General features: G+C 45.4%; 4 protein-coding genes, 2 long non-coding RNA genes, 4 other non-coding genes and 1 pseudogene across 22 annotated transcripts in view; 6 read left to right on the top strand and 5 right to left on the bottom strand.

The window, feature by feature from the left end:
- The window catches only part of LOC129831048 (receptor-type tyrosine-protein phosphatase U-like), a 295,005-nt gene extending 255,615 nt beyond the window's left edge, over positions 1–39,390 (bottom strand). For all 6 annotated transcript variants that reach the window (XM_055894045.1, XM_055894046.1, XM_055894047.1 and 3 more), the window contains exon 1: positions 39,143–39,390. In XM_055894045.1, the coding sequence (XP_055750020.1) occupies positions 39,143–39,215 (73 nt within the window). In that variant the 5' untranslated portion in view covers positions 39,216–39,390. The remainder of the gene's footprint in view (positions 1–39,142) is intronic.
- LOC129831050 (uncharacterized) lies at positions 810–6,136 on the top strand. Its single transcript, XR_008755665.1, has 3 exons — positions 810–1,068; positions 1,253–1,434; positions 6,019–6,136. It is a non-coding gene; the product is annotated as an uncharacterized LOC129831050 (long non-coding RNA).
- Positions 2,215–3,677, top strand: LOC129831049 (intelectin-like; annotated as a pseudogene).
- Positions 39,391–54,952: 15,562 nt separating the features above from the next.
- Positions 54,953–63,025, bottom strand: LOC129831045 (glucocorticoid modulatory element-binding protein 1-like). Of its 7 annotated transcripts, none has more exons than XM_055894038.1 (10): positions 62,606–63,025; positions 61,370–61,526; positions 61,098–61,153; positions 60,888–61,006; positions 60,455–60,558; positions 60,029–60,177; positions 59,558–59,698; positions 58,943–59,080; positions 57,991–58,113; positions 54,953–57,642 (listed from the first exon to the last, which is right to left on the bottom strand). In XM_055894038.1, the coding sequence occupies exons 1-10, from the start codon at positions 62,646–62,648 to the stop codon at positions 56,675–56,677; spliced, it is 1,998 nt and encodes a 665-aa protein (XP_055750013.1). In that variant the 5' UTR covers positions 62,649–63,025; the 3' UTR covers positions 54,953–56,674. The 7 variants fall into 7 exon arrangements, with proteins under 7 accessions (XP_055750013.1, XP_055750012.1, XP_055750011.1 ...); XM_055894037.1 differs by having other exon boundaries at positions 57,991–58,128; positions 61,370–61,523; XM_055894036.1 differs by having other exon boundaries at positions 57,991–58,128; positions 62,606–63,024.
- Positions 62,927–63,062, bottom strand: LOC129831497 (U11 spliceosomal RNA). The gene has a single exon (XR_008755745.1). It is a non-coding gene; the product is annotated as a U11 spliceosomal RNA (small nuclear RNA).
- Positions 63,063–69,857: 6,795 nt separating this feature from the next.
- On the bottom strand, positions 69,858–75,855 carry LOC129831047 (ras-related protein Rab-39B-like). Its single transcript, XM_055894043.1, has 2 exons — positions 75,510–75,855; positions 69,858–74,439 (listed from the first exon to the last, which is right to left on the bottom strand). The coding sequence occupies exons 1-2, from the start codon at positions 75,722–75,724 to the stop codon at positions 74,004–74,006; spliced, it is 651 nt and encodes a 216-aa protein (XP_055750018.1). The 5' UTR covers positions 75,725–75,855; the 3' UTR covers positions 69,858–74,003.
- A 1,134-nt stretch (positions 75,856–76,989) lies between these two features.
- LOC129831044 (uncharacterized) lies at positions 76,990–79,702 on the top strand. The gene is made up of 8 exons (XR_008755664.1): positions 76,990–77,066; positions 78,001–78,048; positions 78,255–78,308; positions 78,505–78,562; positions 78,748–78,798; positions 78,999–79,075; positions 79,213–79,293; positions 79,497–79,702. It is a non-coding gene; the product is annotated as an uncharacterized LOC129831044 (long non-coding RNA).
- Positions 77,774–77,909, top strand: LOC129831490 (small nucleolar RNA SNORA16B/SNORA16A family). Its single transcript, XR_008755739.1, has one exon. It is a non-coding gene; the product is annotated as a small nucleolar RNA SNORA16B/SNORA16A family (small nucleolar RNA).
- On the top strand, positions 78,093–78,171 carry LOC129831489 (small nucleolar RNA SNORD103/SNORD85). The gene has a single exon (XR_008755738.1). It is a non-coding gene; the product is annotated as a small nucleolar RNA SNORD103/SNORD85 (small nucleolar RNA).
- Positions 79,354–79,426, top strand: LOC129831500 (small nucleolar RNA SNORD99). Its single transcript, XR_008755748.1, has one exon. It is a non-coding gene; the product is annotated as a small nucleolar RNA SNORD99 (small nucleolar RNA).
- Positions 79,703–81,220: 1,518 nt separating the features above from the next.
- Positions 81,221–100,356, bottom strand: LOC129831043 (CTP synthase 1). Of its 2 annotated transcripts, XM_055894034.1 has the most exons (17): positions 100,132–100,356; positions 98,005–98,193; positions 91,643–91,813; positions 91,207–91,307; positions 90,839–91,039; positions 90,619–90,699; positions 90,220–90,371; positions 86,211–86,343; positions 85,659–85,747; positions 85,263–85,357; positions 83,861–83,967; positions 83,676–83,772; positions 83,535–83,590; positions 83,341–83,437; positions 83,052–83,196; positions 82,696–82,791; positions 81,221–82,462 (listed from the first exon to the last, which is right to left on the bottom strand). In XM_055894034.1, exons 2-16 carry the CDS (start codon positions 98,168–98,170, stop codon positions 82,716–82,718), a joined length of 1,767 nt encoding a protein of 588 aa, XP_055750009.1. In that variant the 5' UTR covers positions 98,171–98,193; positions 100,132–100,356; the 3' UTR covers positions 81,221–82,462; positions 82,696–82,715. The 2 variants fall into 2 exon arrangements, with proteins under 2 accessions (XP_055750009.1, XP_055750010.1); XM_055894035.1 differs by lacking the exons at positions 91,643–91,813; positions 98,005–98,193; positions 100,132–100,356 and adding an exon at positions 91,508–91,535.
- Positions 100,357–144,179: the final 43,823 nt, after the last annotated feature.

Raw genomic sequence — 144,179 nt, 5'->3', positions numbered from 1 at the left:
TCAAAGCTACCTCAAAGCTACTCTTCCCCGCCCCTTCATTTTGCTCTTTCCTCACACCCGTGACTTTGTTTAACCATTTGACCTGGCTTATCAACCCTTCCCTCCTCAAAGTACGTAATCTAGAAATGTGAGTGAAACTAGTTCTTTAACTCTCCCCCATAGCAGTTAAGCCTAGCGGTTGAGAGCATTGGGCCAGTAACCGAAAGGTCGCTTGTTCAAATCCCCGAGCCAACAAGGTGTAAAAAACTTCTGTCCTTGAGGAGGCAGTTAAGAACAACTGCTCCACGGGCGCAGAAGATGTGGATTTAGGCCGTCCCCCACACCGTTCTGATTCATAGGGGTCGGGTTAAACGCAGAAGATGTGGATTTAGGCCGTCCCCCACACCGTTCTGATTCATAGGGGTCGGGTTAAACGCAGAAGATGTGGATTTAGGCCGTCCCCCACACCGTTCTGATTCATAGGGGTCGGGTTAAACGCAGAAGATGTGGATTTAGGCCGTCCCCCACACCGTTCTGATTCATAGGGGTCGGGTTAAACGCAGAAGATGTGGATTTAGGCCGTCCCCCACACCGTTCTGATTCATAGGGGTTGGGTTAAACGAAGAAGATGTGGATTTAGGCCGTCCCCCACACCGTTCTGATTCATAGGGGTCGGGTTAAACGCAGAAGATGTGGATTTAGGCCGTCCCCCACACCGTTCTGATTCATAGGGGTTGGGTTAAACGAAGAAGATGTGGATTTAGGCCGTCCCCCACACCGTTCTGATTCATAGGGGTCGGGTTAAACGCAGAAGATGTGGATTTAGGCCGTCCCCCACACCGTTCTGATTCATAGGGGTTGGGTTAAACGAAGAAGATGTGGATTTAGGCCGTCCCCCACACCGTTCTGATTCATAGGGGTTGGGTTAAACGCAGAAGACACATCTTGGTTGAATGCATTCAGTTGTGCAACTGACTCGGTACCCCCTTCCTCTTTTGTAGTGGAGGAGACAGACCAGGAAACACTCTTGCTTTTGGACGACTCGACTATAACCTGAAGTTAAAGAAGTACATAAAAGACTTACACGCAGTGAGTAAACGCCACACCGAGACACACACGTGAAAACATAGGACTGTGGAAACCCCAAGCGACACACCAAGTTTGAGCAGTAGCCGGGTGTTGCCAGGTACACGTTGAAGGATTTGTTGTGTATTTTGAAAACTGATTGGTATAAGGAATGTATAATTCATTGAATACTTTGTGCTCACAACAGAGTCAACTGTGAGAGGGCAGCCCAGATGACCGAGTGGCTGAAGAACAACATCTGGCCGGCAATCCATGCTGCGGAGTAGATGAAGGACACCGCAATCCAGAGGGCTCAGTGGACCAGACAGAATGGGGACAAGACAGTCGAGATAGTACGAGTATCCGCATCTGCTGGATACTCCAGGCATGGTGGGTACATTTTTTACAAAAACATTAAGACTTGAATTTGATTCTGTTTGCTGTGATTAACTAGCCTGGCTGACGGAACGCACATTACTCACACCGCAGGGAGAGAACACACTGGTTTGGAAATGAGGCTGTTTGTTAATGCAATATTCGCTCATAAATTGTGCAACGGGGTTTGATTGGTTCTCTCAAATGATTTCTTTCTCCTCGGGGTTGAGACCTCATTGTTTGGATTAGAAAATCCAACCATTGTAGTAGAAGGGGGCGGCGCTCAGGGCCTCAGTGGGGCTGTGCGTGTGGGTGTTTGAGTGTGAAAGACAGAGGAGAGCCAACTAGTAAAAGCACAGCCACCTTCATTATCAATGCACTGTGCCGACAATATTAAAGAGCCATTCCAGACTGAGGTCAGGAGGACTTCGAGAGTTACATTTTTAAGGCACTGTGTCCTTCTTAGTCCCACATTGAGACAGCTTACTAAGAGTATGTTTCTTGTGTAACTTGCTCTTTATTAAATACTAATATGTCTCTATGATGACTAATAATGAGCTTATTATTAAGGATTGGACAGTAACACATGTTTGAAAAAGAAAAATACTTAAAGCTGCAATATATAACTTTTTCGGCGGCCGGGCCAAATTCACATAGATATGTGAGTTGTAGATCTGTAATTCTCCTTGAAAGCACGTATAAGAAGCATAGATCTGTATTATGTGTGGTATTTCTATTTTTCCCCACTCTAAACTTTCGTTTTTGCAGTTTTTTTCTTTCGGTTTTGCACACCAATTTCAAACAGATGAAAATATATTTTTTGTTATGGTTTAGACGGTACAATGATTCTCTACACAATGACTGCTTGTTTTCTCACATAAACTGAAATTAGGCTAACTATTCAATAAAATAAAAGGCCTAATCTATTGCTAATAAGATATAATAAAGACCTTATTAGCTACTTGTATATACACTTATAAAATACTAATTTGTGGCTAATATATGCACCTTAAAATAAATTGTCACAAAAATATTGTTGGATGATATATCCATGTAGGAAGATTAAACAAATGGACTACTGCCTACATGTTGGTTTAATGTGGACTGTCCTAAATGATCACATCACAGTGTTTTCTTAATCCCTGCACACAAGGTATGCAGAGATCTGTTCGACTATGAGTGCAAATGACCATATTTGCCAGGCGTGTCATTGTTAAAAACACATGTGCTTCATCAAACATTGAATTTGGAGCATTGCCAAGGACTTAACATATAAGTACCTCAAGAAAGCAAAAGGTTCAACAGATTCTCACTAAAACCTCACTACAACAGACATGATGTACCAGGCTTTTCTGCTGACGATCCCTCTACTGATGCCACTTCAGACATCATGCACCAAAAAGCACTTGATTCTGTAAAGAAGGTTGGGCAGGCAAGTGCTCCAAAAGTTGTCACAGTTAATGATTTGAGAAATAGGGCTCAGTTCAATGCCAGAAGCTGCAAGGAAGTTAAGGACAAATATGGTCAAACTGAGAACAGCCTGTACCACAGCTACTGGGGTGGTCTACCAGACCTTCTGCGACATGACCACAGCGGGCGGCGGCTGGACTCTGGTGGCAAGCGTGCACGAAGACAACATCTATGGGAAGTGCACGGTGGGCGATCGTTGGACCAGCCAGCAGGGCAACAACGCCAACTGGCCACAAGGAGAAGGCAACTGGGCCAACAGGAAGACTTTTGGAACAGTGGAGGCAGCCACGGACGATGACTTCAAGAATCCTGGCAACTACGACATCGAAGCAGAAGACATGTCGATGTGGCATGTTCCCAACAACACTCCGGTCAACCACTGGAACCTGGCCGCCATCATGCGCTACCACACTGACAGGCACTTCCTCCATCTGTACGGGGGAAACCTGTACCAACTCTTCCACAGCTACCCGGTCGAGTACAACGTTGGTGCACACCTGTCCGACAATGGACCCTCCATTCCCATAATGTATGACCTTGGGGACAAAGAGTCTACCAAAAATGTATACGGCCCTTACTCTGGAGGGGAGATTGAAGGAGGCTTCATCAGTTTCAGAGCCATAAATGTTGAACATTACTGTATAGGTGGATGTGGGTTTTTCCCTGAGGCTAACCCTCTTCAATGTGGGGATTTCACTGGCTTTGCCTGGAATGGCTATGGGACCCATATAGGCTTTAGTGCATCATAACAGATGCTTGAGTCAGCTGTCTTACTCTTTTACCGCTAATGCACCATGCATTTACTTTTTTTGGTTGTTTTATTGATTGAAAGATTTTTGGGTACAGATTAAAACAATACATTTAAAAGTATATTTTTTTTCTCTATTAATTCCATTACTATAAAGAAACAGTATAAAGCATTAACCATTCCATGCGTCATAAAAAGATGAGCGTCTTATACACTCATTAAATGCTTATAGTTGATATTGTGACAAATATTATTATGTCATGTGAGGGTCATAACTGAAATACTGTAAGGTTACTGTAATCTACTTTGTGACACCTGTTGTGTTGGGGTGATGGGGGGTGGAAAGTCAGTGTATGGATTGTGTGGGCTTGTTTGAACTTTCTTTCTGTAATAAAGTAGTCTATAGATTTGAGAACATGAAATGAGCCTACTGTACTTTTTCATCAGAATCTTTCTTTCTTCTTTCTTTGGTGGGTGTGTTAAGGTGAACCTACTCCTCCATATGGGTATACCTTTGCCTACAACAACCAACAGAACCCCTGGAACCTTGGAAGAACTTTGTCTAGGAGATAGAATACCTCCTCGCCATCTCTCTAAGAAGGCGAGAGAGAGAGAAAGAGAGAGAGAGAGAGAGAGATCAGGCGAAAGAGAGAAGGCGAGAGAGAGAGGGAGACAGAGGAGAAAGGACATAGAGAGGACATGTTCTGAGTGCTGAAATGATACCCCAGTGTTTTCACACAACTAGCTATGTGATGTTTTGAAATGTAGATATACAGTACATGCTGCTGGCTGTCAGATTAAAACATGTTTGTCTCTTGAAGAAAGACACTGGACATGATCGTATCCAACTAATGGCGCTCCTCTGAGACACACACACGGCCAAGAGGCAGCAGGCGACATAATGATGAAGAGAAGAAAAGCCGCCAGCCTAGCCGAGTCTCAGAATGTTCATGGCCATACAGCATCATTATTTCTGGGTCTGTTTCCCTGGTTGAAGCTTTCCGGGAGGTTGAGAGCCAGAGATGTTCCCACCACCCTCAGAGGAAAAGACACATAACTAGGGTGTTCTGGCTAACACACTTCACCTTGTGTTAGGATCACAGTCACATACAGCTGTACACAAACACACGCATATAGGCAAATGGCTGAAAGGCTGAGCATAGACAGAAGGTCTTATGTATGGTGGTGACAGAGCTGTGTGTGTGTGTGTGTGTGTGTGTGTGCGTGCGTGCGTGCGTGCGTGCGTGTGTGTGTGGAAGCTCCGATGAGCAACACAGGGGTAACCTGCAGGCTATCACATTACTTACGGAGGGAACCCTGACACACACACACCTCAATCTCTCAAGATGAGTAACAGTGGGGTCCGAAATGATCGATATACCCTTGATAAAGATGAGCAAAACATTGGGAAGTTATATTATTTTACACTAACTGCTCATCTTTATCAAGGGTGTCGATAATGTTGGACTTCAAACCCTTTGAAAACCTGTGGTTTGAATTGAAGAGAGCAGTCAATAACCGCAGACTAAGGATATCAAGGATTTGGAAAGATTGTGTATGGAGGAATGGTATAGATAGATCCCTCCCAATGTGTTCTCCAACTCATAAAACATTTTAGAAAAAGTCTCAGTGCCGTTATCCTCACAAGGGGAGGTATTGAAAACAGTGTCAATCTGATATATATATATTGTTTTTTACTTGTTAAATAAAATCTCTTTCTCTGAGCAATTGTATTTCTCTGAGCAATTTTTTTAAGCATACAATACAGCGAAATATTTTAATGATTTATTTTATACAGTAATTTTTGCTCATCTTGGTCAAGGCTGTCAATCATTTCTGACCCCACTGTATGTCATGGTCATGGATACAAAGTCTACATGTAACAGGGTTGGTTATGTTTCCACTTGCCTCTAAAGAACGGTGTATTTAATGTTCAAGCATTCTTAGTGGTTGGTTCAATTCCGATGTCAATAAGTAAGGCGTGTTGTGATTGGCCCCGCTTGCAGATAGGGGGAGATCGCGAATGTCAGGTCTCCCCAGAATGAAAATGTGATGCAAGGGGTAGTTCACATTCTGAATACTGTTTCTTTGTTATATTTTACAATGTGTACGTACAAGTTTGCTGTACATTGCTGATTTATACATGTGTGGGTATATGGTACCTGTTAGGGATTGAGGGGCTTTCTGGGATGTGCTTTGGTATATGATTGCTGTATATAAGTGTGTTAGCTAGCATGCTGGTTACATAACTCACTCACTGCTAACAGTTGTTTTCATGCTACAGATGATGTCATCTACAGCCCAGTAACGTGCTGTTTCCTATTTAGCAACAGGTATTTACACATGTTACATTTTGTATTGTATTTTTGTATTTTGTTTAGTCCCAGGATGAAAATGTGATGCAAGGGATTTTACCATCGACAGCCATCAACATCATCAAGCCCTGCACAACTAGCGTGCTGTTTCCTATTTAACAACAGCAGATAATAAATCATGCTCAACTGGGACCACTGGCTGGGGTGATTTATTTGGACAAAACACAACGCAAGGAGAGTACGATCAACATCTGTTACATACATAGGACACTGAGTTATGAGCACCTTTGGCCAATCTGAAGCTAACTGATAGTGAGGTCTATGGAGAGGGAGGAAAAACACATGAGACAGTGAGGGAGTGTCAAAGCCTGAGGACTAATTAGATAGTGGTTAAACGCTCCATCTGGCCACTACTCTCAGGGTTCAGGAGCTGGTAGAAGAAGGGACGAGGAGGGAGGAGAAGAAGGTAGATGTATTCTACCTGGCTGGCAGGAAAAGTATTCCTATAGTCCACCTATAGGTGAACGGGTGCTATAGTGTGTGTGGGTTTCAGGGGAGAGACATTATGACCCTGGTACATCAGGTTTCCACCTGTCAGTCCTGCAAAGGAGAAAGCAAGCAGGGTCATGGTCCCCTTCTCTCTGTCTCTCCCCATCCCTTCTTCCTCTCCCTCCTCACCCTCATTCCCCATTCCCTCCTCTCTCCCTCCCACCCCCTTTCTTCCTCACCCTCCCTCCCCCCTTCTTCCCCGCCCTCCCTCCCTCCTCCGTCCTCCTCTATCCCTCCCCCTTCCCTCCTCTCTCCCTCCCTCCCTTCTTCCTCGCCCTCCCTTCTCCTTCCCTCCCTCCCCCCTCGCCCCCCCTTCTCCTTCCCTCCCTCCCTCCCCCTCCTTCCCTCCCACCCTCCCCCTTCTTCCCTCCCTCCCTCCCCCTTCTTCCCTTCTCCTTCCCTTCCTCCCCCTTCTTACCTCCCCTCCCTCGTCCCTTCTTCCTCGCCCTCCCGCCTCCTCCTCTCTCACCCTCCCTCCCCTTCCCTACTCTCTCGCCCTCCCTCCCCCTTCCCTTCTCTCTTGCCCGCCATCCCACTTTCCTCCTCTCCCGCCCACCCCCTTCCTTCCTCTCCTGTCTGCCCGCCCGCCCACTTCCCTCCTCTCCTGTCCCACCCCCTTCCCTTCTCTCCCTTCCGCCCCTTTCTTCCTCTCTCCCTCGCCCTCCCCCTTCCCCCCTCTCTTCTCCTCTCCCGCCCCCTTCGCTCCTCTCTTGCCATCCCTCCCCCTTCCCCCCTCTCTTCTCCTCTCCCGCCCGCCCACTTCCCTCCTCTCCTGTCCCACCCCCTTCCCTTCTCTCCCTTCCGCCCCTTTCTTCCTCTCTCCCTCGCCCTCCCCCTTCCCTCCTCCTTCCCTTCTGCCCTCCCTCACCCCCCCTTCTCTCTCGCCCTTCCTCCCTCCCTCACCCCCCCTTCTCTCTTGCACTCTCCCTTCCCTCCCCCCTTCTCTCTCGCCCTCCCTCCCTCTCTTCCTTTTAGCCAGAAGTAGCTCAGTGTGGTGAGAGGGATATAAACCTAGCTGAGCCCCAAGTCAGACTCACTAGCTATAAACCCCAGCTCAGCTGCAGACTCACTAGACTGGCTAAAGTGGATTTGGGAAGAGAATTAGAAACCCTGTTAATCCCCTATTGTCATCGCTCCATAGCACGCTGCACACAGAGGAAAGATAATTACTGTATTTGGAACAGAAAAAAAGAGACAATTTGCCACATTTAAATTCAATAATGACTGCTACGTGGTTTCATATCTTTTTCTCTGAATAACGATAAAAGTGGGTTATTTTTTTGCTGTTTAGGTTCAAAGTGGAACCAATACATACAGGGCTGGTCATTTATTATGTAAGGATCAATCTCATTCCACAGAGGGCTGAGTGTCCGCGGGTTTTCGCTCCTTCCTTGTACTTGACTGATGAATTAAGAACACAAATTAATAAGGAACTCCCCTCATCTGGTTGTCTAGGTCTGTTGTGGTGACCGTATTACCACCACACCTGCGGTCACATGTCATGAAGGCAGTCAAATTTAACGTGACCGTTTAGTCATGGTAATTAGGTTTCTCCAAGCTCTGATGTTGCTGATGGTCATTAGTAGCCTACCTGTCACGTTCCTGACCTTATTTCCTTTATTTTGTCTTTGTTTAGTTGGTCAGGACGTGAGCTGGGTGGGCATTCTATGTTATGTGTTTTCTACGTTGGGTTCATGTTCAATTAGCCTGATATGGTACTCAATCAGGGGCAGGTGTTTTACGTTTCCTCTGATTGAGAACCATATTAAGGTAGGCTGTTCTCACCGTTTGTTTGTGGGTGATTGTTCCTGTGTCAGTGTTAGTACCACACGGGACTGTTTCGTTTCGTTCGTTCGTGTGTTCCGTCCTGTTCGTGCGTTCATGTGTTTTGTTCTCAAGTTCAGGTCTGTTCACGTCGTTTGTTATTTTGTAGTTTGTTCAAGTGTTTTTCGTCTTCGTTTAAATAAACGTGATTATGTCTTTAAACTACGCTGCATATTGGTCCGATCCTTGCTCCTCTTCAGATGAGGAGAAAGACGAGCGTTACACTACCAAACTTGCTAACAGCATGGTACTCAGCACTTTGTTGTCCCTCTAATCACTCTGACATCAATGAAAATGAAATCAAAAATCTAATCAAACACTTCATGAGAGCCCATGAATTCATGTTGCCCAACATTTCTATAGGCTATGTAATTGCACGAGAAAACAGAGTGATGGCCTCTACTAAAACGAGGAGGATCCCATCAGCTTTCTATAGGCTAGATAATAAATCAGCAGACTGGCGACCTCGAGCACCAGAGGGGGACTATACATGACAATGGTTGTATTAAATTTGGGATCTATCACATCCACCAACTGTCCCAGAATATGTTTGGAATATTTATTTATTGCACAGAAGAGGTCAACTTTTGTACTATGGGGGATAGTAGATTGACATAAGCTAGTGCTTTTGCTGTTCGTTAGGCCTACTCATCTTGTTGGCTGACAAAAACTAAATGTGGACAGTTCTTCCAATATCTTCAATATGCACCTCAGAATTGGATAAGGACGTGTGCAGTTGTGTCCCCTGAAGTGTCTGTCTTCACTTGTAGCCTGTGAGAAAGACCAGATCACGTGATGGAGAGCCGTGTGAGTGAGAAGTGTTTCAGAACAGGCAGCACTCAGGGAGAAGGGCTGCAAAAGGAATGGATTTTATTAGGGTGCTTCATGGCCACACAAAGGGGATGCCGCCGGGAAAGTCAAAGCATTATCAAGTGCTTCTCAAATTGTGAATGAGAGACTGACGAAGTGTGAACAGCCTGCACAAAAAAAACAAAGCAGAGCTGATGCCTTTCAAGGGACTTTTTTGAAATCATCATTAGTCGCATCATGCAGCCTTACAATGTATTAAAAATCAAAACATATAGCCCAATGTTTGTAGAACAACTAAAGGTACATTATTAACTCTAAATTAAGTATATAGGAGTACCTATGTCACGCCCTGGCCTTATTATTCTTTGTTTTCTTTATTATTTTAGTTAGGTCAGGGTGTGACATGGGGAATGTTTATGTTTTGTTGTTTTGGGTGTTTATTTGGTAAAGGGGTTAATGGGTGTAGTATATGGTTTTGTGTTGAGTGTAGATGTTTAGCATTGTCTATGGTGGTTAGTTATCTAGGAGAGTCTATGGTTGCCTGAATGAGTTCCCAATTAGAGACAGCTGATTTCGGTTGTCTCTGATTGGGAGCCTTATTTAGGGTAGCCATAGGCTCTCATTGGTTGTGGGTAATTGTCTATGTAAGAACGTTTGTAGCCTGTTTGTATGTGCACAACGTTTGTAGCTTCACGGTCGTTTTGTTGTTTTGTTATTTTGTATAGAGTTTTTGTGTCGTGTTCATCTTCGTGTTGTGTTTAATAAAGAAGATGGCTTATTTTCCAAAAGCTGCATTTTGGTCCGTCAATCCGCCACACGATCGTGACAGAATTACCCACCATAGGACCAAGCGGCATGGAAGGCGGCAACAGGACCTAACCACAAAGGATTTCTGGACATGGGAGGAGATACTGGATGGTAAGGGGCCTTGGGATCAACCTGGAGAATATCGCCTCCCTCGTGAAGAGCTGGAGGCAGCGAAAGCCGAGAGGAGGCGATATGAGGAGGCAGCACGGAGACAAGGCTGGAAGCCCGTGAGTACAACCCAAAAATTTCTTGGGGGGGGCCTTAAAGGGAGTGTGGCGAAGTCAGGTAGGAAACCTGCGCCTACTCCCTGTACTTACCGTGGAGAGCGAGAGTACGGGCAGACACCGTGTTACGCAGTAGAGCGCACGGTGTCTCCTGTACGCGTGCATAGCCCGGTTCGGTACATTGCAGCTCCACGTATCGGCCGGGCTAGACTGAGCGTTGAGCCATATGTCATGAAACCGGCCCAACGCATCTGGTCACCAGTGCGTCTCCTCGGGCCGGCGTACATGGCACCAGCCTTACGCATGGTGTCCCCGGTTCGCCTACATAGGCCGGTGCGGGTTATTCCACCTCCCCGCACTGGTCAGGCGACGGGGAGCATAGAACCAGGTAAGGTTGGGCAGGCTCGGCGTTCAAGGGAGCCAGTACGCCTGCACGGTCCGGTATTTCCGGCGCCACCTCCCCGCCCCAATCCAGTACCACCAGTGCCTCCTCCGCGCACTAGCTATATGGTGCGTGTCTCCAGCCCTTTACCACCAGTGTCTAAACCACGCACCAAGCCTCCTGTGTGTCCCCAGAGTCCTGTGCGTCCTGTTGCTGCTCCCCGCACTAGCCCTGAGATGCGTGTCCCCAGCCCGGTGCCACCAGTACCGGCACCACGCACCAGGCCTACAGTGCGCCTCAGCCGGCAGGAGTCTGCCGTCTGCACTGCAATGACTGAACTGCCCGTCTGCCAAGCGCCATCTGAGCCATCCGTCTCCCCAGCGCCATCTGAGCCATCCGTCTCCCCAGCGCCATCTGAGTCATCCGTCTGCAATGAGCCTGCAAAGCCGCCCGTCTGCCATGAGCCTGCAAAGCCGCCCGTCTGCCATGAGCCCACTGAGCCGTCCGCCAGACAGGAGCCGCTAGAGCCGCCAGCCAGACAGGAGCCGCTAGAGCCGTCCGTCAGACAGGATCTGCCAGAGCCGCCAACCAGACAGGATCTGCCAGAGCCGCCAACCAGACAGGATCTGCCAGAGCCACCAACCAGACAGGAGCAGCCAGATCAGTCAGCCAGCCATGAGCAGCCAGATCCGTCAGCCAGCCATGAGCAGCCAGATCCGTCAGCTAGCCATGAGCAGCCAGATCCGTCAGCTAGCCATGAGCAGCCAGATCCGTCAGCTAGCCATGAGCAGCCAGATCCGTCAGCTAGCCATGAGCAGCCAGATCCGTCAGCTAGCCATGAGCAGCCAGATCCGTCAGCTAGCCATGAGCAGCCAGATCCGTCAGCTAGCCATGAGCAGCCAGATCCGTCAGCTAGCCATGAGCAGCCAGATCCGTCAGCCAGCCATGAGCAGCCAGATCCGTCAGCCAGCCATGAGCAGCCAGATCAGTCAGCCAGCCATGAGCAGCCAGATCAGTTAGCCAGCCATGAGCAGCCAGATCCGTTAGCCAGCCATGAGCAGCCAGATCTGTCAGCCAGCCATGGGCCGTCCCTCAGTCCGGAGCTGCAGTCCCTCAGTCCGGAGCTGCAGTCCCTCAGTCCGGAGCTGCCATTCCTCAGTCCGGAGCTGCCATTCCTCAGTCCGGAGCTGCCCCTTACCCTGGAGCTGCCCCTTACCCTGGTGCTGCCCCTTACCCTGGTGCTGCCCCTTACCCTGGTGCTGCCCCTTACCCTGGTGCTGCCCCTTACCCTGGTGCTGCCCCTTACCCTGGTGCTGCCCCTTACCCTGGTGCTGCCCCTTACCCTGGTGCTGCCCCTTATCCTGGTACTGTCCTTTAGTCCGGAACTGCCCCTTAATGCAATGGGGTTAATGTGGAGGGGGGTCGTTTGGAGAAAGCCTAGGAGGTGGTTAGGTACTGTGGTGACGAGGGGACTACGACCAGAGCCGGAGCCGCCACCGTGGAGGGGAGCCCACCCAGACCCTCCCCTAGACTGTGTATGGTGCGCCCGGAGTTCGCGCCTCAAGGGGGGGGTTATGTCACGCCCTGGCCTTATTATTCTTTGTTTTCTTTATTATTTTAGTTAGGTCAGGGTGTGACATGGGGAATGTTTATGTTTTGTTGTTTTGGGTGTTTATTTGGTAAAGGGGTTAATGGGTGTAGTATATGGTTTTGTGTTGAGTGTAGATGTTTAGCATTGTCTATGGTGGTTAGTTATCTAGGAGAGTCTATGGTTGCCTGAATGAGTTCCCAATTAGAGACAGCTGATTTCGGTTGTCTCTGATTGGGAGCCTTATTTAGGGTAGCCATAGGCTCTCATTGGTTGTGGGTAATTGTCTATGTAAGAACGTTTGTAGCCTGTTTGTATGTGCACAACGTTTGTAGCTTCACGGTCGTTTTGTTGTTTTGTTATTTTGTATAGAGTTTTTGTGTCGTGTTCATCTTCGTGTTGTGTTTAATAAAGAAGATGGCTTATTTTCCAAAAGCTGCATTTTGGTCCGTCAATCCGCCACACGATCGTGACAACCTATTTCGCACAGAATAGCCGCATGTGCACACTCCCTCAAATCATTTGGAGAAAATATCCTTTCTATTTTATTCAGTTTTGTTCAATTGTATTCTTCATACTATACAATAATACCATGGAATTCTAAGCAAATCTTGTCTGCTAAATGAACTAGTGTAGCCCACAGCCGTTTGGCATAGCCAGATCAGTACCTAACATAAGGACAACTCGGTAAGCTATTCTGTTCTAATGAAATAGACTACTTTTTCTTCATATCATGTTTCTTTAGACCTGTCTAAAATAAGTAAAGTATTTATTGTGAAGGTTTAGGCTATAATACAATGGTTTATTAGACTTTTGAAAAGGTAGACGTTCCAAAGGTCTGCAGCAGTGGCTTGTAGACTGTGTGGAAGCCAGGAGATGCTAAATGTGTTTATGTTAATTAACGGGCCAGGAGATGCTAAATGTATTTATGTTAATTAACGGTCAATTACCGTGCGACCGACAGCTATTTGCTTGACAATCACCGACTGACGAAATTTCGTGACCGCCACAACCCTACGCAGACAGCCACAACCCTACGCAGGAGAAACATCAGTCAACTTTTATACATTTCTAGCCATTCATTCTTCAACACCAGACTTATATAATTGTATTACAACACTCAGCTGGTACCAAAGCGCTGCAGATAATGTCAAATATATTTGCTGTACATACAGAACCTAGATCTGTTTTAGTGTGGTCATGTGTCCCATCTTCTCTAGGATCTCCAGGCTTTACATTCTCCCTGTTGTTGTTTTTCTGTTTGTTTCACTCACTCACTCTCTCACTCTCTCTCACCTATGGTTGGTCCTACCTACAGCTGTGTCTCTTAGCATTGTGTCTTTCTGTCTTTCAGACAAAGATACCAGCCACCGTTAGAGGATGAAAGGAGGCTGCACCAGTAATCCTAGATTATCCAGCGCTGATTGAGAATGGAGGGAACGTGACGCGCGCACACACACACACACACACAAACACCCAGCGTGCCTCCCTGCATCTCCCCTGCTGTTTAGCTGCCAAGCACATGAATGCCACTCATGCGTGGGGTACGATCAGGGCCTGTGGACATGCTCGTAATCCCCTTCGCCCCAAACCATGTAAATAAAGACAGGGTAACTCTGCTGCCAAGCCTGTGAGGTGTGTGTGTGTGTGTGTGTGTGTGTGTGTGTGTAAGTTGGGGGCAGCATTAGGGAGAGTGGTCATGCACAGGATGCTACAACAAGATCGTTTGGCTTTAATGTCTCCTCCCTCAGGTCTGAATGATAACAGGAACATTAAAACGAAAGGCTGAATTTCTGTACTGAGGACTGTTACTGTTCACACTCACGAACGCACACATGCTCTTCAGGGAGGGGACTTTACATTGATACTAGTATGACTCAGAGAAAGAGTTGTTATTTGTTGTTGAGGGGCTGTTTTTCCCTCTCAGTCAGCACTGACTGTAATAGCAGGAGAGGGACAAACAGAGAGACAGAAAGGGAGGGAGAGGATAGCTGTTAGGGGACAGACAGACAGACAGACAGACAGACAGACAGACAGACAGGAGAGCTGTTAGAGACAGGGACAGACAGACAGACAGACAGACAGACAGACAGACAGACAGGAGAGCTGTTATAGACAGGGACAGACAGGCAGGCAGACAGACAGGCAGGAGAGCTGTTACAGACAGACAGGCAGGCGAGCTGTTGACAGACAGACAGACAGACAGGAGAGCTGTTGACAGACAGACAGACCGACAGGAGAGCTGTTAGAGACAGGGACAGACAGGGACAGGGGGTATTAGTGAGTGTTTGTTTGACATGTTTTCCCCTGTCAGTGTGGCTGAGCATCAGAGGAGAGAGTCGGACATAAGAGCCTGGCTGACAGCTCCTCTGATGGCTGCTCTGTCACGTCAGCTCTTCTGTTCTGTTCTCCCCACCAGCAGCAGCAGTGGTGGCATCAGGTCAGCCAGGCTAAGAGGGGTGCAGTGGGGTTTTTGGAGGAGGGTCTGTCTGTCTCTGTCTGCCTGCTTGGCCCTAGTCTTGAGACAAAGTTTGCTTCAGTTCTCTCAGGCAAGCTGAACTCCTCTGAACGTAGCCCAAGAATCCTTTCATCCGTCCCTCATCCCCTCATCCCCTCCTTCACTCCATCCCTTCTTCCCCCTGGCCTGTGTGGTTGAGAGGAGACTAGAGATAAGTAGTAGTCTGGAGGGACTCGGAGGGCAGTAGCAGTTAGAAGTGGTCAGCAGTAGTAGTCTGGAGGGACTCGGAGAGCAGTAGCAGTTAGCAGTGTTCAGCAGTAGTAGTCTGGAGGGACTCGGAGGGCAGTAGCAGTTAGCAGTGGTCAGCAGTAGTAGTCTGGAGGGACTCGGAGAGCAGTAGCAGTTAGCAGTGTTCAGCAGTAGTAGTCTGGAGGGACTCGGAGGGCAGTAGCAGTTAGCAGTGGTCAGCAGTAGTAGTCTGGAGGGACTCGGAGAGCAGTAGCAGTTAGCAGTGGTCAGCAGTAGTAGTCTGGAGGGACTCGGAGGGCAGTAGCAGTTAGCAGTGGTCAGCAGTAGTAGTCTGGAGGGACTCGGAGGGCAGTAGCAGTTAGCAGTGGTCAGCAGTAGTAGTCTGGAGGGACTCGGAGAGCAGTAGCAGTTAGCAGTGGTCAGCAGTAGTAGTCTGGAGGGACTCGGAGGGCAGTAGCAGTGTGGCTCTAGCAGCGATCTGGATCAATGAGGACCAACACAACACTAATGAGCTACTGATCCTAAAGAATCTGGTGTCACACACACAAGAGAGCCTTGTGTGGGAAAGACACCATGCTACTGATCCTCTATCAACTTGTGTTATTCAACTGGACACACACACACCACGTGAAACAGAAGGTAGGACTAGTTTGGTGCTCCAGTATCTTTGGGACTGAACGGTCACCACACAGCTAAAGCAGCCTACTGAAGACATTTTTTTTATTTTTTTTATTTAACTAGGCAAGTCAGTTAAGAACAAATTCTTATTTTCAATCACAGCCTAGGAACAGTGGGTTAACTGCCTTGTTCAGGGGCAGAACAACAGATTTTTACCTTGACAGCTCGGGGATTCGATTTTGCAACCTTTCGGTTACTAGTCCAACGCTCTAACCACTAGGCTACCCTGCCACCCACAGCAGCAAAGAGATAGAGTATAGAGTCCCAAATGGCACCCTATTCCTTATGTAGTGCACTACTTTTGACCAGGACCCATAGGGATTAGGTGCCATTTGGGACACATCCAGAGAGTAGTATCAGAGAGGCTGAGAGCTCTGGATCCCACAGGAGCCTTCTAATTACCTACTGAGCCCTTAGAGGCACAGTAATCTAGTAAGGGTGAGACTGACACAAGGCCTGACTCAAGGGTGGAACTTGGTCAAGTAGAAAAATCACTCAGAGAGATCGTTTGTTAACTAAAAGCTTGATGCATTCTTAATAACAACATTCTGAAGGTCACAGCACAGGTCAAATACTTTCATACTTGAACTATGCTTGATTTAGTTGGACCGGAAACATTTCAACAGTGGAATAGTCTCGAGAGGACAAATTCCAAGATAAATAGAGAGTAACTTAAAACTTCTGACTATTATTAAAGTATTTGACAGACGCATTTGCCCATTAGCCCCAGGTCTGGGTCTGTTACATGGACCACTGCTTCACTTCAACTCTGCTACAGCCTGCATCCCAAATGACACCCTATTCCCTACACGGGCCCTGGACAAAAGTAGTGCACTACATAGGGAATAGGGTGCCATTTGGGACGTGGCTACAGAGGTGAGAGAGCAAGCAGAGAGAACATCAATTACAGAGGTGAAAAGCGTATCTATCTATCTGCTGGTTCTCTTCAAGGTCACGCTCCAGGCAGACTAAAGAAACACTACAGAGTCTGAAGACCATCCATGATCTCCTCTCATTCATCATCACTAACCCTGAAACAGAGATAAGACAGGCTTTTGGACCAGCCAAACTACACACACACACACACATACACGGACACTAAAACGACACACACACGGGGACACACATGGACACACACACGGACACACACACGGACACACACACGGACACACACACATTCACACTAAAGATGGTTTGATGCAGAGTTTCTGCAGCTGCTCTTTGTCTTGACACCTGGTCTGTGAGAATGAAGTGGAGCTCAACTCTTTCCCGTGGGTAACACACAGACACTCCCATTGGTGTTTCTTATAGCGAGACAGCAGACAGAGGCAGGCAAGTGGCCAGGAGAGAATTACACACACAGACTCACGAACACACACACGCACAATCACGCACACCGAGGAAGGAAGGGCCAGGAACGAGAACAGGCTGCAGGTCCTCACTGTGTTTCAAAACTACACACACAGACACAAAAATAGTCACTATCTCACCGGAAATAAAAAACTGGCACCTTATTAAAAAGTCTACCGGTCGCCTCAACTGCAAAACTACTGAACGAAGGACCCAACCAAGTGACGAATCAAAACGAGTGCCTCCTGCAAAATCATATTCTGACAAATTACTTCTGTTTCTAAAACTGTCCACTGCCTTGAGACATATCACAGTTCCCTACACTAATGAGTGAAGGAGAGTGAGACAAGTAGAATATTCTGGCTTAAACAAGAGCTGCTTCATTGAGGTTTAGCTAGGTTCCAGTCTAACCCCTTTGGGGGGGGCGGCTCTGCGACAGACAAGGGACTGGAGCTTAGAAGTCTGCAGCTGGAGACAGAGGCTCTTCTGTGTTCATAGAAAACAACAGCCTCCCTGTCCTAACACTGTCACTGACCCTCATCTCTCCATCTCACTTTCTCTCAGTCCCTCTTTCCTTCTATATCTCCTTCTTTTCCCTAATCTACTGCTCTTTGTCTTCCTCGTACCCCTCCCTCTCTCCATCTCTGTCTCCATCTCTCTTCCTCCATCCTGTAGACTCTGATAATGAGAGAGTGTACAGTCCCGCTTCCCTGCACTCGTCTCTCAGTTGGAGCGAGGTGCTCCCTCGTTCAGATATAGCTTGAATCCTCCAGCGAAGCTCCAGCCCCAGCCCCAGCCCCAGCCCCAGCCCTAGCCCTAGCCCCAGCCCCAGCACTAGCCCCAGCCCCAGCCCTAGCCCCAGCCCCAGCCCCAGCCCCAGCCCCAGCCCCAGCCCCGGCCGTAGCCCCTCACACAGGCAAACACAGCTCCGCTCGCTGCTAACTCTAGCTCACTGGCCGGAAATAAATCCCGGAGCCGGCGGTCTCGCTTCTGAATGGACCCACACCCTGAAACCAAGTCCAGAACAAAAGCCTGCTACACCAGTCCAACAGCAATGAACCCACAAGTCTACCTTAGTGGATGTGCAGCTATGTCCCCCATATACACACACACGCACACCCTCACTATCCCGGATAACTTCAGCTGCCTAACCGGCCTGATAGAGCTGGGGTCCCTCTTCCCATATCAGCTACCCCCTCCCCACTACAGGAATTTCACATGCCAATGATTTTGTTTTTCATAGGGTTGAAGGCGATTGCTCAGAATAGCATTTTCCTCACAAGCATATTTGACATGTCAACATGAGTGTGAGGGTGTCAAGGGTGCCTTCGGACCTATTCATTAAAACCCTTCAGCGTTATCTTGCAAAGTCTGAGAAGAGAAAAGAACTCTGGATTTTACATTTGCATCCTAGCCATGCTTAAAATCAGTCCCCAAACAAACAGACTAAAGCTCCGTCTAACACCTTCAGTAAGTCTCTCTCTAACACTATTGACCAATTACACCCTCAACTTTATTCATGCCTCCGGCTCGGTCAATCCATACACATTTTCTCTCAAAAACACACACACACACACACACACACACACACACACACACACACACACACACACACACACACACACACACACACACACACACACACACACACACACTTCAAAGTTGCTTTGGTGTCCACCTTGCCTGCATCAATCATCCTTTCAAGCCCACTCCAGCAGTTCTCCCTAAGCCCTATCGGTGTCTGATGCAGCGCCATCAGAGGGAGAGGTCCATTGCCCTCTAGCCTTCCCTTGCCAGAGCCCCATGTAGTGTCCCAGCCCCTCCCTGTACTCGAACGTCAGCTGGAGGTTACTCCTGAATCAGGGTTCCTCCACACTGGGAGAGCCCCAGCCCCACAGCTCCACAGCCCCAGTAGTCCCATCCCATTCCCCCAGGTACCCTTTCCAGAAGACCAGCCTCTATCACTATCTCAACCCCAGTGCCCTTAAGGCGTCAGCATGCTTAAGTTTGGCTGGCGGCTAGCCAAAGTTGGCTACACGAACCGAATGAATGTGCTCGCATACTCCCTTAAAAAGACCTTCGCTTGAAAAACTAGAAAAAAGCAACAGTACTGTTTGTTCATTTTGAGACACCATCGCCAGTATACACTTCAGAATTAATCTAAGATAACAAGAAATCTGTCATTAATTTTGATGTTTAGCCGAGGAGATCTTCGTCATGCAATATTACATCTCACATAGACGTTTGGTGCAGTATTTCTCAATGAAAAGATGTGCAAGAAGACTAATTGTGACAATGACAACAAAAACCTCATTGAAGAATCCCTACTGTTGACCAATCAGCGACGAAGGGGGCGTAGACTTCGGCTTGCCTCCAGAAAACAAATGGTGTGCCCAAACAGAAGAAAAACCCCTCACCGAGGTCCAAAAACTAACAAAAACTTCACAAAATGTCGTCATAATATATGCAGAAACTCTTCCAAATTGTTTCAGCTGGGAAGCATGTGGACCCCTTTAGTGTCTGCTGCCAGCCCAGCAGGAGACCACTCCAGACTCAGGGTTCTTCCACACTGTGAGCACCAGTGACGAGGACCATTGCAGTTTCACAGCTCCCACTAGGGGGATTCTCCAGTCTGCAGTGCAGGGGAGTGCAACAGCATGAACTATTAACATGTGTGTGTACTTCCTCATCATCTATTCTAGCTTAGTGAGGTGCTGTGGTAACTTTAGTTCCAGACTGTATTCTATTCTATCTTAGTGAGGTGCTGTGGTAACTTTAGTTCCAGACTGTATTCTATTCTATCTTAGTGAGGTGCTGTGGTAACTTTAGTTCCAGACTGTATTCTATTCTATCTTAGTGAGGTGCTGTGGTTTCAAGTTTCAGGCTGTAACCAGTGCTGAAGGGGAGAGGATCCAAATCTCTGGCCCAATTAAACACAAACAAATCAAGTAAATTAGGCAGCAGAGAGCTGAGGTAAGGATTTACTCTAAACCGTAAAAGGGAGGGGGAGAGGGAGAGAGTGGGAGGGGGAGTGGGAGAGGGAGGGAAGGGGAGAGAGTGGGAGGGGGAGTGGGAGGGAGGGAAGGGGAGAGGGAGAGAGTGGGAAGGGGAGAGGGAGGGAGGGAGGGAAGGGGAGAGGAAGGGAGGGAGTACCCCATACCGGGCATGGTGGTCAGTGGAGGTGAAAAAAATACCCTGCATTAATGAATTCCCCTTGCTAATTCTCCATCCCTCCCTCCCTCTCATCTTCTCATTAATTCACTCTCTCTCCTCTCGTCCCTTTCTTCACTCCTCTGCTGATCACTCTGCTTGATGTGTTTAATCCCTCTCCAGCTGATTCTTAATTAAACAACATCCAGCGACACAGGGGCTCTGCTGTGGGGTGGCATCTCATCCCGGGCTAAAGGGATATAGGGACAGGGGTGGGAAAGGGATGCACAGATTGATATGTCTGAGAGGGTTATGTCTGTTACTCAACCCCTCTTCCTGTCGCTGATGAAAGAGAGAGAAAACCTGTCACTCCTGACAGTAACCCTTATCTGCACTTCTAATTAATCGTTGTCGAACACTCCCCCTACTTCGCTTCTCATTGTCCTGTCTCAACAATAGAGATTTAGATGTCCCCATTAGGACAGGTTTAGTCCTTCACAGAGCTGTGACAGGGAAATCTCTCTTTCTCTCTGTCGCTCTCTCTCGCTTTGTGTGATTGACAGGTTTAATTAAAAGCAAGTGAGTGATGGAGCTGGCAACCGGAAGGGAGGGAGGGGTGGGGGGGTAAGAAACAATACATAAACAATGTGAATATCAAATATGAAAACAATACATAACCTAGTTTCCTCAGTCACATCATAAGATTATAAATGGCTGTTCTGTCTGGGGCTGGGAACAAACACACATGGAACAAAAGCCCAAAGGGCGTTTTTTTTTTTTAATTTTTTTTCACCTTAATTGAACAAGGTAGGCCAGCTGAGAACAAGTTCTCGTTTACAACTGCGACCTGGCCAAGATAAAGCAAAGCAGTGCGACACAAACAACAACACAGAGTTACACATGGAATAAACAAATGTACAGTCAATAACACAATAGAAAAAGTATATATACAGTGTGTGCAAATGGCGTGAGGAGGTAAGGCAATAAATAGGCCATAGTAGCGAAGTAATTACAATTTAGCAAATTAACACTGGAGTGATAGATGTGCAGACGATGATGTGCAAGTAGAAATACTGGTGTGCAAAAGAGCAAAAAAGTAAATAAAAACAATATGGGGATGAGGTAGGTAGATTGGACGGGCTATTTACAGATGGGCTGTGTACAGCTGCAGCGATCGGTAAGCTGCTCAGATAGTTGATGCTTAAAGTTAGTGAGGGAGATACAAGTCTCCAACTTCATTTTTGCAATTCGTTCCAGTCATTGGCAGCAGAGAACAGGAAGGAAAGGCGGCCAAAGTAGGTGTTGGCTTTGGGGGTGACCAGTGAAATATACCTGCTGGAGCGCGTGATACGAGTGGGTGTTGTTATGGTGACCAGTGAGATGAGATAAGGCGGAGCTTTACCTATCAAAGACTTACCAGTGGGTCTGGCAACGAATATGTAGCGAGGGCCAGCTGACGAGAGCATACAGGTCGCAGTGGTGGGTAGTATATGAGGCTTTGGTGACAAAACGGATGGCACTGTGATAGACTGCATCCAATTTGCTGAGTAGAGTGTTGGAGGCTATTTTGTAAATGTCATCGCCGAAGTCAAGGATCGGTAGGATAGTCAGTTTTACGAAGGTATGTTTGGCAGCGTGAGTGAAGGAGGCTTTGTTGCGAAATAGGAAGCCGATCTAGATTTAATTTTGGATGGCAGATGTTTAATATTAGTCTGAAAGGAGAGTTTACAGTCTAGCCAGACACCTAGGTATTTGTAGTTGTCCACATATTCTAAGTCAGAACCATCCTGAGTTGTGATGCTAGTCGGGCGGGCGGGTGCGGGCAGCAATCGGTTGAAAAGCATGCATTTAGTTTTACTAGTGTTTAAGAGCAGTTGGAAGGAGTGTTGTATGGCATTGAAGCTCGTTTTGAGGTTAGTTAACACAGTGTCCAAAGAAGGACCAGATGTATACAGAATGGTGTCGTCTGCGTAGAGGTGGATCAGGGAATCACACGCAGCAAGAGCGACATCGTTGATATATACAGAGAAAAGAGTCGGCCGGAGAATTGAACCCTGTGGTACCCCCATAGAGACTGTCAGAGGTCCGGACAACAGGCCCTACAATTTGACACACTGAACTCTGTCTGAGAAGTAGTTGGTGAACCAGGCGAGGCAGTCATTAGAGAAACTAAGGCTGTTGAGTCTGTCGATAATAATACGGTGATTGACATAGTCGAAAGCCTTGGCCATGTCAATGAAGACGGCTGTACAGTACTGTCTTTTATCGATGGAGGTTATGATATCGTTTAGTACCTTGAGCGGGGCTGAGGTGCATCGTGACCAGCTCGGAAACCGGATTGCACAGCGGACAAGGTACGGTGGGATTCGAAATGGTCAGTGATCTGTTTGTTAAGTTGGCTTTCGAAGACTTTAGAAAGGCAGGGCAGGATGGATATAGGTCTATAACAGTTTGGGTCTAGAGTGTCACCCCCTTTGAAGAGGGGGGTGACCGCAGCAGCTTTCCAATTTTTAGGGATCTCGGACGATATGAAAGAGAGGTTTAACAGACTGGTTATAGGGGTTGCAACAATGGCAGAGGATCATTTTAGAAAGAGAGGGTCCAGATTGTCTAGCCCAGGTTTTGCAGCTCTTTTAGAACATCTGCTATCTGGATTTGGGTGAAGGAGAAGCTGGGAAGGCTTGGGCAAGTGGCTGCGGGGGGTGCCGAGCTGTTGGCCGGGGCTGGGGTAGCCAGGAGGAAAGCATGGCCAGCCGTAGAGAAATGCTTATTGAAATTCGTGATTATCGGTGGTGACACGGGCGTGGCTGTGTAGAGAATGATGCTTGCTTTATTTATATATAAAGTGTCCCTGAAGAGTGACAGTGACAAACACGTCATACAGTATATTACTCTCCTACTCTAACATTGGCTCATTGGCTTTGTCTTCTCCCATGTTAACAGACAGACTGGCAGGCTTACACAAGGTTCCCAGCACTTAAGTAATAGCCTGTTGACACAGAGGCGTAATATACAGTGCCTTCAGAAAGTATTCATACCTCTTGACTTATTCCACATTTTGTTGTGTTACAGCCTGAATTCTAAATGGATTAAATATATTTTTGGTTTGACCCATCTATACACAATACCCCATAATGACAAAGTGAAAACATGTTTTTAGAAATGTTTGCTAATTTATTGAAAATTAAATAGAGAAATATCTAATTTACATAAAGTATTCACACCCATGAGTCAATGTTAAAATCACCGTTGGCAGTGACTACAGCTGTGAATCATTTTTGCTAAGTCTCTAAGAGCTTTGCACACCTGATTGTACAATATTTGCACATTATTATTTTAAACAATCCTTCAAGCTCTGTCAAGTTGGTTGTTGACCATTTTTGCCATAGATTTTCAAGACGATTTAAGTCAAAACAGTAACTAGGCCACTCAGGAATGCTAAATGTCATCTTGGTAAGCAACTCCAGTGTATATTTGACCTTGTGTTTTAGGTTATTGTCTTCCAGTGTCTGGTGGAAAGCAGACTGAATCAGGCTTTCCTCTAAGATTTCCATTTTGTTTTACACTATTACTTTGCATTGTTGAAAACGTGATGTATTCTGTACAGGTTTCCTTCTTTTCACTCTGTGAATTAGGTTAGTATTGTGGAGTAACTACAATGTTGTTAATCCATCCTCAGTTTTCTTCTATCACAGCCATTCAACTCTGTAACTGTTTTAAAGTCACCATTGGCCTCATGGTGAATTCCCTGAGCGGTTTCCTTCCTCTTGAATCGGTGTTTGCAATTCACTGCTCGACTGAAGGATCTTACAGATCATTTTATGTGTGGGGTACAGAGATGAGGTAGTCATTCAAAAATCATGTTAAACACTATTATTGCACACAGAGTGAGTCCATGCAACTTATTATGTGACTTGTTAAGCACATTTTTACTCCTGAACTTTTTTATGTTTGCCATAACAATGGGGTTGAATATTTAGTGACTCAAGACATTTAAGCTTTAAATTCATTTGTTAAAAAAAAATCTAAAAACATAATTCCACTTTGACATGATGGGATATTGTGTGTAGGCCAGTGACACAAAATCTCAATTGAATCATTTGATATCTGTTGAATCAATTTTTACTGTATATCTATTGTGTTCAAATGTACAAAATAAATAGCAATGTACAAAAGGGGAATGATACAGCTCTGCAAAGCCCTGGCAATAGACTACACCTCTTCCTCGACAACATTACCTCCTCGACACTGATTTTCAACATAGGGGCCCCACAAGGGTGCGTCCTTAGTCACCTCCTGTACTCCCTGTATAGCCACGACTGTGTGGCCTTACAGAGTTCCAATTCCATCATCAAGTGCAGTGACGACACGACAGCAGTAGGCCTGATTACCAACAATGACCAGATGGCCTACAAGGAGGAGGTAGGTACTCTGATGGTGTGGTGACAGGTAAACAACCATTCCCTCAACGTCAGAAAAACAAAGGATCCAATTGTGGACTTCAGGAGGAACCAGGCTGGGCACGCCACCATCCTCATCAACGGTCAAAAATGTCAAGATCCTCAGCGTACACATCTCTGGGGAGCTGAAATGGTCAAACCACACGGACACCGTGGTTAAGAAGGCAAGAGCAACTCTCTATCTGTATCACCCTCCTCCTCTACATCCCTCTCTTTATCTCTTATGAACCAAGCAAGTGCAGGACCCACTGTACACAGTCTCTAGAGCCTCTGGTGTGTTCAACTGTAAGAAAATGAATTTTCTCCTTCATGTAGTTAATGAAGTAACATCGGCAATGAGTATGTTCTTCTGAAATAGAAAGAAAAGAAACAAGCAACTGGTGTGGCAGTCTGCTTCTTCTGATAGAATTGTGTCTGGCAGCCGTGTGTGTGTGGACGTGCGTGGGACATTCAGATCTCCAAATAGTCTACGTCTCTCCTGGTGCCCTGATCACAACACCATCTGTCTCTTCAGACGCGGTAGGATTAGTGTTAGAGGGCATGAGGGCACGAGGGCAGACATGCATAATAACGGAGTGATCAGGGGACTCCTCTCACCCCCTGCCTCCCTGCTCCCAACCCTTAACTTAATCCCCAGGCATCAAGACCAGAAATAGAAATGAGACCACCAGCTGATTCTGTTTCAGACAGCTTGCAGTGTGGTAATCAATAGTCCCTACGCCTCAACTCCCTGTCCTCTACATGCTTTCCTCTGTCTCTCTCGCTCTTTCTTTCTCCATCACCCCATCTCTCTCTCACTCTCCCTCGCTTCCTCTCTCTCACTCTCTGCCCCTCTCCCTCTAGCTATCAACATGTCAAATGCTGACCCTCATATCTGTCTCTGAGAGCTGCTTATTCAATCACTGATTCTGGACTCCTGCATCCATTAACATATAAATCCACAGCATGATGCTTGCCCACTTCACTCCAGTAGAGATCTCATAAAAACAACATTCTGTCAACAGGTATTCATTTATTCAGTGCCAATCCCAAATGGCACCCTATTCCCTATATAGTGCGCTACTTTGAGAAGTATAGGGCAGGGGTATTCAACTCTTACGCTACGAGGTCCAGAGCCTGCTGGTTCTATTCTACCTGACAATTAATTGCACACACTTGGTGTCCCAGGTCTAAAATCAGTCCCTGATTAGAGGGGAACAATTAAAAAAATGCATTGGAACTGGCTTCTAGGTCCAGAGTTGAATTTGAGGGATATAAGGATTAGGGTGCCATTTGGTATGCACACTCAGTCATCCTGGGTTTGGATGACAAACTACCAGTCATCGTGTGCTTGGGTGACAAACTACCAGTCATCCTGGGTTTGAGTGACAAACTACCAGTCATCCTGGGTTTGGATGACAAACTACCAGTCATCCTGGGTTTGGATGACAAACTACCAGTCATCCTGGGTTTGGATGACAAACTACCAGTCATCCTGGGTTTGGATGACAAACTACCAGTCATCCTGGGTTTGGATGACAAACTACCAGTCATCCTGGGTTTGGATGACAAACTACCAGTCATCCTGGGTTTGGATGACAAACTACCAGTCATCCTCGGTTTGGATGACAAACTACCAGTCATCCTGGGTTTGGATAACAAACTACCAGTCATCCTGGGTTTGGATTCATTGACATGTAGGAGATTATATCCAGGCTCCTTGACCATGCAGTGTCCAGGGCTACATCAATCCCCTATAACTATACTTAACCACCAATATCATGTACATATGCTTTGAAATGTGCAAGACAAATTCTCTATTGAGAGCAAATTGAGTTCTATTCGATTGTGCTAGTGGTGTTCCAGAGGTGAATGTGCTTGATGCCCTGCAGTGTTGGGTAGAGAACTGCACCAGCTACTGATGATGATGCTACATTAGGACCATGTTGGGAGGAGAACAGAGGAGGGTCAGGACCAGCTGGTGTTCCAGGTGCTACCTGCCCTGCACCACCACATCTGCCAACATTACAGCCCATATATCCTCTAGCTTACTGCCAAGGTGTATCCCCTCTACCTCTGCACTGAACACCAGGCACCATGGAAGGAGGGCGGGAAATGTGTGTCAAGGTGTGGCCCAATAAAAAAAAGTGGTTTAATTGTTGAGGGAGAGATAGAGAGAGAGGGTGGGGTGGCGAGGGAGAGAGTAGCCCTCCAGCGAAACATCCTGTGGCAATAAGCAGCCACACAGCTGTTGCTGTTTCATGCTGCTGAGCACACACAGACACACCTAGCTGCAGAGGCATCCATACTGATCACAGGGAGTCTCCTTCACACAATCCACAGTGCCCTTGTGAGCTCTCTGTGTGTGTGTGTGTGTGTGTGTGTGTGTGTGTGTGTGTGTGTGTGTGTGTGTGTGTGTGTGTGTGGTGTGTGTTGTGTGGTGTGTGGTGTGTGGTGTGTGTGTGTGTGTGTGTGTGTGTGTGTGTGTGTGTGTGTGTGTGTGTGTGTGTGTGTGTGTAATATAAAGGGCCCACAGATTGGCAATGGCAGGTTCACAACATCTCAAGTTTTCCACTCCAAACTTTTAATATCCCTCTGAAGCGCTGCACAGGTACACTCCAAAGCCCAGAGGTTTGATAACTCAAAATGAGTATTTTGTCAACTTGAATATCTCCTACAGCAGCTAGGGGACCAAACCCTCCCCTAGGGCTCGTTCCTTATCATCGAGGTGGGCTTTTTAAGGTCAAGCTATAACTGAGGCTGTTATCATTAAGAGTCGAGTATAAAGTCAGTAGTACAGCTCCCAACACAAGTTAATTTGCACTAAACAGCCTACATTTATTACAACAGGGATTCTGTTTTTAATCTGGTGGGAGAGGGAAAGGAAGGGATAGAAAAATAAGGTAAATAAATGCAGATAGAGGAGGGAGGGAGAGGAGTAAGATAGGGAGACAGAGGAGCAAGAACTGGAGAGAAAAACTTTAAGAAATTGCTTCTTGTGGCCCTCTTTACCCCAAAGCTATTGGAAAGACTCAGAAAGTAGTGACTCGCGAGGGATGTTTTTGTTCGAGTTTGGTCCAATTGTCATCTCCATCTTAAAAGACATTTGCTGACGCTTTGACAGTGCTGCCAGAACGCATCATGCGTGTAAACTTTGACCTGGGGACTAGCTGCTGATCCAGTTGCCATGGTTACAACTGCACACAGCAGAAAATTGACCGACCCAACAGTTTATTTTTCTCCTCCGTTCTTTTCTGACGCTGTCAACAACAGCATCAACTTCAACCGTCATCCCTCAGACTGGTAGGCAGGTCAGGTCAGGGCAAACTTGGAGTTTAATGGCTAGAGAACAGTCGTTAGTGTTACTTGGCTAAGCTACAGAAAGTAAAAATACAGTTGAAGTCGGAAGTTTAGCCAAATACATCTAAACTCAGTTTTTCACAAATCCTTGATATTTTATCCTAGTAAAAATTCCCTGTCTTGGGTCAGCTAGGATCACCACTTTATTTTAAGAATGTGAAATGTCAGAATAGTAGTAGAGAGAATTATTTATTTCAGTTTTTATTTCTTTCATCACATTCCCAGTGGGTCAGAAGTTAACATACAATCAATTAGTATTTGGTAGCATTGCCTTTAAATTGGTTAACTTGGGTCAAACGTTTCAGGTAGCCTTCCACAAGCTTCCCACAATAAGTTGGGTGAATTTTGGCCCATTCCTCCTGACAGAGCTTGTGTAACTGAGTCAGGTTAATAGGCCTCCTCTCTCGCACACGCTTTTTCAGTTCTGCACACAAATGTTCTATTGGATTGAGGTCAGGGCTTTGTGATGGCCACTCCAATACCTTGACTTTGTTGTCCTTAAGCCATTTTTCCACAACTTTGGAAGTATGCTTGGGGTCATTGTCCATTTGGAAGACCCATTTGCAACCAAGCTTTAACTTCCTGATGTCTTGAGATGTTGCTCCAATATATCCACATCATTTTCCTCCCTCATGATGCCATCTATTTTGTGAAGTGCACCAGTCCCTCCTGCAGCAAAGCACCCCCACAACAAGAGGCTGCCACCCTCGTGTTTCACGGTTGGGATGGTGTTCTTCGGCTTGCAAGCGTCCCCCTTTTTCCTCCAAACATAACGATGGTCATTATGGCCAAACAATTCTATTTTTGTTTCATCAGACCAGAGGACATTTCTCCAAAAAGTACAATCTTTGTCCCCATGTGTAGTTGCAAACCTTAGTCTAGCTTTATTATGGCGGTTTTGGAGCAGTGGATTCTTCCTTGCTGAGCGGCCTTTCAGGTTATGTCGATATAGGACTTGTTTTAATGTTGATATAGATACTTTTGTACCCGTTTCCTCCGGCATCTTCACAAGGTCCTTTGCTGTTGTTCTGGGATTGATTTGCACTTTTCGCACCAAAGCATGTTCATCTCTAGGAGACAGAACGTCCCATGGTGTATATACTTGCGTACTATTGTTTGTACAGATGAACGTGGTACCTTCAGGCGTTTGGAAATCGCTCCCAAGGATGAACCAGACTTGTGGAGGTCTACAATTTTTTTCCCAATGTCTTGGCTGATTTCTTTTGATTTTCCCATGATGTCAAGCAAAGAGGCACTGAGTTTGAAGGTAGGCATTGCAATAGATCCACAGGTACACCTCCAAGTGCCCAATTAGCCTATCAGAAGATTCTAAAGCCAAGACATCATTTTGGGGATTTTTCCAAGCTGTTTAAAGGCACAGTCAACTTAATGTATGTAAACTTCTGACCCACTGGAATTGTGATTATTTCACTTATAATTCAATGTGTCTGTAAACTATTGTTGGAAAAATTACTTGTGTCATGCACAAAGTAGATGTCCTAAACGACTTGCCAAAACTATAGTTTGTTAACAAGAAATTTGTGGTGTGGTTGAAAAACGAGCTTTAATGACTCCAACCTAAGTGTATGTAAACTTACGACTTTAACTGTACCTTTAGGTGGAGGTGAGGCAAGGAATATTCATAAAGACCTATTCATGCATGTCTGTGGCTATAGTGAAGCGAGTGGCATCCGACAGACGTAATCAGACTAGGTGACAGTTCTGGGAGATGCTAAATGGACAGAGATCACATCACATCAGAGCTACTGACACTTAATGGACCGACATCACTGCAGAGTTGTTGTCTGTGGTGTATACACAGTGTACAAAATACTAGGAACACCTTCCTAATATTGACTTTCAACCCCTTTTGTTCTCGAAACAGCCTCAATTTATCGGGGCATGGACTCTACAAGGTGTCGAAAGTGTTCCACAGGGATGCTGGCCCATGTTGACTCCAATGCTTCCCACAGGTGGCTGAATGTCCTTCAGGTGATGGACCATTCGTGATACACACAGGAAACTGTTGACCATGAAAAACCCTGCAGCGTTGCAGTTCTTGACACACTCAAACTGGTGTGCCTGGCACCTACTACTATACCCCACTCAAAGGCACTTAAATCTTTTGTTTTACCCATTCACCCTTTGAATGGCACACATACAAAATCCATGTCTCAATTGTCTCAAGGCTTAAATCCTTCTTCAACCTGTCTCCTGCCCTTCATCTACACTGATTGAAGTGGATTTAAGTGACATCAATAAGGGATCATAGCTTTCACCTGGATTCACCTGGTCAGTCTGTCATGGAAAGAGCCGGTGTTCCTAATGTTTTGTACACTCAGTGTATCTCCTCTCAGATAGCATCCCACTGCGACTACACCACCACAGCCACTCCAAATAAACAGACAATACAACTCTCTCACCCTTCTGCAGTGTAGCTCAATAGTTCTCCTTCTAATCATATTGGCAATGATTCCAGCTCCATCAATCTCAGCAAATGATCCTTAACAAAACCCATAAAGAATATGAATGATTTGGACCGATGTGGAATTTCAATTACTTAGTTCTTATGAATTTGGTTTGTTGGATAAATGTGACACTTGGCAGGCTCGTAATTAGAGACATAACAACGTGTGTGTTCAAAATGGCCCCCTATTTCTAATATGCCCTGGTCTAAAGTAGTGTACTATATAGGGAATAGGGTGCTATTTGGGACACAGATCACCACATAGTCATATATTTACACTAATACGGTTATTCTCACTAGAACCAGGTGCTTAATTAGTTGCTTTTGAAGCATCACTCACATTAGATATGAGCTAATTGGACAGTTTGAAAAACTCAAATGAGAAAGAAAAAAGAGCGAGAAATAGAGAAAAATAGGGAGCGAGAGAGAAAAGGGAGAGAGAAAGAGCGTGAGAGAGAGAAAAAAGAGGGAGAGAGTGGCAGGGAGAGGGAGAGAGAGGCTCACAGTCACTTGCACATGTGCTTTACTGACACTAAGTGCTGTTGAAAAGCACAGAGTGACAACAGAGTCTTCTCTAGCATCGTCCTATAGTTCACAAGTCTGAACACTTTGAGGCAGCTCTCTCCGAGTTCCGAGTTCCTCTGTTGCCACGGCAGCAGCTGGAGCCCCGCCAATCCAAGTTGGGACACAGCACACAGCTCAGCGTTCTCTCTGCATATCTGTCACAGACGCCAACTTTTCAAAGAGAGGGATAACCAACCGCTTTTAGAACAGTTGATTTGTCACAGACACACTGAATTTATTATCTGCTTCAACCACAATCCTGCTGAGACCTTTTAATCTCACTGCCCTCATCCTCGTCCACAAAACATTCAAATATCAACCTAAAGAGAAACATCCACTCTAAAAACTTGGAATCTGCTCTTTCAATCAGTTCTTTGACTGATGACAGGCGTCACAGAAACTAATAACTGAAGACCATTGCAAACCGGATCACTAAGTGGCGCAGTGGTCTAAGGCACTGCATCTCAGTGCAAGAGGCATCACTACAGTCCCTGGTTCGAATCCAGGCTGTATCATATCCGGCCGTGATTGGGAGTCCCATAGGGTGGCGCACAATTGGCACAGTGTCGTCCAGGGTAGGCCGTCTTTGTAAATAAGAATTTATTTTAACTGATTTGCCTAGTTAAATGGTTAAAAAAAAGTGTATTACAGTATTTCTTGTATTAAGTAAGCGCATCTTAACCAGAATGTCTAAACGCATTAAGGAATCTGAGCATTAGTGTTGGGCCTGTTGGCACACAGCCATCTGTCTAACACAGTGGCGTTCAGGGACTCAGCAACACATTATTGGTTAGCTAGCTACCACCTGGAGAAGCAAAGTGACAGATGAGGAGAGCTGAGAGGAGAGGACCCCCCCACTTCCTGTTCCCATGGGCCCCTGCAGGTCGGGGGCGTCGAGCGATCGTGGAATGCTGTCGGCTCCATTCAGGGAGTGTGGCGGTGATGGGTGTTATGGTGATGGCAGGTGGACGCGCTGCTGCTGTGACACGGTAGCGGGGAGCGGTCGTGGGCGATCAGCGTCAGAGACAAGGCACCGTGACGCCATGACGACAGGTCTAACTGACAACCACCTCCTGGAACGAAAGGCCTCCCAGTCACTGACTAGCTGAACTGCTGCCTGCCTGTCTTCCTGTCTGCTAAAAGCTCATACTCTAAAGGATACTTCTGAAAGTGAGCACACAAAGCTGTCAGGTCTGCACCTCGCTGTGCACCACACACACACACACACACACACACTCTCTCTCTCTCTCTCTCTCTCTGAACCTCACATACACTTTGTTTCTCTTTTTCAAACACACACACACACACAGAAAGACTCACACACACACTCACAGTGAGCGTCCCCGCCAGTCAGTGTTTTATTGCTGACTTTCACATTAAAGATCTGATTCAAGTTCTCTTCTGGACAGACAGAAATAACAGAACATCATGTGAAAACACACGCACACGCACACGCACACGCACTCTCACACGCACTCAGTGAAAGTGCCATCTACTAACAGACTGAGCTGCTTCAAGGGACTATAGAGAACCATGGTATTTAACTGTGAGGCTTGGACATTAATGTCTGTCAGGAACAACACAGCATTACTCCATCTCTCTCTCCTTCTCTTCCTCTTGTCCTCCTCACACTTCATGCATCCTACCAATCAGCTCAGCTCCCTATGAGAAAATAGATTTCTCTGCCAAACATCCCCACTGCCGCGACCCAGCCCCGACTGGGAAGGATAAGAGGAAATCACTTTTAGATAAAAAGAGAAAAAAATGATATATATATATATATATATATATATATATATATATATATATATATATATATATATATATATATATATATATATATATATATATATATATATATATGAGTGACTCACAGAAGTCCTATACAAAAGGCAGTAGAGCTTTGCCAAGTCTTATTTCCAGCTGAACTGATGGACCTGCAGAGGCCACCAAAGGTCCTCAACTCTGGTGATTAAATGCAAATTCCAAACAACTTAAAATTCATGTTGAACACTCAAGCTGGCTGCAAAAAGCCACAGCTGCGGCTTTGCCAATAAATACATTGGACTGCAAGCTGAATGACGAACCTAATAACTACCTAACTAGTTGAGGTGCCAAGAATTGTGGCAATTAAACTGTGTGTGTGTGTGTGTGTGTGTGTGTGTGTGTGTGTGTGTGTGTGTGTGTGTGTGTGTGTGTGTGTGTGTGTGTGTGTGTGTGTGTGTGTGTGTGTGTGTGTGTGTGTGTGTGTGTGTGTGTGTGTGTGTGTGTGTGTGTGTGTGTGTGTGTGTGTGTGTGTGTGTGTGTGTGTGTGTGTGTGTGTGTGTGTGTAAGTAAGTAAGTAAGTAATAGGGAATGCTGATTCATTCATGGTGAGAACGTTTCTTCCAGGGTGTGTTGACCCGTCGGTTTGAGGTGAGGGTAGGGTGACCATGTCCCGGATTGTGCGGGTCAGTCCCACATTATGGCCCTTTGTCCTGAGGCCAGTTAAAAAGGCTTGTTTCTGATGAAGAGCTACAAAAGTGAATAAATAGCCGTATTAGATTGGAAATATATATAAGGTTATTAAGCTGAAAAGATACAAGGTGATTTTGTCAAACTTGTGAGGCTCTTCATGCTCATTAGTTGCTAATTCAACATATTTGCTGCTACATCACTCAACCCTGTTTTCAAAGTCTCACTTCCTAAAGTTTTCACATTCCCTGAGACCAACCAGAAATGTTTCCTTGGCCATGTATTCCCAGATGTTCCTAAAACAGACACACATTTGGGCTCTCGTTTCTGCATGACCAAATTTAGCATGAGCCAAAGGAGTAGCCTATAGGCCCGCTTCAATTAGCTTGTTCAGCGCAGCGGAAGGGTGCCCCAAAAAAAGATTCATGTAGGCTACACTGTCCCACAAAATCATGCCTTTGTCCCGCATTTGGGTATTTTAAATGTAGTCACCCTAGGTGAGGGAAGAAGGCAGTCCATGTCTACAGATGTCTGTCCATTAAAGCTGTCAAATAAAAAAGACAATAAAAAGTGACTTCTCTCTTTAGTCAAGCGAAGGGGTGTTAGAGCTAGACAGATTAAAGCCTTCATAGAGATGGAAGGAAGAGCACAGATCAGCAAAATAAAATCCTCAAACTACTTTTAGTAAGAGAGAAGTCCTATTTCACATATCAGTGGCCTAAAAACATCAAACAAACAAAGAAGGAACCAACCAGAGAAACTTCCATCACTCTTCTCTCTGTGTTTGTGATCCAATTTTCTCCTTTCCAACCTTTGTTCCCCAAAGAGAGCTTTGTGTGTGTTGAACCGTTTTCTGTATGATTAAAAATCTGACCGATCCAAACCACTGCACACAGCACGGCCAGCACTTCCATAGCCCCTCGTCCTTAGTACAACCCTCAGCCTGGCACCCACCTTCGCCAATCAGAACAAGACCCTCCTATCCCCTCTCTTGACCTTAGTATAACCCCCAGCCTGGCGACCATCTTCTCCCATGATAGCGTGTTCCCATGTGGTCTGCCATCCCAAGTTCAACCTCTACACCACCGATCATGGGGTGTTTCACACTGTGGCTGCATGTCAGTACTGCGAGAGTAAGAGACATAGGGGCCTACCAGATTAAATGACCGTCTCTACTACCCTAACTGCTCCGGGCCAAACACATACACAGAGAGAGACACACACACTAACAGGTGCTGCTATGCAGTGATCTGACAAGGAGTGCTTTTACCCCAGCAAATCTACTCAATCAGGTAACACTCAGAGGGTGCACCAAGCAACTACAGGGAAAGCAAGCCCTGCTCCTATACTCCCTGTTCACCCATGGCTGCGTGGCCATGCACGCCTCCAACTGAATCATCAAGAATGCATACGACACAACAGTAGTAGGCCTGATTACCAACAATGACCAGACAGCCTATAGGGAGAAGGTAAGGGCTCTGGGAGTGTGGTACCAGGAAAATAACCTCTCACCCAACGTCAACAAAACAAAGGAGATAATCATGGACTTCAGGAAACAGCAGAGGGAGCACCTTCCCTATCCACATCGACGGGACAGCAGTGGAGAAGGTGGAAAGCTTCAAGTTCCTCTGCGTACGCATCACTGACAAACTGAAATGGTCCACCCACACAGACATTGTGACCATGTAATAGATTATATCTCAAGTAGTTATGCACCGATATGACATTTTTGACCGATACCGATATCTGATATTTTCCTTGCCAAAGAAAACCGATACCAATAACCAAAATTACAATTTTTTGAGGCCTTTTAAGCATTCTAGTACAGTTAAATAGTTAACACACACATGGACGCAGCAGTCTAGGGCACTGCATCTCAGTGCAAGAGGCGTCACTACAGTCCCTAGTTCGAATCCAGGCTGTATCACATCCGGCCGTGATTGGGAGTCCCATAGGGCGGCGCACAATTGGCCCAGTGTCATCTGGGTTTGCCGGGGTTGTAAATAATAATTTGTTCTTAACTGCCTTGCCTAGTTAAATAAAGGTTACACACACACACACACACACACACACACACACACACTGACCAAAAAGTTATTTTGTTGGCATTTACGTACTTCCCCATTACCAGTAAAACATAATCAAAACCTATTTCTTTCACTTACTTGCTGTGCTGTTTCGTTCGTTTGGTCGGTCGTTTTATTTTTCAACCAGGATTTCTATGGAACGCCGTTTGGGTCTTTGCGTGTCAAAGAATATACTATTTAACACTATTTGACGTGTCAAATAAGCTTGTTGACCAATCAGGACCTGAATATGACTGCATGTCACATAATCATTTAACGCGTTCATACATTTTTTACGTAGTTATTACACATTGATTACACTATAACTCGTATTTCATGTCACAACGATTCATCGATACGTATGCTATGATGCTGGTAAAGTTGTCTCGCGCACCTACAGTGCTTGTCATAAAAAAAAGCTAGCTAGCTCATGGATGCAAACAATGTTCTTCTCCAAAAACATACCAAAACGACATAATCTGTTTCAGTAGCTATATAGTTAGCTAGCTAACTATATAGCTAGGTGTAATAATCTAAAATAACCCTAATTTATAAGACAGGTCTTATTTGATTAATGGTGGTCGGACAAATCTATGTGAAGCTAGACACAATAAGGATTAGCCACAATAGTGGACTTTGCGGTTAGTCTTCAAAATAAAAGTATGGCATAATTCTACTATTTGTATTAATTTGCATCACTGTCAATTACATACTTTTATTTTGAAGGCAAACCGCAAATTCCCCTATTGTGCCTAATCCTTATTGTGGCTAGCTTCACAACACATAACCCGGTCCGGTCGAGCCTCACTAGCCAGATGAAGATAGCTGGCTGCTTATAACGTTAGCTTTGGGCAACAGGGTTAAGTAGCTGGTTAGTTATTTATTTTCATGAACTGAAGTTCAACTTTAATAGGCGAACAACAAGTGGCAACCTAGGCTGGTTGTACTAGTGCTAGCTAGGTACCAAGCTAAAGCTAGCTACCCCAGAAGTTGCGGTTGAACAAATGATGCTTTATTACCAACGCGGTATTGTAAACACATCATTTGTGGCCGGTGTTTGCTTGTTTGCTGACTTTTGTACAGCTTTGACAGTGCTACTGTATCTTTTTTTGACACGCAAAGACCCAAACGGCGTTCCATAGTATGTATGTCGTGAAGCTAATAGCAGTGATGCTATTACTGTGTAACTCTGGTAGGGCAACATTGGAAAAATAGCACACTTGGTAGTGTTACCCGGTGCTCGACCAGTCAGCGAAAGCCAACATCACCCATGACAGAGAACGGTTGATTGTCAACGGCAATGAATTCCATTATCTTGGCTTTAATGGATTTCGCCTTTGAGTTGTCTCGCTGAAATTTTGTTACTCTTTCAAATGACTGTTTGACTTGTTGACTGCTCAATCCACACAGCAGACATTGTGGGCTAGTTTAGGAATGCTGTGTTGCACGTATGGCGCAAAATTTGACGTGCCGTCATTACGTCACGTACCTTCGTTATATAGGTATGCACGTCAGCTTTGACATCGGTTTTGCACATCGGGTGTTAAACTAGACATCAGCTGATACCGATGTTGGCATTGTTAGCTAATATCAAACGATTCCGATATGTTCACTGATATATCGTGCATCCCTAATCTCAAGGCCATCAAACTGTTAAATAGCCATCACTAGCACATTAGAAGCTGCTGCCCTATATACATAGACTTGAAATCACTGGCCACTTTAATAATGTTTACATATTTTCCATTACTCAATTCATATGTATATACTGTATTCTATACTATTCTACTGTATCTTAGTCTATGCCGCTCTGACACTGCTCGTCCAAATATTTTTATAGTCTTAATTCCATTCCTTTACTTTAGATTGTGTGTATTGTTAGATATTACTTGTTAGATATAATTGCACTGTTGGAGCTAGAAACACAGGCATTTCGCTACACCCACAATAACATCTGCTAAACACGTGTATGTGACCAATACAATTTGATTTGCTCAGGCTCAACCAGGTATTGGAAAAGCAAGAAGAAAAACCTGGAGCAATAGACCCGTGTGTGTTTGCGCAATCAGACACATACTGCCTCAGCAGTAAGGTATACATCTACTATAAACAGATCACTGCGGCAGGCAGCTTCGCCTACTGTACAGCTACAGCCCACAGAGAATAGTGGGGTTCAGTTTGCAATGTTGCTGGGTGAGGTTATGTGATCAAGTCTATGCTCCAACCCTTCTTCTCTGAGGCCGTTTTTATTGACAGTTTTGGTGCCAGGATGTTACTTTGGAAGCCACCTGGGAAAAATCTAGGGAAAACACTGCTATGGAGGGAGTGAGAACGTATTCACCCAGTTACATGTAGTATACTATAACAGTAACTAGTAAAGGTTCTGATTGGCTTGTCTGTAGGAGAGGATTTATAACATACAACTCCCACCGGGTCTGGGTTTCAAATACACTATTTTAGTATAAAGACACACTATTACATGGTCTTAGTACTATGTCATGTAAAGTCAATCTACACATGGCCACACCCCTGCCTTGCTAATAAACACTTTCACTGCTAATACTCAGGTTTAGCGGAGCTGGGATGGCACCAGAGGGGATTTTTCCTTTCAATACATTTTTTCCTGGGAACTAAAATGACTGTGTATTCCACAATGAAAACAATACAGATAGTTCACACACAAAAACACTGCCGTAGGCCTCCCAGAGCTGTCTCCCGCAGGATTAAAAAAACACATTGAGAATGTATTAGGTATCAGGACAGTGAAACTGATGCATAAAGCATTGTTGTACCATGGTATGTTCCCTGAATAAAAAACAAATGTGTTTACAGGAAATGAACACGCACAATATTGAGTGCAAACTTTAGAACTTGATATTAGAATGAAAACTGTGTGTATGTGTATGACAGCGCTAAATAATAGAGTTTGCTTCCATCAATCAAATCACAGCACATAAAGGAACGTGGGATTTTATTTTTAATCAGCAGGTTAGGCTGTGATGACTGTTATTCGAATTGACCATTAACAGAAACATTCTCATCTCATGATGTAGCTTAATCTCAAACAACCGATAACAGCATTTATATTCAAACAGCATTTATATTCCAATTTCATTTGATTGGTCAGAATCCCTTAATTATTATGACAAAAACATGTTCTATTTTGTACTTAATTTTTCTATCCTGCAATTCAGAATAACTTGAGACCGATGTTAGGGAAACCATTCCAACCTGAGAAATCATAAATATGAGGTTACTGCCTGGTGTGCCATCACTTTCCTACACTTCTGCACTGCCCGTGCCACCGGTAACAAAATATTGTGACACTTGACACTGCAACCTGTGAAGAACAGACAACAGCATATTCAACATTGCTAATATTCGCATAGCCTCAAAAGACACTACGTAGCATATTTCGACAAGTCACAGACTCGAAATGATTGAAAACAGCTATTCTTGGATAATCTAGTAGGCTATTTCCAAAAACGAAAACAATGCTACTTTATTGGAAGTTCTGTTCGGAAATAAGACGCGACCGTCCGACCAAATTATGAGAACAGCTATTTTCACCTTTCACAACATTTAAAATAATAAAAACTAATTCGATTAATAGCACTCGAAATTTCACGTTATTTGGCGACATGTTTATTAGCGTAGAATAATGTGCCCAGTGCCCACAAATGCCACGGACAGCCCAGCCAACTGTCCTTTCCCAGGTGCGCAGCAGCGCAATGCTTGACTCCCAAGAAACAAAAACGTTGTTTTCTTTACCTGTTGGCCCTTGGTCCATAGTATCAGCGTAGATCCCGACGACCAGCATCAGTAGAAAGACTCCGGTATACATTTTAACGTTTTAGTCCAGCTCGCGTTATCAGAAATCCTTGTAATGAGTGACTCCGGCAGGACTGTAACAAAGTTGTCTGCTCGATCCCATTGATGGCTGATTTCCTTCCTGAAGCGAGTGCCCCCACCATGCGAAACACACTGGCAATTTGAGCTGCTATAGCTGACGTAGGGGGCAAAGATTTCAAAAAGAACCTTTACTTCACTTTGCGCCACCAATCAAGTGGTCAAATACAGGTCTACAGCGCCGCCATGTGGTTGCTTTGTATTACAGCGACACCATCATACCAAACACTTTCTTTTCTCTACAAACAAATTAAACACAACTTTTGTGTGAGTGGAGAATCGTATCATAATAATTACCATTTTACATTGAAACATAACAAATCCATCCAGATGTGTCATGCCTAATTCATATGCATATATGCAAATTATAATACCTAAGGTATACCTCAACAGAAACAGCTGCAGGTACAGTAGAGCCTTCATGTGTTTTTCTGAGGAGCAGAGTGTGGGAGGGAGGCTACTCCAGATGCCTGTGGTGGGTGGAATGGAACAGCAGGAGGAATATGAGGAGGAGAGGACGGTTTGGATACTTCTCCGTGGTCACTACCCACTGGGCACACACTGGTTGAATCAACATTGCTTTCACATAACTTCAATGAAATGTAATTGAAGTCTGTGCCCAGTGGGTAATACCATCACAACACAACAGGTCAGCAGGAGTCTCACTCTGCCTCAGTTTATCGCCCCCCAATGCAATTAAGCGTCGTTCCATTAATGTTTTTTTTATTTCACAACGTCAATTTTCCAATCAGCTGCAGTTGCCTGAGAAAGTTAGTCGATAAAACAAAGGATGGAATCAGGTCATGGTGTGTTTCACACTGTGGAGAAGAAAAAACCTGCCGTGTCGTTGTGAACAGTAATCACATTAGATGAATGCCTATTACGACCGTAAAGATTGGATTTATACCGCTGCGTGTTGCCAGGAACGATGTCAGAGGCTGTGTGTGTGTGTGTGTGTGTGTGTGTGTGTGTGTGTGTGTGTGTGTGTGTGTGTGTGTGTGTGTGTGTGTGTGTGTGTGTAACAGCTCCAGATCAAGGTTGTTTGGACTAGGAAACCAATTACATTCAATGTGACACTAAAACACAGGATTCAATACAAGACCCTGTATTGAAAATGCAACATGTAGCATTCTGGCATATAATGTTTCAGGAAAGGCGCATCTGGCATCTGAAATCTAACACTGACATCTGTCGAAATGTACCAAACATGCTTCTGGCAAACCACCAACAACATTCTGCCTTGTGTCTGCTACTGCATGTTTGTGACAAGACAGCCAGGAGCAAAAAGCTGAGCCTGTCAGAGGAAAAGTACAGTCAATATAAGGATATTCAGCAACTCTTGGAGGACTATGAAAATGGACTTCAAATATGCTTTCTTTATTGTTAAAGACCAATGCATTTTGGCATCTAGCTTTCATCTGGGTTTTTGGAGGACAGTACAGTAACATACAGTCCAGGGAAGAGAGGCAGAAGATTGAGGGCGAGGAGGGGCAAGTTGAGGTGAGGTGCAGCGAGCGACAGACAGACAGAGGAGACAGAGAAGCAGTATCAGCAGTAGTGGCAGTGGAATACTGATAGGGGACATGGCAGAGAGTGACTGTGAGGCAACTGTGCCTGTACACCCACACACACTATCGTCAGCAGTTGGTAGTTGGTAGGGCGGGGTGGGCAGGGTGGGGACGGGGTGGGGACGGGGGGGGTTGAGTCGAGCAGGGGTGTCGTCATGCATCTCAATGCAAACCAGGCATAGCGTTGGCGGCCTGTCAGCCAGTCAGCCCAGAGCCCCATCTCTCTTCTCTCTGACCCATGCAGCACTGTCAGTTCAACCCTCATCAGCATTTATTTTCATAAGCACAGGAGCGGCAAGCTGTCAGTGCCCAGGCAACCAGTACCACCCAGAGTCACACTCCCTTTCCTGTGCCAGGACATGCACACACACACACACACACACACACACACACAGAGGACAACAAACACACACACAGACAGGGGACAACAAACACACACACAGAGGACAACAAACACACACAGACACATGTGCACAGACAAACACACAAATGCACACGCAAAGGACTCCTTCACTCTCTCTCACACAGACACACACACAGGAAACATGTATGACCATATTATTCCAGCCTGAGGGAATAAGGTAAATGTCTGTACATAGTACATTTTCAAACATCACGTGCATCATCCTATGACTTGAAGGATAAAGAGCTTATGGCTACTCATTGACCTTTGGCAGTATCAGACTGGACTAAGCTGGTAGGAGCACGGTATCGACCAGGGCCAGAGACCCACATCTCTCACTCCTTTAGAAAAGCAGGATAGTTCTTTATTTCGATTCAAACACACACACACACACACACACACACACACTTCACTTTTATGGGCGTAATTGCAGTACAAGATGGTACTTTAAACATTGTTGCTTCTCATCAGCACAAAGCAATTACACAGAGCCTCAGGGGGGGAGGATAAAAAAACATGTAGAGCGGAGAATGAACCCTGCACCACCAGGTGTTGGAGACTGGCTGCATCAGGATTAGATTAAACAGGAGACCAGGCCACAGCAATGTAGATCACAATACTGATCAGAGAACCTACCCTCAGCTCTTAGATCAGCTCCTCTCTTCTCCTCTCAGTTCGGCCAGACTCTGTTTCTTAGGATCTGGAGAGGGAAAGAGAGGAAGTTTGTCAGCTTGTTGAACTGTGAGAGAGGGCATGTAAGAGAGGGTATGTACTACATTGGCCTACATGAGCCAAGGGCTTCAGTCAAGTAAGTCATCTCCCCTGGGCTAATGAATTTGGGTGCCCAAGAATATTTAGTTTGTAAAGTGGGTTTTATTGGGGAATAAAGTCGCTGTGTGTAGATGAGGATACATAGATATTTTAAGCACGCAATACACAGACATGTATTCACACACTTCTGTTAATTGAGTGTTAAATCAGTGGAGCGGTGAGTAAACACAACTGTGACATTTAAAATTAATTATTATAAGTGTGAAAGTAATTCAAGTGTTTAGTTATAGTAACACAGACACACACACAATCCCAACCTGTGAAAATGAACTATACTTTCCCTTTCACTCGGTTTATTACAACCCGTCTCCCCCTTCTCTCTCGTTCACTGCCCCTCCATCTCACTCGTTCTCACTCCTTCTATCCCTATCTCCCTGCGTGTTTGCCTTATCTCTCCAACCTCCAAGAAGCACACACATTTCAATTATAATTTCCTATTCAAATAGGAAATCCCTCTTTAAAGACTGATAACGCTTTATCTCTGGCATTCTAATGAGACACAGAGAGAGAGAGAGAGAGAGAGAGAGAGAGAGAGAGAGAGAGAGAGAGAGAGAGAGAGAGAGAGAGAGAGAGAGAGAGAGAGAGAGAGAGAGAGAGAGAGAGAGAGAGAGAGAGAGAGAGAGAGAGAGAGAGAGAGAGAGAGAGAGAGAGAGAGAGAGAGAGAGAGAGCATGTCTTGTGAAATCCTCATCAATCATTATCATTACTTTTCTACGTGCCCTGCAATAGTGGTTATCAATTGGTGAAAAACTTCCAGTTGCGCCTCTCTTTCTCTCCCTCTCTCCTCACAAGCACACACACACACACACACACATTTATTGTAAGCAGCATACAACGTGTCTCCTGCTGCTTCTCACCAATAGACTCATCTGACATTTTGAGTTAATTTCAATTGATGGCCATGTTATTAAGATGGACTGTGTTTCAAATAGCTAGTTGTGCCAATTTGTCTGTTCTATCATTCTGCCAGTGATACAGTAGTGCTCATTCAATTCCTTTTCTCAAATAGAATGTTCCTGTGTTCATCTTTATGAAGTCCTCATGTAACCTTTCCTTACCATCACAACACATTGGCCATTTTAATATTTAATTTGCATGATGAATAGGCTACCATTTGTTTGCAGATATATTCAGATTTCATGGAGGCCTGTGATCCAGTAGGCGTGTCACTCCACTAGTATCTGCCACCAATTGAGAGCGCTTTGTTTCCGTTTTGAAAATGATTGATGTTGTTTTCCCATGTTAAAATCCATATTTGCTACACAATTGTAGACATTTTTGCTTCATGTTTGGTACGATATATTGTTGCATATCATGTACCATTCCCTCTCCTCTGAGTGGACGCAATGTTTATAGTGCAGATAAACGTTCGCAAGACTGATGAGGTAGAAGTTTAAATTATTTCCATCAACTGTATTTGCATTTATTCCTTGGAGCTCGTAGTTGGTCAAGTGTCCGGTAGGCTACCTTAGTAAGTTGTATGTGCGCGCTGACGCGTTCCAATAGTTATAGTGGCCTTCTGTGACTGAGTGGACTGTGAATAGTGAATTAAGTGGCGGTGGCTTTATGAACTGGTTCTGATTATGATTGTCTCTGCTTAGACTATTATTGTACAATGTCATGAAGGACTATGGAATATGTCTTTCACATTTGAATAGTTATGCGTTTAATTGTCAATTTGACATTGGTATAACCCAAGGAGTGGCCTGTTTTGGGATTTTTTTGTCAGATTAGTTTTGGTTTGTGAAAGGAAGCTGTGGTGAGCTTCTGTAACTATCGTTGTCGGAAGGATGGTCAGACCAAGATGCAGCGTGGGGCAGGTTAATCATTTTTTATTAATGATAACCGGCACAAAACAAGGAAGAGTGTAACAGTTTCTCTCCTCCTCTTCGTCTGAAGAGGAGGAGTAGGGATCAGACCAAAATGCAGCCGGTTTTGAAAACATAATGAATATTTATTTAACAGAACGACGAAACACGAAAACTCTTTAACAAACTACAAAACAAATAAACGACGTAGACTGACCTAAAACATGAGAACTTACAAATACACGAAGAACGCACGAACAGGTACAGACTACAAACAAACGCTACAGTCCCGTGTGGTACGAACATACATACAGACACGGAAGACAATCCCCCACAAACAAACAGTGAGAACAGCCTACCTTAATATGGTTCTCAATCAGAGGAAACGTCAAACACCTGCCTCTAATTGAGAACCATATCAGGCAACACATTAAACCCAACATAGAAACACAATACATAGAATGCCCACCCCAACTCACGCCCTGACCAACTAAACACATACAAAAACAAGAGAAACCGGTCAGGAACGTGACAAAGAGTAACAAACGAAATGTACAGCTTTGTAGGGCTAAAGCTACAATACAAAATCAAGATGCCACACACAACAGGTGTAAAAAGGCTGCCTAAATATGATCCCCAATCAGAGACAACGATAAAAAGCTGCCTCTGATTGGGAACCATACCAGGCCAACATAGAAAATGAAAAAACTAGACCACCCACCCTAGTCACACCCTGACCTAACCAACATAGAGAATAAAAAGGCTCTCTAAGGTCAGGGCGTGACAGCTTGGTATATATCCCAACCTGAGTTGGGGTACACCAGATTCCTACAAGACCATTCAGTCTAAGTGCGAGGTATTCCTGCTTGAGCTTCAATACGAAGGAGATGCTGTTTTAACAGTTCAGTCAACAAAGAGTTATAGAGTTATAGGGTCATGGGGTTAAACTCAAGCCAACCACAACCTGCCAAGTCTAGAAAAACAAGCTATTATCTGAGGATAGAGGAGCAGTGACAGAAAAAACTATTTAGACAAGAAAGGAGAGAAAGAAATGGGAAAGGAGGTTAGGAGAGAATGATGATTGATGGTGATGAGAGTCAGAGACATAGACAGCTCTGGTGTATCTCTCACAGTTCAGCCTAACCCTGCTGTCTCAGACAGAGATAAGGGGAAGGAGAAAGGGTCAGCATGACAGGCAGGGTGAAGGTCACACACAGACAGACTTGAGAAAGATAAGAGGGGGGAGAGATAGGGCCGGAATGACAGGCAGGGTAACAACCCAACCCTCAATCTCTCACAGATCAAAATAGACTGTGTAAACAAGAATGCTCCTGTCTCCTCGAAGGATGCTAGGAGTTCCCACCTCTGTCCATCTCACACCCTCTTTCTCCCTAGCCTTTTCCCTCCCTCCATTCATCTCTATGCTCCTCTTCACCCCCTTCTTGTTCTTCGTCCTCTTCTTTCTCTAAGAATTATGGGAGTTCACACCTCTGTCCATCTCCCTCATTCTCTCACTTCTTACCTCCCCTCCTTCACCTCCCTCCATCCATCTCCCTCCCTTGCTCTTTCACTACCCTCCCTCCCTCCTTATCCTTCTTTCTCTCCTCCCTTACCTCCCCTCCCTCCTTCTCTCCTGCCCTCCCTCCCTCTCTCCTTCCCATCCTCTCTCCATCCCTTCTTCCTTCCCTCCTTCTCTCCCTATACTTCTTTCTCTCCTCCCTTACCTGCACTCTCTCCCTATCTCCTTCCTTTCCTCTCTCTCTCCTTCCTTCCTTACTTCCCTCCCTGTCATTATTTCTCTCCTTCTCATAGTCCAACCGGGAAGTCACACCTGCTGACTGAGGTAGCTGTGTCTCCTGTGGCTGACAACATGGCTGGCACAGAGGGGTTGACAGAATGACACACACACACACACACACACACACACACACAATAAGACATGGCTGGCATGCAAGGGGAACCAGGGTGGTCCGAATTGCACTGCCAGCTGCCATGGTGGTATCTGTTGTCTTTCACACACACAACCATCACACACACAACCACCACACACACAACCACCACACACACAACCAACACACACAACCATCACACACACAACCACCACACACACAACCACCACACACACAACCACCACACACACAACCAACACACACAACCACTCACACACACAACCACTCACACACACAACCACCACACACACAAACACTCACACACACAAACACTCACACACACAACCACCACACACACAACCACTCACACACACAACCACCACACACACAACCACCACACACACAACCACCACACACACAACCACTAACACACACAACCACCACACACACAACCACCACACACACAACCACACACACACACACACACAAACACTCACACACACAAACACTCACACACACAAACACTCACACACACAAACACTCACACACACAACCACCACACACACAACCACCACACAGCCACCACACACACAAGCTCTGGCAGTCATGCCGACAAGGTCACTCTGCATGGTCTCACCCGCTTAAGTATATTTTTCTTCATAATACTGAGTCTGCTCAGAGGATGAATAGAGGATGTCTCATAAAGTACCTCTCTTTTAAATTCATTCTTGGTTGCTTCATATAAACTTGGAAAAAATATGCATACTCTGATGACAGTGACTCAGCTAAAAAGTGTGATGTGTACCATGTTTGAACTTGATCCTTGTGGAAGGTGAGAAGCACCAATTAGGAATGAAATATGAGGTACTATCATCCTTTCCTTTGGCTTAAAATCATTTAGAAACACTTTCCCACTTGCATCCTCTGAGAGGAACAGATTGCAGAGAGTGTCACCTAACTGTGAGGTGCATTTGACAGACAGCCAGGTTAAGCTTTTAAAAATGGAGATTAATTTGACTAAAATGTGCAGTAAATTGGATTTAAAAGTAAAGTAGATGATCTAAGAGCAAAAAAATGCAAATGATCCTCTGAATATGTAATTGCCTTACTCCCCACTGTCTTCTCTGTGCACGCCAACATATAACATAAACATATAATTCAGCAAACTTTAAGCCTTCCTTACTGTATATTATGTAATTTACATACATGACATTGAGATAGTTTTAAAGGTGGCTCATGAATATATTTCCTCTCAGTCACTAACACAGCATACATGACACAACACAGAGAGAGAGAGAGCGACAGTGAAAGAGAGAGATTTAGCCCAATAGTTACATCATTAAAACCACAAACTTTACTTAATTTTAACAGTTAGAACCAAGACCCGTCCTGCGTCTTTTGTACATAGAACCCCCCTGACGCCCCACACCACGACAAAGTCCCCCAGGCAGTTCAGCAGCCTCCTATATACATGTTCCAGTGTGAGCCAAGCCCACACCAGCAGCACAGAGAGAGAGAGAGAGAGACAGAGAGAGAGAGACAGAGACAGAGACAGAGACAGAGACAGAGACAGAGACAGAGACAGAGACAGAGACAGAGACAGAGAGAGAGAGAGAGAGAGAGAGAGAGAGAGAGAGAGAGAGAGAGAGAGAGAGAGAAAGAAAAAGGGATGACAAAGGGGGGTGCGAGCAGCCAGCCACTGCATACGTGAAGAGATTACATGTACCCATCTATATTACTCACAAAGTGTCAACCGTGTTGTCAGAACCCTCTGAATAGCCACAACACTAAAAGACTCACCTTCCATCCAAGCTGGAAAAGGACACTACAATTACAGGTCTTTCTTCTCTTTTTGATCTTGCGTGGAAAGGTAACACTCTCCAGACACCAATTAAACACCTCTGTAATATACCTGTCCACAGCTTATCACGTTGACACAGGTGTGTGCGTGTGCGTGTGCGTGTGCATGCGTGTATGTGTGTGTGTGTGCTTTCCAAATGATCGCATCGTCGCTAGTTTAGCGTTAGCATCATCCTCCTGCTGACACGCTAGACAATGGAGAGTTAACACACACCTCTGTAACTCACCTGACACAGGTGAGACGGACACATCACGTCCCCTCAGGTGCCGTTGTCGCCGGACATCTCATGACAGGATCCTCTGTGATTGGTCCACACCAGTCCCACCTGCTTCGCCACTTCAATGGAGTGTGGGGGGGGGGGGGGTAGCTGACTAGTGGTGGCTATTCAGCAGCCAGATGTTCTGGGATTAGAAGCTACTGGCCAGTCTCACAGTTTTGCCATGATGCTCCTATACTGCCCGCATCTGAGTGATGGATACAGGGAGAACAGGCCATGGCTCGGAATGGCTGGGGTCCCTGGTGATCTTCTTGGCCTTCCTGCGACACTTGGTGTCCTTTAGAGCAGGCAGTGTGCACCCAATGGTGCGCTCGGCTGAGTGTACCACCCTTTGTAGCACCTTGGGGTCCGTGGTGGTTGAGTTGCCATAACAGGCTGTGCTGCAACCCGACGATATGCTCTCGGTGGTGCTCCTGTAGAACACTGTTAGGGATGGCCGAATTTCTTCAGCATCCTGAGGTTGAAGAGTCACTGCCTTCTTCACCATGGTGTCTGTGTGGTTTGACCATTTCAGTTCCAGTACCCTTTATTGATGAGGATGGGGGCCTGCCCAGCCTGGTTCCTCCTGAAGTTCACAATCAGCTCCTTTGTTTTTTTTACATTGAGGGTGAGTTTGTTTACCTAGCACTATGCCGTCAGAGTGCCTATCTCCTCCCTGTAGGCTGTCTCGTCATGTCGTCAGTGATGATGGAGTTGGAACTGTGTAAGGCCACGCAGTCATGGGTATACAGGGAGTACAGGAAGGGACTGAGGACTCACACATGTGGGGCCCCTGTATTTAAAATCAGTGTGGAAGAGGTAATGTTGCCTACCCGTAAGAAAGTCCAGGACTCAGTTGCACAGGGAGAAGTTCAGTCCCAGGGCCCTGAGCTTTGAGGTGATCTTAGATGGCACTATGGTATTGAAGGCAGAGCTATAGTCGATGAACAGCATCCTCACATATGCACTACTTTTGTCCAGGTGGATCTGTCAGGGTGGTAGGAAAATTGGAGAGGGTTGAGTGTGTCGGGGAGGGAAGAGGTTGAAGTGGTCTTTGACTAGACTTTCGAAGCACTTCATGATGACGGAAGCTAGTGCTATGGGTATGTAGTTATTTAGTTCAGTTACTTTCCCTGTCTTGGGCACAAGGATGATAGTGTGGTCTCGAAAAGCTTCAACATGAGGTCTGAAACCTAGTATGAAAGTGCATCCTTGTATCTGTGTGGTCTAATATAGTCAAAATATTTGCCATGGGGTAAGTTGAGCCAATCACCATGGTGTAGGTTGAGCCAATGGTTGAGCCACTGGAAAGTTTAGCAAATTGAAGTGTTTTGTTACCAGGCGTAATGCAATGCATTATCGCTGGGATATGAGGTAACAACAGGGACTGGCCTATTGTTGTGTAAAAAAAAGTTTATTAGATGTTAAGCCTATGTCAAAAGATTATTCAAATGATTAAAAGACAAAAAAAAGTGTTGTGTTGAATTGTGTTTGGGGGAAAAGGTAGTGGTAATATTTCATTCAGTACGGAAATGTGAATTAAGTTGTGCCAAGACACCGCTTTTATTGAACAAGCTATGTTTTCAAAACAGTAATTTTTACATGAATTCTGATTATTTCCAGGGATACACAACATCCTGAAATATATGTAGATATCCTTGTTAGAAAGAATACTGTATTCCCCCTGACGGAGTGATGCTGAATGTCAAAAAACGCTCAACTTACCCCACTCTCCCCTATAACTCCTATAGCTAGAAGGCACAAACAGGTCTGACTCCTCTTTAGTGATGTGCAGGTTGACTCATAACCCGCCGTTAGTTTTCTCTGATTAATCTCTTCTCTAACATATTTCTTATTCTTCATCATCTGTAGATTTTATATGGCGATTGGAAACCAACTTTAAGGTGCATTACCGCCACCAACTGGACTGGAGTGTGGACCTCTTTCGTCTTTCAAATCACCCACGTGGGTATATGCTCATAAAAAACAATGAGTAAATGGGAGAGGCGGGACTTGCAACGCATCACGCGTCAAACATTTTTTGTGCCTGGCGATGCAGATGCCGTTGACGCGCACGAGCAGTGTGGTTGATAAGATTGAATAACATGTATGTGTCCATTTATTTTTGCAACGCTCGCGTACGCAAAACGGGAGGTTTGTCCAGCATTCTGCCAGTAATAGTATTTAAATTAAACCACATAAAATATACATCCAAGCCGAACTGAAATCTTATCAGAAACATGTTCACAGCTTTCTATTTCCTTATAACCGGTCAAACTGATGTCATTTGGAATTTTTATACAGAAAATCGTTCCCGTTTTTTAAAATGGTTATTGTTTTTTCTCCCCTGTCATTATTCTGGTGAGCAAAGTTTATTTAATAGTCTTCTAGGGCAACATATGACAGAAGAAAAGCTGCATGTATCTTATTATAGACAAGTTGACAAACAAATAGCATAAAATTATAAGCAGAAACATATCTAAATCAGGCAACAACAAAAACTCTGGACACCCTGTCAAAAAAACAGTCTCTGACTGTATCCTACAGCGCATTTTCTATATTAGTGGGTTAGAATCAGGTGCAGACTCAGATTTTCACTTCATCGCATAGACAGGTGGTTACGAATGGATTGTTAGCAATTGCAGGCAAGTGCGGGTGAACAACCAGCTGACCAGTGCACCACTACTATTCCTTGCCTACATGACACCAGATCCTCTCCCTTGCCCACCCCTCAGACACTCTGGCAGTTCAGAGCAAGGAAGACATCACATATAATAACCAGCGGGACCCAGGTGCCATGTCAGCAATGCACAGCGACAAGCCCCACACCCTTCAGGGATACATTCCATGACAGGGGGGATTAAACCACACAGAAGAGTGGGGGTGACAGAGACATGGAGATTAACGGGGTGTGTGTGTCTGTGTGCCATGGCAGAGTCCAGACACTCTGTTCGTGCTGTCTATATTAAAACCAGTTAAATGTAAATACATGTAATCTACGTAAACCTCAAAAGTAATTATTTATCATGAAAGGGCCATAAACAATAACTAGTAATGCTGCATACTCCAAGAAAGGCTAAAATCGCACATGTCTGGTTTTTAAAAAATGGTTATACATTGCTGAGGTGTAGACACTTTTGACGACACAAGCTCAAGTCCACAGTACAAATATAATAAAAACATGAAATATTTGATATTATGTATTTCCTATTCAACAAAACTGTATGAAATTGTCTTGAAATGACTAAGGCTTTCTAAATATAGTATCATCCAATTACAAAATGACTCACTTTAAGATTTCACACTCTGTAAAATACATATTTGTATATTTAGTGTTAGAGAAAATGTGCATATTTTCTAAAGGTCTCTCTTGATCAAAACGTCAGCCCCCATCACTGTGAACTTCTCACGGAGCTCTAGTTGTCTAACAGCTCTAGCATGGCTTCCTGGACTCGTTAGCAACTCAACTTTCATCTCATATTAATCTTGTCCCTCTATGACAAACAGAAAGGTTTTTTTGTTTAAAATCTATTCATAATTTTAATTATAAATCGATCTCTGATCTTGCTAGTGACAAAGCCACTCTCTCCTGCTGCACTATGATGTAAGGATTCCACGCATATGTTGTTAGTGACTGTGATGTAGGGTTATCCCAGTAGTTGATGGACAGTCGGAAGAGCGAATTAAGTGGTAGGAGGGACAGCTTCAAGTGGTGTCGGCCAGGAACCGGTACCAGAACCACGCAGGTCCCCAAAACAGGGGACTTTGCATCTAAGAGGTTTTAATGCTGGACAAGGCAGAAGCAATCCTTCTTGAATCAAGCGCTGCAACCTGAAATGAAAAAGAACTTTACTGCTCTCTGGTGGTAAAATAATGACATGATTTACTTTCTTTGTTTAGGAGCATTTTTATTCTAATATTTTTTTATTTCACCTTTATTTAACGAGGTATGCTAGTTGAGAACAAGTTTTCATTTACAGCTGTGACCTGGCCAAGATAAAGCAAAGCAGTGCGACAAAAACAACAACACAGAGTTACACATGGGATAAACAAACGTACAGTCAATAACACAATAGGAAAATCTATATACAGTGTGTGCAAATATACACTGCTCAAAAAAATAAAGGGAACACTAAAATAACACATCCTAGATCTGAATGAATTAAATATTCTTATTAAATACTTTTTCTTTACATAGTTGAATGTGCTTACAACAAAATCACACAAAAATTATCAATGGAAATCAAATTTATCAACCCATGGAGGACTGGATTTGGAGTCACACTCAAAATTAAAGTGGAAAACCACACTACAGGCTGATCCAACTTTGATGTAATGTCCTTAAAACAAGTCAAAATAAGGCTCAGTAGTGTGTGTGGCCTCCACGTGCCTGTATGACCTCCCTACAACGCCTGGACATGCTCCTGATGAGGTGGCGGATGGTCTCCTGAGGGATCTCCTCCCAGACCTGGACTAAAGCATCCGCCTACTCCTGGACAGTCTGTGGTGCAACGTGGCGTTGGTGGATGGAGCGAGACATGATGTCCCAGATGTGCTCAATTGGATTCAGGTCTGGGGAACGGACGGGCCAGTCCATAGCATTAATGCCTTCCTCTTGCAGGAACTGCTGACACACTCCAGCCACATGAGGTCTAGCATTGTCTTGCATTAGGAGGAACCCAGGGCCAATCGCACCAGCATATGGTCTCACAATGGGTCTGAGGATCTCATCTCGGTACCTAATGGCAGTCAGGCTACCTCTAGCGAGCACATGGAGTCCTGTGCGGCCCCCAAAGTAATGCCACCCCACACCTTGACTGACCCACCGCCAAATTGGTCATGCTGGAGGATGTTGCAGGCAGCAGAACGTTCTCCACGGCGTCTCCAGACTCTGTCACGTCTATCACGTGCTCAGTGTGAACCTACTTTCATCTGTGAAGAGCACAGGGCGCCAGTGGCGAATTTGCCAATCTTGGTGTTCTCTGGCAAATGCCAAACGTCCTGCACGGTGTTGGGCTGTAAGCACAACCCCCACCTGTGGACGTTGGGCCCTCATACCACCCTCATGGAGTCTGTTTCTGACCGTTTGAGCAGACACATGCACATTTGTGGCCTGCTGGAGGTCATTTTGCATGGCTCTGGCAGTGCTCCACCTGCTCCTCCTTGCACAAAGGCTGAGGTAGCGGTCCTGCTGCTGGGTTGTTGCCCTCCTACGGCCTCCTCCACGTCTCCTGATGTACTGGTGGTCTCCTGGTAGCGACTCCATGCTCTGGACACTACGCTGACAGACACAGCAAACCTTCTTGCCACAGTTCGCATTGATGTGCCATCCTGGATGAACTGCACTACCTGAGCCACTTGTGTGGGTTGTAGACTCCGTCTCATGCTACCACTAGAGTGAAAGCACCGCCAGCATTCAAAAGTGACCAAAACATCAGCCAGGAAGCATAGGAACTGAGAAGTGGTCTGTGGTCACCACCTGCAGAACCACTCCTTTATTGGGGGTGTCTTGCTAATTGCTTATAATTTCCACCTTTTGTCTATTCCATTTACACAACAGCATGTGAAATTTATTGTCACTCATGGTTGCGTACTAAGTGGACAGTTTGATTTCACAGAAGTGTGATTGACTTGGAGTTACATTGTGTTGTTGAAGTGTTCCCTTTATTTTTTTGAGCAGTGTAGTAAGATTAGGGAGGTAAGGCAATAAATAGGCCATAGTGGCAAAATAATTACAATTTAGCATTAACACTGGAGTGATAGATGCGCAGATGATGATGTGCAAATAGAGATACTGGGGTGCAAAAGAGCAAAAAAATAATATGGGGAGGAGGTAGTTGGATGGGCTATTTACAGATGGGCTGTGTACAGGTGCAGTGATCGGTAAGCTGCTCTGACAACTGAGGTTTATAGTTAGTGAGGGAGATATAAGTCTCCAGCTTCAGTGACTTTGACATAAAGTAGGCCCCTCAAATTTTTCATTGTTCCCCCTAATCAGGGACTGATTTAGACCAGGGAAACCAGGTGGGTGCAATTAATTGTCAGGCAGAGCATAAAACCAGCAGGCTCCGGACCTCATAGGCCCTGGTTTTCTGTTCTACCCGATAATTCATTGGACCCACTTCAAATCGAATCAAATTGTATTGGTCACATACACATGGTTAGCAGATGTTATTGCGAGTGTAGCGAAATGCTTGTGCTTCTAGACAGTGCAGTAATATCTAACAAGTAATCTAACAATTACACAACTACCTAATACACACAAATCTAATTAAGGGATGGAATAAGAATAAATACATATAAATATATTGATGAGTGATGACCGAGCGGCAAGATGCAATAGATGGTATGAAATACAGTATATACATATGAGATGAGTAATGCAAGATATGTAAACATTATTCAAGTGGCATTATTAAAGTGATTAGTGATCCATGCATTAAAGTGGCCAATGATTTCAAGTCTGTATGTAGGTAGCAGTCTCTGTGTTAGTGATGGTTGTTTATCAGTCTGATGGCCTCGGTCCCAGCTTTGATGCTCCTATACTGACCTCGCCTTCTGGATGATAGCGGGGTGAACAGACAGTGGCTCGGGTGGTTGTTGTCCATGATGACCTTTTTGGCCTTCCTGTGACATCGAGTGCTGTAGGTGTCCTGGAGGGCAGCTAGTTTGCCATCGGTGATGCGTTGCGCAGAACTCACCACCCTCTGGAGAACCTTGCAGTTGTGGGCAGTGCATTTGCCATACCAGGCTGGGATACAGCCCGACAGGATGCTCTCAATTGTGTATCTGTAGAAGTTTGTGAGGTGTTGTGTCCCAGGTATAAATCAGTCCCTGATTAGAGGGGAAAAATGAAAAAACGCAATGGAACTGGCTTCGAGGTCCAGAGTTGAGTTTGAGGAACCTAACGGGTTCCAGGATAGAGCTTGCCTGGTGATGTTGGAAGGGGGCTTTTAGAGGGTGTGGCCAATCCATCCGTCTCCATCCCCTCCTTTGGATCTCCTCCACAGAACATGACTAGTGCACTCCCAACCACCAAACCACACCACCAACCAACACCAATTGATTTGTCTTTTATTTTAATCATATTAAAACACATTACAAATGAAGTAAGGAAATACAGAACAGGTCATTACAGATAACTTAAAATGTACCCTGCAACTTTGTTCACATTCATTGACCAAAATAACTGAATGGATTTATTCATTTTGGTCTCAGCACTGCACTTCTGTGTCTGTTATTATGAGTAAAATAAACCGAGTAAGAACTTTTGTCATTTGTTCTAGGCTGGGCAGCGGTTTGGGTAATACTTTGCTTGAAGGGGGTGTACATGAGGCTGATGTTGAATAAATGTGTTATGAAGGTTGTTATGAATGATACTGCAACACTAATATAGGTACTATTACATTTACATTTCAGTCTTTTAGCAGACGCTCTTATCCAGAGGGACTTACAGGAGCAATTATGGTTAAGTGCCTTGTTCAAGGGCAAATCGACAGATTTTTCACCTAGTCGGCTTGGGGATTTGAACCAGCATCCTTTCTGTTACTGACCCAACGCTCTTAAGCGCTAGGCTACCTGCCGCCTCAAACGCTGATTTCTCACATAAATGCACCCATTCATTCAGGTTACAGACCATGTAACTAGGCCTAGGACCCCTAGTTAAAGCAAGTGCAACAATATCCGTAGGCTAGTGAATGGTTATGAAAGGTTTCATAAAAGGTGTTATGAATGCCATATGTATACTTCCTTCCTAAAGTGTTACAGCATTTTGTTCAGCTTGACATACGAGTCCCTGTCATTATTCTTTGACTTACATAACCATCTTGTCATACTTTAACTTTAGGTCCATTTCTAGCTATACAAAACCTTGTTGCTAAAATAACCACATGCTAAAAATCATACAGAGGGGAAAAAATGCAAATGTGTTGTTCTCTATGGAGCTTGGATATACAATACATCTACTGCATTTGTCACCATACAGAGAATCAGGGTGAATTATAATTCAAATCTTGCAAAGAAAAAGCCCAAAAAGCTTTGATCTGACAATGGTGAGCTCTACAAGATACTATCTCTGTTTTGTTTGACAAAAACTGCTGAAAAGACTTCATCCCAAAAGCTGCAAAGAGAAAGTGGTATGCTTTCTATTTTTGAAAGAAATGTGTAACATAGAGCAGACTGTTTTAGAACGGTTGCTATCCTCCCACAGTAGACCTCCAGCTCCACACACACACACACACACACACACACCAAAAGGGTAACACACCTCGAATACAACACCAGAGTGTTATTCATACCAATCTCAAGCCAATATCCTGGGACGTCTTCTGAAAATTGTATTTGGGCGTCTTCTTCAAGTTGAAGTCATACAAATGCATTACAAAAACAAACAATATAAGATACGGTGCCTTGCTATGTTGTAATTTTGTTTTAATAAAAACTAACGAAACAACAATGAAAATAAGGGACACCTTGGCCTAGCTGCTAAGGACCACAGCTACACTAAAAAGGCTAGGTCTTTGGCAGCGTTCGGTGTACACTCCACACACTTGATCACACCACAAGTCTGCCTGCGTATTCTCTTTTATGTTCTGTCCATGAGTTCATATCCCTGGTCTCAGATCTGTTTGTGCCATTTTGCCAGCTCCTACGATAATTGTCACAGCAAGATGGCAAGACAGCACAAACAGATCTGGGACCAGGCTAGTCCATCCCTACTGTCTCACATGGCTCCAGGGGGAGGATAGGGTATTGTCTTTGTCTGCAGAGCTGAGCTGGATCATTTGTCCTTGTCCTCTTCCTGAGTCTCCTCCTCGATCACCACTATCCTTAGGCCTGAGATCTGCCCATTAGCATCCAGCTGTACACCCTCTACCTGGCTCTGCTGCCCAGCCTCAAGCACATCCCCCTGGGCATCTTCCGACTCTCCCTGCATCACCATCTCCTCCCCTCCCTCAACCCCCTCCGAGACCATGGTCACCTCCATCCCAGTATGGACCACTACGGCAGAGCCCTCCTCCCCAGCCTCGGCCTCTCCTTCTTGGGCCAGCTGTAGCTCCATCACCGCCCCCATGGTCTGGTCATGGTCGCCCGGCGTGGGGTCGATCTCAATCACGGTGGTGTGTGCCTGGCTCTTGTCCTCAACCCCCTCTACCAATCCCTCCTGTACCATCCCCATCTCCACAACCTGGCCCATGGGCTGCTCCACCATCATCTCCCCACCGTCGGTCACCCCTCCCTGGGTGAGTTGGACCAGCTCCATGGGACTCATCATGGTTCCTCCCAGCTGACTGGGGTCCTGGAGGGTGGTGCCCACTAGCGTCAGCCCCTGGGAAGGGTGCAGCGTCAGGGTCTCCGTCTTGCCGTCGGCCCCCACCATGGTGGTAATGTATCGGGTGAAGGTCTGAGCGCCGGCGGGCAGAGTGTGAAGGGTTACTGTGTTGTTCTGTTGACCCAGCGTGGCCATTGGGAGGCCTGACAGGGAGAAGGGCTGGCCCATGGAGGAGAATGAAATGGGGGAGAGGATAGTGAACTGCTGGGGCTGCAGGGTGGCTGTCTGGGGCTGGGAGAGGGAGGAGGTGAGGAGGGTGGTGGTGGAGGCTGGCCGCTGCAGACGGGGGCGTTTGGCCTTGGGCTTGGTGGGTTTGCCTCCTGGGATGTGGCTGATGTTGTTGAGGGGCTGAGGGTGGCAGAGCTGAGCTCTGACGTGCTGCTGTCGTCTCTGTTCCTCCAGCTGCAGCTCCAGGTCTGCAGAGATCAGGTCAGAGGTTAGAAATGACTCAGATGGTGCTCTACAGTAATCAACCGTATCAATTAGCAAGTGAATACTTTTTGTTTGAGGCAATATCCAATACAGGTCGATCTTTACAATTAAATGTAGACTTCAATGCGGAAGACACATTTCAGTTGAATGCATTCAGTTGTACAACTGACTAGGTATCCTTTCCATTTCAATTAAATGTTTTGTTCCCGACCATTCACATTAAATAATATGACTAAAATTGAAATTCTCCAAAACATCATAGGCTATATATCTCAGTCTCCCTTCCTCTGCCTGAAGTTACTCAATTGAAAACTGAATTGATCATTACTCACTGGTCAGTGTGCTAATGACCTGCTCCTCTCCAGGGTCAGTCTGTTCTCTCCTTACGCTCAGGATGTGTTTGACCGAGTCCAGCAGGCCGAACACCTGGGCCAGGTTACTCAACACTGCCACCTCTACCAGACAGGAATCTGAGGTCCATCAGTGGGTAATCAATCACATGGTCAGTAATAACACATCCATCAGTCAGTCAATCAATTAATTAATCAAAGACATTAAATGTGTTTCAACAAGACATATGTGTACCTTGTTTTTTGGTTGCCCCCATAATCTAGTCTTTTCTTTATATTACTCCTGAGAAGTCAACGTTACTTCTCATTTTATTTCATCCCCGGACTTGATCAACAGAAACCAACGTTGCACCTGTGTGGCACCATGCATATACCCTTAGAATTGACCTGTACCCTATCCCCTCTGTTGTAGGCCTAGGTACCAGTACCCACACCTGTGTCTTGCATGGCAGCTGCACTCTTCTCAGGATCCATGACCTGTACCCTATACCCGATCTCCTGTGTCCTAGGTACCAGTACCCACCTGCGTCCTGCATGGCAGTCTGCTCGCTGTGTAGCTGCACTCTTCTCAGGATCCATGACCTGTACCCTGTACCCGAGCTCCTGTGTCCTAGGTACCAGTACCCACCTGCATCCTGCATGGCAGCCTGCTCGCTGTGTAGCTGCACTCTTCTCAGGATCCATGACCTGTACCCGAGCTCCTGTGTCCTAGGTACCAGTACCCACCTGCATCCTGCATGGCAGCCTGCTCACTGCGTAGCTGCACTCCTCTCAGCATTTACGACCTGTACCTTATCCCCTGTGTCCTTGGCCAAGCTACCAGTACTCACCTGCGTCCTGCATGGCAGCCTGCTCGCTGTGTAGCTGCACTCCTCTCAGCATTTACGACCTGTACCTTATCCCCTGTGTCCTTGGCCTAGCTACCAGTACCCACCTGCGTCCTGCATGGCAGCCTGCTCGCTGCGTAGCTGCACTCCTCTCAGCATCTCCAGCAGCTCTGTCCTGATGTTGTCCACCACCTCCCCCATCAGGCCTACATCAGCTATGCCTCTCCAGAAGTTCAACGTCTCCTCTGGGGGAACATAAAGGACACAGCAGAGATCAAATTCAAAGTAGGGTATATGCAATTTGAGTCACAGTTATGTGAGAGAGGTGAGGAATAATTCATCCAGTCGCATACCAAGCAGACCTAAAGTCAAATATGTGTTACATACTTGAGATGTGGTTGGTTTAGCTTGACCAGCACGTAGGGTCGGTGGAGTTTGCACTTTGGGGATTATTTTATTGGTTTCCTTTTACCGGGCGAGCTAAATAAATCGCACCCAACAGCAAGTACTTGACATAGCTTCATACCTGGGTCAAATGCACTAAGATTAATACAAGACTAATGCCCAGATCACTATTTGACAGGATGCAGGTGGGTACTGGTACCTAGGACACAGGAGCTCGGGTACAGGGTACAGGTCATGGATCCTGAGAAGAGTGCAGCTGAGAGAGTTGAGAGTATAAATAAAGTCACGAGTGGGAACTGTTTAGGTGAAGAACTCACCTGATATCTCACTGGTTTCCTTCTTCTCTGTTGTCTCCCCTGCTACGGCCCCAGAACTCCAATCCACTGTTCCGGTCAGAACCTCTGACCTCTCCTCTGTTGTCATGGCAACCTGGCCACCATTACCAATCACCACCTGGGCTACAGGTCCAAAAAGGGGAGACATGGTTAGCTACACTACTTACAATATTCAATATACAACATAAAACGGATGGTTCCGGTCCTGCATGCTTATTGACTATTCCAAACGTGTGTGTGTTATATATATACCAATGAAAATGTAAAGTTAATTGACATGCCTTAGAATATGACAAATTCAAAATTAGGTAAATGGGAGAAAATTGGATTAAAAGGTTCTTTACCAAAAATAACTGCCAGACAAAATAATAACTGCCAGACAAACTTTTAAATTGTTTTGCCACAGACAATCAGATCTTAACAGCCCCCAGGGAGGGGCGTGTCTGGTCTCACCTTGTGAGGAGGTGGGTGTGGTGAGGCCGCTGCCGTCAGGGGGGAAGCGCGTGTTGTTGATCAGCAGGTCAAACTTGGTGCTTCGACACGTGTTGGTGCACAGAGTGCTGTGTTCATAGAAGTCTAGCTGCCCCGAGTCCATCATCTTCCTGAAGGAGAGAGATTATTAGATAAAGGTTAAGAGTGAGGAATGAGAGCGGGAAGGGACACACGATGTGCATCAATAACCTCGGGTTGATTTCCCCCTCAGACCTGGGATTCTAACTTGCAACCCTCCAGTTTCTGGCCCACCTCTCTAACTTCTTGACTACCTCTGAAGCCTAAGAGACAGGCATTTTGCCTATCTAATGATCCCAGATCTCTCCACAAGTGCATAGGGGGTAGGGGCTAGAGGCTAATTTGGGACCGGTCGACTCTACTCCTGACCTGAGCATGACCCCGCTCATCCGGATAGCTCTCTTCCAGTCTTTCAGTGTAGCCTTCCCAGACATGTGGACAAACTGCTTGGGACTGATCAGCTGGTCTTCATACTGTATGGTGCAGACATTATAGGTAGAGAGTTTAGAAAGGAACCATCTATTCACTGCGATTACAAAACAGATACCTATACCACCTTATCATAAAGGAGACAGCAAAGAAACAACTGGCCAATGAGAAACCTTCAACTGATGTCTAAGGCATTATTGAGGCAAACGGTATGTGACATTCTCACAATCTCATCTGTTGACAATGTACAAACAGGACTAAAACTCTTAAAAAGTATACCAAAGCTGGCAGTCTGAGCTGTTCCTTCTCTGCACACTAGCATTTGAAAAGCTTTATGATTTCTGTAGAGAATAGTGACCATGACAATACTAACCTTGACACATTTGACGTTTATTCCAGGACAGACAAACTTCTTGACCAGTAGCACAGCTTTACACTCTCCACATGTGATGGGATAGCCCAACTCTACGTCCTCCCCGTCAACTGTTGTTTCTTCTCAAGGAACACACACACACGTGCACATGTTTTATGATATGCTTTGTTTGTGTGGGACTGTGTGTGTGTCTGTGTGTGTGTTACTTACCTGGGTGTGACTCCACAGCCACAACAGCTGTGTCTGCCTCTCCCGACTCATCCATACTGCAAGGGAAAGTGAATACAAAACAAATGAAATCTTTGGCTAAAAAACAAAGCAGGGTCTGCTTGCCACAAGACTGTTAGCTCACTAACCTAAAACCTAGGCAATCAGCTTGGGGAGCCATCATGTGAGCGTGGTTCACCGAACCAACTCTGTTACACGAGTCTTGTCCTCTTTTCCCCCCCATCAGGCTCAAGTAAACATCAGTGTGTACCTACCTTGCTGTGATTGGTTGTAGCTGGAGGATGACCTGTGTCTTGCTTTCATTGTCATCACCATCATCTTCCTCAGCAGCCCTCATCACCATCAAGTCCCCCATGGAGACTGTCGTCACCTCGGTTTGTGCCATCCTGACTCCTCTCCCAGTGTAACCTACTGAAAACCCCAGATAGGGATGAAGAGCACAATGGTGACAAAAAGGCAAGATTAGAAGAATGTGTGTGTGAAAGACTACTCACATACAGGAGGACAGATAGGACAAGGTAGAATATGGATAAGATGCTCTCAGGGCAGACCATGCCTATAAACAGATTCAGTTCAGTTGCCTCTCAGTTTCAGCCAATGGCTGTATGGTTTAATTTAAACCTCCAACGTGTTATTCTGTTATTCTGTCATAGTTAGAAAGGGGGGCACTGCATGAGGCTCATTGAAACCCACGGTTACTAGCTAGCTATCTTTCCTACTTGGTCCCTACACATTTAAATGGCGAGGAGAAAAACCTGACTGAAAACTTGCTTTGCATAACTTTTAACTAGTAGCTAGCTAACGTTACACCTGGTCTCCTGGCTGTAACTAGTGCACTACATTGCCCATATCCACAGAAACGCTGCGTTAGCTAGCTAACGTACTAGTTAAAAGTAATGTACAGCAAGTTTGCACTCAGTTTTTCTCCTCGCAACGTTTCTGTGGGTATGGGCAGTGCAGTGTAACTAGTTACAATCAGGAGATCAAGTGGTACATAGCTAACTAGCTGCTAAAGCGCCATTTTCCTAAATAGCCTTTCCCACTGATCTGTATAGCTGAACGGCCTACGCCCATGCATTGTACTAGTCCGGCTATCTTGCTAGCAAGATGGCTAAGCTAACTAAAGTAATGGACTTTGGGCAGAGGTTTGGCGCTCACGCAACCTGTGGCCGGGATGTTACTAGCCACCTTGAGATTTACAGCGTGGCGGCGGTTACGTACCGCTTGTTTCAGACGATAGCGTGCGTCCGTTCGTTCTACTTTTTCTTTTCTCCGCTCCCCTTCAAAATTACGTCCCTGTGCGGCAGCACGTACACCAAACAACAACGCGGCGACGGCGTTGCCCCGCCATTCGGAGCGAGCACGGGGTGTTACCCCTTTAAAATTACCAAATCTATGTGGAGATAGACATTACCTCGCATATAACTCAGTTAACCTTTATGAACCGAATACACCTAACAGTACAAAGCCATCGTTTAGATTTTCCTTACCGTTTTTATGAACTCGAACACATCCCGACAAGCTGCTGGGCATGCGCACTTCGAGCAGTCACACTTCCTCATATAGCGCGGCTCTCCAGTCATGCAGTCCTCAAAAATAGGTCAAAAATAAAAACAAGCCTGTTGACAACAGGCGTTAAATGTTTTATGACGGCAATCATCACTTATTTCACAGCATTAGGACAGTTGGATTGTGACCTGCTTTTGCTAATGCGTGTTTTGTGGACCAGTCGCACAAGTCTGTATGTATGGGCGCCGCACTATAATGCACCAGATGTTTTGTTTAAAGGTTATTATTTTTATACAACATTTTGGAGCGCAAAGATTCACGATCATTCGCAGCTCCGGGTAGTAAAAATTATGCTTCCGAAATCTCTTGATATCGATTCCGCAAGAAGAGTGGTGAATCCCCACCCTCCCTGTGCTAAACATAGCAGAAGCCCTTTTTACCTACATATCACATTTTTTTTACGATCTGTTCTTTGGACACAGGGACTTCAGTCAGGGTAGGGAAAAACATGAAATGTATTTTGTTCTGTTAGTGATTTTCCGTTGTATGAAATACTTAAATCATATTTTAGTTGACAAAACAACGAATAATATTGATGAATCAAATAGAATTAGATGCATTTATCCGTAATTTGCCATAACGCAAAGCATCATGGGATAGATAGGTTGAGCATTTTAGATTCTGATTGGTCCCCACGAATACATAGCGCCTTGTATATGCATTCCAAATCGACCTCTTCCCCGATTGCGTCTCAGTCCTGAAGTGTGTGCACGTTCACTACTCCCTGCAAATCAAACAATATTGGATTGTGTACTGTTAAGGCTGCGAAGGTTCAACTGAGATAGAAACAATAGCACACCTGAACTTGTTTAAAATAATTGTTTAATTCAAGAGTTAATAAATAGCAAATGCAATTTCCGTATATACGGGTTCACTGTGTCATCACGCAGGATAAAACAGAGAACTGATTTGTTCCTGACAAAGATATTATAATATACTCATGACAGAGATAATTCCCGCTTCCGAGCCGGCCTGTCAGAGTAGAGACTGGGCGTGGTTTAGACTCACCCAGCCTATCGTTGGTGTTGGCGCTTAAGCTAGTCCCAGCCCCTTAGCGCTCTCTGGTGTCCCGTCGCTGTTGCTGTGTAGATTACGCTCCCTCACCCCAGAGACTGAGGTCAGACAGCTCTGCAACATTGTCTGAGCTATTTGCACCTGTATACAAAGCCCACTGTTCTCGCTCAAGGCTAACTACAGCTTCCCAGCACACACACACAGACACCCAGGCTCCCAGGCCAACAGTTGCTAATATTCAATCACATGTGTTATAGAATTGGGTTATAGTGCATAACTCAGAACCTCACAGATGTTCTTCGTGTGTATAGTTTATCTGTTATTGTCTGTTGTACACCACAGTCAGCAGTCTCCTGATTCACCCCCCTCCCTCTACACATTAACATCAAAAGCTGTTGTTTTTCGTGTATTTTAGCTAACCCTTTTCCTAAACGTAACCTAATTATCCTAACCTGCAGCGTAAATTCTGCTAACAATCGTACCTCTCTGAAATAATGAATGGCCCTCCCTTCAGTAAAAATATGTTTACCCGACCCCTAAAACCCGGAGAAAAAAAGTGTCCCTCCACTATACCAAAAACAATAATTCCAACAAAGTAGGCAGAAGGTTGTGGATTCGCATATCACCACAGACAGGGGTAGGGGTGATAAGATCCCCATTATAATAAAAGCACTGCATACATCTATCATCTTATTTGCGTCCGATAAAAAAATAGCTTTTTATATACGCAATTCATGCACTTCTACGTCATTTTTACATGACTGGAGAAAAGCAGAATATGTTTTTATACGACAACAGCCTGACAACCAACAACCAGCATGCTGTAACCCCTGAGACGTTGTGATTTCTATACAGGCTATTGTTAAAGAATAGGACAGTACTTTGTTTGGAACAGAGCTAAAGTTGTCTATACACATTGAGTGCAACAGAAGTATCAGATCATCAAAGAATTCGAGAAAAATACAGTTGTTTTTTAACACAGCAGCCGCATATCATCAGGTAGGCCTACTGTGCAAACGGAAAGTATTCAGACCCCTTGACTTTTCCCACATTTTGTTACGTTCCATCCTTATTTTAAAATGGATTAAATCGTTTTTTTCCCTCATCAATCTATACACAATACTCAATAATGACAAAGCAAAAACAGTTGCTAATTTTTGCTAATTTGTTAAAAATTAACGGAAATATCAAAATAATCATAATAATATATTTATTCAGACACTTTACTCAGTACTTTGTGTATATGCACTTATAAAAAATGTTTTGGGGAAATTATCATTTTCAAATATATTCTATTTTATTCAATGATATTGTTGTTACAGAATAGATGTGTTTACTGTGATTAGGGCATGGGAATATAAGAGCATATGCTAGGTTAAATTAACAATCTAGGCATGCATAGTTTACCGCATGATCCTCAAACCAAAGACTGGCCAAACTCGTGTTTCTGAAAGTGAATTCCAATGCACTGTAGAATGACTGTAGCTTAATAAGACATATTTTGTTGTTAAAGTGCTATTGTTGATGTGTTTTTGAAATGCTGATTGCTCCTGCCAGCCTGTAGCATGTCACAAATAAGTCACAATTTTTTTCTTAAATGGTACGCTATAGCCTTCAAATAATAATAATACAGCCCAAATAATTCATTTTTGTTTCTTCTTAGGCTACCTGGCTTGCTCCTGACTGACTTAGAATGTAGTTTAATAGCCTGCTGAAATGTTTAACCTTAAATGAAAGTGAAAGAATCACACATTACTTCCTAAGCAAAGTACATTTTATAAGGGCACAAGACGAGACCCAAATACAGACACAGGAGGCAGATGGTAGAGCTCCAATATTTATTATAACAAAGAGAGTAGGCAAAGGCAAGTCAGGGACAGGTGAGAGTACATAAACCAAGTGAGAGTCCAAACAGTACCAGATGATAGGCAGTCTCGAGATCCGAGTACAAAACAGTACAAGGGGATCGGCAGGCTGGTAGTCAGAACAGGCAGAGTGGTCAGGCAGGCGCGTTCGGAGTCAGAACAGGCAAGGGTCGAAACCAGGGGGACTAGAAACAAACAGACTGGGGAAAAATAGGCACAAGGAAAACCACTGGTTGACTTGGCAAACAAGACAAACTGGCAAAGAGAGACAAGAAACACAGGGATATATACACCGGGGATAATAAGCGACACCTGGAGGGGGTGGAGACAATCATAAGGAGAGGTGAACCAGATCAGGGTGTGACACATTTTTTGTCTCCTCGGCTATAGTAGGTTGTACTGCAGCCTATGAATGTCAAAAAGAGTAGAAATAAATCCCATATGCATCAGAGTCTTTCCCGGCATGTTACAGCTTGTTTCTAGCACAACGCATTGCAGACTAAAGCGTCATTATAGATTGCTTCATATAATCATGTCCATTTTTGAGAGCCACAATACTCTCACACCCTCACATACCCCCTTAATTTGAGCCCTGGTTTAAACTTAACACACCAAGCCCTTCACTGACACTGAGATATTTAAGGAGTGCATGGTGATGGAAGGAATTGGCTGACGAAATCTATGGATAGCAGACTATCATTTAATCTGTCAAACAGGTAGGCCTACCTCTTATTTCTTGAATAGGAAGAAATAGGCTCCAAGACAAAGAAAGCCCTCTTGCTTTAGGTAGCCTAAATTCAAATTAAAGGAAGACAGTTTATCCGAATTAGACCTTCTCCAATTAGTCTACTTTCAGCAGACATGTGCTGTCCATTTTCACGGCTGCCACTTCGAAGTATATAAATTAAGTTATATGGCTTATTGTGAGGTCAATAACTGTGATAAATAGCTTCGTTATGGGCAAATAAATATGTTTTTTTACTCAAATCAATTATAGCAGTAGCAAGCTTACCTCTGGTCCTCGTTCTCATCTTTGCGCTCTCTCTCTCAAACTGAACAGGACATCAGTAGGCCTAGTCCGCTTACACAGATATTGCATTTTTTGACATATAAAAAACATTTTTTTCTTCTTCTTCACAGAAGAAGCCTTTGACTCGCCTACTGAAGTGCCACCGTACACAGCACATCCATTGGTTAGGCAGCACAAAAGGGTTTACATCAGCAAGAGCAGAGCAGGTCAGGCCTCATGATTGGGAAAGCCTATCCATTACAGTGTGTAATGCAGTGTAGCCTAGGTTTATATACACTATTTATTGAAAAAATATATATATTTTTTTTGTCACTGGCCTACACACAATACCCCATAATGTCAAAGTAAAATTAAGTTTTTGGAATTTTTATAAATTAATTAAAAAGGACATTTGAAATGTCTTGAGTCCAGTGCTAGCTGCGCCACCAGAGTCTCTGGGTTCGACGCACAATTGGCATAGCATCGTCCGGGTTAGGGAGGGTTTGGCCGGTAGGGATATCCTTGTCTCATCGCGCTCCAGCGACTCCTGTGGCGGGCCGCGCGCAGTGCTTGCTAACCAAGGGGGCCAGGTGCACGGTGTTTCCTCCGACACATTGGTGCGGCTGGCTTTCGGGTTGGAGGCGCTCTGTGTTAAGAAGCAGTGCGGCTTGGTTTGGTTGTGCTTCGGAGGACGCATGGCTTTCGACCTTCGTTTCTCCCGAGCCCGTACAGGAGTTGTAGCGATGAGACAAGATAGTAATTACTAGCGATTGGATACCACGAAAATTGGGGAGAAAAGGGGGTAAAATTTTAAGAAAAAAAAGAGAAAATAAAAAAATGTCTTGAGTCAATAAGTATTCAACCCCTTTGTTAAGGTAAGCCTAAATAAGTTCAGGAGTAAAAATGTGCTTAACAATTCACATAATAAGTCGCATGGACTCACTCTGTGTGCAATAATTGTGTTTAACATGATTTTTGAATGACTACCTCATCTCTGTACCCCACACATACAATTATCTGTAAGATCCCTCAGTCGAGCAGTGAATTTCAAACAGATTCAACAACAAAGACCAGGGAGGTTTTCCAATGTCTCGCAAAGAAGGGCACTGATTGGTAGATGTGTAAACAAAAAAACATTTAAAAAACCCAGACAATATCCCTTTGAGCATGGTGAAGTTATTAATTCAACTTTGGATGGTGTCTCAACACGCCCAGTTACTGCAAATATACAGACCTCCTTCCTAACTCAGTTGCCAGAGAGGAAAGAGACCACTCAGGGATTTCATCATGAGGTCAATGGTGACTTTAAAACCGTTACAGAGTTTAATGGCTGTGATAGGAGAACTGAGGATGGATCAACAACATTGTAGTTACTCCACAATACTAACTTAATTGATAGAGTGAAAAGAAGGAAGCCTGTTCAGAATAAAAAATATTCCGAAACATGCATCCTGTTTGTGACAAGGCACTTAAGCAATACTGCTGTCACGCCTACTCCCACTCCCCCACTCTAGCGCTTGACGTCGCTGGTATACTGACCACTGGTCCTGGCAACCATCAATACGCACACCTGGACCTCATCATCGCCTTGATTAATCTCCCTTTATTTAGCCCTCAGTAGCCTTAGTCATCAGGAGTATTGGTTTTGGTCACATTCAGTACAGGTCTCCTGTTTTGTTTATCTGCCTTTCGTATCATTAAACTCACCTTCTGCACCTGCTTTCTATAGTTTACAACTGCAAAAAAATTGGCAAAGCAATTCACTTTTTGTCCTGAATACAAAGTGTTATGTTTGGGGCAAATCCAATACAACACATTACTGAGTACTACTCTCCATATTTTCAAGCATAGTTGTGGCTGCATCATGTTATGGGTATGCTTGTAATCGTTAAGGACTAGGGAGTTTTTCAGGATAAAAAGAAACGTAATGGAGGCAAAATTCTAGAGGAAAACTTGCTTTGTCTGCTTTCCACCAGACACTAGGAGATTATTTCACATTTCGGCAGGACAATAACCTAAAACACATAGCCAAATCTACACTGGAGTTGCTGAGTGGACAATTTACAGTTTTGACTTAAATCTACTTGAAATTCTATGGCATAACTGAATATGGTTGTCTAGCAATGATCAAAAACCAATTTGACAGAGCTTGAATAATTTTTGAAAGAATAATGGGCAGGTGTGGAAAGCTCTTAGAGACTTACCCACAAATACTCACAGCCGTAATTGCTGCCAAAGGTGCTTCTACAAAGTATTGACCCAGGGGTGTGAATACTTATTTAAATGAGATATTTTTGTATTTTCTATCCAATAAATTTGCTAAAATTTAAAAAAAAATGTTTCCAGTTTGTTATCATGGGGTATCGTGTATAGATGGGTGAGATATATTTTTGGGGGTTAGGGTTAGGGTTAGGGTTAGGGTTAGGGTTAGGGTTAGGGTAGGCTACTTTCTAAAGGCACGGTAGGCTATGAATCATTTGATTGAGACCATACTAGGCGCACTTGATATTGCACGCCCAGCAGAGAAGCAGGGATGAGGGGCAGCATCAAGCACACATCAAGATATAATAAGCAACTCATTCTCAAACAGTGAGCAATATGACATTTAATTGATTACAAAATACTAAACCCTCCCCTGACTGAAATTGTAAAAGCATGATCCTTGCACATTTTCCTCCTGGTAACAATTGTGTACACTCCCTTACAAAATGTACCTTCACTGTCACTTTCATTAAAGATCTTTAAAAAGATCTGATCATATAAATCCATCAAGTCTTTCTTTCATTTAATTTAACATTTATTTTCTTTTTCACCACACATAAAATAAGCACAATCATTTCAATGAATTTGCACATTTAGCGTGTGTGTATCTGCATTTCTTCCCTCCAGATGAGTCGTTAAGGACCACAGATGTTTCTACCATAAGTCTATATATGGTTTCTACAGGTGAGCTTGGACAGGAGCGGAGGGTACAAGTGAAAGCAATATCAGTGAACAGCTTCATTTTCACAAGTGATATTAATCTGTTATTGATCAGTTATGCCAACTAAGAGTAGTGATTTTCAACAGAGGCTTATGAAAATGAAAGCACACCAATATTATTACCATACACAGTTGTATGTTTATTAGTTGAAGTTTAGTATTTTATTTGCACTGTGATTCAGGAAGTTTAGTATTTTATTTGCACTGTGATTCAGATAAGTGGGTCAGGTATGCAGTTCTGTTGTTACCCAAAGAGGGCGCCACAACCCTAGCATGGAGATGGTCAATCAATATGGCACCATGGACATAATATTGTTTATTGATTGAATACCCTTTAACAGTAGAGTACCTTGCACAGAACATTTAGAATAGAAAATAAATAACATTTATTTTGTCAAGCTGTGATCTGTGATTGGACTCGGTCAGAGGCTAAATAGAAGTATCACCTGTGCTGCTATGTCCAGTTGTAGGACTGCCCAAAAACAGAATGTGCATGTAAAATGTATTAGTGATTTGTCATATGTTGTTGTACTATCAAGGACCTGTTGGATACTACAGATTTAATTAGATTGTTTTGTCGATTGGTATTCAGATTACACTATTATGATATAACTATAATCACAATGAAAATGGCCACTTACCATTTATAATCAACGGAACACTTTCTAAAGCATAAATTATTTTCCATTTTTCTGCTCTAAAATCTAAACTTTTCTAGTTCTACTGGCAACGTGTCAAGATCCAAGCTCAATCTCTTCTTTCATGTCAATTTAGCCTGAATAGGCTGTTGAATATAGCTGGTGCTCCTTTCTCTAGATACACCTTGTTCATAGACCATCATCGGGCATCATCAGCACCACAGCTTCCTAATTCCTGTTTTCTTCCTATCTGATGTAACAATACAGTCAATAAGAATCCTTATCAAAGTCAGTGCTCAGGAATAGGTTGCATTCAATGACAAGCAGCTATATCACAGCACATTTTATCATTATTATAAGCATAAAAAATACAGCTGTACAAAATAAACCCTGTTAGAAATGACACAGGAAGCTGAAAAAAGGAAGCAGTAAATACTGTAAGGAACATGGTTTGTCTCTAACTCCCTTTGTGGCTTAGATTGAAAATATTTGCTGCTTTTCAAAAGGAGTTGCATTGTGATGACCAAACAGACAGCGCTCTACATTATCATCCCTCTGAAACCATGTCTGAAAAAGATCATTCTCCTTTTCTATACATTCCCAGGCAAGACTGTTTTAGTTCATTTAAAGGGTATGTCTCCCATCCCTAGGCATCGGTATTGCCTTCTCTTTGTGGATGTGTCCTTTCTTACCGTAACAAGAACATGGATCAATACAGACATCTGATTGTCATACATATTGGTTAGCCAACTGATTTAACTTTGAAAGAAATGAGACATGTTGTAACGGGGCTATGACCTGTGATAACAGAGGTTTAATCAGTCTGTGAATGGTCAGTAGAGCTTAAAAATTGACCACGACATAACTATAAACAGGGTAAACATTGATGAGTGTGGGAACAACGGGAACAACTAAACTACGTTTGCATCAGACATTGTAAAGCAAGAGGCAAGACATCATTTTTGTCAAGAAATTGTATGCTGAGGCTTTGTAAGGTGTTTACCAGTATGTATGGAACAGCTCCCAAAAGATTAGTTAGCTAGACATTCCTTTCAACAAGTCAAGTCGCATGACCATGATACTGCCCGTATGCTCCTGTGCCTTGCCCAATAACCACTGGACACAAAACCAACATAGAACACAATATCACAGAAAGTCACATTTGCTGAATGCACAATGTCTCTCCTGCCATCTACAGTGTGTGCAGGGTGTGGAGGTGGACAAGGTGAGCTGAGGGGAAGGAAGGGAGGAGGGACCAGGCAAAGTGAGCTGTTATCTAGACCCTGAGCCATGGTAACACCAGTCTACAGCCAAGTCTCAGGTCAACTGTTATCTGCACTGAGGTTTGCAGTATAGAGGTAGTAGTCTAGGGAAACTAGTGAGTTATCTTCCTGTGCCTCTCTGCAGACCGAAAGGGCCTATAGGCATGGCAAGATTCTGGCTGTCTTGATATTGGAACCATTCTGATGGAGCATGGAAGCCATTAGGGTCTGAAATGTCATGTCTTCAACCAGACAATGTAATAACACAGAGTTTCCCAAACTTGGTCCTCGCGACCCCAATGGTTGCACGCTTTGGTTTTTACCCTAGAACTACACAGCTGATTCAAATAATCAACTAATCATCAAGCTTTGATCATTTTAATCAGCTGTGTATTGTTAGGGTAAAAACCAAAATATGCACCTTTTGGGGTCCGAGGACCGAGTTTGGGAAACACTGTAAGAAGCCAATAAACCCTTAAATTAGTATTATGGTCACAAAAGCTCCACATTTAATCCATTTGAGCAGTCTTAAAGTCTTAAAGAATCTGCATCAGCCAGTACCTCTTTCCAGTTAAAGTGATGTTGTTTGGGGTGGTTTTCCCCCTTGAAGACCCACCTTGGAAGGTTTGTTTTTGTTTTTTAATATGCCATATACAAATGCAAAGAGTGGCTACCATTAAAAAGGTTTGTGGCTTCAGCGATGTTCTACAAGTGATAGATATGTAAAAAATTGAAATAGAAAACATTGCTCATTTACTCTGATGTAGGAAGTCCACAACATGATCAAGATTTGGTTTGTGTGCAATTACATAGATTAGCAGTCTGCAGGACCATATTATAAGGGGAGGGGTGGTGGTGGTGACACATATAGAATACAGTTTATTCTCCCTGCCTATTATCAGTGACCTTTTAACGCCAGAGTTAACCATACCCAGTGGTGTAATGTAAAGTACTGAAGTAAAAATACTTTAAAGTACTACTTAAGTCGTTTTTTGGGGGGGGGGTCTGTACTTAACTATTTATATTTTTGACTACTTTTACTTTACTACATTCCTAAAGAAAATAATGTACTTTTTTAGTCCATACATTTTCCCTGACACCCAAAAGTACTGGTTACATTTTGAATGCTTAGCAGTACAGGAAAATTGTCCAATTCACGCACTTATTAAGAGAACATCCTTGGTCACTAAACTCACTAAACATAAATTCTTTGTTTGTAAGTTATGTCTGCGTGCTGTCGTGTGCCACCTGGTTTGCTTAATATAAGCCATTTGAAATTATGAATAGTTTTACTTTTACTTTAGATATTTAAGTATATTTTTGCAATTACATTTACTTTCGATACTTAAGTATATTTAAAACAAAATACTTTTAGACTTTTACTCAAGTAGTATTTTACTAGGTGACTTTCACTTTTACTTGAGTCATTTTCTATTAAGATATTTTTACTTTTACTCAAGTATGATGATTGGGTACTTTTTACACCACTGACCATACCGGACATGATGTACAGTCTCAGGGGACTGCAGGCAGAGCAACGGCACACACACACACACACACACACACACACACACACACACACACGCACACACATACACATACCCCTTTAGCCAGACAGGAGTCAACCCACAACAACGTAATGGGAGTGATGCCAGACCACAATAATGCCTTGTCCACCAGTCAAGACCTTGCCTGCTTAAGAATCCAATATCTCCTGCTGCAGCAGAGGGCATCCAGGAAGGAAAAGGATGCTGCCAGGAAGGAATAGAATACGTACTGGAATACCCCAAGGCCTGATCGCTGTCACACAGGTGTCTCTGGCTGCGTTTATACAAGCAGCCCAAATCTGATATGTTGCCCAATTATTGTCAAAAGGCCTCTTCTCAATGGTCAAATGAACAATAGTTGGGCAAAATATCAGGATTGGGCTGCCTCTGTAAATGCAGCCTCTGTCTGCCTTACCTAACTGGGCCCAAAGCTACCCAGGTGATGTTAAACTCTGTAGGTTTAGCATGTACATGTATGATGCTATTCCACTGCAAGGATTTACACTGGTGTTTGGCCTAAAGAATCAGACTTTTGTGTACTACAGGATGTAGGATGTACACAAGATGTGTACTACAGGATGTGAATCACGTAATCCCATCAGAAAACAGCCCCATCCTGACCTCGGGAGGAATTGATACAGAGAGGAAAGGCAGGCTAGCTACACTAGGCATATGGTGACACGTGCACACGTGATGTTACAGGACAAGGGCCTTACTTTAGACCATGGCTTAGTTTCAATGGGAAACAGACTAAACTGTGAGATGATGTGAGTTACTTGTGGAGATAAGAGAGGGGGAACAACAGTGGAGACATGAGTCGTGTTTATTAGGGAACGCATCGGAACACGTTCTAGAACGATTCGCAACGGAAAAGATACATTTGCGTTTCTTATTGGACAATTCCAGGTAGTCCCTCTCTGTTCCAATCCGTTTTCTTCCATTTGGTGCGTAATGAACATTACCATTGATGAGGTCAGAGGTCAGGGATCGAGGGTCAGTCTCTCAGCAGTTGCAACTCTTCTCCCTTGGCTCCACCTCAATGTCCTCATCACCCGGGTACAGGACCCTGGCAGTGAGGCCACTCTTCACCCCATCCCATCCGTCCCTCGTGGTGATCTGCCCCATCTTCATCAGCTCATAGATGTCCCTGCTGAGCAGCTGGAAGGCCCGGTCCACGTTGCTGTTGCATTTAGCCGATGTCTCCACATAGCGTATCCCCATCTCCGCCGCCAGCTGCTCAGCCTCGTCCCGCGTCACCTTCCGGTCCTTGTTTAGGTCGCTTTTGTGGCCAATCAGGATGTAGACCATGTTGTGCGGCAGGATGTGCTCGCTCACTTCCTTGTGCCACTCCCTCACGTGGTCGAAGGTGTTGTGATTGGTCAGGTCGAACACGAGGAGCCCGCCCACTGAGTTACGATAGTAGGAAGTGGTGATGGACCTGTGAGATGGAGAATAGGAGATGTTACAATTCAGCTCTGATCCATAGTAAAATGTGAATTTAAACAATGCTGACCCGAATCTCAGTGTAACCCTGAACCAAACTACATTCATGGCATGACAACAAACATATAGTAGTTGGCAAAACAGCATAACAAGATCCGCGACTCCTTGCAGGTCCAGGGAAAACATCCATTGTTGCTTACAAACTAAGGAATGATAACTGTACAGACCTGTAGAGACAGTTCTTTCATGCCACTGAAAATCTCTTTTATGTGTGTACTGTGAACCTCCTATGGGAAAACAGTCTTTCTTCCATAATATTCTGTCAGAGACATCCAGGTTCAGCGTCAAGAGGAAAAGGAGGTCTGAGAGCAGAGTCTACAAACACAGTTCTAATGCTCTTAGAGGAATTGTATCTGAAACTGGGGAATGAATTATGTTGTTAACATATTTGTTCAACTACAAGCTACACTGCCTCCTGGATGGATACTGTGTGTGCCTAGGCATTGCAGACTAGGCTACATAAAGGCACATTACTACATGTATGTAACAGAGAGAGCCATGCCTCGCTGATTCACAGGCCATCTCAGCAGTAACAAACCACACTTTCAGAATAACCGGATTTGACTGTCATCCATCCAAAGACAGACATCAAAACCTTCATAACATTGCATTAAAAAAAGGATATTTGCGTATTACACAAAACGGTATCAAGGCGAGGTTGTTGCCCATCATCAGTGAATGAATCCAACTGATGATGCGACACAATTTAATGACTGTTTTTACGATGGAGCCTGGAGTAACGGCCTCCGTTATTGCAGTCGTAGGGTAAAACATGACTGACGATGACTGACCTCGTTTCTCTGTGGGTAAAAAAACGATTATTTTTCTCAACTGTTATTCGCCAAAATGGTAAACCGACCACAATAAATATTGTGAATTTAGTTATTTGATCTATATAGGCTAATTTATACTGATGGAAATAATGAATCAGCTGATCTTGTCAACAGATTATTGATAACAGATATATATATAGGCCTGGTATAACATGAATTGTCTACATCTCACCTAAATCGCTCCTGTCCAGCCGTGTCCCACAGCTGAAGCTTGATTTTAATCCCTGGCTCGATGTCTAGCGAACGGGCATAAAAATCAACACCGACCGTTGGATCCGCTACATCGCTGTAAATTCCATCTGTAAACCGCTTCAGTAAAGATGATTTCCCTACTGTCGAGTCTCCTAGCAAAATTATCCTGAATTGATATTGCCACAAAATATCCATGGCATGGCTAGAGATAGACCCAGAATGGTGGTGGTTCCGAAACAAAGCAGCGCAGCACGTTGTGTTTACAAAGCTGCTGCTGCCTACTGCCTTCTGGTCAGACAGAGATGAGAGTGCCAGCGAGCAAAGGGCGATAGTGCTGCAGTCATGTGATAGGCTCGGCATTTATTATAGGGCCTATTGCTTCAGAACACCACCATAAAAAGAAAACAACTTCATTTTATGTTATGACAATTCTTTTGCTTTATTTTAATTTAGTCTAGCCTATGGGCCAATGCTACAAAGCGTCATTTCGATAAAGAAAATATGAATTGTACGTGCATGATGAGGCCTATAAAGCGTAAAAATATAGTTAGATAGCACATGATAAGGCACACTGTTATCCGACTCTCAAACAGGTGTGAAATGTCATGGAGCCTATGCCTGGTCCATCTATAAATTGCTTATTGACTCGACATGGCCATGACGGCATAGCATGAGCTGTAGGCTAAGCCATTTCATGGGCTGTGAACGAATTGTGATATGCATTACATGGTAGACTCTTGCATGTGGTGTATATGTTCGGTCAAAGGCTATTCATTCCTGGCTTTTCAATTAAACAGTGGTCGCAGCAGTCATGGGACTGTCCATGGTGCTGAAATGCTGAGACCGTTTTTTGCCGTTGGCACATCAGCTTGTTGTGTTGTTGACTTTGCTCAGTTGAAATCTAGTTCTCACTTAGGCTTTCCTTACAGCATTGATTAAAGCAACTACTTTCAACACTATTCGCCTACCAACAAAATATACACCTCGATTGCATATATGGCCCACAGGCCTACATATCTATTTGCAAATCCTTGAAAAAGAGACGTCTATCCCCCTGACCTAAAATAATACAATCAACCTCAAGTGCCCTAATCCAAAGATCACAAGTGTTGACACTGCCAGCAATCCATGTTGCTCTATGAGGCCTACATTCACTCTACAATAAACCTATCTTGTCTTGGTCAGAACTGCATTGGCCAGGCGCAATAAATTAGCAAAAGTTTCAAGTGAAAGGTTTTTGTTTGCCTCTCTTCAAACCTCACATTTCTGGTTGGCTTTTCTATTTTTTTAACCCGTCTATTTTCGTTGTATTATTTGTTCAAACTTTTTATCAGTAGCCAATACATGCATTAGCTATCTAATTTATGCCACATTAAATAGCTTAGATAGCGGTCTATCGTTGAGAGCGAACCTCTTATCCCGTCATACATCTCGTCCATGTGACACATGTGGACCAATCGCCAGATTGTCCCACACTATATAAAGCGACCGACAGCGTATTCTCAATCTCTTAAATTCAAACTAAGTGGCAGAAATGGTAAGTCACACTCGAACGAATCATCATCATCATTCGGCGTGTCTGTTTATATTTTAGTAAGGTTGTTTAATTTGCTAATATCACATGTTCTGAGAGAAGTACGTAGCTACGTGAATGTTAGAAAACAGATGGTTATTTTGCTACCAGTACCTACCGTTAGCTAGGCTAAATAGTTAACTTCCGGCGGGACCTGTACTTTCTTGTGCCCTAGTTGGTTATATAGCTAGCTGGTTAAGTTGGAAACTGTCTTTGTCAATCTTGTGGTAAAGCTAATGTTAATCGTAAAGTTGTGCTTTTTCAATTAAATGCTTACCTACTCGTGCGAGACGTTTTATTGTTAGCTGACTATTCCAGTTTCCACGTGGCACTGCTCGCGGCCCTTAACGATGCAGATTCTTCACTTTTCCGGATGAATCTTTCAACAGAGGCAAATATTTGACCGACGGCCTTTAAGTTGTACATTATCAGTAACTTTTAGTTGGGATATATACTTTATGTTAGTTATGCTGGCTGTAATGTTCAGTTTTGTACAACGTAAGCCTACACCGCTGGCTAACGGTAGGCTTAACGTTACTGAGCATACCGAACAGTTTAAAAAATGTTTTTAGGTAGACCTCAGGTCATACGATCATCCCTACCTAACCAATATGGCTAATGCAGCTCAGGTAAGCTTTATCACAGAGCTGGAATCTGAAACCATTCCATACACAGGCACCTATCGAAGCCGTTCCTGCTCATTTGTAGCACACTCGGTCAACAGGATGCCAAAAACATTACTTTCACCGACGGTCGCTGTGCAGTTCGACAATAACTGACACCGCAACATTAAGGGGAAGGACATTCCATGTACAATTGTTCCTAGAAAATGTTAGTGTGTTTGTCACGATGGATTAAGTTGAGACTTCTAACTAGATTGCTTCCTTGTGCTCTACAGGTCAATTATGTTCTAGACGTGGATGATGAACAAATGGATATACAGAAGGTACATTCTCAGAACAATTTCAATATTCACCCATCGACCCTCATTCTGGCTGTGATGACACACTTGCCCTCACTTAGAGGATTGCCTCTATGCTGAGAACTTTAGTACTCGTCTGAGCCCAGCTTTGGTGTCAAATTAATGTAAATGATGCAGGATTTAGACTAAACCATTTTTACCTGATCGTCATTTTCTAATACTCTCAACAGGATTGAAATGTCAGTCTGCAGGGGCTTCATAGGCCCTGGACGTTCTGATTGGAGGTAAATCAGAAGACTTTCAAAATGTATTTTAGGTGTGACTCTTGCCCTCACTTAAGAGTACCTCGACGATGAGTGCTTGTAGTACTTGTCTGGGCCAAGACTTTGATTTGTATGTCTTTTGATGTAATACGGGGTTTGACAATGCAGGAAATGTTTAGCTTTTTACCTTACCTGATTATTTGCCAATGCTCTACAGGTGTACAACGTCTGAACAGACCAGTGGGATTGAGAATTAACCACTGGACATTTTAAAGGTAATTCAAAATGTTCCGCTGACACTTGCTCTCACTGGGTGCCTCTAACGACAACACCCTAGTACTAAACTTGTAAGCCAATGTATATTGACCATGATGTGTTTTGCTATAAACATCTGCAGCGCTTTGGCACTGACTTGAGCAAAGCTTGAATGTCACTCTAACATCACTTTGTTTCTCAACAGTTCTTGTGCCTATTGGAGGTGCGATGACCCCATCTTGGGATTGAATGGCTGGTAAGCCTTGTGTTCTATGTTGTCTGGTCCCCATGGCAGTATGCTATCCTAAGGACCTGGGCTTTGTCTGTAGCCTCTGATTCTCCAAGTGTATGCCAGATAAATGTGAAGTCTTTGACTGTCCTGGCCTCTCTGCTGGTGTCCCTGCTCGGTGGCTACTGAAACTTGTGCACTGCTGAGTTTTTCTTGTCTTTCTGCAGGTATGGCGGTACAGGTGTGCCTCAACACTGCATTGAAATGCCCCAATCCAGGTTCTGATGGGTATGGCTGTCCATGGGTAAATACTGTAGTTTTCTGGATATTCTTTGGAGGGCATGTTTTGATCAATGATACCTCTTATGACTCGTGTGGATATCAGACTTGGATCAAAGCCAGTCCTTGGAAGTAATATATTTATCAAACTTTAATTTGCAGTTCTTGCAACTGGCTCTCTGGGTGATGTGATCGGCACTGATCAATTCCTTCCATGGTGTGGCCCAATTCCAGGGTTTTAAGGTATGCCTAAATTATGCTTTGCCTCTTGTGCTTATCACTGACTCTTGGGCCATGGTGTGTTCTGATCAATGATTGATACCTTTTAAAATGTGACTGTTGGATGAAACATGCGGATATGGGACTGAGATCAGAATATCACCTTCAACATCTATATATGATACATTGTTTCAGCCACTAAAACAATACCTTTTCTTCATTCTCAGGTCTTGGTACACCAACCAAAGTGGATGAGGCCCCTTCTGTACACAAGTGTTTCTCTGGCTTGTCACTTATTGCCTACTGCTTGCATCAGGACATTGTTAGGAGACATGTTACAGAATGTGTGAAATCATTAGTTCAATTGTGTGGGACGTTGTCTCAACCTGCAACAAATGTCCTGCATTTCATCAATAAATATTATTGCATTGAGGTACATTTATTTGATTCCTGCTTAACTTGGGACCAAGAGGACGGTTGAAAAATTACAAGTAATGGCCATATTATACTGACATGGTCACTTTCCAAAAACTTGCATGAGCACCTAAAGTTTGACAATGGCAAAACTGGGTGACTCCTTGAAGGTCATCTGTCATTCCTGGCAGAGCCCCACACACTCAGTGAAATGTTATGCCATTAATATAGGCATCGGTTTTCAAACCATGTAAATAAAGCTACATGTTGTCTATGTTGAGTAAGGAAATGCAGGCGTTTCAGCCTAGCTTGGTGGGGCAGGCCAGCAGAAAATACAGAACGCTGTACTGTGATTGCCAAGTCTAAGGGCGGTGCTCAAATTCTAGCCCCTTAGTTGTTGCCATGGGGTTACATTAGTAATGTTAGAGGTCATTGGCCACAGTATGTTACATGTACAGTGGCTTTGACTGGACTGTCACGTTTAAAAAGCTTGGCTAGCAGTCCTGACTCAAGTTGACAAGCTACTGGCAAATATTTTTTGATCCTTGCCATTTGAAGAGAATATATTTAAATTTGCTGTTGGAAATTTGAGTGGTTTGGAAGGAAACGGTGGCTAACCAAGCTAATTAATTTAAAAATAAACTCCACATTGGCCATGCTTAACTAACCTCGGCACTGCAAAATCTGAGTTCAAGACAACTGGGGGTGAGGGCTTAAGCTTCAACGGCAGAAATACATTTTGAGCTTTCATCCAACTCTGAATTGGGAACTCGAACCTCTTTCTGGAGTTGTGACCTTAGGACAATTCACGTCATGATTTAATATTCAACAGGTCCCAGTGGTATTGAAAGGACCATAAATCCAGACAATTTGCCTACAAAGGACTGCTGCTCAACCTTTCAAGTGAGCACAGCACAAGGTGGGTTGTCTTGTATGCTGCAATAATCCAGGGAGATTTGTATACATTTGCTATGAAAGTAATAGGAAGCATGTGTTGTAGGCTGTGTGCCTAACCCTAATTTGGTTCATTACGGCTCTTAATTTAGCCTACAACCTGTTTTGAGAAATGTAATCATATTTTAAAGGCTTTCATTGCTTATGCCCCCTTTATCCTACGGTTCTGACTTAGTGTATGGGGTGAACACTAAGAATGGCCGATCTGAATTCTGTTGTATATTTCAGAAGTGCTGACCATAGTTCACTACGCCTGTTTTAATCGAAATTACAGATTGCCTCATGGCATAGTTTGTACATCTCGATTGTCAGCGGCAAACCACATGTTTAAGCAAGTTGTTTTTTTGCAAAGGCAGTAAATGAGGCTGAATTAACTGTTTCGCTGCCAGACATCTCCGTTGATAGCCAGGTGTAGCACTGGTAAGATGTTGGTACAGTTATAGTGCAATTCATGTATTTAGTGTTGTGTAGTGGCTTAGCTGGCATGCATTTCACATTTTTGGGGGGCCCACCAAGATATACATGCTAAAATCGCCACTGCAACCTGAGCATGCCCAAATAAAAATCACACGTATCCTTAGTCTGGAGTTCATGTTTTATTTGAATAGTTTAGTAGGAAATTGCATGGCCTTTTCAGAGTAGGTCAAGTCAAACACTTTTCAGTGAATCCTATTTCATGGCTCTTTGAAAGCTCACAGCTTGTTTTTACTCACCCAATTATACCAAGTTGACGCAAAATTCTGACAGGTAACTTTTTTAAACCAGTGACCTTGCAAATACTTCGCAAGACTTTGGTGCTGATGTATTGCGATTCGATGTTTCAAACATTGCTCACCAATATTTTCCCCGTAGCTTACCTGGAACAATTTGTCACTTAACTAGCTTTGTGTCTCCCTTTATAGGGGTTGATTGTAACACGGCCTAGCTTTAATTACCTGCTATAGCTGACTAGTGCCAGTCCACAAACCTGAGGACACCACTCCTAAATGTAATTTTAGAGTTTAATTAAGTACCCAGTTTGCCTGGAACAGGGTCGTTCCTATTCACAAATTCAATCCAATTTATACAAAATCCTAATCAAATGCCTAATGAGCAAAGCCTGTAAAGGAGGATCATCCTGCTCTTCATTTCAGTAATCCTAGATATCTAGAAACCTATCTGGATTGGACTGAGGCAACATCACATGCAATCTTCACTGACAAAAGGGTTCAACATCCATTGTACTACCAGTAATATTAATTGTACATTAATATCATTTCACAAAGCAAATTCAGTGGCTGAGTATAACACTATCACATCAATATAAACAGGTTGCAAGTTCTTAATTCAATGGAACCAAAAGACCCAGTCCCCCTGAATACTGCTATTACACAAGTATGCATAATGCAATTCCAGAGATTTGATACATCCTGCCCAATCCATTGGTTTGGTCGTCTTTCTTACAGTCCAGTCCTGTATGCTTGTCACTAAAATGCATACAATTCTACCTTGAGGTTATCATGGGATTTTATTCTGGATAAATAAAAGGTTGAAGAAACAGCAGTCACTTCTTTCTCACACCAAGATAATTATACATATTCAAGACTGCATATAAATGAGTCACAAAATAACCATGTATTGTACAGTCACGTACGTACTCCATGTACTATGATTGTCAAACAGTACAAAGAGTTCAATTTCATGATCGTTGTCACGAGCATATAGAAAAATACTAAACAATCCCTTTCCGTTCATCAGTTCAGGGAGGTCAGGAAAAATGTCTTCAACAAAAAAAAGCCATTCCATCCCTTGACTTGTGATGATCCTCTTCATTGTTTCTTTCCCCCTGCAAGAAAGGAAACGTTTGTGTGGGCAGATAAATGGTTCCAACAAATAAGGTAGTAATTAGCTACATGGTTACAGCCAAATATAGCCTTGGTTAAGTTAAGTAGCCTGGAAACCGTACTGATATCCTCCATTTCACAACCAGTTTGGATTCGAGGTTAGAAAAAAAACATGTGAAAGAATAAAATGGTGCCTGATGAGTGATTGCAGGGTGTTTGTAGTGTTGTGGCCTACCTTGTGTTCCGCAGTCACATTCATTCCTGAGAGATGGAGCACTCCGCTATTTCAGAGTCTGGGGTGCTGCTACCGCTCCGATCACTGTACGTGTCCCTACGGTAATGGGATTCATATACTTACACCAACCTCTTCAACACAATATTTTGTATTAGAACGACATACTGTTGCTATAAAATGTCTAAGTTCCACGGCACAATATTAAATTGAGGCAGTTCTTGTAACTATGGCTGTCCATTCATTGCCAGCATGGCTGCAGTCTTTCTACAGCCCTACTGCTACATTTAACACAGGCTTACGACTCATTGATACTTGTATGGAATCATACTGATTCTAAGGGAATGTTCGGTGGTTACCGTGGAGACAGACGGCAGCCCTTGTGCAGGTAGCTCTGTAGTTTCCCGGCTGATGCCAGCAGGAGGCCAAAGTAGGGAGGCGATGGTTTGATGGGGCGAGAGGTGAACTCAGGATGATACTGCACCCCTACGAAATAGGGATGATCTGGAAATCCAGCAGAAAAGGAGACGGTGCTGTAGTTCATGTGAGGTCTGGGTACAAAGGCACGAGCAAACCCGACCAACAACCACGTAGAGCTAATCTTTTGTCCACCCATACACATGATCCCTGACACTCTCTCGCTCTTACCGTCTAGCTCGATGACTTCCATTCGCTCTCCTTCTACGTCTTGACCCACAAAGTGAAAGCCTTTCCCCTCAAAGTGCTCCTTCAACTCTGGGTTCACCTGAAACAGGAAACACAAGTTAAGCACACTGAACCACACCCACTATTGACATGTAGAGAGGGGATATACAGAGAGAGAAAGTGAACCTCTGACAAACCTCAAAGCGATGTCTGTGTCTCTCATCCACATACTCAACATCTCCGTAAAGTCGTCCTGCAATGAAACAACTATAAGCACAGAGCAGGTATATATGGTGTGATTATGACGGTGACTTTACTCTCAAAGTTCGGTCTCTTACTTAGAATACTGTTGGTGGTCTTGAAAATGGTCCGTCTCTTTCCCAGCCTCATGGTCCCGCCCATTTGCCCAGGATTGTGTTCTGGCATGTCAATCACCTAGAACGAAGCAATAAAGGAATATATTTGTTTGTTGGCCTTTACAACCAGTAAAGGGGAAGAGAGATCTTATGAAAGGGGAACCTACCACAGGATGCTTTGATTCGGGATCAAACTCTGTCGAGTTGGCGTCTTCCCATCCTAGCATGTTCCTGGCAAACTCACACACAGCCAGCTGCATCCCTAGACACACACCTGCAAACACATACCAGTCAGGTTAACACGGCGCACACACTAAATTATGTGGACACTCATTCAAATTTGTGGATTTGGCTATTTCAGCCACACCCGTTGCTGACAGGTGTATAAAATAGAATAGTAGAATGGCCTTACTGAAGAGCTCAGTGACTTTCAACGTGAAACCGTCATAGGATGCCACCTTTTCAGTCAGTTCAGCAAATTTCGGCCCTGTTAGAGCTGCCCCAATCAACTGTAAGTGCTGTTATTGTGAAGTGGAAATGTCTAGGAGCAACAACGGCTCAGCCGCGAAGTGGTAGGACACACAAGCTCACAGAATGGGACAGCCGAGTGCTGAAGCGCGTAAAAATCGTCTGTCCTAGGTTGCAACACTCACTACCGAGTTCCAAACTGCCTCTGGAAGCAACGTCAGCACAATAACTGTTCGCTGGGAGCTTCATGAAATGGGTTTCCATGGCCGAGCAGCCGCACGCACACAAGCCTAAGATCACCATGCGCAATCCCAAGTGTCGGCTGGAATGGTGTAAAGCTCGCCGCCATTGGACTCTGGAGCAGTGGAAATGCGTTCTCTGGAGTGATGAATAACGCTTCACCATCTGGCAGTCCGACAGACGAATCCAGTTTGGCAGAAGCCAGGAGAACGCTATCTGCCCCAATGCATAGTGCCAACTGTAAAGTTTGGTGGATGATAAATAATGGCCTGGGGCTGTTTTTCATGGTTCGGGATAGGCCCCTTGGTTCCAGTGAAGGGAAATCTTAACGCTACATCCTACAATGACATTCTAGACAATTCTGTGCTTCCAACTTTGTGGCAACAGTTTGGGGAAGGTCCTTTCCTGTTTCAGCATGACAATGCCCCCGTGCGAGGTCCATACAGAAATGGTTTGGAATAATTTGACTGGCCTGTACAGTGCCCTGACCTCAACCCCATCGAACACCTTTGAGATGAATTGGAACGCCAACTTCGAGCCAGACCTAATCACCCAACATCAGTGTCAGACCTCACTATTGCTCTTGTGGCTGAATGGAAGAAAGTCCCCGCAGCAATGTTCCAACATCTAGTGGAAAGCCTTCACAGAAGAGTGGAGGCTGTTATAACAGCAAAGGGGGGACCAACTCCATAATAATGCCCATGATTTTGGAATGAGATGTTTGACGACCCCGCGTCCACATACTTTTGGCTATGTATTGTACATGAAGGATTATAGGAATAGAAAGCTTTAATGTTTTCCTTGCTGTAAAGATTATTGCATCATCATGACTGCCTGCCACTGATACAGCCCATTCGGTACCTAGGAAGGGTTTCTTCTGTTTGCGTGCCCAGTTGATAGCCTGAATCTTCCCTTCAGTCCCTCTGACTCCAAACCCTCCAGGTACCAGGATGCCACTGTGGAGAGAAACACCCTAATGAACATAGACTCACTATACTGACCCCCTTTACTACTAGTACAACAGAGTCCAACTGATTCCCTGTGATGCCATAACTCATTGTTTCACAAAACTCTTCTTGTACCCAGCCACTTCTACCTACTTGATGTATTTAAATTCAAGCATACCTGATTCAACTGGATAAATCAGGTGTGCTGGTACTGGACTACCGTAGGTAAAATAAGTAGAACTGGCTGGGGGTACAAGAAGCGGATTGGAAAACAATGCCATAGCAGGTGCCTGGACTCTACCATACTCACTCAGCACTGCAGAGTTTTTGCCACGCCTCGTGGTACTTCACAGGCTCCTCCGTCAGTGTGTTTGGCTCCAGGTCTGCTGAGTCAATATACTGAGAGAGAAATGTGGGGAGAGAGAGAAGGGGGAGAAGCGACAAGGAGTTGCTATTTTAGGCGTCTCAAGACACATGATAGGACGTATCTTATCCTAGTTATGACATGACTGCACAAACAAATAGACTTCAACATGCATTCACACTGTATAGCAGCAATCTTCTATCTCCAAAATAAAACCTATTCCTGAGGTCATCCAAGCCAGAGGAACAGTATAATTTAGCCTTGCTGTATAAGAAACAAAATAGAAAACCTGTGCACGGCAGTGCATCTTCAAGGTGCTTGTGGTTCTACGGCTGGTTTCCCCAGACACAGATTAAGCGTATTCTTGGACTAGAATGCACATTCTACTTTAAAGATGTTTCTTAGTCCAGGACTAGTCTTATTATATGTCCAGGAAACTGGCCTGTAGTGCCTTCCAAGTGTGTAGTTTGTACAAGTGTGTAGTTTGTGCGTGTTTACCTTGATCTCCAGTTTGTGGCTGATGGCTAGGGCCGAGTGTTCCAGAGCTTTGATGACTGACGCGTAGGAGTCTGTGAACTTGGTGTATTTCCCCACCAGGGCTATAGAACACTGCTCTAGGAGCCTGTCTGACCTGTGATTCAAACACACACCATAGACAAGGTTATATGCCGCGTTCAAAGCAACTGGGAACTCAGAAATCTCCGACTTCAGTGCACTCAAGACAACAGGGAACTCAGGGAAAATTGTTTTGAACGGTCATCCAACTCGTAATTCCAAGTCGGAAACTGACATCTTTCTAGGGCTCCGACCTGAAGATTACTGATGTCATGATTTGACCTCGTTTCTTACTTCGAGTTCCCAGTTGTCTTGAAAGCACGAACAATCTGAATACAGGTCACTCCATGGTGGTGCTGCAATAGAACAGGTGAATAGGCACAGTATCTCTGTATTTCTCACCCAGGCATGTTCTTTATCAAGGGTTCAAATCAAATTTTATTGGTCACATACACATGGTTAGCAGATGTTAATATGAGTGTAGCGAAACGCTTGTGCTTCTAGTTCTGACAGTGCAGTAATATCTAACAAGTAATCTAACAATTTCCCAACAACTACCAAATACACAAATCTAAAAGGGGTGAATGAGAAAATGTACATATAAATATATGGATGAGCAATGGCCGAGCGGCATAGGCAAGGTGCAATAGATGGTATAAAATACAGTATATACATATGAGTAATGTAAGATATGTAAACATTATTTAAAGTGGCATTGTTTAAAGTGACTAGTGATCCATTTATTAAAGTGGCCAGTGATTGGGTCTCAATGTAGGCAGCAGCCTATGAGTTACTGATTGCCGTTTAGCAGTCTGATGGCCTTAAGATAGAAGCTGTTTTTCAGTCTCGGGCCCAGCTTGATGCACCTGTACTGACCTCGCCTTCTGGATGGTAGCAGTGTGAATAGGCAGTGGCTCGGGTGGTTGTTGTCCTTGATGATCTTTATGGCCTTCCTGTGACATCGGGTGCTGTAGGTGTCATAGAGGGCAGGTAGTTTACCCCCGGTGATGCGTTGTGCAGACTGCATCACCTTCTGGAGAGTCTTGCGGATGAGTGCGGTGCGGTTGAGGGCGGTGCAGTTGCCATATCAGGCTATGATACAGCCCGACAGGATGCTCTCGATTGTGCATCTGTAAAGTTTTTCAGAGTTTTAGGTGACAAGCCAAATTTCTTCACCTCCTGAGGTTGAAGGGGCGCTGTTGTGCCTTCACCACAGTCTGTGTGGGTGGACCATCTCAGTTTGTCTGTGATGTGTGCGCTGAGGAACTTAACATGTTCCACCTTTTCCACTGCTGTCCCTTCAATGTGGATAGGGGGGGTGCTCCCTCTGCTGTTTCCTGAAGTCCACGATCCTCTCTTTTTTTTGTTGACGTTAAGTGAGAGGTTGTTTTCCTGACACCACACTCCGAGTGCCCTCACCTCCTCCCTGTAGGCTGTCTCGTCGTTGTTGGTAATCTACTGTTGTGTTATCTGCAAACTTGATGATTGAGTTGGGGGCGTGCATGGCCACGCAGTAGTGGGTGAACAGGGAAAACAGGAGGGGGCTGAGCACACACCCTTGTGGGGCCCCAGTGTTGAGGGTCAGCGAAGTGGAGATGTTGTTTCCTACCTTCACCACCTGGGGGCGGCCCGTCAGAAAGTCCAGGGCCCAATTGCACAGGGCGGGGTTGAGACCCAGGGCTTCCAGCTTGATGAGCTTGGAGGGTACTATGGTGTTGAATGCTGAGCTGTAGTCAACGATCAGCATTCTTACATTAGGTATTCCTCTTGTCCAGATGGGATAGGGCAGTGTACCAGTGTGATGGCGATTGCGTCGTCTGTGGACCTGTTGGGGCGGTATGCAAACTGAAGTGGGTCTAGGGTGGCAGGTAAGGTGGAGGTGATATGATCCTTGACTAGTCTCTCAAACTACTTCATGATGACAGAAGTGAGTGATACCGGACAGTAGTCATTTAGTTCAGTTATCTTTGCCTTCTTGGGTACAGCAGACTGGGATAGGGAGTGATTGAATATGTCCGTAAACAAACCAGCGCATGCTCTGAGGACGCGCCTAGGTATGCCGTCTGGGCCAGCAGCCTTGCGAGGTTCAACACGTTTAAATGTTTTACTCACGTTGGCCACGGAGGGGGAGAGGGGGCGTACGCAGTCCTTGTTAATGGGGCGCGACGGTGGCACTGTATTAGCCTCAAAGCGGGCAAAGAAGGTGTTTAGTTTGTCTGGTAGCGTGACGCCGGTGTCCGTGACGTGGCTGGTTTTCTTTTTGTAGTCCGATTTCCTGTAGACCCCGCCACATATGTCTCATGTCTGTGCCATTGAATTGTGACTACACTTTGTCTCTGTACCGACATTTCGCTTGTTTGATTGCCTTGCGGAGGGAATAACTACACTGTTTATATTCAGTCATATTCCCAGACCTCTTTCAGTGGTTAAATGCGGTGGTTCGTGCTTTCAGTTTTGCGCGAATGCCACAATCCATCCACGGTTTCTGGTTAGGGTAGGTTTAAATAGTCAGTGGGTCCAACATCTCCAATGCACTTCTTTATAAACTCACTCACCGAGTCAGCGTATAGATCGATGTGGTTATCTGAGGCTGACTGGAACATATTCCGAGACCAGCGTTGAATGGTGCTAGTCACTGGTACATCCTGTTTGAGTTTCTGCCTATAAGACGGTAGGAGCAAGATGGTCGGATGGTCGGACGTGGTCGGATTTTCCGAAGGGAGGGCGGGGGAGGTATTTGTATGCATTGCGGAAGTTAGAGTAGCAGTGGTTGAGTGTATTACACCCGTGCGTAGTGCAATCAATATGCTGATATAATTTAGGTAGCCTTGTTCTCAAATTTGCTTTGTTAAAATCCACAGCTACAATAAATGCAGCCTCAGGATATATGGTTTCCAGTTTACATAGAGTCCAGCGAAGTTCCTTTAGGGCCGTCTTGGTGTCTGCTTGAGGGGAATGTACACAGCTGTGACGATAACTGGTGAGAATTCTCTTGGGAGAATTCTAATATGGCCGGCATTTGATTGTAAGGAATTCTAGGTTGGGTGAGCAGAAGGACTTGAGTTCCTGTATGTTGTTATGATTACACCATGAGTCGTTAATCATGAAGCATACACCCCCGCCCTTCCTCTTCCCAGAGAGGAGTTTATCTCTGTCGGCGAGATACATGGAGAAGCCCGGTGGCTGAACCGATTCCGACAACATATCCTGAGAAATCCATGTTTCCGTGAAACTGAGAATGTTACAATCTCTGATGTCTCTCTGGAAGGCAACTCTTGCTTGAATTCTATCTACCTTGTTGAGAGACTGGACATTGGCGAGTAGTATACCCGGGGGCGGTTGGTGATGTGCACGTCTACGGAGCCTGACCCGTCTGCCCTTCTGCAGCACCGTTGTTTTGGGTTGGCTTCTGGGATTAGGTCCATTGACCTGGGTGGTGGTCCAAACAGAGGATCTGCTTCGGGAAAGTCGTATTTCTGGTTGTAATGTTAGTAAGTTGAAATCGCTCTTATATCCAATAGTTCTTCCGGGCTGTATGTAATAATACTTAAGATTTCCTGGGGTAACAATTTAAGAAATAATACATTAAAAAAAACGAAATACTGCAGTTTTTTAAGGACTCGAAGCGAGGTGACCATCTCTGTCGGCGCCATCTGGTTCAAACTCAAATGTGGTGGGTCTAAATCAAGGCTGTTCAATTCCGGTCCTGGAGGGTCGAAACATCTGTTTTTTGTTTCTACCTGGTAGTTAATTACCCTCACCTGGTGTCCCAGCTCTGAATTAGTCCCTTATTCGAAGGACCAACATTGAACAGCCCTGGGCCCGGTTTCCCAAAAGCATCTTAAGGCCAAGTTCATCATTAGAACCATTGAGCTCAATGGGTCTAAATAATTGAGTGCTACCAGTCCCAGAGATTGCCTGCCCGCACACCTGTGAGACACACCCAACCCACCTGTCAGACATCTCCTTCCACTTGGTAAGCATCTTCCTAGGGCGTGTCTCTATAGGAAGGTCTAGTCTCTGACAGAAGTAGCCTACCACCCCCTGGTCCTCCAGGAGCAAAGGCACTCTGTAGATGGACGACACGTCTGCCACGCAGATCACCTGGGGGAGGAGAGGAGAAAAGAGCTTAGGCACAACTAGATGTTTCACTGGATATTCCTCCATTCATCTCTCCTCGCATCCTTCTCAAAAACACAGATGGAAAAGTCAATGGGGAGGAACCTTGGAAATTTCCCCCCAATACGGTTGGGAAGGAGGCGAGGAGATAGGATGTGAGGCATCGCTGGGAAGACTTATTGTGCCAGTGTCGCGCATCATCCTAGTGTGTGGCTGTAGGATCAGGTCTTACCTGTTCAGGTTCTACGTGACAGAACATGGAGATCTTCTCTTTGACAGAGTTCTCCAGGGGAGTGGAGCAGCGACACATGATCTGGAGGGAATTGACAACACAATTAGCCAACAGGCAATCCTTAAACACTAAATATATCAAATGGACAGAAAAGTGGTTATGACTGTCATACCTTGCCACATTTAAGAGATGGTAGAAACTTGGTCAAATTTAAACTCACCAGATCAGGAGACAGGCCCAGTCCCCTAAGCTCTCTCACACTGTTCTGAGTGGGCTTGGTCTTCTGCTCTCCTGTGGCACTGGGCTGTGGGACCAGGCTGACGTGGATGTTACAGAAGTTCTCCCTCTTCACCTTAAACTGGAACTGCCTGAAGGCTTCGATGAAAGGCATGCTCTCGATGTCTCCCACGGTGCCACCTAGCTGCACACAGAAACAGACATACCGGGATACACAATTACACAGGAATACAACTAGTAACAACCCAGCCTGAAATGACTCCTCAAGTACATATGCCACACTAATATCAAACCAAGAAAGGGATCAGGAAGTCATTGATCTACCCGTTTACCATAATCATACTATTTTACCTCGATGACACAGATCTGAGGCTCCACACCGTCATCGTCAACAGGTACTCTGGCCTGACGCATCACCCACTCCTGAATGGCATCAGTGATGTGGGGCACCACTGCAAAGGACACACCAAACAGGCACAGTTAGTCTGGAGACGCATAGAAAATTACACAAGAGAACTTGATATATCATGTCCTTCCTCTTTGGTTCTTCGTAGGATATGGGACGGAGGTCAGTACTGCCATGCCAGAAAATCTAAATCAAATTCACCTCAACTATTCAACCAGTCTCTCTCCCATTATGACTTGGTTTTACCCTGTACAGTCTTTCCCAGGTAGTCTCCTCTCCTTGTTTATGACAGACGGGTAGATCTTCCTCTAACCCCTGGTTATACTGTTTCTCCCCCAGTCATCCCAGGCTTATTCCACACCGTCTTATAGGTAGTCTTACCCTGTACAGTCTTTCCCAGGTAGTCTCCTCTCCTCTCCTTGTTGATGACAGACTGGTAGATCTTGCCGGTGGTCAGGTTGTTGTCTTTGGTCAGTCTGATGTCCAGGAACCTCTCGTAGTTCCCCAAGTCCAGATCCACCTCACCCCCATCGTCCAGCACGAACACCTCACCTGTAGAGAGACCAGAGGAACAGGGTTACAACCCCTCACCTGTAGAGAGACTAGAGGAACAGGGTTACAACCCCTCACCTGTAGAGAGACTAGAGGAACAGGGTTACAACCCCTCACCTGTAGAGAGACTAGAGGAACAGGGTTAAAACCCCTCACCTGTAGAGACTAGAGGAACAGGGTTAAAACCCCTCACCTGTAGAGAGACTAGAGGAACAGGGTTACAACCCTTCACCTGTAGAGAGACTAGAGGAACAGGGTTAAAACCCCTCACCTGTAGAGACCAGAGGAACAGGGTTACAACCCCTCACCTGTAGAGAGACTAGAGGAACAGGGTTACAACCCCTCACCTGTAGAGACCAGAGGAACAGGGTTACAACCCCTCACCTGTAGAGACCAGAGGAACAGGGTTACAACCCCTCACCTGTAGAGAGACTAGAGGAACAGGGTTAAAACCCCTCACCTGTAGAGACTAGAGGAACAGGGTTAAACCCCCTCACCTGTAGAGAGACCAGAGGAACGGGGTTAAAACCCCTCACCTGTAGAGAGACTAGAGGAACAGGGTTACAACCCCTCACCTGTAGAGAGACCAGAGGAACAGGGTTAAACCCCCTCACCTGTAGAGAGACCAGAGGAACGGGGTTAAAACCCCTCACCTGTAGAGAGACTAGAGGAACAGGGTTACAACCCCTCACCTGTAGAGACCAGAGGAACAGGGTTACAACCCCTCACCTGTAGAGAGACTAGAGGAACAGGGTTACAACCCCTCACCTGTAGAGAGACTAGAGGAACAGGGTTACAACCCCTCACCTGTAGAGAGACCAGAGGAACAGGGTTACAACCCCTCACCTGTAGAGAGACTAGAGGAACAGGGTTAAAACCCCTCACCTGTAGAGAGACTAGAGGAACAGGGTTACAACCCCTCACCTGTAGAGAGACTAGAGGAACAGGGTTAAAACCCCTCACCTGTAGAGAGACTAGAGGAACAGGGTTAAAACCCCTCACCTGTAGAGACTAGAACGGGGTAAAAACCCCTCACCCGTAGAGAGACTAGAGGAACAGGGTTACAACCCCTCACCTGTAGAGAGACTAGAGGAACAGGGTTACAACCCCTCACCTGTAGAGACCAGAACGGGGTAAAAACCCCTCACCCGTAGAGAGACTAGAGGAACAGGGTTACAACCCCTCACCTGTAGAGAGACTAGAGGAACAGGGTTAAAACCCCTCACCTGTAGAGACCAGAACGGGGTAAAAACCCCTCACCCGTAGAGAGACTAGAGGAACAGGGTTACAACCCCTCACCTGTAGAGAGACTAGAGGAACAGGGTTACAACCCCTCACCTGTAGAGAGACTAGAGGAACAGGGTTACAACCCCTCACCTGTAGAGAGACCAGAGGAACAGGGTTAAAACCCCTCACCTGTAGAGAGACTAGAGGAACAGGGTTACAACCCCTCACCTGTAGAGAGACTAGAGGAACAGGGTTACAACCCCTCACCTGTAGAGACCAGAGGAACAGGGTTAAAACCCCTCACCTGTAGAGACTAGAGGAACAGGGTTACAACCCCTCACCTGTAGAGAGAACATAGGAACAGGGTTACAACCCCTCACCTGTAGAGAGACCAGAGGAACAGGGTTACAACCCCTCACCTGTAGAGAGACCAGAGGAACAGGGTTACAACCCCTCACCTGTAGAGAGACCAGAGGAACGGGGTTAAAACCCCTCACCTGTAGAGACCAGAGGAACAGGGTTACAACCCCTCACCTGTAGAGAGACTAGAGGAACAGGGTTAAAACCCCTCACCTGTAGAGAGACTAGAGGAACAGGGTTAAAACCCCTCACCTGTAGAGAGACTAGAGGAACAGGGTTACAACCCCTCACCTGTAGAGACCAGAGGAACAGGGTTACAACCCCTCACCTGTAGAGAGACTAGAGGAACAGGGTTACAACCCCTCACCTGTAGAGAGACTAGAGGAACAGGGTTACAACCCCTCACCTGTAGAGAGACTAGAGGAACAGGGTTACAACCCCTCACCTGTAGAGACCAGAGGAACAGGGTTACAACCCCTCACCTGTAGAGAGACTAGAGGAACAGGGTTACAACCCCTCACCTGTAGAGAGACTAGAGGAACAGGGTTACAACCCCTCACCTGTAGAGAGACCAGAGGAACGGGGTTACAACCCCTCACCTGTAGAGACCAGAGGAACAGGGTTACAACCCCTCACCTGTAGAGAGACTAGAGGAACAGGGTTAAAACCCCTCACCTGTAGAGACCAGAGGAACAGGGTTACAACCCCTCACCTGTAGAGAGACTAGAGGAACAGGGTTACAACCCCTCACCTGTAGAGAGACCAGAGGAACAGGGTTAAAACCCCTCACCTGTAGAGAGACTAGAGGAACAGGGTTACAACCCCTCACCTGTAGAGAGACCAGAGGAACAGGGTTACAACCCCTCACCTGTAGAGAGACCAGAGGAACAGGGTTAAAACCCCTCACCTGTAGAGAGACCAGAAGAACAGGGTTACAACCCCTCACCTGTAGAGAGACCAGAGGAACGGGGTTAAAACCCCTCACCTGTAGAGAACAGAGGAACAGGGTTACAACCCCTCACCTGTAGAGAGACTAGAGGAACAGGGTTACAACCCTTCACCTGTAGAGAGACTAGAGGAACAGGGTTAAAACCCCTCACCTGTAGAGACCAGAGGAACAGGGTTACAACCCCTCACCTGCTCACCTGTAGAGAGACTAGAGGAACAGGGTTAAAACCCCTCACCTGTAGAGACCAGAGGAACAGGGTTACAACCCCTCACCTGCTCACCTGTAGAGAGACTAGAGGAACAGGGTTACAACCCCTCACCTGTAGAGAGACCAGAGGAACAGGGTTAAAACCCCTCACCTGTAGAGAGACTAGAGGAACAGGGTTACAACCCCTCACCTGTAGAGAGACTAGAGGAACAGGATTACAACCCCTCACCTGTAGAGAGACTAGAGGAACAGGGTTACAACCCCTCACCTGTAGAGAGACTAGAGGAACAGGGTTAAAACCCCTCACCTGTAGAGAGACTAGAGGAACAGGGTTACAACCCCTCACCTGTAGAGAGACCAGAGGAACGGGGTTAAAACCTCACCTGTAGAGACTAGAGGAACAGGGTTACAACCCCTCACCTGTAGAGAGACCAGAGGAACAGGGTTACAACCCCTCACCTGTAGAGAGACTAGAGGAACAGGGTTACAACCCCTCACCTGTAGAGAGACTAGAGGAACAGGGTTAAAACCCCTCACCTGTAGAGACCAGAGGAACAGGGTTAAAACCCCTCACCTGTAGAGACTAGAACGGGGTAAAAACCCCTCACCCGTAGAGAGACTAGAGGAACGGGGTTGCAACCCTTCACCTGTACAGAGACTAGAGGAACGGGGTTACAACCCCTCATCTGTAGAGACTAAAAGAACGGGGTTGCAACCCCTCACCTGTAGAGAGACTAGAGGAACGGGGTTGCAACCCTTCACCTGTAGAGAGACTAGAGGAACGGGGTTAAAACCCCTCACCTGTAGAGAGACTAGAGGAACAGGGTTAAAACTCCTCACCTGTAGAGACCAGAGAAACGGGGTTACAACCCCTCACCTGTAGAGAGACTAGAGGAACAGGGTTAAAACCCCTCACCTGTAGAGAGACTAGAGGAACAGGGTTAAAACCCCTCACCTGTAGAGAGACTAGAGGAACGGGGTTAAAACCCCTCACCTGTAGAGAGACTAGAGGAACGGGGTTGCAACACCTCACCTGTAGAGAGACTAGAGGAACGGGGTTAAAACCCCTCACCTGTAGAGAGACCAGAGGAACGGGGTTAAAACCCCTCACCTGTAGAGACCAGAGGAACGGGGTTAAAACCCCTCACCTGTAGAGAGACCAGAGGAACGGGGTTGCAACCCCTCACCTGTAGAGAGACTAGAGGAACGGGGTTAAAACCCCTCACCTGTAGAGAGACCAGAGGAACGGGGTTAAAACCCCTCATCTGTAGAGAGACTAGAGGAACGGGGTTAAAACCCCTCACCTGTAGAGAGACTAGAGGAACGGGGTTAAAACCCCTCACGCGTAGAGACCAGAGGAACAGGGTTACAACCCCTCACCTGTAGAGAGACCAGAGGAACGGGGTTAAAACCCCTCACCTGTAGAGAGACCAGAGGAACGGGGTTAAAACCCCTCACCTGAAAGAAGTAGAGTGGCATGGTTAAAACCCAACACAAAAACAGCTGATTCTGCAAATTGTATTTGATTTTCATGCCTCCATCTGTGTGGATGTTGATCTAAACTCAGCAAAAAAAGAAACGTCCCTTTTTCAGGACACTGTCTTTCAAAGATAATTCGTAAAAATCCAAATAACTTCACAGATCTTCATTGTAAAGCGTTTAAACACTGTTTCCCATGCTTGTTCAATTAACCATAAACAATTAATGAACATGCACCTTAGGAACGGTCGTTAAGACACTAACATCTTACAGACGGTAGGCAATTAAGGTCACAGTTATGAAAACTTAGGACACTAAAGAGGCCTTTCTACTGACTCTGAAAAACACAAAAAGAAAGATGCCCAGGGTCCCTGCTCATCTGCGTGAACATGCCTTAGGAATGCTGCAAGGAGGCATGAGGACTGCAGGTGTGGCCAGGACAATAAATGGCAATGTCCGTACTGTGAGACGCCTATGACAGCGCTACAGGGAGACAGGACGGACAGCTGATCACCCTCGCAATGGCAGACCACGTGTAACAACACCTGCACAGGACCAGTACATCCGAACATCACACCTGCGGGACAGGTACAGGATGGCAACAACAACAGCCCGAGTTACACCAGGAACGCACAATCCCTCCATCAGTGCTCAGACTGTCCGCAATAGGCTGAGAGAGGCTGGACTGAGGGCTTGTAGGCCTGTTATAAGGCAGGTCCTCACCACACATCACCGGCAACAACGTCACCTATGGGCACAAACCCACCGTCGCTGGACCAGACAGGACTGGCAAAAAGTGCTCAACACTGACAAGTCACAGTTTTGTCTCATCGGGGGTGATGGTCGGAGTCGCATTTATCGTCGAAGGAATGAGCGTTACACCGAGGCCTGTATTCTGGAGCGGGATCGATTTGGAGGTGGAGGGTCCGTCATGGGCAGGGGCGGTGTGTCACAGCATCATCGGATTGAGCTTGTTGTCATTGCAGGCAATCTCAACGCTGTGTGTTACAAGGAAGACATCCTCCTCCCTCATGCGGTACCCTTCCTGCAGGCTCATCCTGACATGACCCTCCAGCATGACAATGCCACCAGCCATACTGCTCGTTCTGTGCGTGATTTCCTGCAACACAGGAATGTCAGTCTTCTGCCATGGCCTGCAAAGAGCCCGGATCTCAATCCCATTGAGCACAGCTGGGACCTGTTGGATAGGAGGGCTAGGGCCATTCCCCCCAGAAATGTCTGGGAACTTGCAGGTGCCTTGGTGGAAGAGTGGGGTAACATCTCACAGCAAGAACTGGCAAATCTGGTGCAGTCCATGAGGAGGAGATGCACTGCAGTACTTAATGCAGCTGGTGGCCACACCAGATACCGACTGTTACTTTTGATTTTGACCCCCCCTTTGTTCAGGGACACATTATTCCATTTCTGTTAGTCACATGTCTGTGGAACTTGTTCAGTTTATGTCTCAGTTGTTGAATCTTATGTTCATAGAGATATTTACACATGTTAAGTTTGCTGAAAATAAACGTAGTTGACAGTGAGAGGATGCTTCTTTTTTTGCTGAGTTTAGATTATTGCTGTTGCTGTACACTTCTGCACACACACAACCCCAAGATGAATTCCTAGTAACATTTATTGCATGGCAATAACGCTACAGGATTCTGACTACTGTGCTTGAGCAGAGTCATTCCATAACAAACTAAGAATAGCACTTGAGAGGTCTCATGGCACATAATACATTTACAGTGTAGTTTTCAACCTATTTCAGTTAGTTAGCATTTTCTTATGTTTCATGATCGTGGACTGTTGAGAAGCACTGGTGTAGATCATGTATTAGATCAAACTATTTTGTGAACAAAGTTACACAACACAGATGTCATAAACTGATGGGATACAGAACACAGAAATAGAATGACATTGTCATAGAATTCACTCTATTTCTATGATACAGAACATTTCCTGGACTCACCGTGCTCGTACGGAGAGAAGGTCCCAGCGTCTATGTTGATGTAGGGGTCGATCTTGATGGCAGTGACGCGCAGACCACATGACTTGAGGATGGTTCCCACGCTGGAGGCGATGATCCCCTTCCCGATGCCAGAGATGACGCCACCAGTGACCAGGATGTACTTCATTGTGGCACTGGGTAGGAGTAGGGCTGTGGCGGTCATGACATTTTATCAGCCGGTTATTGTCACGCAAAAGACTGCCGGTTTCACAGTAACTGACCATTAATTAACATAAACATGTTTCGAATCTCCAGGGCTCCATGAATACAAACCACTGATGCACGCCTTTGGAACATCTACAATGTAAAAAGTCTAATACATCAATTGAATATACACCATCACAATAAATCCATGATTTATTTTATTCAGGTCTAAAGAAACATTATGATATGAAGAAAGTGTATTTCAGAAGAACAGAATATGAGTTGGTTTACTGTATCTTATCTGGCTATGTGCCATAGACTGTAGGCTTGTTCAGTTAGCAGACAAGATATGTTTATAAGTCCCGTGGCATTATTTTATATTAAATGATTTTATAGTAAGAAGAATATAATTGAACATAGTTGAATGAAATAGAAAGGACATTTTTTTCAGCGAATGAGACCACTTTCCCTCCTGCTTGTTTCTCAATCATGCTGGGTAGGCTACCCGTTATTTCACTCCATACATCAACCACTGTTTGAGGAGAACGCAGCTATTTCATTCAACTGTTGACCCCCCCCCCTTTCTGCGCTCTTAAGAAAGGAATGAAGGAGAGAGGGGAGGAGATGGAAACACATGGTGGTGAGATATTCTGTAGCTAAAGGTAATGTCAGCCTATTAATTATGAAAATATAAAACATGCCCAATTACCAGGCTATTCAAAACCAAATGCACTATAATTGTAGGCCAACGCCGAGTTTGTTTAATGTAGGTTACCAATTATGTATCAAAGATATTAAATCAGCTTTTTTAATCGTTATTTTACTTCAAGTTTTCTTTCAGGATTCAGCTCATATATAGGCCTATGCATAAGCTAATATACACATGTGTGTTTTGAATGAATCATCACCTGGGAAAGGCTGTCCATTTCATTGTTAGGCTTTGAAACAACACCCACAAAGACCATGTTTTCCACTCAATTTCAACCGGCTGTTAAACTTCTGTCTTCAAATTGATCAATCACAGTGAGGTGAGTTTTAAACGTATAAAAGTGTGATTTTCGATCCCATTTGCATTGGTGTCAGATTGGCTAGAGGGACAACAGAGCCCTGAGTGGAGTGCCAGGCCATTAGCGACCTGATGATCGTTAGCGAGGGTATTACTAACGTATGTCCAGAGTACATAAAAGGAGATTAACTGGACTCAAGGGTCACAATATAATTTTATTGCGGTCATGGCGGTAATAAGGTCACCTCAACAGCCCTAGGTAGGAGGCAATAATACTGATTGTTGATCAACTGCAGTTGATTGATTATAGTATATACTTGAGGCGCCAGGTAGCCTAGAAGTTGGAGGTGCGCTAGCAACTGGAGAATTCCTGTAGTTCTGTCCACGTTATCACTGACCATGCGCGCGGAGGTACAGAACATGCAAAGACCACATAGTATGAGAAACTCCGGTACCGGGTAGAGAAGGCGCGCGCATCTGAGGAATCACGTTACTTTTTCGCTCACTTATTATTATTTTATTAATGTAGCTACTTTCAGTAAATGCAACAACGTAACGTTATAACTGTTTTGGTCGTTGAAAAACATCACACCAGTTGTAACACGAGTTACCTAGAAGTCTTGCAACATATAAAGTCACGTTAACTAGTTACTGGGCAGTTAGCTTTAATAGCTAGTTATCTAGCTATCCTAACCCATTAGCAATGGCTGTGAACCACACTAGCTGGCCAGCGATCTAAACTGAATCATAGTCCAGTGCACGAATCGATGTACCACGCACCCAAACCTACGTCCGATTACAGTGCGAGAAATATATAAAATGCTTACTCCAAGGACACCTAAACCGAGGACTGCATCACATGTCAACTGAGCTAGCAAGGTAACAGTAGGCTACATCAGGGCTGCAGTTATGTTCACAAAGCATGTTTTTCAACTCACCAAAAATAAATGGTGCACTGCGGTCAAACGGTAAGTCTTCGAACTTGATTTTAAATTGTCAATGTATAGAACATTGATGTTTTCCTTCAAATCGCTAATAAAAAAAGTAATTGATTTAGAATGTAGCTAGCTACCATCCATCCACTCCAACACGTGTTGATTGGCCAATCTAATACTACTACCAGAGCCGTACAGAAAAGACAAACCCGTAAGGGGTGGTCGAGGACACCAAGATTGCGTAGGATCTGCGCATGCACCACGCTGGAAACGTAAATATTCTTCTTCTGCACGTGGCAGACTAGACACTGTGTTGCGTATTGCTGCCTTTCGCAGGTCGGAGTGCGGATTGCCCATTTTGGTCACCCCCCAAAAAGGGAAAAGAGGAATGGGAACATCTTAAATTCCACCACCATCGAACCCTGCACCTAAGCTCTATCCCCCAAACCCACCACCCCTACCCCATTACTTTGGCCCTAAATAATCCTAAACCAGGCTGTCTGCCTGGGGGAATGGAACCCCTTCTCTCAAAACTTTCTGTAGATCTTCTGCACTAAAATCTCTCACAACCAAATATTTCTCTGCTGCTGCAACTACCACATCTATCTTCTGTTATTTCCGCTCTATCAATCCAGTGCAGTTGATCACCATGGCTATCCTCTACTCTTCACTGCCTCAGCATAGGAAACTTTCTGCCCCACAAACACCGGCTCAACCGATCTCTCTCACAGGGCACTTTGGATCTCGAGATGCATGGGCCCCTCACAGTTGGCACACAGTGCTTTCTCTATACCGGCTGTGCACTCCCTCTGACTTTGCCCTCCTGGACACTTCTCACATTGTGGGATCTCCCTTTTACACACTGCTGTGTCGGAATCCTTGGCACCTAAAGCACCAAAATGGGTTCGGAACATAGGCTATCACAGAATAGTAGCAAATATAACCTAACCTGACCTTATCAGGAAGAAACTCTGTGTCAAAGATCAACAAGACAGACAGGGTATTCTCAGTCTTGCCATTGCCACCGGTTCTACGTCTCAGCAAACGGCGGGCGTCACAAACACTAGGAATATTCCTTTTCATTTGATACAAGTCTACACTCAAGGCTACCCCACTGATCACCCCTTTTACCGGCACCCTGCGCAGGAGAGCAAAGCATACCACAGATTGAGCCCCAAGCCACTTGACTTGAAGAGCCAGCTTCCTCTGGGAGGCGGTAACAAAATGTTCTTTACCAAGCTCGACACAAAGTATGGGTAGGCCAAAAATCTGTAATCCACTATTTCCAAAAATCTCACTCCTACCGGTCCTAAATCATCTCTGGTAGGGTTCTCAGGGCACATGTTGGATGTCTCCACTACACCTGTCACCACAGGTAGGCCCACTTCATCCTGGACTGGCTCAACCAGTCATATTAGTTGGTTTGTAATCAGGAGATGTAGGTATGTACACCTCGAACAAAGGTGTATTCTCAGGAGACAAATCTCTGATCTTACCACCACCATTCATACGCTTTAGAGTCATCGCATTTCCTCCACCGACACTTCCCTCCACTCCCGTCAACGGTGGACAATGTAAATATTGTATCCATTTGTCTTTTTCAGAGCGAAAGCTCTATCAATATGTCAATTGCTATTGCCATTTTTTTGTTATGTCTATAATTTCTAAAATAATTGCATGATAATTAGTGAAATAGACCAGTCCACATAATGGTTGTGTCTTCAGCTGATGATGAGTTGGGCAACCAGTAGGTGGCAGTATTGTTCCATCTAAAATTCGTGCTAGCTGCTTTGACAGGCTGTACATGTCAGCAAAAGGAAATAAATAAATTAGGAAACAATAAACTTTGTATTTAATCCATATACATATTTGGAAAAGCATATTATATATTTTGCAGTGGAGGGGGTACAATAGCAGTGCAATGCCTCTTCACTTTTCCCCCTGGCACCTAGGCCTTTTCCCCCTGGCACCTAGGCCTTTTCCCCCTGGCACCTAGGCCTTTTCCCCCTGGCACCTAGGCCTTTTCCCCCTGGCATCTAGGCCTTTTCCCCTGACACCTAGGCCTTTTCCCCTGGCACCTAGGCCTTTCCCCTGGCACCTAGGCCTTTCCCCCCTGGCACCTAGGCCTTTTCCCCCTGGCACCTAGGCCTTTTCCCCCTGGCACCTAGGCCTTTTCCCCTGGCACCTAGGCCTTTTCCCCCTGGCACTTAGGCCTTTTCCCCTTGCACTTAGGCCTTAGCCCCTGGCACTTAGGCCTTTTCCCTCTGGCACCTAGGCCTTTCCCCCCTGGCACCTAGGCCTTTCCCCCCTGGCACCTAGGCCTTTCCCCTGGCACCTAGGCCTTTTACCCCTGGCACCTAGGCCTTTTCCCCTGGCACCTAGGCCTTTTTCCCTCTGGCACCTAGGCCTTTTCCCTTTGGCACCTAGGCCTTTTCCCCCTGGCACCTAAGCCTTTCCCTTTGGCACCCAGGCCTTTTCCCTCTGGCACCTAGGCCTTTCCCCTAGCACCTAGGCCTTTCCCTCCTGGCACCTAGGCCTTTTCCCTCTGGCACCTAGGCCTTTCCCCTAGCACCTAGGCCTTTCCCTCCTGGCACCTAGGCCTTTCCCCTGGCACCTAGGCCTTTTTCCCCCTGGCACCTAGGCCTTTTTCCCCCTGGCACCTAGGCCTTTTTCACCCTGGCACCTAGGCCTTTTTCCCCCTGGCACCTAGGCCTTTTTCCCCCTGGCACCTAGGCCTTTTTCCCCCTGGCACCTAGGCCTTTTTCCCCCTGGCACCTAGGCCTTTTTCCCCCTGGCACCTAGGCCTTTTTCCCCCTGGCACCTAGGCCTTTTTCCCCCTGGCACCTAGGCCTTTTTCCCCCTGGCACCTAGGCCTTTTTCCCCCTGGCACCTAGGCCTTTTTCCCCCTGGCACCTAGGCCTTTTCCCCCTGGCACCTAGGCCTTTTCCCCCTGGCACCTAGGCCTTTTTCCCCCTGGCACCTAGGCCTTTTTCCCCTGGCACCTAGGCCTTTCCCCCCTGGCACCTAGGCCTTTCCCCTGGCACCTAGGCCTTTTCCCCCTGGCACCTAGGCCTTTCCCCTGGCACCTAGGCCTTTTTCCCCTGGCACCTAGGCCTTTTCCCCCTGGCACCTAGGCCTTAATAATTCTGTTTACATAAAAACACAATATCACATCCACCTTCAAACTCATCTGTTCTGTCTGGGGGGGTATGTTAGCTGTCATGTTGATATTGACATGTGCCCTGTGCTTCCAAGCATGCAGGCAGTTTATCAGGGTACAGCACAAACAGTACAGTAACGCTTACTTCCTTGTTCACGAGTTGGCTTCTATCATTGGCATGTGCAGTAAACACAGTGTGTGTGTTTGTTTTGCAACACAAAGTTAGAGGGAGGTCGGATGTAGAAACCAGTTTTTCTCTGTGGGGCTGACACACCCGCTTACGTAAACACACACACACACACACACACACACACACACACACACACACACACACACACACACACACACACACACACACACACACACACACACACACACACACACACACACACACACACACACACACACACACACACACACACAAAAAGCACATGTTTTAGGGTGAGTTTCAGTTCAGTGTAGTAAAGCCACTCTCTTATGTAGGCAGGACAGAGGGGTGTGTGTGTGTGTGTGTGTGTGTGTGTGTGTGTGTGTGTGTGTGTGTGTGTGTGTGTGTGTGTGAGAGAAAATGTTAGTGTGCAGGATAGAGGGGTGTGTGTGTGAATGTTAGTGTGCAAGACAGGAGGGTGTGTGTGAATGTTAGTGTGCAGAACAGATGGGTGTATGTGTGTGTGTGTGTGTGAATGTTAGTGTGCAGGACAGAGGGGTGTGTGTGTGTGTGTGTGTGTGTGTGAATGTTAGTGGGCAGGACAGAGGGGTGTGTGTGTGTTGCATGAGCTCCTTCTGACGTATGGTAATTCATAGGAGCACAACACTCACATGATGTTCTCCACTCCAACACACTGGCCCCGTGTGTGTGTGCGTCAGACATTACATTTACATTACATTTAAGTCATTTAGCAGACGCTCTTATCCAGAGCGACTTACAAATTGGTGCATTCACCTTATGACATCCAGTGGAACAGCCACTTTACAATAGTGCATCAGATCTTTTAAGGGGGGGGGGGGGGGGGGGGGGGGGCAGAAGGATTGCTTTATCCTAGGTATTCCTTGAAGAGGTGGGGTTTCAGGTGTCTCCGGAAGGTGGTGATTGACTCCGCTGTCCTGGCGTCGTGAGGGAGTTTGTTCCACCATTGGGGGGCCAGAGCAGCGAACAGTTTTGACTGGGCTGAGCGGGAACTGTACTTCCTCAGTGGTAGGGAGGCGAGCAGGCCAGAGGTGGATGAACGCAGTGCCCTTGTTTGGGTGTAGGGCCTGATCAGAGCCTGAAGGTACTGAGGTGCCGTTCCCCTCACAGCTCCGTAGGCAAGCACCATGGTCTTGTAGCGGATGCGAGCTTCAACTGGAAGCCAGTGGAGAGAGCGGAGGAGCGGGGTGACGTGAGAGAACTTGGGAAGGTTGAACACCAGACGGGCTGCGGCGTTCTGGATGAGTTGTAGGGGTTTAATGGCACAGGCAGGGAGCCCAGCCAGCAGCGAGTTGCAGTAATCCAGACGGGAGATGACAAGTGCCTGGATTAGGACCTGCGCCGCTTCCTGTGTGAGGCAGGGTCGTACTCTGCGGATGTTGTAGAGCATGAACCTACAGGAACGGGCCACCGCCTTGATGTTGGTGGAGAACGACAGGGTGTTGTCCAGGATCACGCCAAGGTTCTTAGCGCTCTGGGAGGAGGACACAATGGAGTTGTCGTTGTTTATGTTCAGACATTGTTTATGTTCTGTATCCCGTTTTGTGTGATGTGAGAACGGTAGTAGGCTGTTATACAGGTGAGCAGGGTTATGTTCAATATTCCATAGTGCACACAGTAGGAAACAATTTAGCAACAGACAATGAAAAGATGTGTTCAGGTAATACCTTCCCGTTTCAGAACGTTTTTGTGGAATAAACAAGACCCTGGTAATTGAGTATTGGAGATTGGAGTCACTGACTGACAGCTGGACCAGAGGGGATGACAACCACAGCACTTCCTAGGGCTAACTGATTGATTTAGTCCGGAAACAGTCATACCACGCTAGTGAATATTATCATCAGGCCGCTGTCTTAGGGACGTAGCGCTTAATGAGTCCATTTTAATTCATATCTGACCATGGCGATGATCTCATTAAACTCCCACAGTAGGACTGCCTGATTGGCTGCCTGCCTCATCCACAAGCCATTTCCTCTGGTTAGAAATGGAAAGGTATCAGAGCAGCTGATGAAGCACATGGTGCACTAGGCCTGAACAGGGTTTCAGCCCTTTCTCAATCTTTTACATGAAAACCTCCCTTCCTGATCTGTGAGACTGGAGGCTGGGAGGTGTAGGTAATAACATAGGCGATGGGAACAGAGAGTACTAACTTTGGGTCAGACCTAACAGAGGTCCTTTAATGGTGGTATGGATTACCTTGACATGCTATTCTCTGAGCCTACCACTGACCAGGCTGATGGGATGAGTATGTCTGTGATGCTGAATGGGTAGTGAGGACTGGGTGCTCTCTCTCTTTCCGTCTCTCTTTCACTTTCTAATCCAAAGCTATCTCCCTTGGTGTCCCAAGTCAGAGGACGGCCACATGTATCCACACACATGTGTGTGTGTGTGTGTGTGTGTGACGTGCGTGCGTGCGTGTGTGTGTGTGTGGGGCTGTCCTCCACCCACTTTAATTTCATTATTCTGAGAGGATGACATTCAACCAGGGGGTTTGTACATGGTGAGATATCACACTGTCATATTGGAGCATCACACACACACACACAAACACAAACATACACACACACAACAGACACACAAACAAACACACAGCCAAACCCCTGTTTCCCACTTTCCCATCCATCAGCTAATTACATTTAGCCCCCTGCTCCACAGTGACTGTTGGAACAGCTGGGCTTGGTGGTTCCTGGAGAACAGATACCACGAACCATGAATCAAACTACTGCTGCTGCCAAGGATAGAGAGGCGGGGGGGGGGGGGGGGCAAGGACACAGTGATAGCATATAAAGCCTCACCCACCACAGATCTCATTCATATCTATATCACAGGCTGAAGAGAGGGAGAGAGAAAGGCCAGCATATGACGGTTTAATTTTCCTGGTCCAACAGAACAACATAATGCAGCTGGTTGGGTGTCTTCCTGGCCCAACAGAACAACATGATGCAGCTGGTTGGGTGTCTTCCTGGCCCAACAGAACAACATGATGCAGCTGGTTGGGTGTCTTCCTGGCCCAACAGAACAACATGATGCAGCTGGTTGGGTGTCTTCCTGGTCCAACAGAACAACATGATGTAGCTGGTTGGGTGTCTTCCTGGCCCAACAGAACAACATAATGCAGCTGGTTGGGTGTCTTCCTGGCCCAACAGAACAACATGATGCAGCTGGTTGGGTGTCTTCCTGGCCCAACAGAACAACATAATGCAGCTGGTTGGGTGTCTTCCTGGCCCAACAGAACAACATGATGCAGCTGGTTGGGTGTCTTCCTGGCCCAACAGAACAACATGATGCAGCTGGTTGGGTGTCTTCCTGGCCCAACAGAACAACATGATGTAGCTGGTTGGGTGTCTTCCTGGCCCAACAGAACAACATGATGTAGCTGGTTGGGTGTCTTCCTGGCCCAACAGAACAACATAATGCAGCTGGTTGGGTGTCTTCCTGGCCCAACAGAAAAACATGATGTAGCTGGTTGGGTGTCTTCCTGGCCCAACAGAAAAACATGATGTAGCTGGTTGGGTGTCTTCCTGGCCCAACAGAACAACATGAGGCAGCTGGTTGGGTGTCTTCCTGGCCCAACAGAAAAACATGATGTAGCTGGTTGGGTGTCTTCCTGGCCCAACAGAACAACATGAGGCAGCTGGTTGGGTGTCTTCCTGGCCCAACAGAACAACATGATGCAGCTGGTTGGGTGTCTTCCTGGCCCAACAGAACAACATAATGCAGCTGGTTGGGTGTCTTCCTGGCCCAACAGAACAACATGATGCAGCTGGTTGGGTGTCTTCCTGGCCCAACAGAACAACATGATGCAGCTGGTTGGGTGTCTTCCTGGCCCAACAGAACAACATGATGTAGCTGGTTGGGTGTCTTCCTGGCCCAACAGAACAACATGAGGCAGCTGGTTGGGTGTCTTCCTGGCCCAACAGAACAACATGATGCAGCTGGTTGGGTGTCTTCCTGGCCCAACAGAACAACATGATGTAGCTGGTTGGGTGTCTTCCTGGCCCAACAGAACAACATAATGCAGCTGGTTGGGTGTCTTCCTGGCCCAACAGAACAACATGATGCAGCTGGTTGGGTGTCTTCCTGGCCCAACAGAACAACATGATGCAGCTGGTTGGGTGTCTTCCTGGCCCAACAGAACAACATGATGCAGCTGGTTGGGTGTCTTCCTGGCCCAACAGAACAACATGATGCAGCTGGTTGGGTGTCTTCCTGGCCCAACAGAACAACATGATGCAGCTGGTTGGGTATCTTCCTGGCCCAACAGAACAACATGATGCAGCTGGTTGGGTGTCTTCCTGGCCCAACAGAACAACATAATGCAGCTGGTTGGGTGTCTTCCTGGCCCAACAGAACAACATGATGCAGCTGGTTGGGTGTCTTCCTGGCCCAACAGAACAACATAATGCAGCTGGTTGGGTGTCTTCCTGGCCCAACAGAACAACATGATGCAGCTGGTTGGGTGTCTTCCTGGCCCAACAGAACAACATGATGCAGCTGGTTGGGTATCTTCCTGGCCCAACAGAACAACATGATGCAGCTGGTTGGGTGTCTTCCTGGCCCAACAGAACAACATAATGCAGCTGGTTGGGTGTCTTCCTGGCCCAACAGAACAACATGATGCAGCTGGTTGGGTGTCTTCCTGGCCCAACAGAACAACATGATGCAGCTGGTTGGGTGTCTTCCTGGCCCAACAGAACAACATGATGTAGCTGGTTGGGTGTCTTCCTGGCCCAACAGAACAACATGATGTAGCTGGTTGGGTGTCTTCCTGGCCCAACAGAACAACATGATGTAGCTGGTGAGGGGGAAGGAAAAAGAGAGAGGGACAAAACATATTTATGCTGATGAACAAATCCCATGAAATCTTCTGGGACATTACATTGTGTGGGGTCTTCCTAACCTATGTGTGCCTCTACCACCGTGGCAGTACAGCATCATGGTTCATTCACAAGCTGCAGGTTTCACGTATTGTATTATCCCAAGGTGTCCTTTATATCATTCACTTTTGGACATACTGGCTCATAATAATGGCTGGAATGGAATCAAACACATGGAAACCATGTGCCACGCTTTCACCAATTGACCCACACAGGACTATTATTTCTCTGAGAGGCAGATGTATGTGTGGGTCAATTCCAACAGCTGTATTAGTGACCTTCCTAGACATGATGGCCAGGCCAGATGATTGAAGTCACTGCTGTCTTCAACAGGTGTTTGATTCGCAGTCTTTAGTGGTAGAGAGATGCAAATTAATGTCTGTCCACCTGGGGGATGGTGTGTGTGTGTGTGTGTGTGGGGGGGGGGGGGGGGGGGGGGGGGGGGTAGTGATGATTCATTATAATACCTTTGGCATTGTCCCAACTTGCTTATATCCACTTCCTTATCAACTTTGTCGATGGCTAGTTGAGGGCTTGAAGTCATGTGGTCTGGTGTAAGAGGGTACTATGGAGAGGAGGATCAGTCACATGTTTACTGGAATGTTAGGATGGTGTGAAAAGGCCGGACACACAGTCATCAGTGTACAGAATTGCAAAGAGGAAGCAAATGGCTTTTAGGCACAGCATCACTGGCCATGTTTTAACACACTATGTCCACACTATTATCTGGAGGGGCAGGAGAGGGAATGGAACAGTGAGGTAAATAGAGAAGGTCTTCCACAGACTGTAACGGTTAATGGTGACTAGTCGAGCACCCAATCTCTCCTTCTTCTCCCCCCTTCTCTCTGTCCTCCCTCATTCCCATTGCTCTGTGGGGGAAAAGCTCTATTCGTCTTCTTTACTGGATTTAATCACCACCTTTCTCCTTCCATCTTTTTTCTCAATGTAGCTATACCCCACACTCTCTCTCTCTCTTGCTCTCTCTCTTGCTCTCTCTCTCTCTTGCTCTCTCTCTCTTGCTCTCTTGCTCTCGCTCTCTCTTGCTCTCTCTCTTGCTCTCTCTCTTTCTCTCGCTCTCTCTTGCTCTCACTCTCTCTCTTGCTCTCGCTCTCTCTCTTGCTCTTTTCTCTCTCTCTCTCCTGCCCTCCCTGTCTCTCTCTCTCTCTTCCTCCTCCCCTCACTCTCTCACCCCTGCCCCCTTCCTTTCCCTTCTATCTGTTTGAAGTGCCCTTGTGACGCCAGGCAGGCGCAGTCTGAGGAGCCCAGTGAATTTGTTGTATAATTGTCTCTTATGTAACAGTGAATTAAGCAGGAAATATGTTTAATACGATGGCAGCAGTGGGGATTGGTGGCACACGGCGGTGGGAGTGTTCTAGGGCAGCAGTGGGGATTGGTGGCACATGGCGATGGGAGTGTTCTAGGGCAGCAGTGGGGATTGGTGGCGCACAGCGGTGGGAGTGTTCTAGCTTCACTGTGTGTGTGTGTGTGTGTTAGGGAGAGTGGGCAGGAGAGACAAGGAGGGATGTTTGCGTAGGCACAATGGTAACAATATGAGTCACGACTGTACTGAAGGACAAGTGACATGAATCCTTAGAAGCCCCATGAAACATTAGCTATCTGACAGATTCTTTAACACTTTACGCCTTAGTACATGTGTAACAACACAAAACATTTAATTGAATGCTTTGTACTTGCATACGGTCTAAGCTAGTTGCAGTTCACAACCCACAGGCCTTTCTACAGTAATCGGTTGACGGTGTGGGACAGGGGTGTAGTACCTAGTAAGTATGTAGGCTATGCACTTCACGGGTATGCCATGTTGCCTAACTTGTATCTCGTTTGTGACAACAACAAAAAAGTCAGCCTTCTGTAGACCTTTGTGTACATGGAATAAAGATTCAGTGACTCACTTTTTTTGTCACCTAGCAGTCTCTTTTTTCCGAATTCCAAGTACATATACATATTCCAAATAAAAGAACTGGTCAGTGAAGGTTATTAAGGACATTGAGACACACAACAACCTGTTATTGTTTATAGTTCCAGACCCGTTACGGTTAGTAGGGTGTGTTCAGTTGAGTCATGTGTTTTGAGTTCAGGGTGTCCTGTCCAGGAAATGATCATGATACTTGCGATGAAGATGAAGGTGGTGATAGTTGTGAATGAGTCCCAGGGCCAAGGCAGTGACCTCAACTCAAGGGCAGCCAGCTACATCCACACTGTACAATCAGAACGTTTGGAATGTTGAGAATGTTCTGTTTTTCTCAGAGCTCACTGCAAGAGAAAACAGAATGAGAGGAGGGGAGGAGGAGATGAAGAAGGGAGAACAACGATATCTATGTCCTATGTCTGTTTGTTTCTGTTCCAAGAACGAGTGAGAGAGAGAGATAAGTGTGTGTGTATTGCATATGGGGATGTGTGCAACTTACTCCTCAGCTTGAAGTGTCCCCACTAGCGCCAGCGAGTAGCTAGCTTTTCTCATGGTGCAACTGGTAAGATGGCTGTCACGTGTGCTAGCAGGGGTCCTGGGTTTGAGCCTTGGTGTGAGCTGAACCAGAAGGAAGTTGTATTTGCTAAGCAAGCAGCGTGACGTCCTTTATGTGTATGTGTGGGTGTGTGCATGTGTATGTGTGGGTGGGTGTGTATGTGTGTGTGTGTGGGTGTGTGTATGTGTGTGGGTGTGTGTATGTGTGTGGGTGTGTGTGTATGTGTGGGTGGGTGTGTGTGTGGGTGTGTGTGTGTGTGTGTGTATGTGTGGGTGTGTGTGTATGTGTGTGTGTGTGTGGGTGGGTGTGTGTGTGTGTATGTGTGTGTGTGTGTGTGTGTGTGTGTGTGTGTGTGTGCGCGCATGAGAGAGACATTAGTTACTCATGCTCCTTACTCAACTCCCTCTCACCACCATAACACAATCCTGTATCTCTTTGTTGTCAGAGCTGTTCTGAGCAGCATAGCATGCACCCAGCAGGCTGGGACTCAGCATGCAGGCCACAGGACACTGGAGAGCTCCAGAACTGGCCAGTGTGTTTGGAGAGCTGATGTGTGTCACATCAATGGAAAGTAATGCAACGGTTCGGTCACCTCATGACCAGCAGTCTTCCTATGATAACATGACACTTAAAAAAAACATTAAATATTACAAATGGATAGGCTACCCCTCTCATTGTCTTGTTTTTTCATTTCTATAATTTTCTCTTTCCCTCTAATTTTGTCTTCATTGCTTAGGTGAGAATAAAACAATTGGTTTTAATCCTCAGTGACTCAATGTTGTTTCTCTTTTCCTCTCTCCAGCCATCTCTTTCTCTCTCCCTCTTTCCCTCCCTCCTCTTACTCTCTCAAACCCTCCCCATCTTTCCTCCTCTCTTTCTCCCTCTGTCTGTCTCTCTCTACCCCCCTTTCTCCGCCTCTCTCTCTATGGATGGGTAGTCGTGAGTGTGTTAGCTGACTGTGTGGAAGTCGTGATTAAGGCCATAGAACTGCTGTGTCGACGTGTGATGAATACTGAAAACCAATATGCACGCTATCTTTTTTTCACTCAGGAAATGGCATCTTCCCCTGACTGTGGAACTCACTCTTCTCCTCTTCTCATTCTTTCCCTTTCTCCTTCTCTCTCTCTACTTCTCTCTACTCCTCTCTCTCAGAGCTGCTATACATGGCACACTGCACTGTCCCTGTGTGGTGTTGTGCCTTGTTATAAATGATCAGGTCTCCACAAGACCTTTACAGAGGCCATAAAAATATCAACCTCCCAAATGAACACATACGCACCCATATGCCAGTGTGAGTATGTGAGTGCCTGTGTGTGTACGTGCCTGTGTGTCCGTATTCCTGTTTATGCTCTCTCTCTCTCTCACTCTCTCTCTCTCTCTCTCTCTCACTCTCACTCTCACTCTCACTCTCTCTCTCTCTCTCTCTCTCTCTCTCTCTCTCTCTCTCTCTCTCTCTCTCTCTCTCTCTCTCTGTCTCTGTCTCTGTCTCTGTCTCTGTCTCTGTCTCTGTCTCTGTCTCTCTCTCTCTCTGTCTCTCTCTCTCTCTGTCTCTCTCTCTCTCTGTCTCTCTCTCTGTCTCTCTCTCTCTCGGGGAGAGAACACTAATCCTGGTCCCCATGGGAGCAGATGTCACAGGCACAAACAAGCGACAGATTGCCTCAGTCAGCTCCCAGCTCCCTTCCCCCAGGCTCCAGGGCCAGGGCTTGGCCAGGCTGAGGAAGGGAGGGAGGTCATTACTGATGAGCCTCAGCCCTGGGTCAGGCTGAAGGTGCTCTACCTCAGTCTTGCTACCAAATAGAGCATGGTTGTGTTCAGTAGGGCAAGCAAATATTGAAGAAGAAAAAAATAGAGCAAAATGTTTTGCAAAATTCTCTGTCTTAGCCCCAGGCTCTGTGGTATTGGAGGGAGGAAATTACTGCTAGCCTTGTTGCACAAGAGAAAGAGAGACAGGACAGGAAGGCACACATTGAACAGTATCTCACACTCGCTGCTTTCTGCAAGGCTATTTTCCTACCAGCAGATCTCCAGCTTTAGGCTGCTCAATGGCCCCAACAGGAAAGCTGCCTGCTGTAGAAATACAGCAGGAGTCTCACTGGTGATGGTCTGAAGCCGTAGCAGTGTGAGGCTGCAGGCAGGAAGGCAGCATTAAAACACAGTAAGGCTAGGCCATGACCCTTTTCAAAGATCAAACCTGTCAAACAGTCAAACCCCAGCTCAGATGTAACAGAGAGAAACTGAAAGATGGAGAGACATGCACACAGCCTGCTTCTCATTCTGCAAGTGAAGTCCTTTTCAAAGGATATTGAAAGAGTTTTGAATCCCCAAAGGGAGAAACCCTCTAAGCTACATAATTACATAATCTTGGGTGTCAGGGAAAGGAAGACGTGTTTGCTTGAACCTGCCCTGGTGAGCCCGATGAGCTGGGTTTGCACTTTTGGTACTATTCCATTGGCTCCTTTGGTTCAGACAAGCTCAATCAAGCACAGTGTATGTTTCTTTGAAAGATTTGTAATACTGTATTTGAATCCATGTCCGTTGTGCGGTGTGTTCCCTTCAAACAGAGAGGAGAAGCAGACAGACAGACAGACAGACAGACAGACATTTACATTTACATTTAAGTCATTTAGCAGACGCTCTTATCCAGAGCGACTTACAGACAGACAGACAGACAGACAGACAGACAGATCTCCATTCTGCATGCTTCAGTCAGAACTACAATTTGTATTAACCTCGATGCAAGGACACACGTCAGACTGTCATCCCTCCATCAGTCAATAGTGCCCATACCCCCAATAGTGCCCATACCCCCAACCAGATGTGCTGAGAAGAATTCCTGTAGTTAGAGAGAAAGGGGGGACATTTTGTGAGAGAATGTCCAACAGTTCCACCTCATCATAGCTTACAGGTGATTTGTGAGACTGAAACCCTTATGGAATTAAAGCTCTGGCTGTCTCTTGCGCTCTCTCACTCACTCTCTCACTCTCTCACTCTCTGTCCTTCACTTTCTATTCTCAATCTCTATCTTTCTCTAACACACACACACACACATTGCAGCTAGGCTAGGCAGGATGAGAGACAGGTCTTCTGAGCTAGATCCACTTATGTAACATCTGGAAGTAGAATCATCTGGGTCTTGGGCTATTGTACTCACCAACCTCTTCTTCTGTGATTACCACAGCAATGGGGGGGGGGGGGGGGGGGGGGTGTAGGTTTTTGTGTGTGTATTTCCGTTTTGTGTGTAAGGGTACGTACGTGCATGCATGCATGCGTGAGTGTGTGCTGTATAAAGTGCCTGGAGTGAGACAGACAGACGTGCAGCTCTTTAAATAGCTCTAATCCTGTGCTACCGCCAGCCCTGCACTGCTGCTTTCATATCACTACAGTCAGGCTGCGTCTCAGACTGCACCCTATTCTATACTGAAGTACTTTTGACCAGCGCCTATAGGGCAGCCTAGTTCTCTAACAGTGCATGCTGAGGTATTAGCCATCCCCAATACTGAGGGTGGGGGGTGGGGGGGGGGGGGGGGGGTGTCTGTCTACGAAGTGCGTATAACCTTTTGTTGACCCTGAACCCAAGTCATGACTCAGAACAGGAGTATCCGTTAACAATAAGCTGCAAGTGGTCATTTCACAGACAGACAGTCAATGTATCACTACAGACATACAGTTGAAGTCAGAAGTTTACATACACCTTAGCCAAATACATTTAAACTCAGTTTTTCACAATTCCTGATGTTTAATCCTAGTAAAAATGTGTCTTAGGTCAGTTAGGATCACCACTTTATTTTAAGACTGTGAAATGTCAGAATAATAGGTGAGAGAATGATTTATTTCAGCTTTTATTTCTTTCATCACATCATCAGAGGGTCAGAAGTTTACGTACACTCAATTAGTATTTGGTAGCATTGCCTTTAAATTGGTTAACTTGGGTCAAACGTTTCATGTAGCCTTCCACAAGCTTCCCACAATAAGTTGGGTGAATTTTGGCCCATTCCTCCTGACAGAGCTGGTGTAACTGAGTCAGGTTTGAAGGCCTCCTTGCTCGCACACGCTTTTTCAGTTCTGCCCACAAATGTTCTATAGGATTGAGGTCAGGGTTTTGTGATGGCCACTCCAATATCTTGACTTTGTTGTCCCTAAGCCATTTTGCCACAACTTTGGAAGTATGCTTGGGGTCATTGTCCATTTGGAAGACCCATTTGCGACCAAGCTTTAACTTCTTGACTGATGTCTTGAGATGTTGCTTCAATATATCCACATCATTTTCCTGCCTCATCATGCCATCTATTTTGTGAAGTGCACCAGTCTCTCCTCCAGCAAAGCACTCCCACAACATGATGCTGCCAACCCCGTGCTTCACGGTTGGGATGGTGTACTTTGGCTTGCAAGCATCCCCCTTTTTCCTCCAAACATAACGATGGTCATTATGGCCAAACAATTCTATTTTTGTTTCATCAGACCAGAGGACATTTCTCCAAAAAGTACAATCTTTGTCCCCATGTGCATTTGCAAACCGTAGTCTGTCTTTTTTCTGGCGGTTTTGGAGCAGTGGCTTCTTTCTTGCTGAGCGGCCTTTCAGGTTATGTCAATATAGGACTTGTTTTACTATGGATATAGATACTTTTGTACCTGTTTCCTCCAGTATCTTCACAAGGTCCTGTGCTGTTGTTCTGGGATTGATTTGCACTTTTCGCACCAGAGTACATTCATCTCTAGGAGACAGAATGTGTCTCCTTCCTGAGCGGTATGACGGCTGCGTGGTCCCATGGTGTTTATACTTGCGTACTATTGTTTTTACAGATGAACATTGTGGAGGTCTAAAAAATAAAATATGTTGTCTTGGTTGATTTCTTTTGATTTTCCCATGATGTCAAGCAAAGAGGCACTAAGTTTTAAGGTAGACCTTGAAATACAGCTCATATGCAGCTCATAGATTACTGCACCTGTACATAGCCCATTTTTTTTCCCAAGATGGCGTAGCAGTGTAGACTTCTTTGTCCTGTCGTGTCCCGTGTCCCTTGTATATATCTTTTTACATCTTTTTCTTCGCATATCTTTTAAAAATACTTTCTTAAACCTCAACTTCTAAATACTCTCCTGCAACCCGCCTCACCCAATGTGGCGTGGATCTGCTTTTTTTCTAAAGTATTTCTATTTACTTCTGATCTGGAATCCATCTACTGAAGATAGCCAGCTAACTGCCTACCAGCTATCAGTTAGCAAACCATTGCTAGCGGTCATCAGCTAACCTTTAGCTCGGAAAGCTCTCGCTAGTTCGAACAACGTGACTAAAACCAGAGCATAACGGACCTATTTCTCTCCATATCCCCGGATTCCTACCGCAAACTCTGAACATTTTCATCTGGATCTTCGCAACTAGCTAACCACAATCCCGGGTGACCACTTCTGGCTAGCGTTTACATCCCGGAGCAAGCACCAATTAGCCTGAAGCTAGCCCGGCTAGGGCTCCTGTGCTACCACTGAAGCCCACTCCTGGGCTACAATATCCGGACCCCTTTACTGCCGGTACGGAGCACGGAACCCCGCCGATCCTCTACGACTGGAATACCGACATAATCTGCCCGAGGACTCCAACAGGCCCCTCAGGCGTGACGCCCGCTGAAGGCCCATTCTGCTAACCTACTAGGCCTGTTAGCTACCTAGAGCTACCTGGAACCCTGCTAATTCCACGACTGGTCTATCGACGTCACCGCACGAAGAGGCAAAAACAGACTTCCCCCCCATCGCGACGTCCCCCAAAGGCTAACTTGCCTGCCCCGGTCTGCTAACTGATAGCTTATCTTGCAGCTAGCGCAGCCAGGAAGCTAGCACCAGTTAGCAAACACAATTCTACAATTCACAACCTCTCTTTCGCCATCGCTATCCGGCTTGGATTCTCTGTCGACACGACCACGTCTGGCCTGCAGACGTGCCCTCAACCGGTGCCCTCAACCGGCCTCCGTCTGAGCAGACCCCCTCCGTCTGAGCAGACCACCCGCCGGGCTACTAACTTTAAACGCGTGCTAGCTTAGTGGAGGCCTCACTGCTCCATCTACGGCTGCCCCCTGGACACTATGATCACTTGGCTACATAGCTGATGCCTGCTTGACTGTTCATTAATTCATGGTACTCCATTCTGTTTATTTGTGTTTTATCTGTCGGCTCTGTGCCTTAACTCAGGATCTGTGTGTAGTTAATCCGACCCTCTCTGCCCAGTCGTCGCCATTTTTACCTTCTGTTGCTGTGTTAGCTGACTAGCTGCTGTTATCTCACCTGTTGTTTTAGCTAGCTCTCCCAATCATGACCTGCAATCACTTTATGCCTTATTGTATGTCTCTCTCAAATATCAATATGCCTTGCATACTGTTGTTCAGGCTAGTTATCATTGTTTTGGTTTGCAATGGACCCCGTAGTTCCACTCTCCGTACCTCTGATACCTCCTTTGTCCCACCCCCCACACATACGGTGACCTCACCCATTGAGACCAGCATGTCCAGAGATACAACCTCTCTTATCATCACCCAGTGCCTGGGCTTGCCTCCGCTGTACCCGTGCCCCACCATACCCTGGTCTGCACATTATGCCCAGAATCTATTCTACCACGCCCATAAATCTGCTCCTTTTATTCCTTGTCCCCAACGCTCTAGGCGACCAGTTTTGATAGCCTTTAGCCGCACCCTCATCCTACTACTCCTCTGTTCCTTGGGTGATGTGGAGGTAAACCCAGGCCCTGCATGTCCCCAGTCACCCTCATTTGTTGACTTCTGTGATCGAAAAAGCCTTGGCCTCATGCATGTCAACATCAGAAGCCTCCTCCCTAAGTTTGCCTTACTCACCGCTTTAGTACACTCTGCCAACCCTGATGTCCTTGCCGTGTCTGAATCCTGGCTTAGGAAGGCCACCAAAAACTCTGAGATTTCCATACCCAACTATAACACTTTCCGTCAAGATAGAACTGCCAAAGGGGGAGGAGTTGCAATCTACTGCAGAGATAGCCTGCAAAGTTCTGTCATACTTTCCAAGTCTATGCCCAAACAGTTCGAACTTCTAATTTTAAAAATTAATCTCTCCAGAAATAAGTCTCTCACTGCTGCCTGCTACCGACCCCCCTCAGCTCCCAGCTGTGCCCTGGACACCATCTGTGAATTGATCGCTCCCCATCTAGCTTCAGAGTTTGTTCTGTTAGGTGACCTAAACTGGGATATGCTTAACACCCCGGCAGTCCTACAATCTAAGCTTGATGCCCTCAATCTCACACAAATCATCAAGGAACCCACCAGGTACAACCCTAAATCCGTAAACATGGGCACCCTAATAGGTATTATCCTGACCAATTTACCCTCCAAATACACCTCTGCTGTCTTCAATCAAGATCTCAGCGATCACTGCCTCATTGCCTGTATCCGCCACGGGTCCACGGTCAAACGACCACCCCTCATCACTGTCAAACGCTCCCTAAAACACTTCTGCGAGCAGGCCTTTCTAATCGACCTGGCCCGGGTACCCTGGAAGGATATTGACCTCATCCCGTCAGTTGAGGATGCCTGGTCATTCTTTAAAAGTTACTTCCTCACCATATTAGACAAGCATGCTCCGTTCAAAAAATGCAGAACCAAGAACAGATATAGCCCTTGGTTCACTCCAGACCTGACTGCCCTCGACCAGCACAAAAACATCCTGTGGCGAACTGCAATAGCATCGAAGAGCCCCCGCGATATGCAACTGTTCAGGGAAGTCAGGAACCAATACACGCAGTCAGTCAGGAAAGCAAAGGCCAGCTTTTTCAAGCAGAAATTTGCATCCTGTAGCTCTAACTCCAAAAAGTTCTGGGATACTGTAAAGTCCATGGAAAACAAGAGCACCTCCTCCCAGCTGCCCAATGCACTGAGGCTAGATAACACGGTCACCACTGATAAGTCCGTGATAATCGAAAACTTCAACAAACATTTCTCAATGGCTGGCCATGCCTTCCACCTGGCGACTCCAACCTTGGCCAACAGCCCCGCCCCCCCGCTGCTACTCGCCCAAGCCTCCCCAGCTTCTCCTTTACCCATATCCAGATAGCAGATGTTCTGGAAGAGCTGGAAAACCTGGACCCATACAAATCAGCTGGGCTTGACAATCTGGACCCCCTATTTCTGAAACTGTCCGCCGCCATTGTCGCACCCCCTATTACCAGCCTGTTCAACCTCTCCTTCGTATCATCTGAGATCCCCAAGGATTGGAAAGCTGCCGCTGTCATCCCCCTCTTCAAAGGGGGAGACACCCTGGACCCAAACTGTTACAGACCTATATCCATCCTGCCCTGCTTAGCTAAGGTCTTCGAAAGCCAAGTCAACAAACAGATCACTGACCATCTCGAATCCCACCGTACCTTCTCCGCTGTGCAATCCGGTTTCCGAGCCGGTCACGGGTGCACCTCAGCCACGCTCAAGGTACTAAACAATATCATAACCGCCATCGATAAAAGACATTACTGTGCAGCCGTCTTCATCGACCTGGCCAAGGCTTTCGACTCTGTCAATCACCATATTCTTATCGGCAGACTCAATAGCCTCGGTTTTTCTAATGACTGCCTTGCCTGGTTCACCAACTACTTTGCAGACAGAGTTCAGTGTGTCAAATCGGAGGGCATGTTGTCCGGTCCTCTGGCAGTCTCTATGGGGGTACCACAGGGTTCAATTCTCGGGCCGACTCTTTTCTCTGAATACATCAATGATGTTGCTCTTGCTGCGGGCGATTCCCTGATCCACCTCTACGCAGACTACACCATTCTGTATACTTCCGTCCCTTCCCTGGACACTGTGCTATCTAACCTCCAAACGAGCTTCAATGCCATACAACACTCCTTCCGTGGCCTCCAACTGCTCTTAAACGCTAGTAAAACCAAATGCATGCTTTTCAACCGTTCGCTGCCTGCACCCGCACGCCCGACTAGCATCACCACCCTGGACGGTTCCGACCTAGAATATGTGGACATCTATAAGTACCTAAGTGTCTGGCTAGACTGCAAACTCTCCTTCCAGACTCATATCAAACATCTCCAATCCAAAATCAAATCTAGCGTCGGCTTTCTATTCCGGAACAAAGCCTCCTTCACTCACGCCGCCAAACTTACCCTAGTAAAACTGACTATCCTACCGATCCTCGACTTCGGCGATGTCATCTACAAAATAGCTTCCAATACTCTACTCAGCAAACTGGATGCAGTTTATCACAGTGCCATCCATTTTGTTACTAAAGCACCTTATACGACCCACCACTGCGACTTGTATGCCCTAGTCGGCTGGCCCTCGCTACATGTTCGTCGTCAGACCCACTGGCTCCAGGTCATCTACAAGGCTATGCTAGGTAAAGTGCCGCCTTATCTCAGTTCACTGGTCACGATGGCTACACCCACCCGTAGCACGCGCTCCAGCAGGTGTATCTCACTGATCATCCCTAAAGCCAAAACCTCATTTGGACGCCTTTCCTTCCAGTTCTCTGCTGCCTGCGACTGGAACGAATTGCAAAAATCTCTGAAGTTGGAGACTTTTATCTCCCTCAACAACTTTAAAAATCTGCTATCCGAGCAGCTAACCGATCGCTGCAGCTGTACATAGTCCATCTGTAAACTACCCACCCAATTTACCTACCTCACCCCCATACTGCTTTTATTTATTTACTTTTCTGCTCTTTTGCACACCAGTATCTCTTCTTGCACATGATCATCTGATGATTTATCACTCCAGTGTTAATCTGCTAAATTGTAATTATTCGATTTATTGCCTACCTCATGCCTTTTGCACACATTGTATATAGATGCTCTTTTTTCTACCATGTTATTGACTTGTTTATTGTTTACTCCATGTGTAACTCTGTGTTGTTGTCTGTTCACACTGCTATGCTTTATCTTGGCCAGGTCGCAGTTGCAAATGAGAACTTGTTCTCAACTAGCCTACCTGGTTAAATAAAGGTGAAAAAAAAAAAATAAAAAAATATCTATAATTTAGCCCAAACAACTACCTCTTACCTCCTGTATTCATTTAGTTATTTTTGCTCCTTTGCACCCTATTATTTCTATCTCTACTTTGCACTTTCTTCCACTGCAAACCAACCATTCCAGTGGGTTTTTAAAAAAAAACATTTTTTTACTTGCTATATTGTATTTACTTCGCCACCATGGCCTTTTTATATTTTTATTTATTTTTATATATATTTTGTTTACCTTCACCTCCCTTATCTCACCTCACTTGCTCACATTGTATATAGACTTATTTTTCACTGTATTATTGACTGTATGTTTGTTCTACTCCATGTGTAACTATGTGTTGTTGTATGTATCGAACTGCTTTGCTTTATCTTGGCCAGGTCGCAATTGTAAATGAGAACGTGTTCTCAATTTGCCTACCTGGTTAAATAAAGGTGAAATAAAAAAAATAAAAAACATCCACAGGTACACCTCCAAATGACTCAAATGATGTAAGTTAGCCAATCAGAAGCTTCTAAAGCCATGATATCATTTTCTGGAATTTTCCCAAGCTGTTTAAAGGCACAGTCAACTTAGTTTATGTACACTTCTGACCCACTGGAATTGTGATACAGTGAATTATAAGTGAAATAATCTCTCTGTAAACAATTGTTGGAATAATTACTTGTGTCATCCACAAAGTACATGTCCTAACCGACTTGCCAAAACTATAGTTTGTTAACAAGAAATTTGTGAAGTGGTTGAAAAACGAGTTTTAATGGCTCCAACATAAGTGTATGTAAACTTCCGACTTCAACTGTACATCACGTTAGTAAGGATTAGTGGTTCCTTTTATAAATCCTAAATGACAACATACACTATATATACAAATTAGTGTATTCAGCTATTTCAGGCACACCCGTTGCTCACAAGTGTATAAAATCGAGCACACAGCCATGCAATCTCAATAGACAAACCTTGCAGTAGAATGGCCTTACTGAAGAGTTCAGTGACCTTCAACGTGAAACCGCCGTAGAATGCCACCTTTCTAACAAGTCAGTTCGTCAAATTTCTGCCCTGCTAGAGCTGCCCCGGTCAACTATAAGGGCTGTTATTGTGAAATGGAAACGTCTCAGAGCAACAACGGCTCAGCCGCGAAGTGGTAGGCCACACAAGCTCACAGAATGTGACAGCCGAGTGTTGAAGCGTGTAAAAATCATCTGTCCTCGGTTGAAACACTCACTACCAAGTTCCAAACTGCCTCTGGAAGCAACATCAGCAAGAAATGTTGGCCAGGAGCTTCATGAAGTGGGTTTCCATGGCCGAGCAGCCGCACTCAAGCCTAAGATCACCACGCGCAATACCAAGTGTTGGCAGGAGTGGTGTAAAGCTGTTGAGCAGTGGAAATGCATTCTCTGGAGTAATGAATCACGCTTCACCATCTGACAGCCCAATGGATGAATCTGGGTTTGGCGGATGCCAGGAGAATGCTACCTGCCTGAATACATAGTGCCAACTGTAAAGTTTGGTGGAGGAGGAATAGGTCTGGGGCTGTTTTTCATGGTTCGGGCTAGGCCCCTTTGTTCCAGTGAAAGGAAATCTTAATTCTACAGCGCACAATCTTGACGATTCTGTGCTTCCAACATTGTGGAAACAGGTTTGGGAAAGCCCTTTCCTGTTTCAGCTAGACAATGCCCCTGTGCACAAAGCAAAGTTCATACAGAAATGGTTTGTCAAGATCGGTGTGGAAGACATGACTGGCCTGCACAGAGCCTTGACTTCGACCCCATCGAACACCTTTGGGATGAATTGGAACGCTGACTGCGAGCCAGGCCTAATCGCCCAACATCAGTGCCTGGCCTCACTAATGCTTTTGTGGCTGAATGGAAGCAAGTTCCCGCAGCAATGTTCCAACATCTAATGGAATCCATTTCCAGAAGAGTGGAGGCTGTTATAGCAGCAAAATGGGGACGTTTGATGATCTGGTGTCCACATACTTTTGGTCATGTAGTTTATGAAAGCCCTCTCCACTTATAAAGCAAAGAAAGACACAGCCAGACATTCATTCAATATACCAGTACACAGACTGCTTCATCCTCTCCCTCCCTGCATCCTTCCACCTGTCCATCACAACACCCCCTCTGTTCTATTTCTCCTTTCTCTCTTTCTAATTCTCTCCATTCTCTTTCTCTCCTGCTTCCTCAGCGGCCCTCTGCGCTCCTCTCTTTGTCTCAGTCTTCTTTTGTTGCCTTTGTCTCTCTTCCCTCAACAATGGACTCCATTGGAGGATGGGTGTGTGTGTGTCTGTGTGTGTGTATGTGCTTTTCCTTCCATCCAGACTGGCTGCCTGCTGCAACAATAGGCTCCTTCAGCCGTGTGTGTGTGTGTGTGTGTGTGTGTGTGTGTGTGTGTGTGTGTGTGTGTGTGTGTGTGTGTGTGTGTGTGTGTGTGTGTGTGTGTGTGTGTGTGTGTGTGTGTGTGTGTGTGTGTGTGTGTGTGTGTGTGTGTGTGTGTCCCACTCTCTGCTGTTGGATGGAGTCAGCAGGCTGCCTCTTTAAGCCAGGAGGAGTTTGACAGCTTGCAGCTATGCACCGGCCTCTACCCCCCGCCACTAAACACACTGCCACACACTGCCCCACACACTCAGCTCAAAGCTTTATTCGGGGGTTCACAATGACACATTGTAACACATTGCCATGAACTCGCAGTGGACTCCTCAGGAGTCTAGATAAATCCTTAGATAATATTCAAGGGTAAAATAACACCAGTACACATACAGAGAATAATTGTTTAAGGGGTAAAACCCCATTCATTAGACTCTCAGTTTTAGCCAACCAAATTGACCAGAATACAACCTGCCTGTGAACTATGCTGGAGATCAGTTTAGGCAGTCAGGACTCAATATGAATACCTGAAGCTGGGTTTGACCGCCAGCCAGCCTGATTGTGTGTGTGTGTGTGTGTGTGTGTGTGTGTGTTTGTGTGTGTGTGCTGGTTGTGCTGACTAACCCGGTAGGTTAATTGAAACAGCGGTTTCGGAGATTGTGATGGTCAGTGGGCAGTGGCCAGGGTTAGTGCTATCCAGAATCCTTGAGACATCTCTACCCTAATCCCTAACTGTAACCCCTACCCTTACCCTAACCCTAACCTTAACCCTTACCTTAACCATTTTAAATGTCATCTCAAATGGGGTGACATCAGAGTTGGGCGTCCCAAGGATCCCAGATAGCAAGTCCGATTGGCCAGGCCAAGGAGGGCTTACTGTCGGGCTGCACTGCTAGTGGTATACACCTCCTTTTACCTTGCTGTCTCTCCCTCTCTCTTCAGTGGCTGGGTCCCTCAGTGACTGCAGGCTGTCTCTCCCTCTCTCTTCAGTGGCTGGGTCCCTCAGTGACTGCAGCAGGCTGTCTCTCCCCCTCTTCAGTGGCTGGGTCCCTCAGTGACTGCAGCAGGCTGTCTCTCCCCCTCTTCAGTGGCTGGGTCCCTCAGTGACTGCAGCAGGCTGTCTCTCCCCCTCTTCAGGGGCTAGGTCCCTCAGTGACTGCAGGCTGTCTCTCCCCCTCTTCAGTGGCTGGGTCCCTCAGTGACTGCAGGCTGTCTCTCCCCCTCTTTAGTGGCTGGGTCCCTCAGTGACTGCAGCAGGCTGTCTCTCCCCCTGTCTTCAGTGGCTGGGGCCCTCAGTGACTGCAGGCTGTCTCTCCCCCTGTCTTCAGTGGCTGGGGCCCTCAGTGACTGCAGGCTGTGTCTCCCCCTGTCTTCAGCGGCTGGGGCCCTCAGTGACTGCAGGCTGTGTCTCCCCCTGTCTTCAGTGGCTGGGGCCCTCAGTGACTGCAGGCTGTTTTTTACCTCTCTCCCCCTTCTCCGTCCCTCCATCACTCCCCTCCCAGCCACCCTGTGCTGTCCTCCTGCAGGCAGCTAAACATACCCTTTGTTTTGAGTCAAAGACAGGCCAAACAAAAGGAAGACTTTGTTCTCTTTACTCTCTTCTCTCTCCCTGTCTCTCTCTCCTCCCCTCCCCTCCCTTGTTCCTCCTAGCCAGCAGATGGTTAATGAATCATTGAGAGTGTGCCACACGTGCTTCTGTGAGGGTTGCGTTACTGTGAGGATGTGCAGGCACAGGGCGATGATCTCTGTCTGTGTGTGTGTGTGTGCGTGCGTGTGGGTGTTTGTGTCTGTGTGACTGTGTCTGTGTGTGTGTGTGTGTGTGTGTGTGTGTGTGTGTGTGTGTGGGTGTGTGGGTGGGTGGGTGGGTGGGTGGGTGAAAGAGAGAGAAACATAAAGAGATTGCGAGACAGAGGGGGAAAGACAGACAGAGAGAGAGAGGCTGAGTGGTAGGTATTGACTGAAGACTACCCACAGAGCATTTCAACAAGCAGCTTCTTATTTGCTCCTTTTCTTTCTTCTGTTTCCTGTTGTCATTCAGATCATTTACACTCTGTCTTCTTGCTTCACTCTGTTTTCATCTCCCCTCTCTTCCCCCTGTCACCTCTCTTCCCCCTCTCACACCTCTCATACCCCTCTCACACCTCTCATACCCCTCTCACCCCTCTTTTCCCCCTCTCTTTCCTCTCCCCCTCTCACCCCTCTCCCCCACTCACCTCTCCCCCTCACGCCATCCCATCTCCGCCTCTCTTCACCCTCTCACCTCTCTTCCCCCTCATCCCTCTACCCCTCTCTTCCCCCTCTCTTCCCCCTCTCACCTCTCTTCCCCCTCACCTCTCTTCCCCCTCTCTCCCCATCTCACCTCTCTTCTCTCTTTCACCCCTCTCCCCCTCTCTTCCTCTCTCTCCTCCCTCTCACTTCTCTTCCCCCTCACCCCTCTCTTACCCCCTCACCTCTCTTCCCTCTCTCACCCCTCACCCCCTCTCTTCCCCCTGTCACCTCTCTTCCCTCTCTCACCCCTCTCCCCTCTCTTCTCTCTCACCTCTCTTCCCTCTCTCACCTCTCTTCCCTCTCTCACCCCTCTCTTCTCTCTCTTCTCTCTCACCTCTCTTCCCTCTCTCACCCCTCTCCCCTCTCTTCTCTCTCACCTCTCTTCCCTCTCTCACCTCTCTTCCCTCTCTCACCCCTCTCCCCTCTTCTCTCTCGCCTCTCTTCCCTCTCTCACCTCTCTTCCCCCTCTCACCTCTCTTCACCCTCTCGCCTCTCTTCACCCTCTCGCCTCTCTTCTCCCTCACCCCTCTCCCCCTATCTTCCCCTCTCACCCCTCTCTCCTCCCTCTCACCTCTCTTCCCCCTCTCAATCCTCTCCCCCTCAACTCTCTTCCCTCTCTCACCCCTCTCCCCCTCTCTTCCCCCTCTCACCTCTCTTCCCTATCTCACCCCTCTCACTCCTCTTCCCCCTCTCAACACTCCTTCCCATCTCACCCCTCTCACGTCTCTTCCCCCTCTCACTCCTCTCCCCCTCTCATTCCTCTCCCCTTCTCTTCCCCCTGTCACCTCTCCTCCCCCTCTCACCTCTCTCCCCCTCTCTTCCCCCTCTCACCCCTCTCTTCCCCCTCTCACCTCTCTTCCCCTTCTCACCTCTCTTCCCCCTCTCACCACTTTTCCTTATCTTCCCTCTTCACGCCTCTCCCTCTCTCTTCCCCCTCTCACCTCTCTTCCCCCTCTCACCTCTCTTCCCCCCTCCCCTCTCTTCCCCCCTCACCTCTCTTCCCCCTCTCACCTCTCTCTTCCCCCTCTCACCTCTCTTCCCTCTCCCCCTCCCTTCCCCCTCTCACCTCTCTTCCCTCTCTTCCCCCTCAACCCTCTCCCTTCCCCCTCTCACCTCTCTTCCCCCCTCACCCCTCTCACCTCTCTTCCCCCCCTCACCCCTCTCACCTCTCTTCCCCCTCTCACCCCTCTTTACATTCGAGCTCTTAATCCTATTTGTTTCTCTCTCCATCTCGTTTTCTGTCCTCTCCCTGAACTAGACACCCTTGGGATGTTCCACTGCTCATCTCCTCCTTCTCAGGTTACTAATCCCCCCCCCCCCCCTCCCTCCCTCCCTGACCACATCCATACAGTACACAACAAACCCCCAGCAACTACCTCTGAAAAGACACTTCTAAACAGAAAGCCACCAGGCGACGGTTGTGTTGAAAGGAAATGCTATCTTTCTCCATCCCCTTCCTTCAGCAAGGACATACGATGGAGGGAAGCGATTAAGAGTGGGTCTACAGCAACGGCACACTGCTCAGGACAGCCCCATCACAACAATATGATGAATTCAAGAGAGGGGGCGGAATGCACACACACATACGCTGGCATGCACTACAAACGCACCCACACACCTGCACACAAGTTCACACTGGCACGCAAGTACACACAGACACAAACACAGATGCCTGCACACACACACACACACACACACACACACACACACACACACACACACACACACACACACACACACACCCTCAGCCATTCAGTATATTGTGTTTTCCCCTACCTCCTCTGTCTGCGCCTGTCACCTCCTTCCACCCTGATATTGTACAGACTGAGAGAATTCCATTCCTATCATTCACATACAGTACCAGTCAAAAGTTTGAGCACACCTACTCATTCAAGGGTTTTTCTTTATTTGTACTATTTTCTACATTGTAGAATAATAGTGAAGACTTCAAAACTTTGAAATAACACATATGGAATCCTGTTGTAACCAAAAATAAATTAAACAAATGTAAGTATATTTTATATTTGAGATTCTTCAAACTAGTCTCCCTTTACCTTGATGACAGCTTTGGCCACTCTTGGCATTCTCTCAACAAGCTTCACCTGGAATGCTTTTTGTTTTGTTTTTTGTTACTACATGATTCCATATGTGTTATTTCATAGTTTTGATGTCTTCACTACTATTCTACAATGTAGAAAAGTCAAAATAAAGAAAAACACTGGAATTAGTAGGTGTGTCCAAACTTTTGACTGGTACTGTATATGGCTAGGCTACCCTGTTACACTAGGCCAGACCAGACCAGACGGACAGAGGAAATTCCTATCATTCACATACATTGCGAGGCTATGACGTTTCTAGTCTATGGCATTTCCCATGGAGGCAGCTGATATTGGACACATTTGTGGAATGAGAGAAGAGGACCCACAAGGAGAGGAGGGAGGGATTTGTATTGAAGAATGAATTCCATGAGACAACTTGAAGTTACTCACCATCTGAGTGTCAGAAATAGCACTCTACTACAGCAGATAACAGACGCATACCAAATCTGGAGAGCTCTACTGAGACGCTTAGCAGTGTGCCTCCCAGATTTCCCTGGGATATGTCCCAAATGGCACCCTATTCCCTATGGGCCCTGGTCAAAAGTAGTGCACTCAATAGGGTGCCATTTGGGACAGTAACCATGATCTGAGGGGCTTCGTTCATTCTCGTAATTCTAACCATCTGACTATACAAAATGGCAGTCATGGACAGAGAATTGTTGTTGAGTAAAAACATGCAAACACTCGGGCACTTGTGAAATCAAAACTCTCCATTTGGTCTGAAAACCGAAAATGTTTTCTTTCTTTGTTTCTTTCTATACATCTTTAATGCAGCTGAAAGTTCTGTGTCTGTTTCATGGTTCCTCGTTATCAGTTCAGAGGAACATAGGGGACCTTCCCACTCACAAAGGAACAGAAAAAGCAAGGGGGGGGAAAAAAGACATCTGTTCTTGAAATAACCTCTAATGGGGTAGATCATGGTACAACTACAGATCCATTGTGGGTACACAGACAGTACATAGCCTTGTGACTGTCCATCCCATTACAGACATATAGACTGCCTTCTAAGTGGCATCATATTCCCTATATAGTGCACCCTATATAGTGCTCACTAAAGAACTCTAAAGCTAAAGATGTGTTTGGGCTGGACTCTACCTTTCTTAAAAAACACAAAGAGTCACTCATTGGCCCCATTATTAAGGTCACCAACACATCTATTGGTCTCGGGGTGTTTCCAAGGGCATGGAAGTCGACCATAATAACGGCCATCTTTAAATCGGGCGACCCTGCTGACGTGAGTAACTACAGGCCCATTAGTACACACCTGTGGTGTCAAAGGTTGTTGAAAAGTGTGTAGCAGAACAACTGATTGCCCACCTCAACAATGGCCCCTTCACATTACACTCCATGCAGTTTGGCTTCAGAGCATAACACTCCACAGAAACGGCCAACTGCTTTCTTCTGGAAAATGTGAAGTCCAAGATGGACAAAGGGGGCGTTGTTGGGGCTGTGTTTCTGGACCTAAGGAAGGCTTTTGATACTGTTAACCATGAGATTCTCATCATAAAATTGTCCAAGTTCAACTTTTCCCCTGATGCCTTGAGATGGATGAAATCATACCTTGAAGGCAGAACTCAGTGTGTCAGAGTGAGCAATGAGCTGTCGCCCATTCTTAGCTATGATGTGGGCGTGCCCCAAGGGTCAATACTGGGGCCCCTCCTGTTCAGCCGGTACATTAATGATCTGCCTTCTGTCTGTACTGGGTCTGAGGTTCAAAAGTGTGCAGATGATACAGTGATATATGTGCATGCAAATAACAAATAACAAGCTGCTCAAGAACTCACTACTGTAATGGTCCAGGTTACAAAGTGGCTCAGTGACTCGTGTTTGCATCTCAATGTGAAAAAAACTGTTTGCATGTTCTTCACAAAGAGGGCAACATATGCTACTGAGCCAGATGTCTATGTGTCAGGGGAGAAGCTCCAGGTGGTATCTGATTTTAAGTACCTTGGCATCATACTTGATTCCAACCTCTCTTTTAAAAAGCATATGAAAAAGGTAATTCAGATAACCAAATTCAACCTAGCTAATTTCCGATTTATACGAAATTGTTTGACTACAGAGGTAGCAAAACTGTACTTAAAATCTATGATACTCCCCCACTTAACATACTGCTTGACTAGTTGAGCCCAAGCTTACTGTACAACATTAAAACCTATTCAGTCTGTCTACAAACAGGCTCTCAAAGTGCTTGATAGGAAGCCCAATAGCCATCATCACTGTTACATTCTCAGAAAGCATGAGCTCCTGAGTTGGTAAAATCTTGTGCAATACACCAACGCATGTCTTGTATTCAAGATCCTAAATGGCCTGGCTCCCCCTCCACTCAGTATATTTGTTAAACAGAAAACCCAAACATATGGCAGCAGATCCACAAGGTCTGCCATGAGAGGTGACTGTATAGTTCCCTTAAGGAAAAGCACCTTTAGTAAATCCGCTTTCTCTGTGAGAGCTTCCCATGTCTGGAATACACTGCCATCAGACACACATAACTGCACCACATCACACTTTCACAAAATGCATGAAGACATGGCTAAAGGTCAATCAGATTTGTGAACATAATCCCTAGCTGTGTGTTGCCGCTTTCCATGTCTGTTGTCTGTAACTTGTGAGGTGTGGAAACACTTTGTTGCTTTTATGAATTTTGTCTTGCTGCTTTTTGTTCTATGTTGCTCTGTCTGTATGCTACGTCTTGCTTGTCCTATGTTGCTCTGTCTGTATGCTATGTCTTGCTTGTCCTATGTTGCTCTGCGTGTGCTCACTGCTCAATGATTGTCTATATTGTCATTGTTTTTAATAACCTGCCAAGGGACTGCGGTTGAAAATTAGCCGGCTGGCTAAAACCGGCACTTTTACTGAAACGTTGATTAATGTGCACTGTCCCTGTAAAAATAAAATCATCAACTCAACTTACTTATACCAGGGCCCATTGGGAATAGGACACCATTTGGGACGCAGCCATAGACTCTCCTCAGTCAAGTGGTCCTCTATCCTCTACCATGGAGTGTAGTATGTATAGACCACCTGCTGTGTGTCTGAGCTGACCTGTGTGCCATGACCAGACGACCGTCAAGAGGCAGAGTAGGCTATATAGCTAGAGGGCAGAAGAAGTGAGAGACTTTACTGACAGTCCATTGACCATGACAGGGCTGCCATTCACTGGTGTCAGAGTGTGTGTGTGTGCGTGCGTGCGTGCGGGCGTGCGTGCGTGTGTGTGTTTGACTGTTTTTCAATAGGCTGTCAGATACATACTTAGTCACACGATGGACACAAAGACGCTACTTAGCCGCTGTCCTAAACGTTCTAATCACTTTTATAGAATTCGATTTCATGCATTTACAACTGTAATTCAGCAATGAATACAGTACATACAAAATGATTAATATGAGTTACAGATAGACAACACTCTTCACGGTCCATTGGGATCAGCTATGCCAGGATGCATGCATTAGATCGGACATGTATCCCTCTGGAGAAGCAGTTGCTTTTCAAAGAGACAGAATATCTCTGGTATGCTTTATTGATTACCTGTAACATTCTTTATACAATGATAATCTCCCTCCAGAATGTGAGATGTCGGCATGTTCAGTGATTAAACAGCCTGATGAAGGTTGTTTGGCCGAAATGTTACTAAATAAAATCCATTCAGTTGTTGGAAGCATCAAGAATACCAGTGTGAATTAGTTTTTATGCCCAGCAGTGGTAGACTGGCCACAAGGCAGTTCCGGCAAATGCCAGATGTTCTAGTCCATTTTTAGCCCAGTGGGCCAGTCAAAATGTAGGGTTTCGCACAAAATGTCCATTATTTGGCTAATAATGAGGGCCTTAAGACAAAAAATGGGCTGTTGTGTGTAAAATACACCGGATGATTTCTGGTACCAGTCCGTCCCTGAGGCTCAGTGACAAGGGCAAAAACCCTGAACAAGAAAGTGAATGTACTAACTAGAAGGTGAGGATCTCTGATCATTGATTATTCCTCCAGCAAGGACCTTTTAACAGAATGCACAAACACGCAGCCCTGGACCTCGCATTCACCGCCAAGAGACATACACAAGGGAGAGAGAGAGTGGGGAGAGAGAGAGAGAGAAGGAAAGAGAGAGAGAGGTATTCGGCGGGGACTAAGCCCATTGTGCTGCATGACCATGAATGTTGTTTCAGGGTGGCAAACAGCCTCTCCTCTCCTCGCGTGCCCACATGCCTTTATTGACTAGCTTAATTAGAATATGAATAACTCATGGGTGGCTGAGCTCTCTCTCTCTCTCTGTCTTTCTCTCTTTATTTTCTCTCTCTTTCCCTCTCTCTGGCTCTCCATCTCTTTCTCTCCCTGCCTCTCTCTCCCAACCGTGTGGCGTGAGAGCGATGGGTTTGACACAATAACACCCCTCCCTCCTCCTCCTCTCCCCCCTTCCTCCACATCCCTTTCTTCCTCCCTTCCCCTGGCTGTATACAGACATGTATGACCATGAGAAAGGTGACCACACCCAAGGCCCATACATGAGGTTTAGGCAAATATATCATATAGATATTATACCATATGGACCAGTAGCTACTATCTACCATACGGATGAAATCCATACTGTAGAGTAGATGTTCTATATAGTTTGAGGTTGAGGCTTCAGAGTTGCTTTGAAGGGCAGTACGTGTTTGAACATATTTAAACCCAATCATGGTCAGTGGTGGCCCTGTTTTATAATATGGTTTTGTACTGTGATGGACTAACATCACGTTTGCCCTTATAAATCAGATCAGAGGGAAGCATCCATTGCGGTGACCTCTAAAATCTTCTAAGTATTGAGCCACACGCGTAAGGAGAGAGAGTGAGAGAGGCAGAGAGGGAAAATAAACAATCAGAAATGAACAGTAAACATAACACTCATTCTCTCTCTCTGGTTATCTTCCTGGGTGGCGGTTGGATAGGGAAGGAAGTTGGGGGTAGGGATCGAGCGGTTGGGGTGGGGCCAGAGCAGTTGGGGTGTGGCTAGAGTAACAAGTGAGACGGAAGTTGTTTCACCAACTTCATCTTGCAGCCAACGCCTGCAGTGTGGGAGGCTCTATTGGCAACCAATCATTTGGGCTGTTTTTGTTTGATGTACGCGATTGTGACCAAAGATGTGACTGAAACAGGAACCAACTTTACCGCGATTCATGTATACAGTGGATATGTACAAATGAATGTGATATTTAAGGCTCTCTCTCTCACCAATTGATTGTACAATGTCCACATGCACTGAGTGTAAAAAAAACATTAGGAACACCTGCTCCATGACATAGACCAGCCTGGTCTCATATACAAGACGTAACATAGTAAATGTAAATCCGTAACACTCAAATAGTATGATACTACTTACTACTTTTTAGCTACTTTGCAACTACTTAGCATGCAAGCTAACCCTTCCCCTAACCCTAACCTTGACCCTTTTAGCTATACGTTCTCCTAACCCTAACCTTAACCCTTTTAGCTATACGTTCTCCTAACCCTAACATTAACCCTTTTGCCTAACTCCTAAATTTAACCCTAACCTTAACTGTAATCCTAACCCATAGCCTAGCTAACATTAGCCACCTAGCCACCTAGCTAGAATTCATAACACATCATACGTTTTGCAAATACATAACATATAATACGTTTTGCAAATACGTAACATATTGTACGTATTGCAAATTCATAACGTATAATAAGAATTGTTATTCGTAACATACTGTATTATACAAAATGGGTTATGGATATCCACGAATTAATACATACCATACGAAATGTAACGTATCACACCAAATGCTCTGAGACCAGCTTGCATAGACTGACCAGGTGAATCCAGGTGAAAGCTATGATCCCTTATTGATGTCACCTGTTAAATCCACTTCAATCAGTGTAGATGAAGGGGAGGAGACAGGTCAAAGAAGGATTTTTAAGCCTTGAGGCAATTGAGACATGTATTGTATATGTGTGCCATTCAGAGGGTGAATGGACAAGATGAAAGATTGAAGTACCTTTGGACATGTTATGGTAGTAGGTGCAAGGAGCACTGATTTGAGTGTGTCAAGAACTGCAACGCTGCTGGGTTTTTCATGCTCAACAGTTTCCCGTGTGCTTCAAGAATGGTCCACCACCCATAGAACATCCAGCCAACTTGACACAACTGTGGGAAGTGTTGGAGTCAACATGGGCCAGCATCCCTGTGAAAATATTTTGACACATTGTAGAGTCCATGCCCTGACGAATTGAGGCTGTTCTGAGGGCAAAAGGGGTTGAAACTCAATATTAGGAATGTGTTGTACACTCAGTGTATATTTTCAGTGTGTGATATGTTTTTTTTATAAACAATGGCAACTGCCATGTTGCACTGAGCCTTGCTGTTAGAAAACCACATTAGTGTCCCATTTTCGGCTGTCGCAGATTCACTTCCCCCGACTGCACTCTTCCACTTCCGTCTACAGTTGGTGTCTTTCGCCGTACCACTCAAACAAGGTCATAAGGTGCTAAATGATAAGAAACGTTTAGCATTATGTTTGGGTCAGGGAAGAGTGATATCAGGGCAGGCGGGCTGCTTTAAAAAAATCACTTTTTATTTAACCTTTATTTAACTAGGCAAGTCAGTTAAGAACAATTTCTTATTTTACAATGACGGCCTACCCCGGCCAAACCCTCCCCTAACCCGGACGACGCTGGGCCAATTGTTTGCCACCCTATGGGACTATAACAATCAATGCCATACAGTAAGAGTACAGGGCATTTTAACAGGAAATAGAACACATTGCTAAGGGACTTCGACATAGAATGACAACCTCCTTGACTTGAATGGGGACGCCTCTTCTAGTAACTCTATTACTATGTATCATATGCTATTCAAGACAGGTTTACAGTATCATCCTCCTCTCCACTGTGTTAACTGAAATGAATAAAAGGAGAACAGCCATATACCAGCCAACGCAGGACAAAGGCTCTGTGATGACAGTATTGGTTAGTTACCACGGTGATAAATGGTTGATCCGTCAAGAGCAAAGTCTCTGAGGTCAAGTGGCTCGATGGGATCCAAAGGACAGTCATTTCAGAGTTTATGCTCTCTCTCAGCTGCACAGCTAGTGTGTGCCAGTCCTCACCGGCCTACTCTCCACAAAGGTGGCTTGCCTCGTCAGGTTATTGCCAGTGCAACATGAAGTACAAGCCATGTGTACATGTGCCTACTGTCCACACTAGGCTGATACAAAGCAATGTATGTCATTTTGTCTAGTGTTCTCACAGGTGGTTTTCCAACAGTTTTTTTCCCACTCCCATGACCTGTTGAGAGCCTTTTTCTCCCATGTTTTTTTCGGACCAGTTGCTTTTTGTTTGGTATCAGTTAACTGTGGATATAGCTAACTGGAGCTAGCTAACTGGAGCTAGCTAGCGGTGGCGAGGGAAGTGACACTGTGCTTCGCGCCCTGTTGTGTCACCACATGCCTTTAAATTATTCAGCGGCACTCAAATATTGATATGGAAATCACCACTAAGTGGACTGACAGGGACCAGGGAGGAAAAGAGAAGGAAAGGAGAGAGAAAGAAAGAAAAAAGAGACGATATAATTTCTATCTATTATTTTTTACCTATTTTTATCTCTGTTCTCTGCACTCACCCATCTATTTTCTCTGCTCACTGCTCCAGTTGATTGAAGCCTTTTTCATGATGCCAACCCTCATCTTTATTAGACTTTTATTTGACTTGTGGTGTAATGTAGAGAAAGAATGGTAAAATAACATGGGCACTACAGTAACAGCAGGGCTTATCGTACACCACAGTAACATGTCCCCTTCACAATATTGATTCCTCTGTCTGTGTGATTTCACGAACAGGCTTACCTTAACACACCTCAGCTCTGATTGATCAGTTATCCATACAAACACTGCAATGCAATCATCCCCACTTCCAGGGTAGATGATTTTCTCTTGCAATACACCTGACCAGTATAGATTGGACATAATATCAATACTGGAATGTGTTTGAATGGGAGTCTGTGTTGTTTTTTAGCTATTTGGTCCCACTTTATAAGGCATTATAGCACATTCATAAGTAATACATACATGCCGTGCATATATGCTACATAAACGCTACACAGATGCCCTACATAGATGCACTACATAGATGCTACATAGATCCCACTTTATAAGGCATTATAGCACATTCATATGGCGTTATAAGCGCAACATAGATGCCCTAAATAGATGCCCTACATAGATGCACTTCATAGACGCTACATAAATGCTACATAGATACCCTACATAGATACTACATAGATGCTACATAGATGATACATTGATGCACTACATATATGCTACATAGATGCTACATAGATGCACTTCATAGTGTAAAGGTTGTCAATGTCGTTCTCCTCCTCAGACGAGGAGGAGCATGGATCGGACCAAGATGCGGAGTAGGAGGTATTCATGATTTTAATGGCAAACCAACAAACACTACAAATTAACAAAACAACAAACGTGACTAACCTGCAACAGTCCTGTGTGGCCCAAACGCTAACACAGGAAACAAACACCCACAAAACACCAGTGAAACCCTGGCTGCCTTAGTATGACTCTCAATCAGAGACAAACGATACACACCTGTCTCTAATTGAGAATCATACCAGGCCGAACACAAAACCCCACATAGAAATAGAAAACATAGACTGCCCACCCAACACTCACGCCCTGACCAATAAAGACATATAAAACAAGAGAAAACAGGTCAGGAACGTGACACATAGATGCTACATATATGTTACATATAGATGCTACATAGATGCACTACATATATGCTACATATAGATGCTACATACATGCTACATCAATTCTCCATGGACCGTGTTTTTTTTGTCTGATAACAACAACAACCACACAACATTGACATATACATTTGAGTCATTTAGCAGACATTCTTATCCAGAGCAACTTACAGTGCATTCATCTTAAAATAGCTACACCACATCAGACAGACAGACAGACAGACAGACGATAGGTGAAAGGTGGACCTGTGAAAGCTCCACTCTCCTACTCCTTTACTCTCCTACTCCCCTACTCCCCTACTCCTCTCCTACCCTACTCTCCTAACCTCTTACTCCCATACTCCTCTACTCTCCTACTCTTCTACTACCCTACTCTCCTACTCCTTTACTCTCATACTCCCCTACTCCTCTCCTCCCCTACTCTCCTAACCTCTTACTCCCATACTCCTCTACTCTCCTACTCTTCTACTACCCTACTCTCCTAGTCCTTTACTCTCCTACTCCACTACTCCCCTACTATCCTACTCTCATACTCCTCTACTACACTAATCTACTCTCCTACTCCTCTAACCTCCTACTCTGCTACTCTCCTAATCTCCTACTCCTATACTCCTCTACTCTCCTACTTCCCTACTCAGAACAGCTGAAGATTGATTTGAAAGAACTGATTGGGGATCTACTTGACACCAACAAACGCCCCATTACATCTGTCCCTCTGCCCTTCCTAAATCGTGGCATCGAACGGTTCAGCAGACTTTTAGTCCTCCATAACTGGCTACGAGACTTTTGCAGCTCTGAGGGTGTCAACATTTATTGACAATTTTTGACACCTTCTGGAAACAAAGCTCGTATTATAAGGATGGGATCCACCCAAATCATTTGGGTTCCTGGATCCTTTCACAGCATTATACACAGCATTATAAGGCTGCGTTGAGACAATGATTTATAATTTGGGTGGTACCGACCCCCCTGCTACCGACCCCCTCAGCTCCCAGCTGTGCCCTGGACACCATCTGTGAATTGATCGCTCCCCATCTAGCTTCAGAGTTTGTTCTGTTAGGTGACCTAAACTGGGATATGCTTAACACCCCGGCAGTCCTACAATCTAAGCTTGATGCCCTCAGTCTCACTCAAATCATCAAGGAACCCAGCAGGTACAACCCTAAATCCGTAAACATGGGCACCCTAATAGACATTATCCTGACCAACTTGCCCTCCAAATACACCTCTGCTGTCTTCAATCAAGATCTCAGCGATCACTGCCTCATTGCCTGTATCCGCCACGGGTCCGCGGCCAAACGACCACCCCTCATCACTGTCAAACGCTCCCTAAAACACTTCTGCGAGCAGGCCTTTCTAATCGACCTGGCCCGGGTACCCTGGAAGGATATTGACCTCATCCCGTCAGTTGAGGATGCCTGGTCATTCTTTAAAAGTTACTTCCTCACCATATTAGACAAGCATGCTCCGTTCAAAAAATGCAGAACCAAGAACAGATATAGCCCTTGGTTCACTCCAGACCTGACTGCCCTCGACTAGCACAAAAACATCCTGTGGCGAACTGCAATAGCATCGAAGAGCCCCAGCGATATGCAACTGTTCAGGGAAGTCAGGAACCAATACACGCAGTCAGTCAGGAAAGCAAAGGCCAGCTTTTTCAAGCAGAAATTTGCATCCTGTAGCTCTAACTCCAAAAAGTTCTGGGATACTGTAAAGTCCATGGAAAACAAGAGCACCTCCTCCCAGCTGCCCACTTCACTGAGGCTAGGTAACACGGTCACCACTGATAAGTCCGTGATAATCGAAAACTTCAACAAACATTTCTCAATGGCTGGCCATGCCTTCCTCCTGGCGACTCCAACCTTGGCCAACAGCCCCGCCCCCCCCCCGCTGCTACTCGCCCAAGCCTCCCCAGCTTCTCCTTTACCCATATCCAGATAGCAGATGTTCTGAAAGAGCTGGAAAACCTGGACCCATACAAATCAGCTGGGCTTGACAATCTGGACCCCCTATTTCTGAAACTGTCCGCCGCCATTGTCGCACCCCCTATTACCAGCCTGTTCAACCTCTCCTTCGTATCATCTGAGATCCCCAAGGATTGGAAAGCTGCCGCGGTCATCCCCCTCTTCAAAGGGGGAGACACCCTGGACCCAAACTGTTACAGACCTATATCCATCCTGCCCTGCCTATCTAAGGTCTTCGAAAGCCAAGTCAACAAACAGATCACTGACCATCTCGAATCCCACCGTACCTTCTCCGCTGTGCAATCCGGTTTCCGAGCCGGTCACGGGTGCACCTCAGCCACGCTCAAGGTACTAAACGATGTCATAACCGCCATCGATAAAAGACATTACTGTGCAGCCGTCTTAATCGACCTGGCCAAGGCTTTCGACTCTGTCAATCACCATATTCTTATCGGCAGACTCAGTAGCCTCGGTTTTTCTAATGACTGCCTTGCCTGGTTCACCAACTACTTTGCAGACAGAGTTCAGTGTGTCAAATCGGAGGGCATGTTGTCCGGTCCTCTGGCAGTCTCTATGGGGTACCACAGGGTTCAATTCTCGGGCCGACTCTTTTCTCTGTATACATCAATGATGTTGCTCTTGCTGCGGGCGATTCCCTGATCCACCTCTACGCAGACGACACCATTCTGTATACTTCCGGCCCTTCCCTGGACACTGTGCTATCTAACCTCCAAACGAGCTTCAATGCCATACAACACTCCTTCCGTGGCCTCCAACTGCTCTTAAACGCTAGTAAAACCAAATGCATGCTTTTCAACCGTTCGATGCCTGCACCCGCACGCCCGACTAGCATCACCACCCTGGACGGTTCCGACCTAGAATATGTGGACATCTATAAGTACCTAGGTGTCTGGCTAGACTGCAAACTCTCCTTCCAGACTCATATCAAACATCTCCAATCCAAAATCAAATCTAGAGTCGGCTTTCTATTCCGGAACAAAGCCTCCTTCACTCACGCCGCCAAACTTACCCTAGTAAAACTGACTATCCTACCGATCCTCGACTTCGGCGATGTCATCTACAAAATAGCTTCCAAAACTCTACTCAGCAAACTGGATGCAGTTTATCACAGTGCCATCCGTTTTGTTACTAAAGCACCTTATACGACCCACCACTGCGACCTGTATGCCCTAGTCGGCTGGCCCTCGCTACATGTTCGTCGTCAGACCCACTGGCTCCAGGTCATCTACAAGGCTATGCTAGGTAAAGTGCCGCCTTATCTCAGTTCACTGGTCACGATGGCTACACCCACCCGTAGCACGCGCTCCAGCAGGTGTATCTCACTGATCATCCCTAAAGCCAAAACCTCATTTGGACGCCTTTCCTTCCAGTTCTCTGCTGCCTGCGACTGGAACGAATTGCAAAAATCTCTGAAGTTGGAGACTTTTATCTCCCTCAACAACTTTAAAAATCTGCTATCCGAGCAGCTAACCGATCGCTGCAGCTGTACATAGTCCATCTGTAAACTACCCACCCAATTTACCTACCTCACCCCCCATACTGCTTTTATTTATTTACTTTTATGCTCTTTTGCACACCAGTATCTCTTCTTGCACATGATCATCTGATGATTTATCACTCCAGTGTTAATCTGCTAAATTGTAATTACTCGATTTATTGCCTACCTCATGCCTTTTGCACACATTGTATATAGATTCTCTTTTTTTCTACCATGTTATTGACTTGTTTATTGTTTACTCCATGTGTAACTCTGTGTTGTTGTCTGTTCACACTGCTATGCTTTATCTTGGCCAGGTCGCAGTTGCAAATGAGAACTTGTTCTCAACTAGCCTACCTGGTTAAATAAAGGTGAAATAAAAATAAAATAAAATAAAAAAACACATAGAAATGCAAAATCATAGAACATACAACATAGAATGCCCACCCAAATCACACCCTGACCAAACCAAAATAGAGACATAAAAAGCTCTCTACGGTCAAGGCGTGACATAGTGCTTGTAGTAGTCATATGCCTATGAACCAGAGTTATACTGTTAGCACTGAGGTGGTGTGCCAAAGCAGGAAGTCCACTGTGTGCAGCTCACCCTGCACTAACATAACTAACCCAAGCATGTCTACCTTTGCTAAGCTTCCCGGGAAAAGCAAGAAAAACTATCAAGCATCCCAGAAAAGTGTTATAAATACCCACGTTAACATATGTAGCTTAATAAACAAGGTTCATGTAATCAATAATTTGATAGTAACAGATGCCATTCATATTGTGACAATCTCTGATACTCACTTAGATAATACCTTTGATGATACAGTGGTATCAATACATGGTTATAACATCTACTGAAAAGACAGAAATGCCAACGGAGGTGGTGTTGCGGTCTATATTCAGAACCACATTCCTGTAAAGCTTAGAGACGATCTCATGTTAAATACTGTTGAAGTAATATGGCTACAGGTTCATCTGCCTCACCTTTTATTTATTTATTTTATTTATTTCCCCTTTATTTAACCAGGTAGGCAAATTGAGAACACGTTCTCATTTACAATTGCGACCTGGCCAAGATAAAGCAAAGCAGTTCGACACATACAACAACACATAGTTACACATGGAGTAAAACAAACATACAGTCAATAATACAGTGAAAATAAGTCTATATACAATATGAGCAAGTGAGGTGAGATAAGGGAGGTGAAGGCAAACAAGATATATATATAAATAAATAAAAAATATATATAAAAAGGCCATGGTGGCGAAGTAAATACAATATAGCAAGTAAAAAAAATAACACTGGAATGGTTGGTTTGCAGTGGAATAAGGTGCAAAGTAGAGATAGAAATAATGGGGTGCAAAGGAGCAAAATCAATAAATACAGTAGGTAAAGAGGTAGTTGTTTGGGCTAAGGAACCTAAAGCCCATTCTTGTGGGAAGCTGCTATAGACCGCCAAGTGCTAACAGTCAGTATCTGCATATCATGTGTGAAATGCTTGATAATATATGTGATATCAACAGAGAGGTATATTTTATGGGTAATTTAAATATTGACTGGCTTTCATCAGGCTTCCCACTCAAGAGAAAGCTTCAAACTGTAACTAGTGCCTGCAACCTGGTTCAGTTTATCAATCAACCTACCAGGGTAGTTACAAACAGCACAGGATTTAAATCATCATGTATTGATCACATCTTTACTAATGCTGCAGAAATGTGTTTGAAAGCAGTATCCAAATCCATCAGATGTAGTGATCCCAATATTGTAGCCATGTCTAGGAAAACCAAAGTTCTAAAGGCTGGGCCTAATACAGTGTATGAGAGGTCATACAATAAGTTTTGTAGTAATTCCTATTTTGTTGATGTAAAGAATAGTTGTTTGTCCGTGGTGTGTAATGACGAGCAACCAGACGCTGCACTTGACTCATTTATGAAATTGATTATCCCAGTTACTAATAAGCATACACCCATTAAGAAAATGAATGTATAAACTGTTAAATCCCTGTCGATTGATGAGGAATTGAATAATTGTATGGTTGAGAGGGAAGAAATGGCAAATAGGTCTGGCTGTACAACCGATTGGCAAACGTACTGCAAATTGAGAAATCATGTGACTAAACTGAATTAAAAGAAGAAGAAACTACACTATGAAACAAAGATAATTGACTTAAAGAATTATAGTAAAAAGTTTGGAGCACCTTAAATGAAATTTTGGGCAAAAAGGCATTCAGATGATTAGCAAACTTAGGCATGACATGCCAGCGAAAAAACGCTGACACTACACATCCAAGTATATCTGACCAAATTATGAAAGACAAGCATTGTAATTTTGAACTCTGTAAAGTGAGTATGGAAAGGGGAAAAATGATTGTTGTCTATCAACAATGAAAAGTCACCGGGGTCTGACAACTTGGATTTAAATTTACTTAGGATAATAGCGGACGATATTGCCACTTCTATTTTCCATATCTTCAATTTAAGCCTACTAAAAAGTGTGTGCCCTCAGGCTTGGAGGGAAGCAAAAGTCATACCGCTACCTAAAAACAGTAATGCCCCCTTTACTGGCTCAAATAGCCAACCAATCAGTCTGTTACCAACCCTTAGTAAGCTTTTGGAAAAAATTGTGTTTGACCAGATACAATGTTATTTTACAGTAAACAAATTGACAACAGACTTTCAGCACTCTTATAGGGAAGGACATTCAACAAGCACAGCACTTACACAAATGACTGATGATTGGCTGAGAGAAATTGATGATAAAAAAGATTGTGGGGGCTGTTGTGTTAGACTTCAGTGTGGCCTTTGACATTATTGATCATAGTCTGTTGCTGCAAAAACGTATGTGTTATGGCTTTACACCCCCTGCTATATTGTGGATAAAGAGTTACCTGTCTAACAGAACACAGAGGGTGTTCTTTAATGGAAGCTTCTCCAACAAAATCCAGGTAAAATCAGGAATTCCCCAGGGCAGCTGTCTAGGCCCCTTACTTTTTTCAATCTTTACTAACGACATGTCACTGGCTTTGAGTAAATGTATGCGGATGACTCAACACTATACACGTCAGCTACCACAGCAACTGAAATTACTGCTACACTTAACAACGAGCTAAAGTTAGTTTCAGAACGGGTGGCAAGGAATAAGTTAGTCCTAAATATCAAAAACTAAAAGCATTGTATTTGGGACAAATAATTCACTAACCGTAAACCTGAACTAAATATTATAATGAATAATGTGGAAATTGAGCAAGTTGAGGTGACTAAACTGCTTGGAGTAACCCTGGATTGTACACTTTCATGGTCAAAACATATTGATACAACAGTAGTTAAAATGGGGAGAAATCTGTCCATAATAAAGCGCTGCTCTGCATTCTTAACAGCACTATCAACAGTGCAGGTCCTACAGGCCCTAGTTTTGTTGCACCTGGACTACTGTTCAGTCGTGTGGTCAGGTGCCACAAAGAAGGATTTAGGAAAATTTCAGTTGGCTCAGAACAGGGCAGGACGGCTGGCCCTTGGATGTACACAGAGAGCTAAGATTAATGATATGCATGTCAATCTCAAAGTGGAGGACAGATTGACTTCCTCACTACTTGTATTTATGAGCGGTATTGACATGTTGAATGCACCGAGCTGTCTGTTTGAACTACTGGCACACAGCTCGGACACACATACATACCCCACAAGACATGCCACCAGAGGTCTCTTCACAGTCCCCAAGTCCAGAACAGACTATGGAGGTGCACAGTACTACATAGAGCCATGACTACATGGAACTCTATTCCACATCAAGTAACTCATGCAAGCAGTAAAATTTGATTAAAAAACAGATAAAAATACACCGGGAACAGCGCGGACTGTTTAGAAACACAAACATAGGCGCAGACACATGCATACAAACACACTATACACACACGTACCCATGGATTTTGTGTTGTGAAATCTGTTGTGAATGTAGGAAGAGTAGGGATGGGGGTCCATAATAAATACAAATACTCTTGTTTTCCTCTAATCCTCTACTCTCCTACTCACCTACTCTCCCACTCCTCCCCTATTCCTCTACTCCACCCCTACTCCCCTACTCCTCTACTGCCCTACTCTACTCACCTACTCTCCTACTCCGACTCTACTCCTCTACCCCCCTACTCTACTCCCCTACTCCTCTACTTCCCTACTCCTCTAAGCCCCTACTCTCCCACGCTCCTAGTCCCCTACTCCCCAATTCCTCCTCTACTACCCTACTTACCTACTCCCCTACTCCTCTACTCCTCTACTCCCCTACTCCTCTACTCCTCAACTCCTCTACTTCACTACTCCTCTACTCCCCTACTCCCCTACTCCTCTACTCCCCTACTCCTCTACTCCTCTACTCCTCTACTCCCCTACTCCTCTACTCCCCTACTCCTCTACTCCTCTACTCCCCTACTCC

This window comes from Salvelinus fontinalis, chromosome 32 (assembly GCF_029448725.1).
Source record: "Salvelinus fontinalis isolate EN_2023a chromosome 32, ASM2944872v1, whole genome shotgun sequence".
NCBI classification, from domain to species: domain Eukaryota; kingdom Metazoa; phylum Chordata; class Actinopteri; order Salmoniformes; family Salmonidae; genus Salvelinus; species Salvelinus fontinalis.
The sequence above is the reverse complement of the archived record's forward strand: the minus strand, read 5'-3'. Positions and strand labels throughout refer to the sequence as shown.

Coding starts and splice junctions, on each gene's coding strand:
- LOC129831045 (XM_055894036.1), bottom strand. CDS start 62,648: ATGCCCAGCAGCTTGTCGGGATGTGTTCGAGTTCATAAAAACG. Junction 61,007..61,097: donor GGCTGTGGAGTCACACCCAG/GTAAGTAACACA, acceptor TTCCTTGAGAAG/AAACAACAGTTGACGGGGAG. Junction 60,178..60,454: donor ATGAGCGGGGTCATGCTCAG/GTCAGGAGTAGA, acceptor TCTCTCCTTCAG/GAAGATGATGGACTCGGGGC.
- LOC129831047 (XM_055894043.1), bottom strand. CDS start 75,724: ATGGATATTTTGTGGCAATATCAATTCAGGATAATTTTGCTAGGAGAC. Junction 74,440..75,509: donor GCTGGACAGGAGCGATTTAG/GTGAGATGTAGA, acceptor TCCATCTCACAG/GTCCATCACCACTTCCTACT.
- LOC129831043 (XM_055894034.1), bottom strand. CDS start 98,170: ATGAAGTACATCCTGGTCACTGGTGGCGTCATCTCTGGCATCGGGAAG. Junction 85,358..85,658: donor CAAAAACTCTGCAGTGCTGA/GTGAGTATGGTA, acceptor TTCTCTCCACAG/TGGCATCCTGGTACCTGGAG. Junction 83,773..83,860: donor CCGAATCAAAGCATCCTGTG/GTAGGTTCCCCT, acceptor GCTTCGTTCTAG/GTGATTGACATGCCAGAACA.